We start from the raw sequence: 111,303 nt of genomic DNA, 5'->3' as shown, positions 1-111,303 counted from the left end.
ATGGAGCGTGGATCACGGATGGTGGGTGGTGGATGGAGAGGGGAGCTGGTAGTCAGATGAAGGGTAGAAGAAGAATGGCGATTGGATACGTGGACGGGTGATGGGTGAGAGATACGTGCAGGTGTGGAAGTGTGCAGGTGGGTGTGCAGAGACGGTGTATAGCAGTGGTCAGCAAACTCGTTAGTCAACAGAGCCAAGTATCAACAGTACGACGATTAAAATTTCTTCTGAGAGCTGAAAACCGACTTCTGCGCTGGGCCACGAAGTTTCAATCGCACTGTACGTGCGCGCCCGCACGTGGTATTTTGTGGAAGAGCCACACTCAAGGGGCCAAAGAGCCGCATGTGGCTCGCGAGCCGCAGTTTGCCAACCACCGGTGTATATGCATGGTGGCTGGTTGAGATGGGTGGGGTGGGAAAGGCCGCGGGTTTGGGATGGCAGAGGCGATGGATGGCGATGAATGGTTGATGGTGGATAGATGCGTGGGGTTGGGGCTGAGATGAGTTGTGAATGATGGTTAGTTGAGAGATGGTGAATGAGAGTGGAGATGGTTGTTGGATTCAGCGGGTGGCAGATGGCCAAGTGGGCACCTGTGAGTGTGGGATACGTGGATGGATGGGTGGATGGGTGGATGGGTGAATGGGTGGATGATGGGACATTGGAGGGATGGGTCAGCTGGATGGCTAAGCTGCCCCGGAGAGGTGGATGGGTGGCCCTGGTGCTGGTTTGTGGGTGACGGGATGGTGGGGTGAGTGGGTGGCTGCACAGATTCCACACGCTGCCCTGGATGGTGGACAGCAGGCTGATGGTGAGCGGATTACTAGGGGACGGGCTGCGAGTCAGTGGAGAGATGGGTGGGTGACGTGTGGATGTGGGACAGATGGCCTTCCTGCTTAGGGCGGGTGGAGGTGGGTGTAGATGGAGGCCAGTGGGAGAGGGACCTCCTGCCCTTCCTCCCTGCAGGTCCCTCGCTCTCCTGCACCCACGCCCTCGCCTGCAGCCTCAGCCTCAGCACCCTTTGCTCACACCTGGGATGGAGCCTGCGCCCTGGGCACTCACCTCTGAGCTGGGAGGGGCGTGGCCTCTCCGGGAAGGAGGGAGCAAGCAAGCGCACCAGCACTTGCCCCTGCACTTTGTCCCGCTGGGATGGAGCACCAGAGGGGCGGGAGGCCCAGCCTGGAGTCTGTGAGGCTCACAGGAGGCTCCATCCTCCGGCCTCGACCAGGAACAAAGGGGCCGTTTGGGGGTCCCTCTGTTTTGTCCTTTGTCTTGCTTCTCCCTGGGAAGGAGATGGTGCTATTGATTGGGACTGTACCCCAATAAACTGCTGTCGCCCCGCCTCCTCCCACCACCCACTTTGGGTGCTCAGGGCAGAGCTTGGAGGCGCGGGGAACTTCGCCCTGGGCCCGAGCGCTGCAGCCAACCTGAAGGCCCGGGCCTGCAAGGCGGGGGGACTGAGTGGAGGGCTTGGCTCCCTGGGAGCTCCAAGGGCTGGAGCAGTGGGGCCTGGGGACCTGGAACTCTGGCCCCACCTGGGCAGGCCATTCCCAGAGAGACTGTGCTGTCTAGAGAGGGCAGCGAGACCACCTGGGCAGGCAAGGGAGGCTTCCTGGAAGAGGCAGCGTGAACACCGCCACATGAGGGCGGAGGTCACAGCTGCGGGTACAGGTGGAGGGTGGATGGAGGTGGAGTCCGGGCCGCGGGGTCTTGGCGGTGTGTCCACACCTGGAGCAGAGGCTGCAGGTGGGTCCGATTGGAAGGCGGCCCAAAGAGGAGCCCACGCCAGGCAGGCCGCAGGCCTCCCGCCGGCCCAGGCCGCAGAGGGTCCCCGCAGCGACCCAGAAGCAAAGACGTGGGCAACACACGGCTGGACCACGCTGGCCACGGGACGCTCTGTGCCCTGCCCCCAGGTCCACGTGAGCACAGCTTCCTCAGGTGGCGCGGGGGAAATGCAACGCCCCAAAGACTTTCTCCCGGTAACCAGGACCCCGAGCAGCTGCTTCAGGCACGGCTGGATCCAGGCGCCTGGGCTGTCTGGTCTCCTGGCTGTCTCTGTCTTGCTGTCTGGGCTTGACCGCCCTCGTGCTGGTTTCGTGTGCTCAGCCTTCTCCACGGGCAGGGAAGGCGGCCTGGGGGAGCTGGGCCCCACTGCCCTGGCTGGGCCCCCACTGCCCTGGCTGGCCATGTGCAGGGGTGGGTGGAGTTGGGGGGCTCAGAGGTCTGGGTGTGGTTCACCTCTGCACCAGTCACATGGCCCAGGGTTGCCATCACAGCCCCTGCTGCCCTGGGGGTGGGGGAGGGCAGACCTGCTCTTGGCCATGGTCCCCAGTCAGAACCCCGGGCCATGGAATCACCCCCTTCCTGCCCCTCTCCTTTCTCTGTTCTCCTTCTTCGAGGACAGATCTGACCCAGGTCAATTCCCCAGCTCTTTCCCCGCGTCTGTCCCTGACGGAGCGGCCACACCTGTCCCCCCACCTCTGTCCCTGACAGAGCGGCCACACCTGTCCCCCCACATCTGTCCCTGACGGAGCGGCCACACCTGTCCCCCCACGTCTGTCCCTGACGGAGCGGCCACACCTGTCCCCCCACCTCTGTCCCTGACAGAGCGGCCACACCTGTCCCCCCACATCTGTCCCTGACGGAGCGGCCACACCTGTCCCCCCACGTCTGTCCCTGACGGAGCGGCCACACCTGTCCCCCCACGTCTGTCCCTGACGGAGCGGCCACACCTGTCCCCCCACCTCTGTCCCTGACGGAGCGGCCACACCTGTCCCCCCACCTCTGTCCCTGACGGAGCGGCCACACCTGTCCCCCCACCTCTGTCCCTGACGGAGCGGCCACACCTGTCCCCCCACCTCTGTCCCTGACGGAGCGGCCACACCTGTCCCCCCACCTCTGTCCCTGACGGAGCGGCCACACCTGTCCCCCCACGTCTGTCCCTGACGGAGCGGCCACACCTGTCCCCCACGTCTGTCCCTGACGGAGCGGCCACACCTGTCCCCCCACCTCTGTCCCTGACGGAGCGGCCACACCTGTCCTCTGAGCGGAGGGAGGCAGTGGGGGTCACAGGCCGTCCGACACTCCCAGGCCTGGACCATGGCCCCCCAGAAAGCCACTGTCCCATCCCCAGGGCCAACCCCACGGATCAAAGCCAAGGCCTGAGCCGGTCAGCGGCCCGGTGGCCTCAGCGAGGGCAGGACGCTGGGCCCGGAGGGGCTCTGGACGCCCCACACCCACGGCCGCTCTCTCAGGGGACAGAAGCGGCTGCAGCCTTCGGCCAGTCCCCGGGGGCGCCCTCAGCTCAGGGCCCCCTTCCTGGGCTGCGTTGCTGATTGTCCCGTGGGACTCAGGGAAACCAACCGGAAGGAGGAAGGACAGGGTCCCACTTCCGCCAGGGGCGCGCGAAACCCCACAGACACTGGGCAGTGGCACCAGGCGGGCTCGGGCCACCCAGGTGTCGCTCGGTGTCCGTCCTGGTGTGGTCAAGGCTGAGGTGGGACCCCAGGTCTCAGTCCCTGCCCAGGAGGATGGATGGAGCATAAGGGGTGTGTGGGCTTGGGACCCCTCGACAGGGCCCCGCGGGCTGTGCCCCCTTCTCCGAGCAGCTCCTGGGTGGGGTGGGTGTGGGCTGGGGAGGGCTCTCGGGTGGGCTGCGAGGGTCGGGACGGCAGGAGCAGTGTGGCCTCTGGACAGAGGTGAGCCCTGAGGTCTGGGTGGGAGTGGCCTCTGGGGGCTCTCCGTTCCTGGGCCCCCCTTCCTGCTGTGGGTGGAGGCCGATGGCCCCTCCCAGGCTGGGCCCCACATGGAAACGTGGAGAAGGGGTGAGCAGGGCACTCCAGCGGCGAGTGGGCTGCAGTGGGGACACTGGAGGAGCAGGGTGGTGGGAGGGGGCGCGGCTCCGGGCCTCAGTGCCAGGCCTGAAAGCAGCCCCCACACTTGATAATTTGGGGAAGGTCAAGGCCGATGCAGACTCCTCCTGCAGGGTCACATGTTCGTGCATGCGTGCACACACACACACACGCACACGCACACGCACACACACGGGCACCTAGAGAAACGCGAGACCGGCTATGTGGGAGCCGAACTGGGGCGGGTGTGTGGGCACAGACCCAACCCTCCCGCCCGCCCGGAGGGGCTGCTTGACAGACACTGCCTCCGCAGCCCCCACCCCCTCGAGGTCAGGCTGGGGTGCTTTCAAGGGGAGGCACGTGCTGCCCTCCCCCTGACAGGAGGAGACTGAGGTCCAAGAAGCCTGGACTCCCACAGCTGAGTGGGCACTGGGGCAGGACGCAGACCTGCGGCCCGGCTGGGCCTCGGGACGGGGAGGGCCCCGCTTGCTCCGGACCAGGCACAGGCCTGAGAGCGTGGCTGCTGGTGCCGGGCCCAGGCCTGGGGCTCAAGGCCAGAGCCATCACTTGCATGGCCAGCCAGGTGGCCACAGGCAGGACTGGCTACTCAGTCTGCAAGGTCGGGGCTAAGTGAGCACCCAGGACCCTTCTCCAAAGTTAAGAATTTCAAGGTGGTGACAGGAGAGCATTGCACCGCGTGTGGGCCCACGTCCCGCCTGAGCCCCCGCACCCCGCCCGGGGTCACGCCAGGCGGCCGCTCCCGACACCTGCGAGACAGGGCGCTGGAGAAACGGAGTCCTTCGTCAGGTTTATTTTCCTCTAATGACAGTTTAGCATTTCAGGTTTGCATTCTATCCTTGTACAAACTTCAGTTATTAGCATCAGGAACACAAAGACATCGCAAGACCTCCAAACACAAATAAATACCAAATAAAACCACACGCAAGATACAGTAAACAAAAATAGAAAACATAATAATGCTATGAGAAAACCAGGCGCGGTACGAACTCATATGATTGTTGCTGAGCAATAACTCACACGGTCTGTTGTTGTTTTCTTAGAAGAGCTGGGAAACACGACGTGAACCACTGGTCGTCACACTCACGTGCGGTCAGGGTGCCCAACCAGCGAGCGTCAGGACGGCGTTTGTGACACAGGCCGATCGAAGACAGTCAGTCAGAGACGGGCCTTCTTTGGTCTTTGTTTGGGGCGAGAACTGGAGTGAGCCACGGGAGGAAGCACGTGACTAAGGCCTCCGCCCGCGCAGGGGCTCTCACGCGTCCTTGGTCAGAGACGTTCCCGCAGAGAACGCGCAGAGGAGCCTGGGAGCAGGCGCTGCTGCTGAAGGCCATCTTGCTTGTCTACGGGCACCGAGTTCTAAACCACCCGCCGCGGCGGCAGGGGCAGCGCAGGCCGACGCCCACCTCGTCCCCGGGCGAGGTCACAGGACATGGACATGGCGGCAGCGGAGAATGAAACGCAAGCACAGCTCAGCGCCCCCCGGCAGCGGCGACGCTCCCACGATGCCTCTGGGCCTCGCCTCCCTGCCCCCCCCCCCGCAACGGGCCGGGCTCCCTGGCTACAACCAGCGCTGCCCGGACAGAGGAGTGACCAGGTCACCTGCCCACACTGGCGCCTCCACTGGCCTCCTCGGGCCTGGGCCTGGCGGCCACATTCCACTTTGGAGAAACCACAACTACCAGATCGGCCAACGGAAGACAGAGCCGTGGTCATGGCTGAGAGGCGGCTTTGGGTGGCAGACCCGCCCGTCACCAGCGCTCACCTCTGCAGCCCCAGGAAGGTCAGCTCTGCCCAGCCCTCAGCAGAGGGGCGCTTTGGGGCGAGGCTGGAGCTCCCGCCGCGCCCGCCCCGGGGAGACAGCGGAGGTGCTGGGGCTGGGCCGTCTGAGGCCACAGGACAGCGTGGGCCTCACTCCTTGTGTTGTAGGACGGGCTGTGGGCCTGGACCCCAGGGTGCGAGGGGGGAGGGTCCTGCCTATCTCCCCACATCCTCTGACCCGAACAAGGGATGACCCACCTGGGGACCCTGCTGTTTAAGGGTCTGTCCAGACCCCCTTTCTTCTGCTGACGATGCCCCTCGGCTACAGGTTGCTGGGCGGGCCTTGGGGGACCCCAACACCACCCAGAATGAGTGGGCGCTGCTGCTGAGGGGGCATGGGCCCCGACCCCGGGCGGCTGAGGACCCTGGAGACAAGCAGGTGTTCCCTGGGTCCCCAAAGTGGGCCACAGGTTCAGGGAAGCCTTGGGGCATTCGCTCTGCTATGATGGGAACTCGGGGCAGCGGAAGGGGGGGCGGCGCAGGGAGGCAGCTTTCCCGCCACAGCCCGAGGTCAAAAAGCTTTGACCTAGGAAGGAGCTGCGGGGCCAAAAGCTTCCCGTGCTCCCAGCTGTTCCCACGTGGGGGGCTGCGGAGCTGGGCACTGGGGCCCTGACAGCAGCCGTCAGGATGCCCCCACGATGCCCCTCACGTCCCAGGTCAGCGCCACGCTCTCCTCCGACAGGTCTGAGAACTCCCGTCCCAGGCTCTGCTGTCAAGGGGAACGGGAAAGCCTGCTTACAGAAAAGGCCCAGGCCAGGGGCTCCAGCCGGCCCGGCCCGGCCCTCAGGGACACAGGGCCCCCGACGGCGGCCTGCACGTGGGCGAGGCTGGCAGGAAAGCCGCGGGTGGAAGTCTGCGCTTTTAGTGAAGGGGAAAGCGCCCCCGGCACAGCATGCTGGACACCCTCACTTGTCGCTGGGACAGTGGAGGGGCTGCGAGGAGCAGGGAGCAGGCGGCTACCCCCCCCCCCCCCCCCGCAGCATACGCAGGGGAGATGGGCACACAGCAGTGGCCACAGACCCCAACCCCCAGTGCTGCAGGATGACTGTTGCTCTTGCCATGCCACAGCCTCTTCCCAGCCATGTCCTCTGGGCTCCTTGGAGGTGGGGGCCGTGGTCCCCCCCAGGGCACATCCCCCACCAGGCGGTGCTTCCCGGCAGCCCATCCCGGGGAGGAGGGAAAAGGATGTTTTTGTTTTCCTTTTTGACTGGACCAGGTGCTGCTTCTTCTAAATGGGTTAGTGAAGTGCAAGTCCCAGGAGTCCTGCTGGTAAGCCCTGACCTGGAGCCACCGGAGGCCAGGCAGCAAGTCCCTCCTCTGCGAGTGGGGACACACGACCCACACGGACGCTGCCTCGCCTCACAGCGTCCTGGGGGGGGGGGGAGGGGGAGGGAGGAGACGAGACTGAGCGTTTTAACTGGGGCCTGGCAGGTGCTCGGAACCCAAGAGGTCACTTACGGACGCCCGACCAGGTGTGCGAGGGGAGGGCGCTTCCAGCAGGCGCCGGCGAAGGCACACCCAGGCGGACAGCAGCACCAGAGACACGGCGGGCCCCGGCCCAGCCCAGCCGCCCGCGCAGCCGTGGGGCCGGGCGGGCGGGCAGTCTGAGCGCCGGCTGGTCGAGGGGGCGGCTTTCGGATAAGCGGCACGCAGGCGGTGGGTCGCGCTGGTTGGGCCTGGGAAGCACCCGTCACGTGTAGCACCCGTCAGTTAGCACCCGTGGAGCGTGCTGCATAGCGGAGGGGAGGCAGGGCTCGGCTGCTCATCACAGTTGGACCATTGAAAGAAGGTAAACAGTGAGTTGAGAAAATGCCGGTGGGGCGGGCGCAGGCCGGGCCCGGGGGCCCCAGGCCACCCTCCCACGGGCAGTGGTCCCGGAGGCCAGGGGTCGGCCTGGCAGGCCCCAGAACGGCGGTCTCTGGAATGCTCGAGGGCCCACGCCTGCGCCCGGACCAGGTGGCTCACCTTTGGGCCTAAAGATTTGGGGTGTGTGATAATCAGGGGTAACTGAGCAGTGGGGCCCCAGAAGCCGAGATGGAGCTGGCTCCCCCCAGCAGGTGCGGAGCTGCCTGGGGCCGGTGAGACAGAGCTAGTGGTCGCGGAGTCTGGTCGCACGGTCACTCCCTAGAATCAGAGCACACAGAGCCTGGGTCGGGAAGCAGCGTGCACGGTAAGGCACAGGTACAGTATGCCACCACCTCTACGCAAAGATGTCACTTCCGGAGGCCGGAACAGAACGCAGCAGTATGACAGAATGGAGGGACACCTGCGGGGCCGCCTTCAGCACACGTCACCCGCCCTCCCGGCGCTGGACGCCAGGGCTGGCGCTGTCGGCGATCGAGACCGTCGGAACTCGTGGGCACAATTTAAAGCCTGCAGGACTTTGTTCAGAACTCCGAAGTTCAACTAATGCCCTATTTTAGGGTGAAAACAATTATAAATCTGAAATGATGCACAGCATCCATGAGCAATTTCCTTTCGTAATAATTTGAAGTAGTGTCATTGACTACGACAGATATTGAAGGTTTACATTTCTAACGAGAAATAACACAGATTGAATATTCTCTTTCCTATCACAAGTGATAACCAGTGTTGGATAGTTTACATTTTCTTCCAAGAAATATAAGTCTATCAACGTTTTAAAATAAAATGTCTGCAGTAACCATTATCTTAGAACTTTAAATTAAAAAATGATTCTGAATTTAGAGACTTCCAGAAAAGACCGAGGTGACTTCAGGGTCTTCTGACAAACAAATTATTAAAACAGAGACCAGATGAGGCCTTAAAAATAGACAATATGCTGTATTTGAAACAAGATTGCACTCTTGAGGTTTAGAACGAATATATCAGAACTGCATTATTATTTCATAAACTCTTCTTTTACTTAACATGCTGACATGTCCAGCTAGCCCCAGGCGTGTGTGCATGTGGAGGGTGTGTCTTTTGTGTGTTCAAGTTTCAGGAAGAAAACGTGGTTTTCTTTTCTTAGTCTCTATGTTTTCCACCTTAATGAATGAGATCTTTAAAAATGGAAATGGAACCTTCTCCGACAGCAGTGTTCCTCGCCGCAGGATAAAGAATTCTTCAGTGAAGTGTTGCTAGTCTATAGAAAGTGTCCCCGGGCTGCTCCTCCCGCCGGCCCGCAGCCGCCTCCTGCACTTCCTGCTCCACAAGGTCCTTACTGAGCGTGAGGACGCCGGTGGAGACAGCGGTTCCAACCCCGAGGAGTTGCCTTCTGCTCAAACCGCCCCCCGCGGCCGTCAGGGGTCAGGCAGATCCGAAGTATCCACTATGACTTTAATAAAAATGGTGTCATCTTTGATATACGTCCCGTTCTCCAGCACAGTCTGTGCCACGAACACCGGGCAGCCGGAGGCGATGTTCATCTCCCCGGTGGGCTTCTTGAAGCTGCTGCTGTTGGGGTCTGGCTTGAACGCATCCCCCAAGTGGCGCCGCGAGGAGCCCTGGTCCATGAGCATGAGCGTCACCTTCTGCTTGAAGGGCCAGGGAAGCAGCGCGTCGTACTCCCCGCGCATGATGACGAAGAAGAGCGACAAGTGCGTGCCCTTCCCCATGCCGTCCCCGTTCAGGTAGACCCGGGCGCACATCTTGTAGCCGAAGTAGCCGGTGTAGAAGGGCTGGCTGTACAAGGACAGCGTCTTCCCCATGACGGCCTCCTGCTTCCGCCGCTTGTAGTCTCGGATCTTCCAGATGAGCACGCCGTTGTAGCTGGCCGTCTCCAGCACCTGGAAGCGCAGGTCCATGTCGGCCAGGCGGATGTCGTGGACGCTCAGCATCTGGTCATGCCGGCTCAGCTGGGACTCCAGCAGGCCTGGCGGGCGGACAGAGGGTGAGGGGGTCAGCGGGGTCAGAAAGGGCGAGGCCGACCCTCACCAGTGTCTGCAATGAACACTGAGAACCCGCCGAGGGCCCTGGCGGGCGGAGGACCAACGCCGCACAGCTGTCCCGACACAGGCTGGGGTCCCACACCCACGGGGAGCTGCTGGGGGCAGGGAGGGCGCCCTGCCTTTCAGCCCAAGGCTCGGGGTCGTCCGTGCCGAGTTCCAGCGGCTCCTCTGCCACCTCATGTCCTCGTGCAGCTTCGTCCACCCTCACCCGTCCCTCTCACCACCAGTCATTTCACACCCACACTCTGAACACGCATCCAGCCCCCGAGTCACAGGCCCAGAACCGCCAGCTCGGACACGTGGGCCTCGCCCCGGCCTCGCTTGCCCGTCACCTCCTGCTCCCGGGGCGTCATGAGCGCCTGCCTGGCAGGCCTTGCCCTCCACCTGGCATCCGCCCGCCGGCCTCGCACGGAGGGGACAAGTCTGCGGGACCCACTTCTTTCAGCCAAAGGCATCTCAGCAGGCCTGCCGCCTGGGCCCACGCTGCACCTGTAACTGGGACGTCCCGGGCCCCGCGTGCCGAGGGGACCGCCTACCCCTCGAGTTTGAGCCACAACACTTACCAGGGTTGCAGGAGTCTGCGAAGTGTGCCCCGCCCAGTCCCTCTCAGACATGTCACTGCCCCGCCCGCCCACCCGCGCTCACCCGTGTTACGGGCCGCCTGCCCGGAGCTTTTGTCCACGCTCTCCAGCTCCGTCACCCGGTTCTGCAGGGACTCCACGCTGCTCTTCATGCTGTCTGCTTCCTCCCAATTCTGCCGGAAGGGGCGGATCTCCTTGTCGAGCTCTTTCAGTTTCTCTGCTTGGCTGTCGATTACTCGCTTCCAAACCAAAAGCATCGAAAAGGCAAACACAGTTAGCAGTCGCTGGAAACGCCCGCGCCACCCCCGGAAGCGGCTGGTTAGGAGCGGAGCGGCCAGCTCAAGGCCAGGGCAGCCCTGCACCTGCACACGGGCCTCTGGTGAATCTCAGGGGACATGAGTGACGAGGGTCCACGTTCCCAGAGGAGGGGACCGAGCTCGGCACAGAAAGGCCTCACCCGCCGACGGCAGGGCAGGGGGCTCACGTCCCTCTGTCCGGGGGGGGCGGGGTCTCAGGTTGAGGATGCTGAAGTGACACCACTGGCCCTGTCTGAAGGCCTGTCCTGAAAGGCTCTCGAGCCATCAGCAGGGGCCAATGTGGCCTCCTCCCTGGCTGCCTGGGCCCAGGGCTGGGGTAATGGAGGCCGGGGGTGGGGGGCGGGGGGGAAGCTTCCGCCGCTCTCCCTGCTCAACGTCCCACGCCCTCCAGGCCACAGACCACCACACTGCTGGTCTGCACGCGCCATCGACAGCGAGCCCTGACTTTATGCCAACTTAAAAAATAATATTTTTACTGATTTTAGAGGAGAAGGGAGAAAGAGAGAGAAAGAGAGAGAGATAAACATCCATGATGAGAGAGAGTCATGGATCGGCTGCCTCCTGCACTCCCCACACTGGGGATCAAGCCCATAAGTTGGGCATGTGCCCTGAGCGGGCACTGAGCCGTGACCCCCTGGTCCATGGGTCAGTGCTCACCGACTGAGCCCTGCGGCCGGGCTCTGCCATTTTAAGTTAGACAATTCAGAAAACCTTTCCTCCCAGACACGCAGACCGTTTACATCTACGGACGGGAAGAGCGAGACCCGCACTCCGGCCCAAGGACCGGCATGCCCTGCCTAGCCCAGGCCGGGACCCGAAGCGTTTTCACTTCTAAAAACAATTTGCGTTTTTGACATACAGCTCCGGAGGCTGGGTACTGTGTCCCATTAAACTAGGGGGGGAGGAGGTGGGCAGGGCCAAGTTCACTTCCCCTTTGAAAGCCTATTTTTAAACACCTAAGTTTCAGCACCTCGGGAGGCTGTCACTAACCCCGAAGGAACAAGCACGGCTTACTTTTCTGGGGTAAAAGCAGTGACTCTTCCTCTTCTTTCCAAGAAAGCCTGGTACGGGCTGGTGTTTAAAAAGGAAAGATGATGTCGCAAAGGACAGACACCTCCTCCTACGCGGCGTCACTTTATTTTACTCTAAAGGCGTGTGGCTGTGGGCGCGTTTCCTTGGCTCCCGAGTCTGCGTTCTGGGCACAGCCCTCTGCCCACTAGCGAGCATCACACCCGCGGGGCCTGTAACAGTTCATGCACGCTCCCTGCTGAGGTGACAGGCTCGGCTCCCAGGGACTGACTGCAAAGGAGACCCGCAGTGATTGGCTGGTGGTGAGTGATGCTCAGAGGGAGCCAGGAGCCTGGCCCAGGGCACGCCCCACACGCATGTCTCGTGGAGCCTCCTGCACCCCCGCCCCCACGGGGAGGTGCCTGGGACAGCAGCCTGTGGGCATGTGGTCACCTCAAGGACAGAACTGTGGTGTTGGACAACGAGCTCCCGGGCGGACAGCAAGGCCCCGGCTCCGGAACACAGGCACGCCCATGGGCACAGGGGCACACAGACAAGGCTCAACCGAACTCTGTATGAGGAGCTCCACACAGCGAGGGGAAGCGCCCTTTTGAATGGCTGTCACCCGTACGAACAGCGCTGCCTGAAGCAGAGGCCGGCCTAGGCCGAGCTTTCGCCGAAAAGCCAGCACGGGTGGCTTCCTTCCCGAGGAGCAGGCTCCGCCCGGCTGCGGCGGTGTTTCCAGGAGAATCAATCTCAAGGGCAGCGATGGCTTTCAGGAAAAACGAATTCAGGAGCTGAGATTAACTGGCCGCTCACCACGTGGGCAACCCGAGCGAGGGGCCTGCCGGCAGCGCACCAGCTCCTTCCTCGTGCACAGGCGCTTCGGGGCCAAGCGGCTGGGCCTTCCTGTCACCTGCACACGCCTGCCGGGACCGTGCATGGGGCTCACGGGCTGGGCACTGCTCCACGCCCGTCCCAGACCCGCCACTGCCAGAGCCATGGGTCCTCCCCAGCCCTCCTGACAACGGGACGTGGGCCTTAAAGCACACCCAGGCTGTCTTTGTAATTAAGGAAAAGCTTCTTTAAAAAGTCAAATATTAAGCTAACACGCTCTTCCCTTCCATCCCTGATCGTCCGACTGCACCCGTCCATGGAAACCCTCTGCTCAGATGCGCTGCCACTGCCTTCGGGGCTTCAGGGTCCACTGGAGGGTCAGACCAGGAAGGAGACCACACGGAACGCGCCATCTGCCATCGCCGGGGCTGGGGCCCAATGCACGGGGCTTGGGACAGGGAAAAGGGTGGGGGTTGGCCTGGCTTCCTGGAGGAGGTGGCATCGACAGCTGGACACCGGAAGTGTCTGAGGAGGAGCCAGAATCAGGAAAGGTGGGTGGGGGCGACGACCCATTTCTCTGTGCTGCGGACACAGAGTGGCCGGTCACTAAGTATTTCTGGCCGCAGCACAGTGTTTAAGACAGACTTCTTGGGGCAGCTGTGGTCCTGAGCTGAGGAAGGAAGGAAGGGCAGGTGCGCGTCTGCGCCAGGCTCGGCTCGAGGGGGGCCTGCAGGGACGGCAGAGGAAGCGCCTGGCTGACAGGCACATGTGGGCGCAGCCCACGGGGCTCAGAAGACCCGCGTCTACTGAGACGGACAGAATCTCTCTCCTCTGGCCACGGCAACCTCCCAGCGGGGCCAGAGATCAACTGCACTCCACTTCCCGGCTGGATTCCCTGTGAACCTTTGGGGAGCTGAGATCAAGCCGGCTGGAACCCGTTTAAATACAGCCTATCCCCAGGTCCTCTCTCTGGAGAAGGACACCAGTGAGCCGAGCCTCTCCTCCTCGTTACTGCGCGGCACCGCGCCACCCCGCAACCTGGTTTCCGCCTTCCTCAGATCTCATGGGTCTATTAAAGCACAGACGTTTTAAAATATAACTCACAGTGGAACAATTAAGGTCTACAGAAAAGGACGTTAAATTCCAACTTTTCTCACTGAAAGAGGAGGAAGTGAATGCAGAGAGAATCCGGAGGTTTCCAACGAGGGCGACTATGACCTCATCATCAGATTCCAACTCTTGGTTATACGTGAACCCACTACCTCTCCATCTTTCCTGTGCTGTTGGTATTGTTAACAAGCGGTAACTTCCACAGCCTCTCCATGCGCCCCTGAGCCCAGGTCAAACAGAGCAGGTTCACCACAAATGGCTCGTCCTGCGCCCCAGGCAGGCGAGGGCCCTGGCCAGGTGGGTCAATGGTTAGAGCACTGGCCTGTATACAGGAGGGTCTCCGGTTGGATACCCGGGTCAAGGGTATGTACCTAGCTTGCAGGTTGGATCCCCAGGTCAGGGCACATGCGGGAGACAACCAATCAGTGTGTTTCTCTCACATTGATGTTTCTCTCTCTCTTCCCACCTACCCCCACTTGCACTCTCTCTAAAAATACCCTTGGGTGAAGATTAAAAAACAACAACACAAAAAACGACACCAGGGACTTTCCGCAGGAGGCTTGCTGGTGGTTTACGTGACGCAGTGCTTTTTGGCGCTTAAACACTAACGGCCTGTATCTCTCCTGATGCAATCTAGCATTTCAGCCTGTTTCCTCATCTCCGGACAAGCACAGAGTTCAATGCGAACAAAGCTGACTCAAGCAATCCCTGTGCAGCGCCTGAGGACAGGCTGACCAGCCTCCGGCACTGAAGCGGCGCGAAGGCATTCCCCGAGACCCGTGCTGAGCTGAAGGGCGTCTCTTCCAGGTGAGGCAGGAAACACGGGAGCCGAGGAGCCACCTGGCCGTGCACTGGGGTGTCTGTGACGCACGCACAGCCCGAGCAAGCACTGTGCAGACAGCAGCTACCAAGACGACCCCCTGACAAGGGCCTAGGAGACCTGAGCTGGCAGCAGGCGAGGATCATCATTCTAACCAGGCCCAGCCACACGACCGCCTTCTTCCCGGCAGCGAAGGGCCAGTGCTGTTTGCTCTGGACCCAAGGGGAGTCTGGGAATCACTGGGAAATTCGGAACAAGAGAGTTTGCCTTCCCTTCACTGTGGGAAGTGGAACTTTATACCTAACCACTGATGAACACGAAATCCTCCATAATGAAAGAACTAACTTTTAAATCACGGGCTTGTTGCACCCACAGCGGGTCAAAGGCACAGAGAGGGATGGTGTTCGCTCTCCGGAGAGGAGGGAGGAGCCTGGCTGGGCTGCTGGGCCAGGAGCAAGGGGACGCTGCCTCCGCCTGCAGGGCTCGCTCAGACCTGTCCTGGGACCCACTCTCCACCCTCCACCCTCCACCCAGCCAGGTGACGCCTCTTACCTGTAAGTGCAGTATTTTGGATTCATTATTTCGCAGCATCTCCTTCTGTCTCTCGATTTCAATTTCAAAGCTGCATATCTGATTGTGTAAGCTTTGTATGCTCTTGTTTTTCTCCACACTTTCGTTCTGCAGCAAGGAAACCTGAAAAAGGAATGCTCCCATTAAGCGAACAAAATGCGATTTAATATTCACAACAATTCAGCTTTCACAATGCAGGTGTGCTGAGCTCACTGGAAGGAATTCCGAGGAAACATCCCTCCCCAGGGCAGAGGAGATCCCGGCGCTGGCGCAGGGCCCCGCCCCGCCCCCTCCAGCGCCTCCCCCAGGATTTGCACGGGAGCGACGTGCAGCCGGCGCGTTTCAGAATGAAGGGGACGCTCTCTAAAGGTTCTGCTGAAAATTAATGAATCTCTTACAGGGAGGCTTGCCAGCTCTGGCCGGGAGGCGCATTCTTACATGCACCCACTTGTCATGCGCGCGAGTGCACACCTCGAGCAGGCATCACAGAGCCCACTTCTCCTCACGGCATTCCCCTCCCTCCATTGTGCTTTAAGTAACGTAGGCCCACCCACCACGGGGCCACTCCCTGCGCTTCGAAAAGCTCTCCCTCCCCAACCAGGAAGCCCGGTGAGGGCGGGAAAACGGCACGTGCGTCCCCCCGCAGGGCCAGGCCGCCTCGCCTTCGGTGAAAGCCCTTCCTGGGGAAACACTAGCTCCCGAGGGCCACCGCGCCCGGGCCCCGAGCCCCCGGTGAGGCCTTCACGGCTTCCTCACGCGGGCAGCCGGCCCTTGAAAGGCGCCACAAGCCACAGCCGGCTCCGCCCGCAGCGCCCCGGACGGTGGGGTGCCCCGCACCGAGGACCGGGGAAGGGCAGTGCGCGGACGGCCCAGGAGATGAGCCGGTCCGGCCGAGTCCCCGCCCAGTGACCACCGGAGGCGGCCATCCTCCCCCCGCCCAGCTGCTCGGCGGCAGCGCCTCTGGACGTGCCGTGGCCTCACTCGGAACACACGTGCTCACCGTGGAGAACAGACCTGCAACGTCCCCTGCGGCTTCGCTCAGCGCCATGACTGCCTCTGAAACATGGCGCCTCCAGGGCCCACGCCGCCCACACGTGCCCACCTGTGACCCCCCCTACGGTGGCCCCCGCGCCCTCACGTGGCCCCGAGCCGCCTACCTGTGACCCTCACGTGGCCCCGCGCCGCCCCACGTGCCCGAGGGCAGCCCTCAGTCCCGCTGTCGGGCGGGCACAGCCCCGGACTCTGACAGACACGCGCCCCGCGAGGCCAGCGCCCGGCAAACATCGCCCAGTCCCGGAACCACGGGCTTCTCCGCAGCACATCCGCCCCGGGGCGCCCCCAGTTGCGGGGCTGCCCTGCCAGAAGCTTCTCTCCTCCGCAGGTTTCCTCGGAGCGCCCGCCCCGCCCGCAGACCCCCTTCCACCGCCAGCCCGCCCCGCCCTCCCGCCCTCCCGAGCATGCCCCCCGGAGGTCTGCCCGGCCTGTGCTGGGAGCAGCTGCGGCCCCTGGGGAGAGCCTGTGAAATGGAAGGTGTGAGGGTGCCTTTACCCTGACTTCACAGGGCATCGCCTATAGTTAGACACGAAGGGGAGGCCAGTCTCTCCGAAGCGACCCACATTCCACTTCCCCGCAGGAGCACGGCCTGAGGCTCCCGGAATGACCTGCGCCAGGAGGAGGGCCCGTAAGGAAGGACACGTTACCTCCATTTGGGCCAGCTCTGCTTTGGGCCCAGTGAAGAGCAAGGCGGTGTCTGCCCGCCGGGGAGAGCGGGAGGCAGGGGAGGGAGCGTGGGGGCTGGGCGGGCCCCTTGGACGGACAGGGGGGACAGACCCTGGAGCAGCACCCAAGAGCCGCTGCTCCAGTCGCCTGCAGCCCCACACCCAGGCGCGGGTGTGGCCACGCTGCTGTGGCTGCGCATCCGTCCTGTGCGGAGGCCCTTCCCTGTGGGGGAGACCGCACTGATGGCTGGGCCTCCAGACGCCCAACAGGGTGCCCGAGCCGCCTGGGCCGCGGAGCCTCTGTGACGGTGGCTCTGGACAGCCACCACCCCAGACGGGCAGACAGCTACGTAACTCGTGCAGCTGGATAAGCCAATTCATCCTAGTGAGCGAGAGTACCTTTTAAATAAATGAGAATCGGAGAGACTAAAGCCCTGAAATCTATGCCTATAGTGGGGTTTTTTTAATTCCTCACCTAAAGGTGTTTTCCCGTTGACGTTTTAGAGAGTGGAAGAGACAAGGAAAGGCACAGAGAAACATCGACATCCATTGGCTGCCTCCTGCACGCACCCCGATCAGAGCCCGGGCAGGAGGAGCCTGCAACCGAGGTACATGCCCTTGGCCGGCATCGCGCCCGAGTTGACACTATCCACTGAGCAAAACCGGCCAGGGCAAGACCATGATTTTTAAAAAGACAGAAACAGAGTAGTCTTCAAAAAGACTTCTAGAAAAACCACTGAGAACAGAGCATAGACACCACCGCTGATAGGACACCACACGTGACTCACGATGTTCACATCCAACGGCCACCTTCTGCTCCGTGTGCGTGTGCATCTCCAGCTTGAGCATCTATTCTGAAACACTGCTTTATTTCAAGTACATGAATATTTAAATTGCCTGGCTTTAACTGAACAGGCAGTCAGATCCTCACAGACAAGGCTGACCCGGCTGCTCGGCCCACTCAGGGCCTCCGCTGTGCTCTCCATGCGAGTGTGCTGGGCGCCCCGTTTTCACTTTGTAAGTAACCCGCAGCGAGTGATCCTAGGACAACTCCATCTACTCTCAGAGGTTCTCTCCCTCTCCTCAGAAAAGAAGGCCTGCGGAGCAGCACGCCATGAGCCAGCTCCCCAGGAAGGGGCTGCTAACAGCCCAGCCCACAACCAGTCCCTTGAAGGGCAGCAGGGCGAGTGAGTCCCTCTGGGGAGGGGGCCTGCTTGGTGCCCCAGCTCCCACGGTGCTGCTTGAGAAGTCAGTGGAGCACCTGTGACATGGAGATGCCTTCCCGGTTGGGGGCTGGCACCTGTTCTCTAAGGGCCAGAGGGTAGGATGTGAGCTGTGCAGCCCATGATGTCCCAGCTGCTCCACCTGGCTGCAGCCATAGCCAACGTGGGAAGGAACAAGCCCGGCACCCAATTTGACTTCATTTACAGGAGAGGAAGGTCTGCATGTGTGGCAGTCCCTGTTCAGAGCGATCTACACTAATAAAAGAGAAAGATGCAAGTTGACCATACCTTTGTGACACCCACCAGCCAATCAGGAGTGAGTATGCAAATCAACCCAACAAAGATGGTGGATTAATTTGCATACGTGGGCGCTGAGCGGCCAGGGGTGGGGTGGAACGCAGGCATTCTGCACCACCCAAGCTGCTCTGGGCCTCTGGGCAGCGGGGGAAGGCGGAAAGGCGGCTCTGGGCCAGAGCGAAGGCGGTGCCAGCAGCCAGAGGAAGGAAGGCCCATTCTTGCACGAATCTTCGTGCGTCGGGCCTCTAGTGCTAAGATAACCACACATGATTTTTAAAAAGCACGGCACATGTGCTTGCAATAATAATAAAAAAAGAACAAATGCAAACACCTTCATTTATAAAAGACAGGAGAATTTCCTTGACCATCTCTTGGTGCTGTTTCTTTTATCCTCAAACCGTTAATCACTATAAGACACCACGGAGAGGGCAGCAGCACGTGGGTGTCCTACCTTCTTCTCCAGGGAGCTGCTCCACTCCTTCAGCAGGTTCACATGCTGCACCGCGGAGCTGGCCTCGTGGGCCTTGATCTGCTGGTTCGTCCCCTGCAGAGCAAAGGGCAGGCATTAGCCTCGTCACAGGCGTGCGCAAAGCCTCGAGACGGCCTGAACGGGAAGGGGAGCCGGCTCCTGGATGTGACTGATTCCCGTGCCCACCGGCCCGCTCCACGGCTAGCGGGCGCCCGGGAGGCGGCTCTGTGGTTGTACAGGGGTCTCAGGCTCACGGCTTCACTCCTAAGCTGCTCTCACCGAGTGCGCCTTCTCGGCCGTTTCATACTTATAACATCGAGAAATTGAATTTCAGGCATATCATTTTCCTTCCTTTAGAAATTCTTCCATTAAAATATAAATGGGTTTGGACAGCTTTGGTTACAGCTAGATACTGATACAGTAATCTAGTGAACATGTAATCAGACTAGGGTTCTAATTCACCAAAACACTAACTTATCAGTGACATTCACTGCATTGGGAAATGTACTGCTCGCTGTTCTAAGGCTACTTAGGAAGTTACATGTAAACATAAAATAAACCATCTACAGAGTACATAAGATGCAGACCATCTCAGTAACAAGCACAGCAAGTAGTACTTCCATATTTAAGGAAATAATTGGCATGAAAATATAATTTGTTTTGATACTGGAAAATTAAGAAGCCACAGGAAGCATTTAATGATCTCCAAAACATATACTCTGTACAGAGAATATTCCTATGTATATGTTGACATAAGTGTTGCTATATGTCAACATATACATACACAGACACAGAATGAAAGGTACTACACATGACATCACAGTGCGAGGCTCCGTCCCCAGGAGACTGGGGCAGAGAGAAGCTACAGTCTTCTTCATGCTCCAGGCTTCATTTGCTGAGAAAATACTAGGACACCAATGTCTCGGTACTAACTTTATAACGATGAGTGGCTCATACATAAAGTTAAATATAAAATACTTCAATAGTAATAGAAACTGTCTTTTCATAGTTTTAATATTAAGATATACATTTAAATAGAAACTCAGTTCAAATTCACTAGCAATCTCAGAGGTGTTAAAAAAATAAATAGCCGGGCCAGTGTGGCTCAGTGGTTGAGCACCAACCTATGAACCAGGAGGTCATGTTCAATTCCAGGTCAGGGCACATGCCCACATTGCAGGCTTGATCCCCAGTGAGGGGCGTACAGGAGGCAGCTGATCAATGATTCTCTCTCATCACTGATGTTTCTCTCTCCTTTGCCCTTCCTCTCTGAAATCAATAAAAATATATTTAAATATATATATATTTATATATATTATATATATATATATACTTGAAAAAATAAAAAGTCAGAAACAAGTTTGTCACAGCACACGTGTGGCAATGACGGAGACGTCCTCTCCACGCTGCTGTCCCAGGAAGTGTGACTCATATGCAAAATGCATTTATGGATACACGTGTGTGACCCATACCACAGTGCACCGGTGCGCACACTGCTCACACCAGCCGGCTGCATACTTACTCATATGCATTGCTGCCAACAGCGCCATAACCGTCTAGCTGCAAACCCCACCCGCCATCAGGCCTGTGCGACCTACTCACTAGCTGGTTTCAGACGGGAACAGCCTGACTTCCTCTTGGCACAGGTGTCGACCTTAACTCTCAAAACCCCACCGTCACCCGTGCATCAGGGTGATTCGGTTCCACGCAAAGACTCCAAGCCCAGAAGTGGCACGTTAAAACGTTAATGTAATAACTTGCTCCCACGGCAGAATGTCAGCGACTGGGAAGGACAGATGTCGGATACTGACCTGAAAAACGCAGCCATAGCGCTTAAAACTACAGGTGCTGGGGGCATTGACACACTCTGACAAGTGGGCACTCAACTGCAACGGAAAGAGACGTGAGTTGTGGCACGAACGTTCGCATGAAAATGTTCAAACAGGTTAAAGGCACAGGAGCACCCAGGCTGCACCGTCACGGACGGCGATTACAGCCGCAGGTGCGTCCCGTCACCGGCTCCCAGACTCCTCGGCAGTGAATTCACAGTATTGTCATGTGTGTACACAGATACACCAATATACGGAAATACGTTGCGTTGCTTAAACTCGAGTTTTCGTTAGGATTGTTCGAAACGTGACCTGCCGTCTGCAGTGCCAGAGATAAGAAAGGAAGAAACGTAAACTGAAATGCACATTTAAAGACTGTAAACGAAAAATTGCATGAAACACAGGAAAGCATCCGGGATGCAACTGGGCCACACACCTCATATACAGCACACAAATACACTTCCCAAGCGAGCTCAGGACGGCCGCGGGCTGCCCGTCCCTTCCCTGACTCGCCCTGCGCGGGGCGTGCTCTGCCGTCTCTAAGGCCGCTGCGACCGTGCTAACAGGAGTCTGAACTGTCACCTCTTGCTGACGGGGATTAGAGGACCGGGGAGGGGATGATGCATGAAGCTGCAGGTCGGCAACTCGTCCATACTAACCACCTACACCTGTGACACCCCCTCAGGAGGCAGAAAGTGCTGGGCGCTGGGCTGACGCAATGTAAGCACAGCTTCTCCTTTTACTGAACAAATACATTCTCATCAGGAAACTCCGGGGATAGACCTTTATAGGAACAATCAGGACGTGTCTGTCGTGGGCCAGGGCCGCACCCCCAGCGCCCGTGGGTGTCACTCTGGCAGGGCCATTGGTCTGCAGGACAAAGCAGGCCCCTCCCTGTAGGTCAGCACTTGGGGCAGAGAGGAAAGTGGCCACAGGACTGCTCTCTGGCGCTGTTGCGACTGCTGCGAGGAGGGCCAGCACCAAGGGGGTGGCCCGAGGGACCAGACCGGCCAATGGCAACCTTTGCAGGTCTCTGAGCGTGACAGGCGGGCGGCCCAGCACATCTGAGGCTCCTCTGACCGCAGCCTGGAGTCAGGCCTGCACCCGAGGGAGCGCCTAGGCAGGGGTCCTCAAACTTTTTAAACGGGGGGCCAGTTCACTGTCCCTCAGACCGTGGGAGGGCCGGACTATAGTTTAAAAAAACAACTATGAACAAATTCCTATGCGCACTGCGGGCCCGGGACGCGTCGGCTGCTAAGCAGGACAGGCAGCGGCCCCCGGCGGGCCGGATCAATGTCCTCGGCGGGCTGCATGTGGCCCGCGGGCCGTAGTTTGAGGACGCCTGGCCTAGAAGGTCCATCCCAGGGGCCGGCAGAGGCGCAGCCTGAGCAACTTAAAGTTTAGAAGGTGCTTTCCCGGCAGCTGGCTGTGCTGTTGGGATCAGGGAGCAGCGAGTCTCACGCGACTGTCAGGCGCCGCCATAAAGTCAGGGCCACACTTTTCCTAAATTGGCTTTACCACCGTCCCTCTCAAAGCCTTACAGAATTTGCAGGCACTTTGGAATAGAGGCAAGAATAATCTATACGCCAATAACACCTTTCACCAGAAACTCAAGATAAATGCCGGTTTAAAGGTTTTTGAAATAAAAATAACTCAGGCAAAATGGAGGCAGCATTCGTCCCTAATTCAGATAGCCCTGAGTGAGTAAAAATTTAGCGGAGTGTATAAAACCCTGAAATTATTTCAACAACACAGACTCTGCGTACGTTCGCTTTAACAGAGCAGCTCTCCGGTTGCGGAAATAATCCATGTGTGTTTCCCCGCTACTCGGAGAGGCACGTTCAGGGCCAGGGACCGGCCACCAGGCAAGACCCTGCCTTTGCCCCGCAGTCTGCTTGTGCAGGATGCACCTTGAGTGAGAGCGGCTTTTGGGGTCCTCCCTGCACCCCACGTCTCCCGCTCAGTGGGGACATGAGGGGTGCTCCCCACACTGTATCCAGTGGTAAAATTCCAGGTGGCCAAGAAGGCTGAGGGACTTCTCAGAGCAGAGCTCCCAGGACTAAGGGGACACACGGAGCCCATGGGAGCCTCAATGGTACCCCAAAGGGCACCCAAAGGGGCTCCAGGTCAGGATCGGATGCAAAGGCATGAAGAATCCTTGGAGTTTTCCATCTGGGTATAGCTGGGGAAGGTGCCTTCCCAGGGGCCCCTAAAACGCAGCCGCTGGCCGGTGCACTCACTTCCCACGCCAACCGAGCACAGCCTGCGTGGCCAGTGGCTCGGCAGCATCTCTGAACGAATCCATTTTCTTGAGATAATACGACAGTAATTCCTGTTTTACTGATTTAAAAACAGCTTCTTTTAAAAATGGTGTCTCCTTTGCTTGCATTGGAAGCAGTCCCATTTTCTCTGTTCTTAACAACACTTCGTCCTGCACTGACTGCGGCCTTCAATCGCTTGCTTCTGAACCCGGACTCCCAAGAGAAGCGGGAGGTTTTCCATTGTGATCTGCAAACCCTAGGGCCTCCTGAGTAAGGGGAGGGGCGTCTATGGCTCGCTGTCCTCACAGACCCTGGGCCAGGCCAGCGGCGCCCTTACCTCGCTCCTCAGGAGGGTCTGGACCCTGCACTTGTGCGGGCAGGACACCACTACGCAGGGACAGTCAGTGTCTTCGTGTTTCTGCAGGAGAAAGGGAAGGTGTCGTCAGCTTTGAAACGTACGGATCGTCCCAGCCCCCACGCGGACCCACAGGAGGCACTCGACGTCCGGGTAAGCCCTCACACTGACAGTGCTGGAAGAGACGGCATCGCAGGAGCCCAGTCACCCCTCCCGAGCTACAGCCCTCGTGGGCGCAGCGTGTGCTTTTAGTGGGGTGCCTGTGCCCGCAGCGGGAGGGCGGGCGAGGGCGGGCTGTCGGGAGGACAGGATTTGTCTGGCCTCTCAGTTTGGGGTCTGGAAATGATGCTTCTCAAATGCCTGGAACAGCCAGACCTCCTGGGCACTTCAATCACTGCCCTGAAATCGTACTGAGATAATCTTTAGTGCCTGGAAAAGATGGGTAAATTCTGCTTGAGCCCTTCTCTGGATGGCACCAATTTCAAGTGCAGGGGCCTGAGTGACGGGGACTGATCAGCTCGATGCCGCAGGCACCCATGCACCGGTCCGTGAGCGAAGGAAGGGCAAGAGCAACGGAGCACAGGTGACAGGCGAGAGCAGGCGGAGGGGAAGGGGGAACCGCGCGCAGCACGGCCCAGGAGGCCAGGCCCCGGGACACCCCCAGCTCCTCCGGGTCCCAGCTTCCCGCCGGCCTCCCCAGCCAGGCTGCTGAGCTGAGTGGGGGGAGCCTGGCCAGGCGCCTGGGTCTGACTGGGCAGGTGTGGGAGCAGAGGACACGGTGGCCCATGTGGGTGAGGGAGTGGGGATGCCCCCCTCCCGAGGCCTGGAGCCAGGCCCCACACTGCGCCTTCTCGCGTGGATCTGAGGCCCGTCTCTAGGGGCCTGAGGCCAGCGGTGACCTTCGGCACAGCGGTGACCTGCTGCTGGGCCAGGTCCCGAGGTCCCGGGGGCAAGTCCACACTGCTCGGAGCTCACCGGAGGGCGCTCGACCGCAGGCCGCCCCGGGGCACTGGCTTTGGCTTCCCGTCCTGCCTGCCTGTGTGCAGCATCCGGCGTGCCCAGGGCCAGGTCTTCAGTGAGAAACCTGGACAGGTGCCGCCTCGCCCTCCCTCCGAGGGCCTCACCTGGAAAGGCGGGGTGGCTGGCGCTGTGAGGGAGGGGCCAGGCCTGGGCCTCAGAGCTCACCAGGCAATGCTCCGCCTCCTCCCCAACCTGCCCAGCCCAACCTCATGCACAGGCCAGCCCAGAGGAGGACCAGGAGGACCGCTAGGGATGCAAGGGAGTGGGGGGGGGGGGGCAGGAGGGGCGCCCTGAGGGAGAAGCGGGTGGGAGCAGTGTCCGGGCTGCGGGGCCAGGCAGTCAGTGCCTCTGCACGTGCGTCTCTGCAGATCTGTGCGCGGTGCGGTGCCTAGGACGGATGTCAGGAAACAGGCTGTGCTGGGTATCAGCGGCAGAGGCTCTTTCAGTGGGACTCTGGGAGAGATGGCCACCGGCCCCCCTCTAGCCCTGCACACACCGTTACCGCGTGGGCGAGCACCTGCCTCGTCCGTCCCATCCAACTTCCCAAACCCCACAGTGACAGCCAGATGGAGCGACCCGCCTGGCTTCTCTCACAGGCGTGGCTAAGCAGGTTTTTACGCGGGCCGCTCACGTCCCTGTGCCTTACCTTTCCTTGGCTTTCGCCCGTGGCAGTGAGCCCTCCCCGTTCCTGTCCACCCCGAACCTCAGAATGTGGGCTCACTTGGGAATAGGGTCTACGTGGATGTAAGGTTAAGACGAGGCCTCACTGGATCAGGGAGGGTCCTCACACGAGGAGAGGACACGCGGCAGGAAGATGGCCACGGGAACGCGGGCCAGACCCCCGCCATGTGGCTGTGGGCTGCACTCAGGAGCGCCCAGGCTGGGGCGGGGGAGGGCTCTTCCCCGGAGCCTTGGGAGGAAGCACAGCCTGCCCATCCTTGGTTCTGGATTTCTAGCTCCAGGACTGTTGGAGAATAAACTTCGGTTGTTTTAAAACACCCAACGCTGTGACCCCTTGTTACGGCAGCCAGAACACACCCATTAAAAAGCTGCTTATCGCCTGGTGGGCCTGGCTTAGTGGATGAGCGTCGACCTATGAACCAGGAGGTCACAGTGCGATTACCGGTCAGGGCAATGCCTGGGTGGCAGGCTCAATCCCCAGTGTGGGGCGTGCAGGAGGCAGCCAGCAATGATTCTCTCTCATCATTGATGTTTCTACTAGAATCTCTCTCCCTCTCCCTTGTTCTCTGAGATCAATACAAAAACATTTAAAAAGCTGCTCATCTGTTGGTGCAAGAACTCAGCACACCGATGAAATCAGCCTGTAAGAGTAAGTGGGACTTCGACACGCACACAGGGCAGCTGTGACACACCTGAGCTGTAGCAGAACCGGCCCTGGCCTCACCTGTCCGCATGCTCCTGTCCAGTCTCACCGCCTCCCCCACCGTCACTACCCAAACCTCTGACCTCTGCTGCTACGCCCTTTGCTCAGAAAGTTTCCTTACGTGCGTATTTGAGCCAGACAAGACACTGTTTTGTTTTGATTGCTTCTGAAGTTTATCAAAACAGAATTCTACCCTAGGAGCCGTCTGTGACCTGGGCCACGCCAGGCTTCCCAGGCTAATCCGTGCACTGCATACGGTGCAGGCCTCACCTCGCACAGGTGTGTAAGGACACCGTCACACAAGTGTCCCCGGGGCCACCAGCCAGCGGGTGGGCGTTTGGGCGGTTTCCTGGCTCCCACAGCGCTGGCTCTGCGCGGCCACGGGCCTGGTGGTGCACGGCAGCCTCCCCTCCCGCGAGGAGCGGAGCGGGTCATTCACTGAGGACAGGAATGTTTCGCCAACTCGTGTTCCAATGTGGCTGTGCCTAAAACCCTCCCATTACAACGCACATTCTCCGGTGAAATGAGAGCTCTGTAATTCTGACTTCTCACAAATGCACACAACCGACCGATATTCGAGCATTTCTAGACTAAATGTAAAATCATGCTACTTGCAGCCCCGCTGATGTAACATCGATACCGGCTCAAACACAGGAGAGAGATTCCCACGAGAAGTAACGGTCTGCGTCTTAGCAGCACAGGCGTGGGGACTCACACACCAGGCCTGGGAGGGTGAGGCTAAGTGAGCAAGACAGGAATCGAGCCACGCCAGCAGGGGACAGGTGTGCGAGGAAGCGAGTGCACCGGCCTGGCTCGGGTCGAGTTCCTGTGCACGAGTGGGGACCGCGAGTTACAGGCCCTGGCAGATGGAAGCACATGCCTTGACATACTCTGGCACGTCTGCATCATTAAAACAGTTGATCAGTAGAGCGCAGCGAGATTTCCAAGAGTCTTTCTTGACACAACTCAGGCCCCAAACTTGCTAACTATCTTTCTGTGCCGCTCACCGTTTGCCTCTGCACCTGTTTGCCGCTGACAAATTTAAGACCCAGATCAAATCGAATGCTACCTGCGTACCGAGGCCCGCGCAGCCCCGCAGGGTACCGAGCCGGCCTTCCTCGGGAGCTCTACTCCCGCCACAGGGGCAGCGAGGGGAGGGGACAGACCACAGCGTGTGCGCACACCGCGTGCGCTGAGCAACCACTCGACCAGGTCCAACAGGCACTCAAACGTCTCGTGATCCCTCGCTGTTATTTTAACACCAGGCTCCTCACACCCGTCTGCGGTACGGAGTCAGCTGCGTGATGTTTAACTGATACACGCTACAATTCCTTCGCAAATGAAAATTAATTACTGGGTTCTATTCTGCAAATAGAGGTAATTGGTTCTTGCAAGAAGCGAAGGGCGCGTCTGACAGCAACATGCCGCCGCGGGCAGGGCTAGAGCCTGCTCACTCGGGGCGGCCGCGTGCACCTGAGGGGTCACTGAGGGCATGCTCGGCCATGACCAAGACTACCGCCCCTCTCCAAAGGGCAGGCCCAGCTCCGCCCCCTTCCTCACACCGGGGAGCGTCTACAGACTCGCAAGGGGAAGACTTCACAATGGGAGAAAGCCACAGGCATGAAAAGTTATACAAAGTCAGGCAAACGTGGAGATTATAAAGATTTTGTACCAAAAAACAAAGACTTTTCCCGGATTCTGGTCAATGAGTGCTTCAGAACATCCACCAGGATGCGGCTGCGGCCCTGCACCCCGGCGGCCCCTCTCTGTCCCCTCATCTGATGACCCCACTGTCATCGCCCTGCCTCACTCCGAAGTCAGCTCCCAGCCCCTCCCAGCAGCCTCCCAGCAGCACTGCCTGCCCTGCCCCTCACCGGGATCCCCCTCTCCGGACCCGACAGCAGCCTCTTGTCTGCGGACCGCCTCCCGTCTCAGTGGCCTACGAGCACCATGTGCCCGTCTGACGTGGGCTCTCCAGTCACACCATCCCACGGCTACAAGGACCAGCTGCTCATACCTACTGGAGCCTGGACCACCCCACTTTCCTCCTCACCCCCGACTTCGGCAGGACGCTCCGGCTCACCCGGACGCTTAGCTATAAACGCTGGGCGTCACGTTAGCGCACACTCTATACTTGAGCCATCAGCTCATCCCATTGGTTCCACCTTCAAAACTACCCCAGAACCCCTCCCTCCCCCTGCTCTACTGGTCCAGGCCAACATGGTGCCTCGCTGCCCCCACCCCGTCCACTTGTCACACCTGCTGGATGCACAGTGCAGGGAATGTCACCCCCAGCTCCCGGCGGCTTCCTGACCCTCGGCACCTCGACCATGTTCAGTGCTGGGCGTGCGCTGGCCTCACAGCTCCTGAAGTCCACCTCCAAGCCAGTTCCAGCTCAGCTGGGTCCCCTCGCTGCCCCCTCTGCTCGGAGCAGTCCTGCTCGCCGCTGGGTCTGAGGGCAGCCGCAAGCCCCGGTTCCCTGATGCAGCTCCCCGCTCTCCACAGCCCCCCTCGGGCCACCCACCGCGTGGTCCCCAGGGACCCTCAGGTCCCAGGACAAGGCCTGCACACAGCTGGTACTTAATAAATGTTCATTCAAGAAGTGGGCCCATGTTGAGGGTTCCCACACCACTGGCTGTTTTCAAAGTTTGCCCTCATCCGCAACACCCCTCTCTCTTGAATCTACAGATAAGGGGCCTGATTCTAACACGGGCACGATATTGAACGGGGCCAAATACTCGAGGTCGGGGAAAGACGTGAGCCCCGCACCTCTGCAAGACAGACGGCCGTGCTTCCACACCGCAGGGTGCCTGCCCGGCCGTCACGATGGTTACACAGGGCGGCAAGAAATTAGACGATCCAACACGATTCGGGGCCGTTCCCCGGGACGCGTGAGAAAGTCGACCTCTTTTGAATGACTAGTCTTCATTTTTTTGGCAACCCAAGTGAGAGTCAACCCAGGTGATGAACACGTTAATTACGTAAATGACAATGAGTAAAACAAATGGGGCTTAGCTCTGAAATGCAGTCAGATGAAGACCGCTATTTACGCCCGTCTTCCCTCCTTATTCCCGTCAGAATGGCCACTTAAGCTGTTCAGCGGGCAGATGCGGTAGGGGGAACGCGAATACCGCACCTGCAGCGTGATCATGGGGACTTGGCTCTTGCAGTGGCTGCACGTGGCCTCGCGGTATTTACAGGTCTTTTCCACGTGATCGCGCAGGTCTTTCCTCAGGACCCTTTCTTTGCAGTCAGCACGCTCACACGGGAGTTCTTCAAACTGGCAGTCGTTCCTCAAGTGCACCTGGGAGACAGACAACCCCAGGTGCTTAGTCAGCAGCAAATGCCACTGGAAGCGCCCGAGCTCAGCCTCCACGCAACCAGCTCCCGCAGAAACAGTTCCATCCGCCACGGACCCGCTCTCCAGAGGAGCGTGACACAGGGTCAGAGGCATGAGGCCCTCGCCCATTCAGTGGCTTCTCGGATGATACTGCTTTGAAGAATTAAGTCAACTTCTCTTCCTGGATAAATAAGTGGTTATCGCCAAAACCGGTTTGGCTCAGTGGATAGAGCGTCGGCCTGTGGACGGAAAGGTCCCGGGTTCGATTCCGGTCAAGGGCATGTACCTTGGTTGCGGGCACATCCCCAGTGGGAGGTGTGCAGGAGGCAGCTGATCGATGTTTCTCTCTCATCGATGTTTCTAGCTCTCTATCTCTCTCCCTTCTTCTCTGTAAAATATCAATAAAATATATTTTTTTAAAAAAAAGGGGTTATCTGCTAAGGACTTCGTTTTATTCTACTTCAAATATCCTTTCAGGATAAAAATGATACTGGTAAAAAAACACAAGAAGTTATGTGGAATTTCATGGTAAAAAGAAGAGGTTTTAACAGATCTTCCAAAACTAAAATTCGATACAGATTTCTTTCTGTTCTAAATAGGGTGGCGAGTTTACACCCAGTGGAGGATTCTGCTAATGGTGTCACGAAAGGGACACGTCATGCCCACGTGGCATGCCTGCCCACACGTGTGGCTGGGCCTTAGAAGACGAATGCCTCGGTGTGCACACTGACCAGGACGCTGTCCCATGGCCCCCATGTGACCTGGTACTGACCAGCAGCTGTCCCAGGGCCCCCACGTGACCGGGTACTGACCAGCAGCTGTCCCAGGGCCCCCATGTGACCGGGTACTGACCAGCAGCTGTCCCACGGCCCCCATGTGACCTGGTACTGACCAGCAGCTGTCCCAGGGCCCCCATGTGACCGGGTACTGACCAGCAGCTGTCCCAGGGCCCCCATGTGACCTGGTACTGACCAGCAGCTGTCCCAGGGCCCCCATGTGACCGGGTACTGACCAGCAGCTGTCCCAGGGCCCCCATGTGACCTGGTACTGAGCAGCAGCTGTCCCAGGGCCCCCATGTGACCTGGTACTGACCAGCAGCTGTCCCAGGGCCCCCATGTGACCTGGTACTGACCAGCAGCTGTCCCAGGGCCCCCAGAGCGACCTGGTACTGACCAGCAGCTGTCCCAGGGCCCCCATGTGACCTGGTACTGACCAGCAGCTGTCCCAGGGCTAGCTGCTCGGCGCAGCCGCGGCCCTCGTTCCGGCAGTGGATCTGGAGGGCCAGGATCTCCCGCTTGCAGCAGTTATCCTTGAACACCTGCGAGGAGGACAGCGGGAGAGGGGGGTCAGCAGCCTTCATCGCCACAGTGGCCGCTTTGGAACATCACGGAAGCTTCCCGTACGGGGCCCGCAAAGCACTGAAGGACCACCTTCCCTTCCCATGTCTACAAGCAGAAGGGAGAAGCTGCCCCCACTAAGACACAATTTATTTACTTAATTTTTTTAAACATATTTTTATGATTTCAGAGAGGAAGGGAGAGGGAAGAGAGAGAGAGAAACATCAGTGATGAGAGAGAATCATGGGTCGGCTGCCTCCTGCACACCCACACTGGGGATCCAGCCCCCAACCTGGGCATGTGTCCTGACTGGGAATCGAACTGTGACCTCCTGATTCATAGGTCGACGCTCAGCCACTGAGCCACGCTAGCTGGGCAGAGACACATGTAAACAGCACAACCTTAACTGCTGTCTTTTACTAGAGAAGCCGAAAGTCACAGTGAACACCGAGGACTCACTCTGGATTCGCTCTGACACAGCCTCAGGTGGGCACACCGGGACCGAGTGCACGCTGGACCCTGGACCCTCCAGGAGCCGGCACCGTGAAGGTGGCCGCGGGAGCTCACCTCCGGTCCAGGCTCAAGGGAGAACGTGGGAGAACGTGATGTCTTGGTGGATCGCTCACTACAGAAACGACCGTGAAAGACCGCATCTCACAGATGGTTTGTAAACCATTTATTTTGGTTCCTTCTCCAAAGATTAAGTCACTGACGACTCATTATTTAGCAAAAAGGAGGCATTAGCCTGCTATTAAAAATCCTTTTAAATATATATTGCAAAGCTGATCCAATAACGAAAACGTTTCCCTTTCGAAAGGAAACCTCCTTTATCTGTTTTCCCTTTAGAAAAGAGGGGTGCTCACTCCTCCTAACAACATGGTTACCGTCTCAGCCCTAGGCACTTAATCCTCAGAAACTCCCACATGCTAACTGTCACGGGGGAGCCAGACAGGGTGCCTTTCTCAACCCCAGAGCAGAGAGACAGAATTGACAGCTGTTAAGAGTTAAAAATAAACTAATTTGGAGTCAGATCTAATTCTTTATAAATAGGACTTTTTTAAAAAAAGGTCATGATTTAAGATTCGAAAGTCAAACAGGTATTTTAATAAGCCTCCTTTTCGTGTCAAAGTGGCTGGAGTCGTTTGAGTTGAACGTTACAGATCGGAGACGTAAGAACACGGGAAGCACAGAGCTTCAGAGCTACAGCGCTCCGACTGCTGCTGCAACTGGGCACCAGAGCTGAGGGCGCCTGACCTCCGTCTCCCGGGGCCCTTCCCCACGAGGACCCACGGCGTGACTCATCTCATTTATGCTTCTTCCACAAAACTAGCATTTTCTCTCCAGCTATCAACGCCACTGAAAAATAGGAACTGCCCTGGCTGGTTGCTCAGTGGTTAGAGCATCGGCCCACGGACTAAGGGATCTCAGGTTCGATTCCAGGTCAAGGGCATGTACCTGGGTTGCAGGTTCCATCCCCAGCCCCATCGGGGCACGTGCAGGAGGCAACCAATCGATGGGTCTCACATCAATGTTTCTCTCTCCCTCTCTCCCTCAATGGAAAAAAAATCCTCGGGTGACGATTGAAAAAAAGGAGTAGTACTGAATAATGAAATGAGGTACGAAGAGGCCCTCTCAGTCCGTTGTTTCGACTTCTTCCAGTTGCGTCGGTTGGAGGTGTGTGAACAAAGTTAGCTATCATGTTACGATAAGGAGTAGAACCAGGTGATTTGTTTTTCTTAGAAATGATCCCTTCCCTGTTACCAACCGAAGTCTTTAGAAGCAGGTAAATGCTTAGAAAGAAAAGGTAGGAGAATCAAGATGGTGGTGTAGGTAAACGCCAGACTCAACACTTCCCACAACCACAACAAAATTTCGGCTAAAATACAGAACAACCATCATTCAGAACCGCCTGAAAGCTGGCTGAACAGAAGTCCTACAACTAGAAAAAGAATAAATAACCAAAACGCCAAGGGTTAAAGACAAAGAGAGAATCTTAAAAGCAGGAAGAGAAAAGCAGTTAGTTACCTACAAAGGAGAACCATATGACTGTCAGCGGATTTCTCAACAGAAACTATGCAGGCCAGAAGGGAGTGGCAAGAAATATTCAAAGTGATGAGTAGCAAGAACCTACAACCAAGACTACTCTACCCAGCAAAGCTATCATTCAGAATTGAAGGGCAGATAAAGAGCTTCACAGATAAGAAAAAGCTAAAAGTTCATCACCGCCAAACCAGAATTATATGAAATGCTGAAGGGTATTCTTTAAGAAGAGGAAGAAGAGGAGGAAGAAGAGGAAGAGGAAGAAGAAGGAGGAGGAGGAGAAAATATGAACAATAAAATGGCAATACATACATATCTATCAATAATTATATCTAAAAATCAAAATAAGCGAACAAGGAATCTAATGAACAGAATAAACTGGTGAATAAAAGAGACCCAGAGGCATGGAAACATGGAGCAGACTGACGCATCTCAGAGGGAAGGGGGTGGTGGGAAGAATAACCGAAGATCTTATATGCATTACCCATGGACACAGACAAGAGGGTGGTGAAGGGGTGGGGCAGGGAGAGGGGGGCATGGGGGGGGAAGGGGGACGTCTGCAATACTCTCAACAATAAAGATAAAAAAAGAAAGAAAAGGTAGATGAACACTTGGCTAATTCCATCTCTAAACTGCCGCGCGGGTCCCCAGCCGCCCTGCCCTGCGCGGGGCACCTGCAGCGCCCGCAGACCCTGCACCCTGGCTGTGCACAGAAGGCCAGCCTGCCGGGCTGCAGCCAGGAGCCCCGGAGCGAGAACTTCGCTACAATGCCATGGCCGGCATGTAAGGAACTGTCAGGTTCACTAATCACAACATCGCACCACGGGTTTTTATTGGTATTTTAAGTACCTCAATGAGCCATTTCAAACTACAAGTGCGCCTGGCGAGTGTGGCAGCTCAGGGAGGGCCACAGAGACGCCGCGTGGGGTCGGCCCAGGGTGGGGGGTCAGGGGGGAGCTGGCGCCTCGGGTCTGACAGAGAGGCCCCGTGACACCCTGAGCCCCACACACAGGCACGTGGGCAGGGAAGGGGCTGAAATCTCAGGGGTAATGGTTTCAGGGTGCCGCACGGGGCAGGGAGCCAGGGGGCACGTGTCTCTGAGAAAGACCCCCGGATCCCGGGGCTCCTCGCTTTCCCGCCTCCTCGCTCCCCCGGTGCGAGGAGGCGCCTCCTGGCTGCGGGCAGGCCTGCCCTGCCTATCCGGGCGCCCGCAACAGAACGGGACCGCACAAACCACCCAGCTCCCAACACAGGACCAAGATGGACACCCCGATACCTTATCTCTAACGATGCTTTCCTGGCAGGCAGTGCATTTCGGGTTGGCGGAGCTGAGGGCAAAGAGACAAACATGTCAGCGCGGAGTCCGCCTCTGGCCGCGGTCCTGTCACTCGAGGGGCGCAGCCTCGTGGCCACCGGCGCTGTGGGGTCGGGCTGGCTGGTGGAAGAGGAACCGCAGGGAAAGGGGGCCGACTGTCCAAGGGTAGCTTCGTAAGAAAGTTAGCAGAACCGGAGGTCAGGCCCATCTGGAAAGCCCCTTTCAGTTAAAAGTGAAATTTTATTTCAGAAACCAAAACCAGCCATGTGTGGGCTCCTCTGTGGGAGCGCCCCGTCTCAGGAGCCACACTCTCCACACAAGAGTCACGCCACCCACAGGCGGTCCCGCCGGGGGCCCTGGACAGGACCCAGGAGGGAGGCCGTGCTGCGCTCGGGGCCGAGTCAGGAAGAAGGGGGCACCTTCCCAGGGCCGGTGCCCTGCCGTGGCAGAGTGTGCCCACACTGTGCCCAGGAGACACCGGTGGAGAAGACACTCGCTCGCCCATGTCATTCCCGCTGGGACCCTGGACTCGGCTGTGGCAGTGGGACTCGGCTGACCAGGGCTCCCCGGTCAGTGCTCACACCCGCTCCGTCACGCACACACTGGTTTCCCACCCGGTCAGGGGCATGCCCAGGCCTCCCTGCTGGCCTGTCCTCCTCTCCCGCACACAGAGCTCGCGCCATAAGGACTCCCTGTCACTGGCTGATGGTGAATCCCCCCCGGAACTGTGAGCTCCTCCAGCAAACCCAACTACACAGTCGGGGGACACCCCGGATGAGGGACGCCAGGGCCAGGGGACGCCAGGGGACGCCAGGGCCAGGGCCATTGAGAAGGTGGCAGGAGAGACTTTACAGATGCTTCGGGGAGGAGACAGACAGCGTCTGCGGGATGGGGCTGGCGGTCCAGGCCTCCGTCACTGGGCCCCCTGCACTCAGGTGTGCTCCCACCGGGTCCCCTACATGCCCCATCTCTTTGGGTCCCCTTCGGGGCCTGCTTTACTGAGAAGCAAGAGACGCAGACGCGCCCGCAGTGCCCGGCACCGACCCCAGCACGCTGGCCATGCAGCTGTCGCAGAAGCGGTGCCCACACTCGGTCTGCTTGGGGTTGCACAGCACCAGCTGGCACTTCTCGCACTTGTACTTGTCCTCCACGGTCTTCACGAACTTCTCCTTGTACCCTCCTTGCTCGGGGACGAGCACGGGGGCGCCCGCGCTGCGGTCCGGGTGCAGCTTAAGCGATGGGTTGGTCTGCAGCGAGCCGGAAGGGTCCATCTTTTTACTCGGCTCCATTGTGAGAGAGAGGCACTCTGCTGGAAAAACAACAACAAATGAGTCAAGTGCAGCCCACGGTCCCGCAAGGAGACAGCAGACGGTGCCTCTCGGCCTGAGCGAGGCTGGGCGCGGGGGGACGAGGGGGCGCGCCCTGCCCGCTGCGCCACGCACCTCTCACGCCACTGCTCACAGCCTGACGGTGCGGACTGTGTCTTGAAGGTTCTTTAAACCACGGAACCCCTAGCTGGGCCGTCAGCTCCCATCCGAGGCCCATTCCAATGCCCCGGCTGAGTTACGTCCCAGCGGCCGCGCTGCGGAGGCCGCCTGCTGGCCGACCGGGTGGCCGAGGCTGCGATGGCTGGCAGCCAAGCCCACACCTCCTGTGCGCCATCTGCAGACTCCTGAAGTGTCCGCGGTGCCACACCGTGACAGTGCGCCCCAGGTGCCCCGGCCAGGGCAGCACGGGCCTGGCCTTGCCTCCTGCCGGCCCTGTCACTTCACCAACCCTGCAGCTGCGGGTCCCCACTCTGCCCGCAGAGCTGCCTGGTCCCCACACTGTGCCCGCAGAGCCGCTGGGTCCCCACTCTGAGCCCGCAGAGCCGCCGGGTCCCCACTCTGCCTGCAGAGCCGCCGGGTCCCCACTCTGCACCCACAGAGCCGCCTGGACCCGCACTGTGCCCGCAGAGCCGCCGGGTCTCCACTCTGAGCCCGCAGAGCCACCAGGTGCCCGCACTGTGCCTGCAGAGCCGCCGGGTCCCCACTCTGCACCCGCAGAGCTGCCGGGTCCCTGCACTGGTGTGCACAGAGCCACTGGGAGAGCCCACTGTGGACTTGCAGGCACTTTCACGTCGGGACCGATGGTGGAGGGGACACGCGACTGGACGGGTCTCCTGTGCCCATGCGCAGGCTCTCCTACCGCAGTGACCAGTGAGCAGAGGGCTGGTGCCACCTCAAGGTGCCATCATGGGACATGTAAGCACCTTCCCAGACACGACCCACAGGTGCCAGCCTGGCTGCACCGCCTACAGAGGAAGTGGCTTCCAAGCTCACCAGGACTCTCGAGCCACACCAGGCCCCTGCTCCGCCCGCCTGTCCCCTGCTGCTGCGCAACCTCCTCCCTGCTCTGAGGCCCGTGGGCCTGGCCACCCGCCCTCCTCCCGGGCCAGTGCTGGGTGGCCACGCGCCGGGCCCTGCTGGACCTGGAGGTGTGCTGAGCCGGGGCGAGCGGGGCCGGCAGAACCCCTCACCCGGCCTCGGCCTTGGCCTCGGCCCTCACGCTGCCTCGGCCTCTGTCTGAGGCTGGAAGAACGGACGTGTCCCACTCGGGATGTGGGAGCGCAAGCCACCGAGCTGCGGTCGACAGGTACATGGGCTGGGCTCCGCCACACGGGTCAGTTCTCGTGAATCAGAGCCCTGCTGTGCCGTGTGGAGCCGCCTGTCGAGTCGACCTGCGAAACCAAAAACACTGGAAAATGACCTCAAAGCCAGCAAGTCGTTCGCTGCCCGCAAACCCATCCGCTGCGGTGCTGGGTGGACGGTACCTGCGCACCTTGCCCTCAGAGGACAGGTGCACCGGGAGCCGACCTGCCCTGGGCCCTCTCCAGGCCGGCCACCTGTGTCTGCAGATGCTCCAGGTGCCCCCCTTCCGGGGATGCGCCCCCACCTTCCCCAGGAGCCCAGCCTGGCCAGCCCCGCTCGCCAGACCCCGCTGCCCCGCCCACACTTCCCCGTGGCACTCCCGCCGTCCAGGCCCGCACACGCTCCCCGAGAGACCACGCTCCCGACGACTCGGGTTTGCTCTGTCTGGCTGACTGACAAGCCCCAGGTCCCAAGGACAGAGCCTGACAAGCCCCAGGTGCTCCACACACGCGAACGCAGACCGAGCTGAGGACCGAGCCACGCCACCCTCGGCCGATCTGAGAGCTCCTCGCCCTGAAGGCCTCGCTCGGCTGGAGCCGTCACCTCGCGGCAGCGTCTGTCCTGGGGGCTTGGCGAGCTTGTGCTCAGTGCCGTGTGTCCCACGCGAGCTGGCTGCCTCCGCGGAGGCCAACTCCCGTTCCGAGTGTGAGAGACAACTCACTCCCCAGCTAAGGACAATAACCCACGGCCATTTCCCTGAACACGCCGGGCTCCGTGCTTATCAGTGGAGAGCCGTTTGGGAGACTGTTCACGGCTCCCTGAGACAGCAGAGGCAGGAGGCACCCAGCCCGGGCACTCCGCTGCCCTGTCCTGGGCGAGGGCCGCCTGCAGGCGGGTGGGGCGCCTCAGAGGACAGGTCGCTAGGCCTCCCGCGGCCCCGCAGCCTGCCCCACGTGCTGCCCACGCCTGGGCCCGCCTACGAGGGCTTGGGCGGCAGGAACAAGAAACGCCAGCCTCCCGGCCACTGTCCACAGGGAGGAGGAGCCACGAGGAAGCTGTGCACACGGAGACGTCCGGAACAGGCGGGCACAGACACGGGCAGGGCTTGGTGGGGGGGTGGGTGGGGTGGGGGGGGAGAGTTGGTGCCTCCTGCTGGGCACGGCTTCTAGTTGGGGAGACAGAGTCTGCAGCTGGACGGTGGGGATCGCACCACTCTGCGCACTTTAAACGTCGGAGACTCCACCTGGCGCGGCTCCTTTGTGATATTTACATAGAGCGTCACACACTTGAAAGGTGGAAGGTTTATACGGTCTGAAGAGACCAGAGGATGCACCTTAAAACGTAAGACTGGACGGAAACTGCACGTGCCCGACACGTGAGGGTCTGCGGCGCACTTATCTTACACCAGCACCGGCTCCGCGGGGGGTAAAGGGACACTGCGTTCCCCCCGGCGGGTCCTTGGCAACAGCAGGCACGGCCCAGGCCCCAGCGGCCAGGCCTCCGAGATGCGCTGTTGCAGCCTCTGCTGACCACAGCACCGACACACGCTGCGTCCTGCGGCCCCAGGGCCAGGAAGCCCGACAGGGACCGGCTGTTCCCTCTCGATGGCTCACAGCCTTCCGCAAATGCCCGTGACCTGGGGGAAGGGAGGTGTGCTCGGTGGTTAGAGCAGCCGTGGGCAAACTACGGCCCGCGGGCCGGATCTGGCCCATTCGGCTGTTCTATCCGGCCCGCGGAGCCGAAAGAGCAGAGGGTTCTCTTGCTCTCCCCTCCGCCCCTTCACCAGCAGCAGTGTTAACATGGCAACGTCGGGAAACACGGCCGCAGCTCCTTCTGAGTGGGCGGATGGCACAGAAGATACTGGTGCTGTTTGGGTCAACCTATGTTTGTGAGCAGACATTTAGCGTCATGAACATCAACAAAGCCCCTCACAGATCCAGCTAAACGGACGAACACCTCAGATCTATCCTGAGCATAGCCACAACAAAACTAACTCCAGACTTTGATGCATTAGCTAAAAAGGAGACCAACAACACTGTTCCCACTGAAGTTGATGTTTTAAAGACCAAAAACCTTTCAGCCCAGTCTACATTGCCATCTACATCTACGTCCCGGGCATCATTTGGAAGTTGCACTAAAGAAAATGTTTAATTTACTGTTTACACATTTTGTTCTTTTCTATTTGTTTTCATTTTAAATTATTTTATGATATTTAAGTTTAATTTGAAAGGCTTTTGTACCTTTCCTTTGTTAGGCAATTTTATTTTGCCTTTGCCATCTTCAATAGAAGGTATGTTATTGTGCTATGATTCCTCCATTTTTTGAAGTTTCAAATTATAATAATTAGTGTTTACATTCTTCTTGTTAAAATGTTTGAAATGAATAAAACTATTGAAATAAAAAAAAAGACTGTACCCTTTTATGTAATGATGTTTACTTTGAATTTATATTAGTTCACACAAACACTCCATCCATGCTTTTGTTCCGGCCCTCCGGTCCAGCTTAAGAACCCATTGTGGCCCTCGAGTCAAAAAGTTTGCCCACCCCTGGGTTAGAGCGTCCGCCCGAGCATCAGAGGGTCTCGGGTTTGACACCTGGTCAAGGGCACGGACCTGGGTGGCAGGGTTACTTTCCGCCCCTGATTGGGGTGCATTTGGGAGCTACTCTCACATCAGGGTCTCTCGCTCCCTCCCTCTTCCTCCCTCCCTCCCACTCTCGCTGTGAAAAGCAATGGAAAAAAATTGCCTCGGGTGAGGATTCAAAACAAAACAAAACAAAACAAAAAAGCAGAAACCCCCACAAATGCCCCTTCTCGGCAATTAGGCAAGAAAAGGAAATAAAAGGCATCCAGGTTGGAAAGGAAGATGTAGAACCATTTCTATTTTCAGAGGACGTAATACAGAACATACTAAGGAATAAACCAAAACCGGCTGAACCAACAGCAGAGCTGCAGGTACAAGATCAGTACGTGAACGTCAACTGCATCTGTACACGCTAGCCATGAACACCCACACCTGGAGTCAGGAAAACAGCCCATGTGAAGCAGCACCCGGAAGAATGGAGCGCCTGGGATAAACATACGGGGGGGGGGGGGGGGGCGGTGTGCTCGCGGACGCGGAGGACAGTGTTCCTGGCCCGAAAGACCCATCTACCCATCTACCGAGTCGCTCATCCCTACGAAAAGCCTCGGCTGTTTTGCAGAAATTAATAAGTGGAACCTAAAACTCACATAGAAACACGAGGGAGGAGAAACCAAGATGGCGGCATAGGTAAGCACCTAAACTGCTGCCTCACACAACAATTTCAAAACTACAACTGAAAGACAAAACGGACACCATCCAGAACCACAGGAAGGCCGGCTGAGTGGAAATTCTACAACTAGAAGGAAAGAGGAAAGCACATTGAGACTCAGAGGAGCTGCAAAAGGCTGAGGTACGGAGACGCACACGCGCGGAGAGGACGGGCGTACTGCCAGGGCGGACAGGAGGTGGGTGCTGACCGCCCTTGCGGGTACCCTCGCTTGCCTTTAAAAGGATGGACTAGCTGACACACACAAAAGAACATGTGCACTACGCACGCAAGGTGAGACTACAACCAACCGTGAACCCGAGCACACCACCCGCCACGGCCCCCGCCCCGTTGCGCCTGCCTCAGCCACCGCCTCCCGTCTCCGTGGGCATAGCAGACTCGTGCCTGTTCACCGCGTGGAAAGCTCCACGACGCACGCCCATCTCCGGTCACACTGTCTCCAGCGGTGCTCTCATGGACAGTCTGAACACCGGCACATCGGCTGGGCCCGCACCCAGTGTCCCCAGGACAGTCTCAGGATCGGGGTCCCGCCAGCCGCTGTGGGTCCAGCCCAGGGGCGGCCGTTTCTGTCAGGCCTGCAGCTAAGACTCCTCACTAGGTTTAAGGGGAGCAACAGACACACAGACGAAACAGGGTGCCTGGTGACAAGACCTGAGGAGGCCCACAAAGCCGGACTCCGTCACGCCCCTCAGAGCGCGCGGCGGCCAACCCCGGCCGTGGCCTCGGCGCCCGGAGCGCGGGGAGCTGCAGGCTGCACGGCCGAGGCCCAGCCGGGCCACACTGCTCCCCCCGCCAAGCGGCGTCCCACCGACGTGCATGGTCAGCGATCTTCATCCGCCAGCGAACAGGGCCCAGGGGTGGCCTTTTCCTTATTCTGATAACAGCAGGTTTAGCATCTTCTCATGTGTCGGTGCATCACTGCGTCTTCCCGCTCTGAAATGCCTGCGTCTGCCTGCCTGTCACTTTTAATGGGGCTATTCTGTCTTTCACACGGACCTGCAGGGTCATCCGTATATTCTGACGACGAATCCTTTATTAGTTACATGTCTGTCTTCACCACAGTTGATGGCCGGACTTTAGTTTACTTATGTCTTTTATGAACGGTTCTTCGTTTTAATGTAGTCAAATTTATCCGTATCTTGAATATTCAGATTAGCTTATGGGTGATGCTGACGGGCCGGGGCAGCCGGTTCCTAAGAAACCGGACAGAAAGCCGTTCTGACGGTTCGGCCAGCGCTTTCACTCCCGACAAACAGCGGCGGCGCCGGGCCCGGGCCCTGGACGGCTCTTCTCCGGCGGGGAAGCGGGAGTGGAGCGGCTTGTGGCTGCAAAGACCATGAAAGAAGCCGTGCTGCATTGCGGGCCGCCGGCGCTACGGGTTACGTTTCGATGAATACAAACGCAAGGCTCTCCTCCACCCACTTTCACCGCTACGGCTGACTGTCAGGGCGAAGGGTCAGAGGCGAGAGGGCGACACGCCATCCATCGGTCTAAGTGCGATGCTGAAACCTTCACAAGGAATTCTCTCTAGCGCCTTTGAAACGGAATTCCTGGGCCTTCTCGGTTTCTAGAATTAATATTAAGAGTTTCTGCCCTGACCAGTTTGGCTCAGTGGATGGAGCGTCAGCCTGCGGACTGAAGGGTCCCAGGTTCGATTCCGGTCAAGGGCATGTACCTTGGTTGCGGGCACATCCCCAGTGGGAGGTGTGCAGGAGGCAGCTGATCGATGTTTCTCTCTCATCGATGTTTCTAGCTCTCTATCCCTCTTCCTTCCTCTCTGTAAAAAATCAATAAAATCTATTTTTAAAAAAAGAGTTTCTACTTCTGACATTAATAAATTGTTAATGTCTTCAAAGCTTTAATAAATGCATGCATCTTGAAAAAAAAAGAAAGCAGTTCTAATTCTGTCACAGAGTCGTTTTCAAAAGGATAATCTGCTCAAATAAAACGGGCCAACGAGCCGCTGCGTCACACGTGCAAACTGCCCAGGGAACCATTCCTTCTGAACGAAAGCTTACTGGGGACAGAAACGGCAGGAGCCCTGAGCGGGCCGGGGCGGGCCCGACCGCCTGTGTGTGGGTGACCGTCGTGGGCCGCCACAGCAGGAGACACCGTGGCAGGTGCAGGGCAGGCGGGCGGACGAATGCTCTTGGGTTTGCTGAGGACCCCAATCTGCACCCGCACCGACAGTCACCCAGAAGCCAGTTCCCACCGAGGCGCACGCAGCACTGACCCCTCCTAAAACCACGAGGACAGCAGGAGGCACGTCTGTCGTCTGTCGCGTGCTGAGGACAGGGAGCTTCGCGCAGAGCATCACCACTGGTCGCAAACGCCTCCCTGCGCGCTCAGAAAAACGCTAACGGGAGGAAAGGCTGACAGTGAGAACAACTTCCTGAAAACACCTGGCCCCTGGGAACCTGGGTGAGACAGTCCCGCACACGTTCAGAACCACGCGTTTCCATCGCTGTGTGTATTCCAACGGGAAAGCTGGGGGGGAGTAAAGATGTCAGGAGGCAATGGACAACTGAGCTCGAGGAAGTGATGTTGTACGTTAATGCAGAGAAGCAAGGAGAAGGAAGGCCGGAGGACAGCTGCCGACCTCAGGCGTGGAGTCGTGCGTGCCATGGGGACGGTAAGGGCCGCCCACCACACGCAGCCACGCCTCGGTCCTGGGCTGGAGCCGCGCACCTGCTGCAAGTACCGTGTTTCCCCGAAAATAAAACATCCTCCAAAAATAAGACCTACTCACAGGTTTCCTTCTGAGTGAACTCTAAGGCATCCCCGAAAATAAGGCCCAGGCTCTGTCTCAGAATGAAAATTAATTTACTGTAAACTGGTCGCTAGGGCCGCCCCGACTGGCGTCTAGCAACCAGTGACGTTACACGGAGTCCTGACGTCACTGCTGTGTGGAGGCGGAGCGGGGGTCAGAGTGAGCGGTGAGCGCGGGGTGGGAGAGAGGAGGGGACTTTCGCAGATGCGTGTAGAAGAACAGGAGGATTAGAGCGGACGGGACGCGGCGAAGGTGGTGAGTGCTGGTCTGTCTCTGGTGACACTACCTGATGCTCGCGGCCGCCTTCATGATGACTGAAGGTTCTCAGTCAGTGGCAGACCCTGCTCCAGCCCAGATCCAGGCCCCAGCAAGCCCAGTGACAGTCCCCAGGCAGGCCCCAGGGGGTAAATGTCTGATAAAGGGGTAGGGGGGATGTCTGGTGAAGGTGTTCAGTGGCACAGGGGTGGGGCAGGGGGATCACTTAAAATGACACAGGAGGATCAGAGGGGGCAATCAAAATGACACAGGAGGATCAAAAGGGGTTACTAAAATGGTAATTCCCCCTCTGATTCTCCTGTGCCATTTTGATTCCCCCCTCTGATCCCCCCTGTGTAATTTTGAGTGATCCCCCTCCCCCCACCTTGATACCCCAATTCCTTTTTTTTTTTTTACCCCTAGAAATGAGCACAAAAAGAAAAAGCTACTCCGTGGAGTACAAGAAAGGAATCATGGAAGACTCTTGGGGCCAAAATCTTACTGCTTTCTGCAAAGAGAAGATGTTGAGTATCCGATTGATCCGAAAATGGCGAGCAGAGTATGGTAACCTCATTGAACAAGTGGACAAGGGAAATGCTAAAAAGCCAAGTGTGGATCAGGTCGGCAACCATTATTTTCCGAGCTGGAAGACCTGATCTGTGAATGGGTTGTTGACAGGAGAGCAAAGGCTTTGGCTGTGAATAGGGCTCAGATTCAAGAATTTGCCCTTGCAATGGCACCACAGTTTGACATAGCCCCCGAAGACTTCAAAGCATCACAACACTGGCTGGATAATTTCCTTCAGCGAAGTGAACTGTCTTTAAGAAGATCTACAACATTGTTTAGGTTGGAAGATACTCAAGTTATTAAGCGAGCAGTTGCATTCAAGTCCTTTATTGATGATGCTGACTTCTCTAAATACAATCTTTCCAACATGATTGCTATGGATGAAACTGCAGTGTTTATGGGCCAATCATCTCAAACAACAATTGAACAGCGGGGTGCCTCCTTAGCGTACATTCCCTCCACTGCTTACGAAAGTGCACGTGTTTCCTGTATTTTGGCAATTCGTCTGGATGGCACTAAAATCCCACCTTTAATCATTTCTAAGGGCAAGAAGGAAAAGATTGAACGTGTTTTGGGCGTTTTTATTCTTGAAACTGAAAAAGCCTGGGCCACACAAGCAGTTATAAGGAAGTGGGTTGATTTAATGCTGCCGCTTGTTATGCGAGGGAGCCAAAGAGGTCTGCTAGTCTGGGATGCAGCCAGCACTCACCGCGCTAAACACATGAAGACATTTCTTCACGAAAGAAAAATAGATCAGATAATGATTCCCGCAGGAATGACGGCCTATCTCCAGACTCTTGATATTGCAATAAACAAGCCATTCAAAGACAATTTGCGCATGGAAATTAATGACTACATTGAAAATAGAATGGAGAGAAATCAGCGTGGAAACTTTGTGAAACCTAAACTGCAAGAAGTTGTGACTTGGGTGAAGAATTCATGGGAGAAAATCACTGACAGTTGCATTGCAAATGCACTGCGAGCAGGCTACCTTGACAAGAAGTATTCATTTAAAGACAGTGCTATTGCTAAACATGAGAGATTTGGTCCACTGATTCTGAAAGAAATGGAGTCACAAGAAATTCACCAGGAAATTCAGGAATTGGATTGTTATGATGATGTTCCAGAAGATGATGACATGATTGTCATTGAATAAATGAGTAAATTCTTGATACTGTAGGATTCACAGTTTGTCTGGTTTGTGTTGACAACTACCGTACTACCGTACCGTATACAGGTAATAAATTTCCTTTCTTTTCATTTAACAATAAATGTGTACCGTATTCTTCTTCATGGAAAAATAAGACATCCCCTGAAAATAAGGCCTAGCGTGTCTTTGGGGGCAAAAATTAATATAAGACACTGTCTTATTTTCGGGAAAACACGGTAGTTAGCAAAGCCCGCCGTGCTCCAAGGCCCTCGGACTGAAAACACTCTGGAGAAGGAAGTTCCTTGGTTCTTACTATACCTCCCTAAACAAACACACATGAAGTGCTAAATGCTTCTGAAGTACCTGAGAAGTAATTTCTGATCTGCAGCTACGCCTGCCGTTCCCGCCACGCTGCAGACAGGCCAGCAGTCCCACGTGTGCGCCACGTGGGGGGGCTGCCGTAAGTGGCGGTAAACAGGCAAAGTCCATCTTCGGAACCCTCCCTCCAAAATGGGGGATTGTGGGCACCTTGGACTAGACTTCTTTCTTTTTTGGGGGGGTTAATCTTCACCCGAGGGTATTTTTCTCCATTCATTTTTTAGAGAGGGAGTGGAAGGGAGGGGGAGAGACAGAGAGAAACATTGATGTGGGAGAGACTCATGCACTGGTTGCCTCCTGCACATGACCTGACGGGGTGGGGATGTTGGGGATCAAAGCCTGCAACCCAGGTAGGTTACCTTAACCGAAATCGAACCTGAGACCCTTCGGTCCCCGGGCCGATGCTCTAACCCAGCCGTGGGCAAACTACGGCCCGCGGGCCGGATCTGGCCCGTTCAGCTGTTCTATCCGGCCCGCGGAGCCGAAAGAGCGGGGGGGTTCTCTTGCTCTCCCCTCCGCTCCTTTACTTTGAATTTATATTAGTTCACACAAACACTCCATCCATGCTTTTGTTCCGGCCCTCTGGTCCAGTTTAAGAACCCATTGTGGCCCTCGAGTCAAAAAGTTTGCCCACCCCTGCTCTAACCACTGAGCACAATTGACTGGGGCCAGATTTCTTGATTTAAATGTAAATATTTTGTTTCACTTGCTTATACATGGATATAAAAATAGTTACAGTCTACCTCACTCCTGAAGTTAGATGTGACAGTTACAGTTAATGAGATTCTGTATCTGTCACGACTGTGTTGATGGGAGAAAGCCATGTTAGCTCAGGCAAACGCCTAAAGAGGTGGTGGGGAAGCAACGTTTAGGGCCCTGCAGGCTAAGGTTTAACCGCTGACCTGGGGACGCCAGAGGCTGACAGGTGCCTCTGGTTAGGACGGCGGCCCTGTCCGTGGTGAAACCCGGGCCGCGGCCCATGCCCACCGTCCCGTCCTCCGTTCGGCCTCAGCGGGGGGAGAGGATGTTCGCTTTGGGTTCACACCCAGAGGAACGGTGAGCCACACAGGGCAGGGGAGGGCAAGGGGAGCGCAGGAGCGGCCCCGAGTCAGTGCTCCGGGAGCTGCAGGGCGGCCAGGCCCGGAGCCACCGGGAAGCAGCGGCCCTGGGGCCTCGTCCGGGCCCGCGAGGACCAGGCCTGCCCGGCCGCCTGGCCTCTTGGTGCTGGAACGGATGCTGCGTTTCCCTTCGAGCGGAATTGTTCCTCTGTTGCTACATTACTTATTCACTGCTGCCGTGTGGGCAGGAATGACTAAGTCTGCGGCCATGCTGCTGTGCAGATGAAAGCCCCCGTGCGAGGAGTCACTGCACAGCGCTGCTGGCTAGCCGGCGGCAGGAGGCCGGTGCTCGGAGGCGGGCGAGGGCGAGACCTGGGCCGGGGCCTCTGCCTCCCTCCACGCAGCCCTGACTGCTGTGATCTCGGCGGAGCCACGTCTCACTTGGAGATCAGAAACTGGGAACAAAAGCACATGTGCTGACAGAGGGATTCCACGGCCGGGGAAGCCCGAAAAAGGGAAGCAGCCGGTAACAAAGCAAACGGCTCCTGCCAGCAGGAGAGCGCCAGACACACGGACGGACGGACGGACGTGAAAAAGGAGCCCACGTCCAGCCCCGCGACGCCGCGGGGAGAGAGCTGCTGGAGGCAGGTGCGCTGCGCTGAGGCTCCGCCTCCACACTCACAGCATCTCCTGCACCGACTCCGGCCACCCCAACGCCAGACGCTTTGCTGAGGGGGGATGGTGGCTGGGGGCCACGGGGCCCGTCAGACAAGAGGAGACTAGATTCGTACCCAGACAACGAGGCAGGTTATGATCACGTGTCCAACGCCCCGCTTAGGAGAGACAAGGAGGCAGACAGACGGACCGGTGACGCAGGCGCACGGCTGGGACCACCTGGTATACTGCTTAAACCGAGGATAAAGCTTGGACACGGACCCCTCAGGAAACAACAGCCATCTGAGGCCAGCATGGCCACTATCCCTTGGTCCATCTGACTGAGGATTCGTTCAACCTGACTCTGGGCAAAGATGCTGTGCCTGTGCTGGCCCAGGGCCAGGGCCAGGCGTCCGGACAGGAAGGGCTCCGGGGCTCGGCCACTGAGAACACAGCGGGTCCAGGCGGAGGCCACCGGAGGCCGTGCTGGGCCCAGGCTGCAGGTGACCAAGTTCACGCTCCTGGAGCAGCAAGTTTACCTGGAAATAGGAATGCAAGGCACAAACCCTGGCCACAGAAGGAGCCGTCACAACATTTAAATCGCCGTCTGGAACAAACCCTGAGATTTAAAGCACATGGCTCTGCCCGGCCGGCGCGGCTCCGGGGCTGAGCATCGACCTAGGAACCAGGAGGTCACGACTGGATTCCCGGTCAGGGCCCAGGCCCCGGTTGTGTGCTCCATCCCCAGTGCGGGGCGATCCATGACTCTCATCTATGTTTCTATGTCTCTCTCTCTCCTTCCTCTCCGAAATCAATAAAAATCTATTTAAAAAAACACACAACAGAAACACTGCTCTTCTCCGATCTGTTTTGCAGATATTCCCACGTGTACCTGTGGGCTCAGGATGAGAGCCGCCTCCTCCCTCCCCTGCACACCCGCGCAGGGCAGCCGCCCCTCCCAGGCCTCACCCACACGGAAGCTTCCAGTGCGGGGCGCCCAACAGGCTCACTGTTTGTCATACTGCACAGGCGCTCGTGTGTACTCACAGGTGGAACCGATCACATCGCCCAAAGCTCCCATCCCAGGAGCGGCATCCACGCCACCCACGCCAGCTGCCCCCCGATTCTGACATCCAACCATTAGCAAGGCCTGTCAATCTCGCCGTCCCCACCGCTCTCCCCATGACCACCTCCCTGTTATGGGCACACACTGCGTTGCCAGCGAGACCCCCTCCGGTTCCCATCCCTCACTGGCGGTCTCCGCCAGCTGAAACAACCCATCTTGAGCTTGTGGTCCAAGCCGCTCACTTTCCACGGGGGGAAAGCAGGCCCGACAAACCCTGTGCTTGCAGGAGCAGACCAGTCACGTTTCTGTGCAGGAGAAACGCTGACCAAGGCCAACCCGCTGGGGGCCGGTGAGCGAGCCTGCAACCCAGGCACATGCTCTTGACTGGACCCTAACCCGGACCCTCTGCCCACGGCCAACGCTCTATCCACTGAGCCACACTGGCTAGGGTGAGCCTACATTTGAGATGAAAACATCAACGTGAACTCGTGATGTATGTTCACTTAAAAAGTGTATTTCCTGGTTGTCCAACAGGAAGGCCTAGAAACCATCACCGCCGAGCACCCGTGGCCCCCAGACCGGGGTCTCAAAATACCATTTTCTACCAAAGGGAAGCCGAGCTGCCCCTGGAGAAACAGCCGATTCCAGGTCGGGGCAGGGAAGGACTAAGTGAATCTGAAACATCTCCCCACAGCAGAACGCAGGGAGGAAGACCAGGTCACGGGCAAGGACGAAGGAGGCGCTCGCGGCTCCTGGGCACCAGCACGTGCAGAACAACCGCACCGATCAGAGCCCGTCCCCGGTGACTCTCACGTTTGCAACGACACTTACCACACCCACGTCCGCTGTGGGGCAGCTCATTCCACCGAGAAGGACGAAGAGAAAGAACCAGGCGCATCCCTTTCCCATTGGGTCTGTCCCTCAGGGCGACAATGAGGGGGGCTTCTCTCTACAGACGTGTCTCCGCCAACGGGGCAGAGCTGGTGGTGACGGGGCAGAGCTGGTGGTGACGTCTACAGCGTCACCATGTCGCAAACCCGATAGCCCTGCCCCACCCCCACCTCGGGGCGCACCTGCGCGGAGCCTGAGCCAGACGGGGTCGGCCTCTGGGCCTCTGGGCGGACCTGCCATCTCCCAGGAAACCCCGGGACAGACCGTGCTCCATGGAAACCTCAGCCTGGATTTCCCAGCAAAGCAAAGGCAAGGAGCGCGGCAAGCCCCGGCCATTGCGGGCGCCCTGCTTCCAACAAACCAAAGAACAGGCTGAGCGGGCTGATGGCTGCGGGGACGCTGAGCGGGCTGATGGCTGCGGGACGCTGAGCGGGCTGATGGCTGCCGGACGCTGAGCGGGCTGATGGCTGCCGGACGCTGAGCGGGCTGATGGCTGCGGGACGCTGAGCGGGCTGATGGCTGCGGGACGCTGAGCGGGCTGATGGCTGCCGGACGCTGAGTGGGCTGATGGCTGCGGGACGCTGAGCGGGCTGATGGCTGCGGGATGCTGTGTGGGCTGATGGCTGCGGGACGCTGAGCGGGCTGATGGCTGCGGGATGCTGAGCGGTGCTGAGCGGGCTGATGGCTGCGGGACGCTGAGCGGGCTGATGGCTGCGGGATGCTGTGCGGGCTGATGGCTGCGGGACGCTGAGCGGTGCTGAGCGGGCTGATGGCTGCGGGATGCTGAGCGGTGCTGATGGCTGCGGGACGCTGAGCGGCGCTGAGCGGGCTGATGGCTGCGGGACGCTGAGCGGGCTGATGGCTGCGGGACGCTGAGCGGGCTGATGGCTGCGGGACGCTGAGCGGGCTGATGGCTGCGGGACGCTGAGCGGTGCTGAGCGGGCTGATGGCTGCGGGACGCTGAGCGGGCTGATGGCTGCGGGACGCTGAGCGGGCTGATGGCTGCGGGACGCTGAGCGGGCTGATGGCTGCGGGACGCTGAGCGGTGCTGAGCGGGCTGATGGCTGCGGGACGCTGAGCGGTGCTGATGGCTGCGGGGACGCTGAGCGGGCTGATGGCTGCGGGACGCTGAGCGGGCTGATGGCTGCGGGACGCTGAGCGGGCTGATGGCTGCGGGATGCTGAGCGGTGCTGAGCGGGCTGATGGCTGCGGGGACGCTGAGCGGTGCTGATGGCTGCGGGACGCTGAGCGGTGCTGATGGCTGCGGGACGCTGTGCGGGCTGATGGCTGCGGGGACGCTGAGCGGGCTGATGGCTGCGGGGACGCTGAGCGGGCTGATGGCTGCGGGACGCTGAGCGGGCTGATGGCTGCGGGGACGCTGAGCGGTGCTGATGGCTGCGGGACGCTGAGCGGTGCTGATGGCTGCGGGACGCTGAGCGGGCTGATGGCTGCGGGATGCTGAGCGGTGCTGAGCGGTGCTGATGGCTGCGGGGACGCTGAGCGGTGCTGATGGCTGCGGGACGCTGAGCGGGCTGATGGCTGCGGGACGCTGAGCGGTGCTGAGCGGGCTGATGGCTGCGGGACGCTGAGCGGGCTGATGGCTGCGGGATGCTGTGTGGGCTGATGGCTGCGGGATGCTGAGCGGTGCTGAGCGGGCTGATGGCTGCGGGACGCTGAGCGGGCTGATGGCTGCGGGATGCTGTGCGGGCTGATGGCTGCGGGACGCTGAGCGGTGCTGAGCGGGCTGATGGCTGCGGGATGCTGAGCGGTGCTGATGGCTGCGGGACGCTGAGCGGTGCTGAGCGGGCTGATGGCTGCGGGACGCTGAGCGGGCTGATGGCTGCGGGACGCTGAGCGGTGCTGAGCGGGCTGATGGCTGCGGGATGCTGAGCGGTGCTGATGGCTGCGGGACGCTGAGCGGTGCTGATGGCTGCGGGACGCTGAGCGGGCTGATGGCTGCGGGATGCTGAGCGGGCTGATGGCTGCGGGACGCTGAGCGGTGCTGAGCGGGCTGATGGCTGCGGGACGCTGAGCGGTGCTGAGCGGGCTGATGGCTGCGGGATGCTGAGCGGTGCTGATGGCTGCGGGACGCTGAGCGGTGCTGATGGCTGCGGGACGCTGAGCGGGCTGATGGCTGCGGGATGCTGAGCGGTGCTGAGCGGGCTGATGGCTGCGGGACGCTGAGCGGGCTGATGGCTGCGGGACGCTGAGCGGTGCTGAGCGGGCTGATGGCTGCGGGGATGCTGAGCGGTGCTGAGCGGGCTGATGGCTGCGGGACGCTGAGCGGTGCTGAGCGGGCTGATGGCTGCGGGACGCTGAGCGGTGCTGAGCGGGCTGATGGCTGCGGGACGCTGAGCGGCACTGATGGCTGCGGGACGCTGAGCGGCGCTGAGCGGGCTGATGGCTGCGGGGACGCTGAGCGGGCTGATGGCTGCGGGGACGCTGAGCGGCGCTGATGGCTGCGGGGACGCTGAGCGGCGCTGATGGCTGCGGGGACGCTGAGCGGGCTGATGGCTGGGGGACGCTGAGCGGGCTGATGGCTGCGGGGACGCTGTGCGGGCTGATGGCTGCGGGGACGCTGAGCGGCGCTGATGGCTGCGGGGACGCTGAGCGGGCTGATGGCTGCAGGATGCTGTGCGGGCTGATGGCTGTGGGGACGCTGAGCGGGCTGATGGCTGCGGGACGCTGAGCGGCGCTGAGCGGGCTGATGGCTGCGGGATGCTGAGCGGGCTGATGGCAGCGGGATGCTGTGCGGGCTGATGGCTGCGGGGACGCTGAGCGGGCTGATGGCTGCGGGACGCTGAGCGGGCTGATGGCTGCGGGACGCTGAGCGGGCTGATGGCTGCGGGATGCTGAGCGGGCTGATGGCAGCGGGATGCTGTGCGGGCTGATGGCTGCGGGATGCTGAGCGGGCTGATGGCAGCGGGATGCTGAGCGGGCTGATGGCTGCGGGACGCTGAGCGGCGCTGATGGCTGCGGGGACGCTGAGCGGGCTGATGGCTGCGGGACGCTGAGCGGGCTGATGGCTGCGGGACGCTGAGCGGGCTGATGGCTGCGGGATGCTGAGCGGGCTGATGGCAGCGGGATGCTGTGCGGGCTGATGGCTGCGGGGACGCTGAGCGGGCTGATGGCTGCGGGACGCTGAGCGGGCTGATGGCTGCGGGACGCTGAGCGGCGCTGAGCGGGCTGATGGCTGCGGGACGCTGAGCGGGCTGATGGCTGCGGGGACGCTGAGCGGGCTGATGGCTGCGGGACGCTGAGCGGGCTGATGGCTGCGGGATGCTGAGCGGGCTGATGGCAGCGGGATGCTGTGCGGGCTGATGGCTGCGGGGACGCTGAGCGGGCTGATGGCTGCGGGACGCTGAGCGGGCTGATGGCTGCGGGACGCTGAGCGGCGCTGAGCGGGCTGATGGCTGCGGGGACGCTGAGCGGTGCTGATGGCTGCGGGACGCTGAGCGGGCTGATGGCTGCGGGATGCTGAGCGGTGCTGAGCGGTGCTGATGGCTGCGGGGACGCTGAGCGGTGCTGATGGCTGCGGGACGCTGAGCGGGCTGATGGCTGCGGGACGCTGAGCGGTGCTGAGCGGGCTGATGGCTGCGGGACGCTGAGCGGGCTGATGGCTGCGGGATGCTGTGTGGGCTGATGGCTGCGGGATGCTGAGCGGTGCTGAGCGGGCTGATGGCTGCGGGACGCTGAGCGGGCTGATGGCTGCGGGATGCTGTGCGGGCTGATGGCTGCGGGACGCTGAGCGGTGCTGAGCGGGCTGATGGCTGCGGGATGCTGAGCGGTGCTGATGGCTGCGGGACGCTGAGCGGTGCTGAGCGGGCTGATGGCTGCGGGACGCTGAGCGGGCTGATGGCTGCGGGACGCTGAGCGGTGCTGAGCGGGCTGATGGCTGCGGGATGCTGAGCGGTGCTGATGGCTGCGGGACGCTGAGCGGTGCTGATGGCTGCGGGACGCTGAGCGGGCTGATGGCTGCGGGATGCTGAGCGGGCTGATGGCTGCGGGACGCTGAGCGGTGCTGAGCGGGCTGATGGCTGCGGGACGCTGAGCGGTGCTGAGCGGGCTGATGGCTGCGGGATGCTGAGCGGTGCTGATGGCTGCGGGACGCTGAGCGGTGCTGATGGCTGCGGGACGCTGAGCGGGCTGATGGCTGCGGGATGCTGAGCGGGCTGATGGCTGCGGGACGCTGAGCGGTGCTGAGCGGGCTGATGGCTGCGGGATGCTGAGCGGTGCTGAGCGGGCTGATGGCTGCGGGGACGCTGAGCGGGCTGATGGCTGCGGGACGCTGAGCGGGCTGATGGCTGCGGGACGCTGAGCGGTGCTGAGCGGGCTGATGGCTGCGGGGATGCTGAGCGGTGCTGAGCGGGCTGATGGCTGCGGGACGCTGAGCGGTGCTGAGCGGGCTGATGGCTGCGGGACGCTGAGCGGTGCTGAGCGGGCTGATGGCTGCGGGACGCTGAGCGGCACTGATGGCTGCGGGACGCTGAGCGGCGCTGAGCGGGCTGATGGCTGCGGGGACGCTGAGCGGGCTGATGGCTGCGGGGACGCTGAGCGGCGCTGATGGCTGCGGGGACGCTGAGCGGCGCTGATGGCTGCGGGGACGCTGAGCGGGCTGATGGCTGGGGGACGCTGAGCGGGCTGATGGCTGCGGGGACGCTGTGCGGGCTGATGGCTGCGGGGACGCTGAGCGGCGCTGATGGCTGCGGGGACGCTGAGCGGGCTGATGGCTGCAGGATGCTGTGCGGGCTGATGGCTGTGGGGACGCTGAGCGGGCTGATGGCTGCGGGACGCTGAGCGGCGCTGAGCGGGCTGATGGCTGCGGGATGCTGAGCGGGCTGATGGCAGCGGGATGCTGTGCGGGCTGATGGCTGCGGGGACGCTGAGCGGGCTGATGGCTGCGGGACGCTGAGCGGGCTGATGGCTGCGGGACGCTGAGCGGGCTGATGGCTGCGGGACGCTGAGCGGGCTGATGGCTGCGGGATGCTGAGCGGGCTGATGGCAGCGGGATGCTGTGCGGGCTGATGGCTGCGGGATGCTGAGCGGGCTGATGGCAGCGGGATGCTGAGCGGGCTGATGGCTGCGGGACGCTGAGCGGCGCTGATGGCTGCGGGGACGCTGAGCGGGCTGATGGCTGCGGGACGCTGAGCGGGCTGATGGCTGCGGGACGCTGAGCGGGCTGATGGCTGCGGGATGCTGAGCGGGCTGATGGCAGCGGGATGCTGTGCGGGCTGATGGCTGCGGGGACGCTGAGCGGGCTGATGGCTGCGGGACGCTGAGCGGGCTGATGGCTGCGGGACGCTGAGCGGCGCTGAGCGGGCTGATGGCTGCGGGACGCTGAGCGGGCTGATGGCTGCGGGGACGCTGAGCGGGCTGATGGCTGCGGGACGCTGAGCGGGCTGATGGCTGCGGGATGCTGAGCGGGCTGATGGCAGCGGGATGCTGTGCGGGCTGATGGCTGCGGGGACGCTGAGCGGGCTGATGGCTGCGGGACGCTGAGCGGGCTGATGGCTGCGGGACGCTGAGCGGCGCTGAGCGGGCTGATGGCTGCGGGACGCTGAGCGGCGCTGAGCGGGCTGATGGCTGCGGGGATGCTGAGCGGGCTGATGGCAGCGGGATGCTGTGCGGGCTGATGGCTGCGGGGACGCTGAGCGGGCTGATGGCTGCGGGGACGCTGAGCGGGCTGATGCTGAGCAGGCGTTACATGGCAGCTCTCTGGACAGTTACGAGTTTATCAAAAAACACTACCCTGGACACAAACATAGCGGACCCATTTTATATCCACTTTAACGTCTCAATATATTAAAGAGTTCTTAATTTCAGATAGGAAACGCCACTCAATCACCAATTCAAGATTAGCACCGGGTGGTTGGTGTCGCCTCACCCTCCCCGAGAGAGAAGGCTGAGGAGCGCACAGCTGAGGCAATGGAGCTGCCATGCTCCCGGGAGGCCCCCCCTCGGCCCCGGCACCCCACTGCAGGGGCCCCCTGGCACCCCACTGCAGGGGCCTCCCGGGAAGGGGGCCCGAGGAGGCAGGGCGCGTGCCTGCCCTGGTCCTCACACTCACTCCTCATCACTGCCTTTGCTCAGAATCGCCATGGACTCTAACCCGGACCCTCTGTTTTAAAAAAACAGAAATGAGGTCAGACACAGACCAAAACACACGGCCGCGCACAGAGAAGATACTCAACACCCATGACAAGACGAAGCTGCTCGAGCAAAAACGAGCAAGTTCCGGACGTTGTTGAACGCGGTGATTTTTACGTAGAGCGAACCAATAGCAGCAAGAGAAAGAAATCCTTTGGATTAAACTGTCCCGGGGACGTACCTGTGACCGGCAGGAGACGCGGCGAGCAGGAGGCTCCCGGGGGGAGGGAGCGAGCCCTGTCACCCTCACCCTCCTTCAGACCTAGGAAACTGGAGCGTTACGGAGCTTTACAAACCAGGGCTTCAAGAATGGGGCCCTTGCCGAAACCGGTTTGGCTCAGTGGATAGGGCGTCGGCCTGCGGACTGAAGGGTCCCGAGTTCGATTCCGGTCAAGGGCATGTACTTTGGTTGCGGGCACATCCCCAGTGGGAGGTGTGCAGGAGGCAGCTGATCGATGTTTCTCTCTCATCGATGTTTCTAGCTCTCTATCCCTCTCCCTTCCTCTCTCTGTAAAATATCAATAAAATATATTTAAAAAAAAAAAAAAAAGAATGGGGCCCTTGTAAGACGGGACCGAGTAAGCAGCTCGAGATCAGCGGCGTGGCCACTCAGTACACGCGTGCTTTGGGTTTTCTGCATTTTTTGAGTTGGACATAAATTAGATTATTTTTATTTTATTTTAAAATCATGTTTGTCATGAAGTATTACAGAAGCATAGAAAAAGCACAGGAAATACGTAGTTTTGTAAGTTACTAGAAGCCTGGTGCACGACATTTGTGCACTGGTGGGGGAGGGGGGGTTCCCCTCAGCCCGGCCTGCACCCTCCCACAGTCTGGGACCCCTCCAGGGATGTCTGACTGCCGCTTAGGCCCAGTCCCTGCACGGCAGCGGGACATCCCCCGAGGGGTCCTTAGCACTGCCACAGAGGCTGGAGAGGCTCGCACCGCTGCCGCTGCGCTGGCCAGCATGAGCCCGGCTCATGCACACTGATCACCGGGGGCAGCTCCCATGTTGAGCGTCGGCCCCCTGGTGGTCAGTGTGTGTTATAGCAACCGGTCTTTCCACGGTTCGGTCGATTTGCATACTAGGGTTTTATTATATAGGATTACACAACGGCTGGTCCATCTGCCACCCAGGCCCAGGAACGGGGCACAGCAGGAGCCCCAAGAGGATGGGCACCTCTCTTTGATCCCAGACCCTCTCCTTCCCGTAGTGACCACCACCTGACGCTGATGGACACCATTTCCTCGCTGCTCTTCAGGCTTGTCTCCCAGGTGCGCAGCCCTGTAAGTTTCTGAATTCCATATGCACAGGCCACACTGCCTGCATTGCTTTGTCTCGCTTCCCCCCCATTGTTGTTGCTGTGCCTGCTGTCTGGTTTCACTGCGTATAATATTCCATCGTGCAGCCTGGCCGGTGCGCCTCAGTGGTTGAGTGTCGACCTATGAACCAGGAAGTCACGGTTCAATTCCCAGTCAGGGCACATGCCCGGGTCGTGGGCTCGATCCCCACTAGGCGGTGCTGGAGGCAGCAGATCAATGATTCTCATCATCCATGTTTCTATCTCTCTCCCCCACCGCTCCCTTCCTCTCTGAAATCAATAAAAATCTATTTAAATTTAAAAAAAAAACCATGGCTAGGTAGAAAAGACAGCATGTCCATCCCAAAGTTTTTAAAAAAAAATGGCCCTAACTGGTTTGGCTCAGTGGATAGAGTGCCGGCCTACAGACTGAAAGGTCTCAGGTTCGATTCCGGTCAAGGGCATGTACCTTGGTTGCGGGCACATCCCCGGTGGGGGGTGTGCAGGAGGCAGCTGATCGATGTTTCTCTCTCATCGATGTTTCTAACTCTCTATCCCTCTCCCTTCCTCTCTATAAAAAATCAATAAAAGTATATTTTAAGAAATAAAAATAAAAAAATAATAGACAAACCATAATTCCCTTGTCCACGCCGCTGCCCCTGGGTAGCTTCTGCCGCGGAGAAAGGCAACAGCACAGAGCCCGCCCGCCGGCACAGCTCTCCGAGCCCCAGGCACACCTTCCTCTGGTGCGCACGCCTGGAAGTGCGGTGCTGGGGTTACTGGGTGTTTTCTCAACGCCACGACTTAAACCCAAGCTGTTTCCCAGTTTCCCGCCAGAGGGACTGCGTTTCTGGGGTTTACTTCTTCCACCACAAGGCTGGTCAGACTTTTCCAATCGTGCTGGCTGCCTGGGCAGTGGCAGCCTAAGATTTCTTTCTTATGTAGAATTTTATAGTTATTTTGAATAAAGAATCCGTGGAATCTCACAGCCGACCACTGCCGCCATGGAGCGTTCATTTTCAGTCATGCCTTCTTTCCCTTCCCCACAGCCCCTGCGCGGCGGTTCCTCTCCAGCTGGAGACACTGCCTCTGAGCCCAGGCCCGGGGAGGGGCCCTGTGCGGGTCGAGCCTGCCTAGATGAGCACCCTACCCCTGGCCAGTTAGCTCATCTCTGAACACACACCCAGCTCAAAATCAGTGATGTCTTCCCCTCCGCCTCTCTCTCCCACAGAACCTGACCAGGGGCGCCAGATCTGGCACCGAGGAGAGAAAAGCCCGTGAGAGTCCTGCCGGCGTGGAGGGCGCGGGGAAGAGGCAGGCCTCCTGCAGCCTGCCCGCCTCAGAGTCCTCCATTCACTGGTCCACAGGCCCCTTCTATTGCAACAGCGAAGGTCCACTTACAGAAGAAAGAGCCCTCACAGACACACCCACTTTCAAACCCACGGATTTCTATCACTCAAGAACCTGCACAGGTCAATTAAGGTCACACTCCCCGCAATATCCTTCATTCACATTTTACTAGACCATTCCACAAGGAACCAATTTTTGGCTTTGTTAATCTTTCCTACTGTACATTTTCCATTTGAGTAAGTCTGCTCTTATTTTTATTACTTTCTTCCTTTGGGCCTTTCCCCCCCTCCCCCAATTCTTTTTCTAATTTTTATTTAGAATGATGCTTAGCCTACTAATTTTCAGCTTTCCTACTTTTCTCAGACTATAAATCTCCCTCCATGTACCGCTTTGGCTGCATTCTACAAATTTTGATACATAGTATTTTCATTATCATCCCGTTACAAATATTTTCTAACTCCCATTATATCATCTTTTTAGACCCATGACATTTAAAAACTGTTTTTTAATTTTAAAGTCTTGGGGATTTTATAGTTATCTTTTTGTTACTGGTTTTTTAAAGGTTTTTAATTGATTTTTAGAGGCAGAGGAAGGGAAGAAGAGTGTGCCTCCTGCATACCCCCCACCAGGGATCAAGCCTGCAATCCAGGCACGTGCGGACCGGGAATTAAATCCATGCATAGGACCACGCCCAATTAACTCATCCACGCCGGCCAGGGCTTGTCACTAATCTATAGCTGATTCTACTGAGGTCAGAGAGTCTAACTGGTATTATTATTTCAATGCTTTGAAAAGTATGAGATTAGTACTATGGTCCAGTTTTGATCTGTTTTTACAAAGATCTTCTGTGTGCCTGAACACAAAGTTTCGGAATGGAATGTTCCTTGTATGTACATCAGACCAAGGTGCTGATCCTGTTTACACATCTGTGCTTATCCGTTTTCACTGGTTTACTTTGATCTGCTCATTCTATCCATTACCGAGACAAGTTCCCATCTGACAGTTTCCTCGACGTGAAGTTCCTTACAACGTCCTGTGGTGCAGTTCTGCTGCCAATGAACCTGCCAGCTTTATCGGCCTAGAGGTCCCGATGCCCCTTTCACCTGTGACAGTGTTTTCAGTGGGAGAATTTACTAACGGCCACGCGCTGTCTTCGGCTGCATGCGTTCCGACCAGGAGGCGCTGTCCTGCGTCTCCCTCCCCCTCTCGACGTGACTCCTGTGCTCCTCGCTGCTTTTCGAGGTCCCCTTTCTCAGGATCGCTGGTGTGTTGGCAATGGATTCCGTAGTGCCTTGGTGTGGTTTTCTTTGACTATTTGAGGTTTCTGAGCTCCGTGGTTTATAGTCTCCATTAAATCTGGACATTTTAGCCACTCTTCCGTCCGATTCTGTGTCCATCCCCTCCTCTTCCCCGGAACTCCGTGTCACACACCGTGGGACGGTTAATTCACTCAGAGGTCAGCCGTGCCTGCGTATTTTCTTCCTTCTTCGCGCTGCGGTTTGGGTCAGTGCTCTTGCTGTGTCTTGAAGTTCACGGATCTTTTCTGTGGTCCTCATTTGCTATTAATCTCTCTCCTGCACTGTTCACTTCAGATACTACATTTTTTATCTCTAGAAGTTCCATTTCGGTCTTTTTTACATCTTTCATTTCACTCACTGCGCTTATTTTCCTCAACATTCCTGAATGTGTGCAACTTATATATTCCTTATGTTAATGCCTTTGTGAGCTAATTCCACCATCTCTGTGACTGCGGGGCCTGCTTCTATTGGCTAATATTCCTCCTGGCTTATGTCACATTTCCTTGCTTCTTTGCATGCCTGTAATTTTTATTAGATGCCACTGAATGCTGGGTTTTACTGCAGCCTTTTAAATATAGCTGGGGCTTTCCCCTGGGACTGCCATTAAGTCACGTGGACTCAGCTGGGGCAGGTCCAGGGCCGCCTTCTGTCTGAGGGCTAATTCACTAGGACCTGCACTGAGTCTACCCACGGCCCTAAGTCGGGGGTGGGAACCTCTTCCTGTCGAGGGCCGTCTGGACATTTATCACATCACTCTCAGGCCACACAAAAGTATCCACTTACAAGAGAGCCTGCAAAAAACAAAGGAAAACGAGCTGCTATACCTGTTCAAACACTGAATTAACTCCCCCTACTGCCGTGGCAGGGCCAGACCAAAGGATTTCACAGGCCTCACGCGGCCCAAGGGCCGGACGTTCCCCACCCCGGCTAAGTGAAAAGGCTGCTCTGGACCCGCCGAACGAAGATTTAACAGCAAGCCTTCCACGGGCCTCAGCGACCCCACCCAGGCCACCACCGTGCGGCTCCTCGTTCCCGAGCGTCGGCCCCGGGCCGTGAGGGCTTCCTCGTGTGTCCGTGCACATCAGCACCCGGCCGAGGTCTCCGGGGCTCTGCCTGCAGATCTCTGGGACCTCTAAGTGGCTCCCTCCCCTCCCACACTTGGACCCTCAGATTCTAGCTGCCCCAACTCTGATCTGTTTTGTCACTTCAGTAAGGCCTGTGGGCGATGTCTGCGCACCTCCCCACCCCCGCCCCCGCCCCTGCACCGCGTCCCTGCGTCCCTGCCCTGTAAAACACTGTCTCTAGGCTGAGATTGGCAAACTACGGCCTGAGGGCCAAACCCAACCTGCTGCCTGTTTTTATAAATAAAGTTTTATTGGAACAGATTGACACCCATTCATCTGCACACTTAGCAGGAAGGCAAACACAGTCAAGGGCAGAGCTGAGGGTCACAGAGCCCCGTGTCTGCAAGGCCCACGACGGAGAGAGTGGGTGCCTGCCGCAGAGGGAGCCCGGACGGTCCAGGGCTCCTCCCCGCCTCCCCTTGTTCACGGGCACGTGGTCCTCACCCGCCTGGCGCCCACGACAACGCCTGAGGCTGCTGCTTCGTGTATTTGTCTGGTTTTCAGGTTGGAGACGGGAATCAGGTTTGGAACGAGGGTGAGGTGAGCGAGGCACTTCCCTCAGGTAAAGTTTTAAAGGCGTGCCCCAAACTCCGTAATGGAGATAAAACCAAAATTAATGCCAAAAACCCATACGAAACACAATGTTAAAATCGGAGACAAAGACAGGGAGCAGTAACAGCACTGAGTTGAGCTGTATTGAAGCTGAGGCAAAAAGGAAAAGTCACCAATTCTGGTTCTCTCCTAAAAATTGGATTTTTTTTCATCATGGATTTTTTTGGCATCCGATTTGATTTTTCAAAGGAGTTCCTGAACATGTCACTAATCTCAGTTACTGAGCTCCCTGGTGCTCCCTGAAGTCTGCAGCCGAGCCAGGTGCCTCGCCCCGCTCAGTCCTGGTGGAGCGGGAGTCTGGGCCTGTCATCAGGACAGCCTGCTTCGTAGGCGGAACCACACTGTTAGGTGGTGCCTCTGACGGCTGATCAGAGCTCGCACCGAGCTGTGTCCTTTCTCACAGACCAACGGCTTCCACGTGCAACACGGTGCTCCCATTCTATTTGCACTCACAGGTCTCAGTGCACACGTGCCCGCACAGCCGCCCGCAGACAGGAAGGTACCACGAGAACAGCACTGCGTTCTTAGAATCACTAAACACGTACACGCCTCGAAGACACTACGGCCGCAGAGCACACTGCGCAGGGCCTGCATCGGGCGCCGCAGCTACCCCGGGAGGCTGTGCCCGCACCAGCAGTGCCCGCACCAGCAGAGGCATGCTCGTGGCTTACGATGTCGGCAGAACCAATAGAGATTTACGCTGTACCGCCAGACTCGCCACCTGCACTTGAATTATCTTCGGAAGGTCACCCGTGCCCACATCTCTCCCTGGACCACCGAGGAACCCAGATAGTGACGCTCAGCCCCTGCCGAGGTCGGAGTCGGCGGCACTGAAGTGGGGTCTCGGGACCGGTGCTCCTCCGGGAGACTCACCACAGCAGCCCCGACGCTCCGGCACCGGTACATTCCAGTCCCGGGCAGTCACCAATTCTTTTCTTTTTAAAATATATTTTATTGAATTTTTACAGAGCGGAAGGGAGAGGGACAGAGAGTTCGAAACATCAATGAGAGAGAAACACTGATCAGCTGCCTCCTGCACACCCCCTCCTGGGGATGTGCCCGCAACCAAGGCACATGCCCCTGGCCGGAATCAAACCTGGGACCCTTGAGTCCGCAGGCCGACGCTCTATCCACTGAGCCAAACCAGTCAGGGCGAGTCACCAATTCTTATCCAGAGGCGGACGCACTCCCCAAAGTCCCCGGCACATCAGTGATGCCTGACAGACGCGTCTGTCCCTTTAAAAACAGAGCTCCTCCTTCACGGCTTTGATCTCAGCGCTGACATCCCTGCGTTGGTTTACTCCCGGGCGCACTAACCGCACCACCAGACGCACCAGAGCCACACCTCTCGCTGAGCCCACAGGCCCCACTGAGCCGGGAGGCTCCAACGGTCCCCCAGCATCACTAAGCCCGCTCCGGGAGCGTTTTCCCGTTGATACTTAGAGGGAGTAGAGGGAGGGAGGACCAGGGAGGGGGGCGGAGACACATCCATCAGCTGCTTCCTGCCCCGACTGAACTGGGGCCAGGGATGAACGTCCGACCCAGGTACACGCCCTTGACCGGAAATCGTACCCGTGACCCTTCGGTTCACAGCTGACACTCTAACCACTGAACCACACCAGCATGGCTCTCACAACATTTAAACAACAGTTTGCTTCATTTCCAGCTACTTTCATATGAAAATGGACCAGCGCTATTGAGCTTGCATTGGAAAAGCATCGCCATGGGCCCGAGTCGGAGGAGGACAGCCAGTTAGAGTGAGATGCCCGCTCGTGCTCCTGGTCAGTGTTCACAGCCACCGCGGGTGGAAGAAGCCGTGCAGACTGCAGGGCAGCGGCGGCCGGTTTTGTTTCGGGCGCTGGGGAGGTTTCTCTGAAGCCAGGTTCACTGAACCCTGATCACACACCCACGCCCACGGCGTCCTCAGTCCTCAATCGCCCAGTGTCGGCTGTGCTTCCCCGCCAGGTGGTCATGTTGAAATGCAAGCTGCCGAGGGCACACGTCTAGGTCTCCCGGAAGCTGTCGCTCTTCATGCCACATGCCCTCAGGAGTAACCCTGCTCCCGACCCAAGGGCCCCCGTTGGGAAAACCGGCCCGGCGGGCCTGCCTCGGGCAGCCGGTCGTGTGCGGGATCTTGGCTGCGTGCGAGTCCAGGTGACTGTGGGAGGGCGTTTACGCAGCTGGACAGTGAGCCGAGGAGGGCCTCGGGCAGAAGCAGCGACGGGAGAGCCCAGGGGGCTGCTTCGGCTCTAGAAACGTCCTGGGGGAAAGGGAGCCACGCGGGCTGCCCTCAGCTCACGGGAGTGCAGAGCAAGGGCCGTGGGCCCAGGGGGTTAGCCTGGAGGAGCTGCCGCTGTCCACGCTGCCCACGGTGCCCCTGGTTGCAAGCCTTAGGTTCAGGGGGTGCACGCAGTGGGGAAGGGAGGGGGGGAAGGCGCGGCCTGCTCCCGGGAGGGAGAGCGCTGGGTCCTTTGTCCTGAGGGTCTTTAAAGGCGGGGAGTATGGGGGCGGAGGAGGGTCTGATAGAATAACCGTCTGGGTCCAGGCGAGCTCTTTCAGGGTCCTGCTCTCCGCTGATGGGTCAGCGCCAGGGCAGGGGTCACTGGTCACTGCAGCTGGTCCTGATGTCTGTCAGCCATGGCGTCCCCCGCCCGGTTTTGCTGCTTTTCTGGGCTGCGGCCTCGATGTCATCTCCAAGGAGGGACGGTCGGGGGTCCAAACCGCATGACCAACGAAACGCCCGCGGAAGGCAGGCCACGGGGGTGGGGTCGGGCACAGTGCTGCCCGTTGCTGGCACCGGGGCTCTCCTCCCTGGGGACCTGAACCTGGCTGTAAACTGCTCGGCCAGTCTGTTCGCTATCTGTCTCCGTTCCCCATCCGCCTGCCTTTTCCGCTCCTTACTGTCCTGCCTCCCACGGTAGATCCCCACACAGCCCCCACTGATCGCATCATTCTAACCCAGCCGTGGGCAAACTACGGCCCGCGGGCCGAATCCGGCTGTTCTATCCGGTTCTCTTGCTCTCCCCTCCGCTCCTTTACTTTGAATTTATATTAGTTCACACAAACACTCCATCTATGCTTTTGTTCCGGCCCTCCGGTCCAGTTTAAGAACCCATTGTGGCCCTCGAGTCAAAAAGTTTGCCCACCCCTGTAACCAGAGTTGTTCGAAGTGCGAACCTTCCCAGGCCGCCCTGCGCCGTCAGCTAACCGCCTCCCAATGACCGTTCTGCCCCGCTGGCGTTTGCTTAATGTAGTTATGATTCGCTGCAGTTCGCTCAGTGAATTTAAGTAGAGATTTGTTATGCAACATCAAATCTCTTAGGTTTCCCTCAAGATTAATCAATATTTAGGACGTAAAATATTCTACTGTCAGCACTTCTTACACAAATAAAATGGCGACATCAGTAACATTTTCTACTGGAAAACAAATCTTTATTTGTAGTTTAGAGCAGTGCTGCTAACGACTCCAGGAGAGACGGAGGGGGCAGGGCGCGCCCCGCCGTGCCTGCCACCACAGCGCACCCAGCACCCCGCTCGTCCCGGCAGGCCTGGGCACTGGAGGCCAAGCGAGGCTTGTCTGACCTCAGGGTCCACTCTCACGAGTGGCCGGTAAGTATTTTTGAGTGACACAACCTTCCCCCGATCTCAGACCTGTCGGGAGGAAAAGGAGAGAATTTTCTACGTTAAATATCAAAAGTGACAGGGCAGGTTCGTTGGTGTCTCTGAACGACCTCAGTCTCCTCAAACGCCCCTGCACTGGAGTTCGGAGGACCCGTGAACCTGCCCCCCGCCCCATCCGTCTGCTCTCGGACGGAGAACGGACAGGGAGGGGCGGGGGAGAGTCGAGGAAGGAGGGACCCCTGGGGACATAAGTCATCCATGCTTCCAGCTTCCTGCTCCCCGAGGCGGGAGGAAGTAGAAGTATCCCATAATTTGAGAAAAGAGCCGGTTAGGAATGGGAGAAGGATTTCTTGGTTGAGCCAGAGAACACGAAAACTTCCCAGGCGGTTCTGTGAGGGAAAGGGGGGCGCAGACCGGCCGGCGGAGTTCGGGAGTGAGCGTCGACCTATGAACCAGGAGGTCACAGTTCCATTCCTGGTTGGGCACATGCTGGGGTTGCGGGCTGGATCCCCATTAGGGGGTGTGCAGGAGGCGGCCGACCCATGATCTGCGGGCTCAGATCACCACAGCTGCCTCTGAGGAAGGCTCTGGTCTCCAGCCTCACTCCCTGGCTCAGCATCCTCGAGAGCCCAGCAAGGAGATGGGGAGGTAGGGGGGGGTGGCGGACAGGAAAGGGGCCCCACCTTAGAGACCTGGCTGTGGACAGGGAAGCGGCCCCGACACACGGAACTCTGCATGTGCGCACCCGTGTGTGACGGGAAAACGACCGCGGGGCAGCGCACGCTGAACCCACAGGGACGCCCGCTCATACAGGCCCCGGAGGAGAGGGTGGCCCAGCCACGACCGGAAGAACCCGCAGACATGAACCATTCCTGCAATTTCAGGAAATTATGAACAGGTAAATGCAACAAGAAAAATCAAGTGTTGCCCTGACTGGGGAGCTCAGTGACGAGAGCAGGGTAGGCCGGCGGCCACGCTGAGCGCCGGGAGGGTGCCCTCACCACCTCGCACCGCGGGGACAGACGGGGCCCTGGACGGTCTGGGCAGGCAGGCGCGGGACGGCGCTTTGCACCCAGTGCGACGGGACACAGGCACACTCACTGTTCACACACGGCGGCCACGGGGAGACACCGCAGCTGCAAGCCTGCCAGTCCCACGCAGCCCCTCACGGAGAAAGGCCCCCCCATCCCCGCCCCTCCCCCCCGCCCCCTGCGCGCACCCTTCCCTCTGGGCCGTGCCTTTGCTTCTGCCCACGAAGTCAACATCCACGTGTGCAGGCATGGAACGCAACAGCACGCACCCACGGGAGGGCAGACGGGAGCGTGGGAACGTGTGCACGGCGGGAAGAACGCAAAGGCACGCCACGCCGAGTGCCCGCTGCTCACCAACACCGGAGACGCCCTTCCCGTTGGCAGCACGCCTCTGCCCCGAAACCCTTCGCCGCTGCCCCCAGGGAAAGCCAGCTGAAGCTCAGGGCTCATCAGAGGCCCAACAGGAGCGTCGTGCGCGTAGCGGACCTCCAGGGGCGCAGCCAACCAGGTCCACCCGCCAGGCTCTCACCTCGGCGCCTCGCCGGGAATTCGCGCTCAGGAGCCTGGCCGAGCGCCCCCAGGCCCCCCGCTTCCCACTGCGCACACCCCCACCTCCCACTCCCGTTCACTGTGAGTCGCGTCAGGGTCTGATGACCACTCTGGGGAGATGGAATGTTCTGGATGCACAGCTGGGAATACACTGAAAACTGCGGAACTGTACGCTATAGCAGGGTGCCATTACGGTATGCAAATCGTCTTGAAGAAGCTGTTATTTTAAAAAAATGTAAGGCCAGGTATCCAGAGCCACTAGTGTCTTCGCTCTTCGTCTTTATCACGTAATAGAACGCTGTATCGAATGCCGGCGAGTGGCCTCCGGACCCAGAAACCAGGCTTCCTGGAGCGGTGAGAGCCACCCTGGCCGTGTCCACAGGGCTGTGGGCTGTATTCGGACGCAGGACGGTGATGACCTACAGCACGTCTCCGCTCCGGCCTGGGGCCTGCGCTAGGAAGTGAGGAAGCGGAAGCAGAACCACCAGCTGCCATGCACTCGCCGCCACGGGGCTGAGGGGCGGCTGGGGGGTGCCCTGGTCCCTCTTAGGGAGCTGGCGGGCTGCTGCTCAGCATGGCAGCGGGTCCCAGAGCAGGCGTTCCAAAACCAGAAGCCGGGCAAAGCTGTGCCCTTTATTTTCTTAATGCTTTTTATTGATTTCAGAGAGGAAGGGAGGTAAAGAGAGAGAGAGAAACATCAATGAGAGAGAATCGTTGATCGGCTGCCTCCTGCATGCCCCACATTGGGGATGGAGCCCACAACCCGGACATATGCCCTGTCCAGGAATCAAAACTCCAACGCTTGGTTCATGTGTCAACTTTCAACCACGGAGCCACGCCATCCGGCGAAGCTCTGCCCTGTTAAGGAAGCCGCACGGCGTCACTGCCTTTCCACTGGTGAAGCGGGTCAAACCCTGGCCCAGGCCCCAGCGGGGAGCAAGACCCCGCCCCTTGTCCCAGGGCTGTGAGAACGCAGGAGGGAGCCAGCGCTCGGTCCTACACAAAACCTCCATCTTCCTGAAGACTGCTGAGTTCAAGTTCGGGTTCACTGGCCTCTGGCTAACAATCAGAACCTCTTACTACCTGTATAAGCTGTAACCTGTAAGCTACACCCGAGAGCACCGTGTTACTGTCTTAGAAAACACAGGCTCGAGGCCTGGATGCAGCAGGTGATGGTCCAGGTGCGCATCCCCCAGGCCCTGCCCATGGCCGCCGGGCTGACTCCGCTTCTCTGCAAACAGCAGGGACGGCTCGGGCACCGTTTACCTGGACACACAGGCTGGGCTTCGCCACCACTCGGCCTGAGCCCCCGGCGCACTGAGCGGAGTCCGGGGATGACAAGGACGGGAGAGAAGGGAGGGCTTTTGAAGTCAGCCAGCGAGCTCTACTGCCACACGGGAGGCCTCGGCTACGGACCCAGAGCAAGCGGCGAGAGCCAGCCCCTCCTGTCGGGAGACGAGCCAGGAGCCGGTGCGGCTCCCAGACCTGGCTCTGACCTGCCCTGGGACCTGGACCCAGGGGCATAACTGCCTTGGGCCTCGGTTTCCTCACCTGCAAAGCAAAGGGGCGAATTCGCTGGAGACGCCGCACCGAGGCCTGCAGGTGAGTCACGGGGTGAGCCTGTGAGTCGATCCGCCCTCGAGCTTAAGCATAAACTCAGGGTGTTTACTAAGGAGGGGAGCCGATTACACGCGGGTGACACGTCCTCCGAGCCTGGCCGCCCCTCTTGCGATCTACGGCCTCAGCAGCCCCACGGCCCCAGGGCCCCTCAGGCCTCCTCGCCCACGCAGCCGGCTGTCAGGAGCCCTTTTACAAAACACTGACAGGCTCTCTTCAGCCCCACAGTCCCCACAGGGACAGTCTGAGCACAGAAACGGCGCCACACACATCCCACCAACAACAGACAGCCCTGTTTGGCGATGAAGTCGGCCTTTGTCTGTTATTCTCACAAGCTGGGGTTTGGACAGGGGTCCTCCTGACTTGGGGTCCCTCTGCAAACCAACCATGCCGACGTCGGGGAGAAGCAGGCGCCTGGCCGCAGGGTGCTGCTCTGCCAGGCCACGCACACGCTCTGGGAGGCGAGGGCCACCAGCACACACACACCACACCCCCCCCCCCCCCCGCCCCGCAGACGGCGGTGCTGGGCCGTGGTGCTCACACCGGCAGACCCCACCGGAAGCTGGACACATCCCTCAGCCACCGTCTGTGGCCAGGAAGCCGGAGACGAAGGCGGACCGCGGCAGGAAGAGGGGCTGCTGGCCACCTGGGAACAGAGAGGCAGCGCTGCATTCATTCCCACCGTCAGGACGCAGCCTCTCCCGCGGGACCTCTCGCTGAAAACACCAGAAGGTTCAGCAGCCATTCATAAGCTTTCCAGAAGGCATGCAGTTGCCATGGTAACCCTGGCAACGTATTTGTTGGTGCTGGGACAGAGGAAGTATCACTCCTAATGCATTTAATACAGTTTGGGGCCACCAATTCGCAGCAAAACAAATCCGAGCTCTGACTCACAGCCCCCCTGCGCCACTGGAGGCGGAACCCCACAACCAGGACAAGCCGAGCTCCACGCCCGAAACGCTCACCCGCAGGCAAAGAAGAACCAAGGAAATGAGACTTCCGTCCCCGCCGCCACGCGTGGTGGGTTGTGAAACAGATGGAGGAAAGTGTCTTAGGGCTTCAGGTGGAGAAGCAACTGCAGTGCGGCCCTGTCTACCCCTGGAATTCAACCGCGCTCGGCAAGTTGGAAGAGCAGGGCTCTGGAAAGAACGGCTCTGGTAACTTACTCAGGGGGCATCTGCCAACTTACTGAGGTGCCTGTTCAAATGCCCACTCTGCCTCAGCGAGACGGAAGGTTCCTCGCTCAGGACGCCTCCCCCGACTGCTGGGGCCTCCCTCACACTTACAACACAGGTTCTGCCCTGCGTGCACGATGGCTTTGGAAGCCCCTACCTGCTCCCGAGCCGCCGCGTGCGCGGGGGCGGGACGGGCATGAGCGCTCCGTGCACCCGCTGCACAGGCATCTTCAGCCCCGCGCCTGGGCAGCCACAGCCCCGCCGGGAGCCGCAGCAGGCCGCCACTGGCCCCAGCCTCCGCAAGCACCTCCCTGCCCCCCGCAGGCGGCCAGGAAGCGTCCCCTCTACCTCGCTTCACACCGCAGGCGGCAGGCGCTGCGGGGAGGGGCCGGAGGGCGCAGAGGCCTCGCCTCGGGCTTCCATAGTAACAGCCACGGGAACGCTGCATTGCAGTCTTTCTGAAGCCACCGACCTGGGAGCGGGAGCGCGGGGACTCCCCGCACAGGAAGTGCCTCTATAAATGCTGCCAACACCTGGGGGGCGGGGGGTGCTAGATCCACAGCCTGCCTGCGGGGTCATGAGAGGGGCGCTGGGTAAGAGCGCCACCTGACCGGGAGGAAATGGGAGGCGATGACACCACCGTCAGCGCCCCCTCCTGGGCTGCCTGTGAGAGCCGCACCCCTGCAGAGCACGACTCTGAGCGCCCCCCCCACCCCGGCCCCCAGGACTCCTGCACACAGAGGGGCTGTCACCCCAGACACATCAGCACGGCGCCCAGCTCCTTCGGGGCAGCCGTCACCTGCACGCCCAGCCGCCTTCACAGCCCGCGAGAACCATGACGCGCGGCCAGAGCCCGGACCGTTCGGCCAGCGGCCAGTTCAGAAGCAGGGCCTGCTCCAGGCTCAGCAGCAGCTCTAAGGCTGACGCGGCCTCGGGCAGACGGCGCCCTCCTGAGGGGCACGGGCACCCTGGGGAAAGCCCGCAGGGGACCAGGCGGTCCAAGGTGCAGCGGCCTGCACACAGGGTGGGGGTCTGGGAGCCGCGGGGCCCGGGAAGGTTCTGTGCAGAAGGACATGTAGCAGGCTGAGGGCGACTCAGCAGGGAAGGGAGATGGGGGGAAGCCCCCATGGCGCACACAGCCCTCAGCACGGCCAGCGTGTCCTCAGCCTGAGCCGTCCCACCACCACCACCACCACCACCACCACCACCACCACCACCGCCACCACCACCACCGACAGATGCCTGAGTGCCTGGCACCTGAGGTGCCCACGGGAGGGGCAGACTCTGAGCCTAGCAGGGCGACACCACGCACCCCTCGGGGGACCACGTCCCCGGGACTCGGGGGACCACCTCCAGGTGGACGGTTGTCTAAGTGGCCTCTGTCCAGCCGTGTTGTATTCAATCAAGTCCGGTGCCAGCCTGACCCCGCGGGCACTGGGCAAAGGGCAGGTGAGTGGTGAACGAGCTCAGGGTGCACGGGCCCCCTCGGTCTAGTACCATGTTGCCCTGCCAACACCGTGCTGCCTCTGTGACCCCCCCCCCCCCCAGTGCAGGCTCCGGAATCGTCTCCATCCAGTGGGGGCTGCAAGCGCAGCACCTAGGAGCTGGGGCTCGCGGAGGGCCCCAGAGGTCGGCCACCAGGCTCGGCCTGTCCCTTTGTGAGGAGCGCCCAGCATCCTCTCCCGCCTGACAGCCGGAGCCCCAGGAAACCACGGGAAGTCCAGGTGGGGGGGCGGACTCAGCCCAGGCCAGCCACGGGCCACCCCTCACCAGCAGCCGCTGCTTTCCTAGGCTCCGGACCAAAGCTCAGACGCCAGCCCGAGGGTGCTGCTCCCGGGGCCTGGCTGCTGGGGAGGAGAGCGACCTGCGGAAATACTGCCGCTTCCTGACCCCTCTCCCACCGCGGGTGAGGACGGGTAAGTGAAGCTCAGAGGCCTTCGGTAAACTCCTGGCCGACTGGCAACCTCCCGGCACCGGGGTGAGCAGAGGGAGGGCAGAGCCGCGCGAGGAAGTCTCTGCCATCAGGGCCTGTGGACTCTCTGCGGTCGTGAGCAGCTCAGAGGACCTTGCATCAAACGCCTCTGGCACATCCAGGCCTGGGCACCCGCTGCCGCGCTGCCTTTCAAGTCAGAGATCAAGGCTGGCCCTGGCAGCCTCGCCCGCCAGCCGCTGCCAGCGCGGCCCAGGGCAGGGATGTGCTCTCCTCACTGATCAGGCTGCGGCCCGGCCCGGGAGGCGTGCCCAGGAGACGCTCGGGCCTCCCGGAACAGACAGTGCCCAGCGGGGCAGGGGCGGAGGCCTGCAGCGGGAACTACTTGGGGGTGGTACGCACTGCGGGAGAGAAACCAGCGGGGAGTGGGGCTCTGGAGCTAGTGGTGGGGGTCCGAGCAGGGGTAACGAGGAGGAGCCCACTACAGGGCCATGCAAACCGCTTCCAGGCCAACCGTCGGAAAACCAAGGGCAGGCCCTGGCCGACAGCCGGGCTGGTGAGCGCATCGTCCCGACATGCTAAGGTTGCAGGTTCGATCCCTGGTCAGGGCACATACCAGAATCAACCAACGAATGCATACATAGTAGAACAAATAGATCTCTCTCTCTCTCTCTCTCTCTCTCTTTCTCTCTCTCTCTCTCTCCCCCCTCCTCCCCTCTTGCTCAAAAATAAAATTTAAATTTAAAAAAAAATGCAAACCAAGGGCAGTGAGCAGGTTCCGGGCATGGCCGTGGCTTCCTATCATCTCCCGTTAGAGACGAGGAGGGGGAGGCGGCTCACAGGAGCAATTTCCAGTGCGCGGCTGGGAGCCCGGCAGCTGAACTGTATTAAAGGGCCACGGCATTAGGAAGGTTGAGAGCCACTGCTTTAGAGGAAGGGAGAGAGAGAGAGAGAGAGAGAGAGAGAGAGAGACATCGATTGCTTGCCTTCCCCACGCTCCTCCCCTGGGGATCAGACCTGCAGCCAGGTGTGTGCCCTGACAGAGCATCACCGGCAACCTGTCGGTTCACGGAGCGCAGCTCAACCAGCTGAGCCACTCCAGCAGGCGAGTTCGCTTGATATTTCTGTTAATCCTCACACAAGGATATTTCCCCCATTGATTTTTAGGGAGGGAGGGCGGGCGGGGGGGAGGGAGGGAGGAGAGAAACATCGACGTGAGAGACACACACTGATTGGTTGCCTCCCTCATGCCCCTACTGGGGCTGGGGATCGAAACTGCAACCCAGGTGCATGTACTTGACCAGGAATTGAACCCGAAACCTTTCAACACTAGGGCCGACACTAACCACTGGGCACACCAGCGAGGGAGATTCCGTGTGATTTAACTGATGTTACGCGTGTGAAAGGTTCCCAACAGTATACACTTCTCAAAATGTAAGGCACAGCTGTTACACAACACAGCCAGTGTCCACAGGCATGCAGTAACCTTCCTGAGGTTCCCCCGTTTAAATACGAGACGAGAGACCGGCAGGACGCTCACCAGTAACCGGAATGACCACGGCAGAATGTGCTCCTTAATTAAACAGCAGTAATGAAATTCATAATCTAGCTCAGGCAATTAGCTGATAGTGTTAATGTACTTTTACATGAATTTGATACAAATCAGGGAAACATCCCTGTAGGTCTCATTTGGACACTTAACAAAATGCTCAGGAGGTTCACTACTATCTTAAGATGTTTATTTCCTCAAAAATAGGCAACCCAGTTACCAGAATCCCCATGGAAACGCCCCAGGAGGGAGTGGCCTACTGGCTAGGAAAGAGAAACCATGGTCATCCCCCCGATGCTGGGCCCAAAGAGCAACGGGGATCACCAAGAAGAAGAGGGGAGAACCTAAAAATGCAAAATACAGCCCTGGCCGGTGGTACTCAACGGCTAGAGCGCCGGCCTGCACCCTGAGGGGTCTCAGGTTTGATTCTCGGTCAAGGGCATGTACCCAGGTTGCAGGCTGGATCCCCAGCCCTGATCAGGGCGCGTGTGGGAGGCAACCAATCGATGATCCTCTCTCACATCGATGGTTTTCTCTCTCTCCCCTTCTTTTCCTCCCTTCCACTCTCTCTGAACATCAAGGGGGAAAATATCCTTGGGTGAGGATTAACAAAACAAAAACATAAACATATAATCCTACAGGCACGGGTTGGGAGGGGTGCGGAGGGGGAAAGGGTCGTCCAGGGGTTTCAAGCATAAAACAAGAGTCACCAAGTCACCAGGAAGGTCCAGGAAGCCCAGTTATCAGTCGCAGAACCTCTTCACCAACCTAAACCAGAACCAAACAGTAGCTCAAAGAAGCAGCAAAAGCAGATCCAGCCCCAGCTGGTGGCTCAGCTGGCTGAAACGTCGTCCCGTACATCCAAACATTGCGGGTTCGATTCCCAGTCAGGGCACATACCTAGATTGTGGGTTCGAACCCCGGTCAGGGCATGTATGGGAGCAACCAATTGGTTTCTCTCTCACATCAATGTCCCCCCCCCCGCCCCCGCTTCCTCTCTTTCTAAAATCAATTAAAAAAAAACATATTCTTAGGTAGAGGGCAGGGAAGGGGACATCTGTAATATTTCCAACAATAAAGATGATTTTTTTAAAAAACGGATGCAAACTCCTAGGTACAACGAAAAGAAATGAAAACACGTGCACAGTAACGCCTGTACACGACGTTCCTAGCAGCACGTGCTCCTAACAGCCAGCCAGGGGAACCAAACGCTGGCCCGGGACTGCCGCGGGCATAAACGTGGGCGGTCTACGTGGAACATGACTGGGCAGCGAAGAGGAAGAACTGACAGCCCCTCAGCTACTCCCCGGATGGACCCCGGAAACACGATGCCAAGTGCAAGAAGCCACACACCAAGGCCCGTAGTGCATGTCCCGTTCACACGAGTGTCCACAGCAGGAGCAACCTGTGAACATACTAAAACCATGGGACTGGGCGCACGAAGAGATGGATTGTGGGGTATGTGACTATCTCAATCAAGTTATTTTTTAAACACCTGACACAGTCCAGTCAATGGCCAACATCTGAGTTCATGTCACTTAATGAGATGTGGCTCATATCTCAAAGAAACAAAGACGGAAAATGATCCCCCCAATTGCATTATTTGAGGGTATCCCTTCCAAATAATTTTAGCACTAACTGGTTTGGCTTAGTGCAGTGGTCGGCAAACTCATTCGTCAGCAGAGCAGCAAACCGCGGCTCACAAGCTGCATGTGGCTCGCAGTTTGCCAACCACTGGCTTAGTGGCTTGAGCATCGGCCTGTGGACTGAAGGGGCACAGGTTCGATTCCAGTCAAGGGCACCTGCTCGGGTTGCAGGCTTGGTCCCCAGGGTGGGGCGTACAGGAGGCAGCCGATCCATGATTCTCTCTCATCATTGATGTTTCTTTCTCCTCCTCTCTTCCTCTCTGAAATCAATAAAAATATATATTAGGAAAAATATATTTTTTAAAATAAATAAAAAGAAAACAAATAATCTATACATATAAAAGCCAAGTGACTGAACGACCAGAACGACCGGTCGCTGTGAGGCGCACTGTAGCAGCCAACCCCCTAAAGCCCCCCGCCACCCCCCGCCAGCCCAGCCCTGATCAGACCCCAACCAGGGGCGGGGCCAGCAGCCAACATCCCGTGGCCCCCCCTCCTGGCCAGCCCAGCCCCGAATGGCCCCGATCAGGGTGGGCTGGCCGGACCCCACCCATGCATGAATTCGTGCACTGGGCCTCTAGTTTTAAATAAGCTTCTTGCAGTTAAAGTCATTAACTGTTTTTAGTAACTTTTTCTCCTGTGCCCCCTTTTCTTTTTCAAGAAAAAATGGATTGTAACTGTAATGTTAAATATCAATTACAAATGTCTATGAAGGCAGCCCTTTTAAACATGAAAGAGCACCACTGGGAATACCATCAACGCCCCCCCCCCCCCCATCACCACTAGAAATACGCATTCAGTTCTTTCTATTTGGAAATAGACAAAAGCACTTGGGCCTTTAAGAAGAGAAATACTTATAAAATTGAAGTCAATAAGGCAAAGAAAACACATGCATTAACTGAACACACTGGTAAAAACAGCCAGATGGCGTGGCCCAGTGGGTGAGCATCGACCTATGAACCAGGAGGTCACGGTTTGATTCTCCGTCAGGGCACCTGCCCGGGTTGCGGGCTCGATCCCCAGTGTGGGGCGGGCAGGAGGCAGCCGATCCATGATTCTCTCATCATTGATGTTTCTACCTTTCTCTCCTTCTCCCTTCCTCTCTGAAATCAATAAAAAGAAAAAAAAAACCTCATTAAAACCAAAGTAAGCCCTGCATAAATCCACAGCTCACTGCAGACACCTAACCCTGGCGCTCCCCCGTGGTCCGTCCACCTGAGCCCTCAGGGCCGGTGCCGTGATCCCCAAGCCGTCATTACGGCAGCGTGCTTCTGCTTCCCGCAGGAAAACCATCGTGTCTGCTCATCGCTCACAATGAGTCAGCCAGCGTGGAAGATGTTTTACATAATGGGAAACTTATTGCGACCCAAAAGTTCAGCGTGTTCTCATTAAGTTACCAGAAATTACAGATGTGAAGATACTTCTGTCAACTTAACCAAAATCAAGAAAAGAAACTACTTTAGATATGCACACGTTTTTGGTTTGGTAGATCTCATGCTTTTTATGCTACTGTATTTCGACTGCTCAGGCTGGTAAGGCTTGCAGTTTAAATAGAGAATACAGGAAATCTGCACACGGACAACACGAGTGATTTTAACTTGGTCTGACACAGCGCCGCTTGCCGCCTGTATAGCGAAGCAATGTCGAACGGCCAGAGAGGCTCTAGTGTTTGTGAACACCCCTACAGCGAAATGGTTTTTCCAAAAAGATGATACCACCTGAGGCGTTCGTGGGGCCTCCCTCTGTGCCGCAGTGGCATTAAAATCCTCTGCCAGCCCTGCCCAGTGTGGCAGGTTCGATGCCCGGTCAAGGGCATGTACCTGGGTTGAAGGTTCAATCCCCGACCCTGGTTGGAGCACAGACAGGAAGCAACCAATCAATATCTCTCTCACATCGATGTTTCTCTCTCTACCTCTCCCTTCCACTCTCTCTAAAAATCCATGGGAAAAATATCCTTGGGTGAGGATTAACAACAACAACAGAAACCTCTGTGAAAAAGCTTAGCGTTTTTTTCAATCCCAGTAGAAGAAAATGTTTAAGCACGTAAGCACACACACGTTTCAGGACCTTTTAAAAAGCCTTCTGTGATATACCACAACTAGAGGCCCGGTGAACGGGTTCGTGCACATTGAAAGGAAATTAATTAGGAGAAATATTTTAATATCGCTATTTGCCCTTCTTCTATAATAGAAATGTCAACCAAATCCCTGATCGACAATGATAGATCGAAACACATGCGTGCAACTGGTGCCAGCGAGAGCTTTATATGTATCATGCATGTGCGAGTCAACTTAGCCTTTTATATAGATAGAATAAATTTGCTTAATTAGACCTGCTTTCTGACATAGCTACACTTTTTCCAGCCCAGTGAAGCACCCCAACTTCTCTTTCAGGTAATTGTCAGCAACACAGCAGGAAATATCAACACGAAGCAGATTATTATTGTAGATCACGCAGGGAGAACAAAGGGTAAAGTATTTAATTGTAGCAGTGTCTGACTATATTCTGTGCAGCGAGAAAACCTGAAGTCATTTTCAAGGTCCACCATTTCTTTTTTTTTTTTTTTTAATATATTTTATTGATATTTTACAGAGAGGAAGGGAGAGGGATAGAGAGCTAGAAACATCGATGAGAGAGAAACATCGATCAGCTGCCTCCTGCACACCTCCCACTGGGGATGTGCCCGCAACCAAGGTACATGCCCTTGACCGGAATCGAACCCAGGACCTTTCAGTCCGCAGGCCGACGCTCTATCCACTGAGCCAAACCGGTTTCGGCAAGGTCCACCATTTCTTACTTCTTTTCAGTCAGGTCAAATTTCTAAGCTTCCTAAATCTCCATTTTCCGGCTAATGAAAAGAAAATAGGATTCCACCGAGTCTCCTATCTACCTACTCCAGGACTTCTGTGAGGACCAAATGAGATGAGGCACGTGAAAACACTTCACAGACATTTGGTTAAACTGTAAAATGTTTGCACCTGGCTGTAAAGCAAGTCGGGTTCCTGGGCTGAAGAAACTGCAAGGAGGCTAGTCGCTAGGGAGAGGAAGCCAGGCGTTGCTATGTGACATCATTACCCAGCGCCCACAGCGACCATTTCTGGGCTGGGCTGTGGGCCGCACTTTGCGCCACGGGGTCTCGGCAGCATCAGCTGTGATTTGGTGGGCTGTCACTCCAGGGTGGTGGTGGGGCCTGTGTCCCACTTGGGGGAAGACGAGTGTTGCTTGTGGGCACCAGGTCCGCGGTGCCGTTTCTCTGTAAATGGCCAGTGTGCGTCACGGCAGCTCCAGCATTGAGCGTCTGCCCCCCGGTGGTCAGTGTGCGTCATAGCGACTGGACGGACGGACACTTAGCATATTAGCCTTTTATAGATAGATAGATAGATAGATAGATAGATACTGCAAAGGCTACTTGGAAGCTGACATGTTTACACACGCAGTGCAGATGCAAACATTTAGATTGCGGTACACACACATGCTGAGGAATTCCATAAACATAATCCATGAGAGCGAAGATTAAACCACCAGGTATTTTTTACATTATAGGCTGGTTCCCAAAAAAGGGTAATTTATAAAACACAAGGAGTCTCTTTTAAACCCTGACCAACTAGTTGCAAATATTCACCACGCCCCTTGTCCTGCCACCATGCTCACCAGCGTGTGTCCTGAAGGAAGTTTTACAATACAAACCCTCACCCTAAGCACCTTAAAATCGATTACAAAGGCATTTTCAGTCCTTTGAAGCGGAGTCTCTCTGAGAAAACCTGAAACACTGAATGTGTGCCTCTGATTCAGCGTTGTGCTCATTAAATCTCAGGTCACGTACCTTGGACAGAAACAACTCTATGTTGAAAGGAGAATCTTTACTACACACGCTCAGATGTGAGCTAACACATTCTACAGGGTTTATCAAAGTCCACAGAGAAACTTCAGAAATAACAGGGAAAGCTGCCTCGGGAACAAACTGTTTTGCCCCCTGTCCTCTTCAAAGGCTTGGAATGTGCAGATTTAGGCACATCTGAGTATTGCTCTTCATTCTCTAATAAAAACGGGCAGGATTTCATGCAGCTTGGAAATTAAACATTTTTATTTTTTTCAAAATGCAAGCACCATTTCAGAAAGCAGGTAATTTTTAAAAAGATGTCTACCTACATCAAAAATAGATCTTGCCCTGACCGGTTTGGCTCAGTGGATAGAGTGTCGGCCTGCGGACTGAAGGGTCCCGGGTTCGATTCCGGTCAAGGGCATGTACCTTAGTTGTGGGCACATCCCCAGTGGGAGGTGTGCAGGAGGCAGCTGATCGATGTTTCTCTCTCATCGATGTTTCTGACTCTCTATCCCTCTCCCTTCCTCTCTGTAAAAAAATCAATAAAATACATTAAAAAAAAATAGATCTTAAAAGTATTAAAGTAACAGTACACTCGTATTTTAAAATTCAGGAAACGTCCATGAAGTCCCTCTAACGTTGAAGCTCTTGGCCAGCCACGGGGCAGAGTGTGAGTGTGGACCAGGGACCGGCCTGCCAGGTGTGATGCCCACCGCGAGGGCACAGGGGCACAGAGGCTCAGAAGTGGGCGCCCTGTCTTGAGCCTCCCTCTCTGCCCTTGATCGGCGCCGGGCCCACGGAAGGGGCGCAGGATGGTCCAGGCGCCACTCCCCACACCCCCTGCGGCCGTGCTGTGTGCCAGGCCCTGTGTGGACACCTGGGAAGTCAGCACTGGCACAGCACACATGTCCTAAGCAGGAAGGTGCCAGCACCCACGGGCTGCCTCTCAGTGCGCCCGTCCCACCACACAGCCAGCGCCCTTTCCCTCGCGGTGGGCGGCATCATGCCTGACAGACAGACCTGCACTGAGGCAGGCCCACCACCCTGGTCTGCGATTCCGGAACCCCAAAGCTCTGAGAACAAACCCCACCTCACTGGGCGGCAGGCCCTGACGCAGCGAGGTCCCCGCCAGCCTCTGGACCACGTGGTGCCCACAGCCAGACCTGCTGCTGCTGCGAGCATCTTCGTGTTGGCTGCCAGGTGCCGGCCAGCATGTCCCACAATAAGATCCAGAAACTCCAAACTCCAAGCCCCTGTGGCCAAGCACGGGCTGCCGAGTGGCAGCAGGCAGGCCTGGCGGGCAGTGTGGCCGGAGCCCCGGGAAGGGCCGGGGCCGGAGCCGCAGCAATCTGGAGTTAAAGTCCAGATTTGCACAGCTGTTTGTTCCCCAAACTCCCTGAGCAGGAGCGTGGCACGCCCTCCCCAGAGCTGGGTGTGCCAGCTGGAAGCAAGGCCACTGTGCCCGCCTCCAGGGGCTGCGGCCGAGGGGAGACGCGAGGCGATGAGGGAGCAGCACAGCGGTGCCCGGTGCCCGGGGGAAGGCGGGCACTCAGCGGCCTGTGCGAGGGTGAGGGTGAGGGTGGTCGGGGAAGCCAGCCCTTAGGATGGGAGTCGGGGGCCCAGCAGCAGGCCCTGGCTCAGGGAAGGTGCAGGCCCCCATGCCGGCGGTCCAGGAGGCTGGGGACCTGGGAAGCAACGTGGTCATGCAACAAGACGACCAGCTCCTGCAGCCTGGGCCACGCACCTGCCCCAGGAGGGACCTGCTGGGCCGCACACACGCCATGCCAGGCCCCTGGGCGCAGTGACCTAACTGTGGGCGGCGCCCCCTGCTGGGAGAGGGAGAGCCTCACTGCGGAGGGAGCTCACCCTGAAGCTGACCGGGAAGGGAAGAGCAGGCGATGCAGGAACAGGGAAGAAGCCTTCGTCACGGTGGGTGAAGCCCCGCCACAGGCTGGCTCGCCCAAGCCACCTTCCCAGAGGGGAAAGCTGCGCGCTGCATCTGTGAAGTGTCTCGGGAAAACCGGAAACAGTTTCGCTGCGATGCCCTCGGAGGGGGTGGCCCTCGGGCCCTGCCCTCCTCCACAGCCTCCCGGGAAGGGGTGGGCATCAAGGGCACGCCGTCCTGCCAGATGCCGGAGCTCCCCGCAGCGCCCCCCCCCCCAGCATGGAGGGCTTGCCAAGTGGCTATTAAGACGCACAGTGGAGGGCTATCTGGGGCAGCTGCCAAGCTCCGTTACGGATAACAAAATGGGTAAGTGACTCTCACACTCTTTAAGGTTAAATGCTCACTTGGGGGAGATTTAACGACAGAACCACAGAATCCAATAATGAAGTGGCTTCTCAAACTTCTCCTCCAAAGTACCCCCAAAGGCACAGGAGAAGGAACCCTGAGGGCAAGTGCTTTAAAGTGACTCAATTTATGTAAAACCGTAGGTTTCCTATTAAAAATTCATGCAAATGTTACATTTAACTCCGTAACGGAGACTGCAAGACCCTCCCGTCCCGTCACGCTCAGCTTCTGAAACAGCAGGCGGACGTTTTCTTAGGCTGGCCTGCCAACGCCGGCCCTCAGCCCCCCCCCCCCCCCCGCCTCTCTCCAGCCGGTCCCACCAGCGCGGGGAGCCGGTCTGTCCCCAGCTCCCACCCCATCGTTCTGTGCTTTCAAGGAGTTGTCATGCATACATCCCCCCCGAGCTCACCCACCACGGCCGGCCATGCTCTTGCCCAGGCCCCAAGATCTCCACGTTTCCGAATCCGATGCTCGCCTCACTCCACCTGCTCGATGCCCAGGCGGCTTTTCCCAGCTCCAAATGTGCGTCCCAGCCCACCTGCTCTGACTTCCCACTGGCACCCATCCCCAACGCCCTGGGCCCACCCTGGCTCAGGGCGCACACCCACACCCACCCATCAGCAAAGACTGCCTACTCCACCTTCAAAACGTGCCCCGAATCCACCCACTTCTCACCCCGCTCCCGCCACACTGGCCTCCGTGCAGTCCCTAAACCACGCCAAGCATGTGCCCCCTTGGAGGTCTTTGTGGTCCCTGACCCGGCTCCCCAGACCTCCGCCCGGCCCCGCCTGCTCCTTCAGTGCCTGCGCCCGCGCACCTGCTCCGAAAGGCCCCCCGGAGCCTCTGCAGGCGGCCTCCCACGGCGCTCTGGGCCAGAGGCCCGTTTCCCGCCCCCGCAGCCCTCCCCGGCCCGCTCGCAGCACGAACTGGTAGGTCACTGGTATCTGGACTGGCCAACCCATTGGCGAGAGGTTGGATTCATTCACGCTGCATCGCCGGCTCTTGGAACAGAGGCCAACTCATGGGGGCGGGGCGGGGGGGGGGAGTGGTGTCAATATTTGTTGAATCTGCTTACGGCCTTATTGGGAAACGTTGTCTTGCGTTAATGTGAAACCTTCATTCACGTACTTGACACCAACACAAGAGTCTGCGTGCCCCAGGCGCAGAAGTCCAGCCCACGTTTCCCACGGCCTCCTCGTGACCCGCGTCCTGGCGGCACCCCAAGAACAGCCGACGGCGGGCCGAGGGCCTGGCTGTGCGAGGCAGAGGCCACTGGAAACACCCTAAGTGTCCAAGCACAGAGAACTGAACCAGGAAACTGACTCGGCCATAAAAACGAATGAAATCTTGGCATTTGAACAACACGGATGGGCCTTGAGGGCGTCCCACGAAGTGAACCAGTCAGAGAAAGACAAGTACCGGGCGACTCACTCATAAGTGGAACCTGGAAGGACAAAAACAACAGACACGCTCACGGCCCTAACCGGTTTGGCCCAGTGGATAGAGCGTCGGCCTGCGGACTGAAGGGTCCCAGGTTCGATTCCGGTCAAGGGCATGTACCTTGGTTGCGGGTACATCCCCAGTGGGGGGTGTGCAGGAGGCAGCTGATCGATGTTTCTCTCTCATCTATGTTTCTAACTCTCTATCCTTCTCCCTTCCTCTCTGAAAAAAATCAATAAAATATATTTTGTAAAAAAGACACGCTCACGGACCCGAGGACGGCCTGGGGGTGCCCAGAGGCGGGGCAGGGAGTGGATGGAGGGGAGGAAGGGGGTCAGACAGACACACTTCTGGGCATGAAGCAACTCCGGGCGGTGGGCTGCACAGCATGGAGCCCATAGTTAGCAATACTGTTTGTTACTACCTGAAAGTTGCTAAGAGTAAGTCTTGTAAGCTCTCACCACAAGAAAATATTCTGTAACGATGCATGACGACGGATGATAGATAGACGTACTGCGGTGGCCATTACATAGTGTACGCACATCTAATCACTGTTATACACTTGGAATCACTGTAAGGTTGTGTCAATTAGACCTCAGTAAATAAATGGAAACGTGGACACAATCACATAATCCTCACATAATCAACCAAACAATATGTGATGCTATTAAAAAACACTTCTGGCCCTAGCCGGGTGCTCAGTGGTTAGAGCATCGGCTCACAGACTGAAGGGACACAGGGCACGTACCTCGGTTGCAGGTTCAATCCCCGGCCCCAGGGGTTGGGGAGCACGTGCAGGAGGCAACCAGTCGAGGTGTCTCTCACACAGATGTTTCTCTCTCTCTGTCTCTCCCCGTCCCTTCCATTCTCTCTAAAAACTCTAATGGGAAAAACATCCTCATGTGAGGATTAACAAAACAAAACAAAAAAATGCATAAACAGCCGAAACCGGTTTGGCTCAGTGGATGGAGCGTCGGCCTGCGGACTGAAGGGTCCCGGGTTCGATTCCGGTCAAGGGCATGTACCTTGGTTGCGGGCATATCCCCAGTGGGGGGTGTGCAGGGGGCAGCTGATCGATGTTTCTCTCTCATCGATGTTTCTAGCTCTCTATCCCTCTCCCTTCCTCTCTGTAAAATATCAATAAAAATATATTAAAAAAAAAAAAAAATGCATAAACATAAGAATCACATGAATAATTGTAAATCTTCTAGCAGTCGCATTAAAAAGGTAAAAATAGGCAAACTTACGTAATGCGCATTATTTAACCCAATATAAAATTTTACCACTCAATGTGTAATCAATATAAACAGTTATTTGAGATGTTTTCTGTTCCTTTTTCCACATCAGCTCTTCGAAACCTGGTGTCGGTTCCCACTTAGCGCACATGGCAGGGTGGACAGGCCACGCTCCGCCAGCCACAGGATCGCTGTAGCGGACAACACAGGATTATATCGTGAACGTTTTCTTTTTCCTTAGTCTGCAAGTGGAAGAGAAAGTTGTATTTTGATGAAGTGACCCTAAAACGCTCAAGGGAATGCAAGGGACTTAGGACAGACAAAACAACCTTTAAAAAGAACCAATTTGGAGGATTCTCAAGTCCCCCATTTCAAACTTGCTATAAAACTAAGTAATCAAGACAGTACTGGCATGAGGAGGGACATAGGATAGAAAAGAAGAGAATTAGAGTTGAGAAATAACCCCTTACGTTTGTAGTTAATTTCTGACAAGGGGAAAGAGTCGCCTTCTCAACTAATGGACAACCACATGCATCAGAATGACACGTGACCCCGACCTCACACCATACACAACTTTTAACCCAAAATGGATCGCAGCCTAAAGAGCTAAAACTATGTAATTCTTGGAAGAAAACGGGTTCAAATCTTCATGCTCTTGGACTAAGCAATGGTTTCTTAGACATGACACCAAAAGCACAAGCAACTAAAGAAAAAATAGTTAAACTGATTTCATCAATTCTAAAAACTTCTGTGCATCAAAGGACAACACCAAGAAAGTGAAAAGACACCCCACCGAATGGGATAACCTGTTCACAATTTATATGTCTGATAAAGAAATTACACGTAAAGAACTCTCATAACTCAGTAACAAAGACAAACAACCCAATTTTTAAAACGGGCAAAGGAGATGAGTAGGCACTTCCCCAAGGAAGATACCTAAATGGTCCATTAGCACATGGGAGGGTGCTTAACGTAATTAGTCATTAGGAATATGCAAATCAAACCACAGCGAGAGACCACTTCACACACACTAGGATGTCTGAAGTAAAACAAGTGGACAATAACCAATGCCGGTGAAGATGGGGAGAAACTGAAAATGGCATACATTGCCGATATCCCAGCTGCTCTGAAGAACAGCCCGCAGTCCCTCAGAATGGTACTCAGAGTTACTGATGGCCCCGCCACATACACAACAGATACAAACACTAAAGTTCTCACAAAAACTAATACAGGACTGTTCTTAGCAGCATCATTCATAATATCCGATAAGAGGGAACAACTCCTTACCCTCAGCTGATGAACAGAAAACAAAGGTGGTTTCTCCCACAGTGGGGTACCACTTGCCTATAAAAAGGAATTCCTGAGGCATGCTACAAAATGGGTGAACCCTAAAAACATATGCTACCCGGACGAAGTCAGTGGCCAAAGACCATATACTGTATGATTTCATTTGTATTAAATTTCCAGAAATGGCAAATCAATAGGGACAAGAAATAGATAATGACTGTCTAGGGCTGCGGAGGGGAGAAGAGGAGTGACAGTTAATGAGTATAAGGTTTCTTTTCCGGATTATAAAAATGTTCTAAAATTAGAAAGTGGTGATCACTGTAAAATGTTTGAATATAGTAACAATGAATGGTACACTTTAAAAAGGTAAAGACTATATGTAAACTACATCTCAATAAAGCTATTATATGAAAAAGCAAATTGTAAAATATAGACTTGTCCTATATAATAAAAGCCTAATATGCTAATCGGCCAAATGGCAGAATGACCAGTGGAACAACCGGTTGCTATGACACACACTGACCACCAGGGGACAGACACGCAACGCAGGAGCTGCCCCCAGCCTGCAGGCCCCAGGCCAGCCAGGACAGGTGCCAGCAGGGCCCCCCCAGTCACTCCACCGGTCACCCTGCAGAGGGAGGTGACCATCAGCAGCAGCAGTGGGCGGGGCCGGTGAGCGGGTGGCACCAGGCCAGCCAAGGCGGGGGCCAGTGGCGGCCCCCTGATCGCCCCGCCGGTTGCCCCACAGATCGGCCCTGATTGCCAGCCAGGCTTAGGCACCCTATCCGTGCCTGGATTTCATGCACCGGGCCTCTAGTATTTTATAAAAAGAAAACATCGGTATGCCCCAAATATGGCTTAGTAGTGATCGGAGAGGGCAGGACTGTATTCGTATTTTTTTATCTCTTGATTTACCTATTTAACAATTTTCCTAAACAGAATTCCTGTTTTAATAAAAAAACTGTTTTGTTTTGTTTTCATTTTAAAAGGGTGTTTTTAGAAACTAAAAATTATTTAAATACATTCCTATTTTTTAAAAAATGCATAAGATTTGCCCCCAAGAGATAAATGACATATACCAAAACATTAACAGTGGTGAGGCAACAGGAAATATTTGCATTTTCTAAATATTCTACCATGAACACACTGGCCTTTTTTAAACAAACAAGACATTCACACACACACACGCACACACACACACACACGCACACATACACTCACGCACACACCTGCTCCGAACACTAAGTTTCTGGTATTAAGGCAGCGCGGCTCCCGGGACGCACAGCGAGAGGGTGCGTGTACGCGGAGGCCAGTCCCGTGAGTGACGCTGCGGAGTGACGTCCACAGCTCCCCCGTGTTCCTTGCTCACACCAAGGGGCCAATCTCCCAGCCACGGTGTCCCGGGGGAGGGGAGGCAGCCACACGAAGGATGATGGCTGCATCCCCAGACCACGCAACCCTCAGGGGCCAGGGGGGACGAGAGGCTCTGGGTGGACCAGTCCCGCGGGGCGGGGCGGGGCCCTGACCTCCAGGACCTGTCAGGGTGCCTCAGGGATGACCTGAGTGCAAACCAGGCTTCATTCTGAAAGGCAACTGGTTTGGCTGGAGGGTCCTCTTCGCAACCTTCGCCCAGCCGAGCCACCCTGCATGAAGCTGAGCACCACTCAAGCGGCCGACGAAGGCCTCGCACCGTCCTCCTCTGGGGCCAGGCTCTGACTTCGGGCCCCAGTCCGCACCGGGCCGGTGAGGCTCCGGACCGTGAGAGCGGCCACGGGAAGGAAGCCCGACAGCGAGCAGCAGGAGGCCCGGGGGTGCGGGAGCAGCAGCCCCCTCCCCGGCCGCGCCTCTCCGCTGCGAGGCACAGAGCACAGCGTCAGGGCCGGGGCCTCCCCGTGTGTCCACCCGGAAGAGACTCCAAGACTGCACACCGAAGTGCAAGCAGGGGGGGGCGGGAAAACGGTTTTTCTTTATTGTTACCTCCGTGTATTTTCGGGGTGTGCACGCTTCTAAAGCCCCGTGCCCAGCTTCCCGCCCTCTGGAGCGAGCGACCCTGCGATTCCGCTCTCAGAGGTCCCGTCCCTGGGAAGTGAGGGCGGCTCCCGGCACCGGCACCTTCTCCACGTGCGCCTCTTGGAGAACACCCCACGCCCAGGCAGCGGACGTAGCACACAGAACCGAAATCCTCCGCGCCGACGTCCAGCAGCGGAACACGACTGACTTCAGCAGGGACGCGGCCGCCCCCTAGAGGTTCCTGCCGTTCCTCAGCACAGGGATCACTGGGGGGTCACAAACCGTGCGCAAGCGTGCAAAGCACGGCAGCCGATCCCGGGCCTCACCCCAGGAATCCGGGCCTCACCCCAGGAATCCAGACCCACCTGCACACTGGATCCACAGGCAGCAGCCTGGCAGGGACACAATCGCCCGTGAAGAGCGTGCCTCGGGGAAAATGAATGCTAATTTCAATTCCCCACAACTGGCGACCATCATGGCATCCATGTTCTCCTACTCAAGGCTTCTGGTGGGCACGCGATGCAACATACAGAGCATGCATCACAGAAATGACACCTGAAACCTAAACGATCCAATTAACCAATGTCACCCCGATAAATGTAATCTTAAAATGTTTTAATAAAAAGTAAATGCGAGAGAAAACAAGAATTTGCACCGCTGGGAAAAAGCTTTGAGGGTCCGAGCTGCACTCACACCTGCTGTATGGAGGTGAGGCAGGACCTCCCCGCCCCAGGCCCCACCACATACCTGGCCCCCTCAGCGCCAAGCACAGCCCACCGCACGGCTCGACGGACAGCACCTGTGCCCCTCCTGCCTTTCCCATCACCTCTGGGCCTCTCCCCTTCACCCTGCTGCCCCGAAAACCAAAACACTATCTATCCCAGCCATGGGCAAACTATGGCCCGCGGGCCGGATCCGGCTGTTCTATCCAGTTCTCTTGCTCTCCCCTCTGCTCCTTTACTTTGAATTTATATTAGTTCACACAAACACTCCATCCATGCTTTTGTTCCGGCCCTCCGGTCCAGTTTAAGAACCCATTGTGGCCCTCGAGTCAAAAAGTTTGCCCACCCCTGGTCTATCCCATGAAACGCCTGCTCAAATGTTAGGTTTCGTAAAGCATCTCCTCACACCTGCAGCCGAGAGGCAGCAAACTTCTGCTACAAATGGTGAGGTGATAAATATTTATTCTTCCTGGGCCACTGATGGTCCCTGTTACATGTTCTTCTTATCTTTACAAGCCGCTATAAGCATGCAATCATTCATAGGACTGTCCTTTCAGCCCCCTCTAAGTCCCCTTCCCATGCTGCACTCTGCCGTGGGTTCTGCACCCTCCTGCCTCTGTGACCCAACGTCACGTTCATCACTCTGACTCTAACACCCCTACGGCACGCTCCTGCCTGTCTCACAGCTCACACCCACTGCACCCTCCTGCCTGTCTCACAGCTCACACCCGCTGCACCCTCCTGCCTGTCTCACAGCTCACACCTGCTGCACCCTCCTGCCCACGTCACAGCTCACACCCGCTGCACCCTCCTGCCTGTCTCACAGCTCACACCCGCTGCACCCTCCTGCCCACGTCACAGCTCACACCTACTGCACCCTCCTGCCTGTCTCACAGCTCACACCGGCTGCACCCTCCTGCCCACATCACAGCTCACACCTGCTGCACCCTCCTGCCCACGTCACAGCTCACACCCGCTGCACCCTCCTGCCTGTCTCACAGCTCACACCCGCTGCACCCTCCTGCCCACATCACAGCTCACACCTGCTGCACCCTCCTGCCTGTCTCACAGCTCACACCCGCTGCACCCTCCTGCCTGTCTCACAGCTCACACCTGCTGCACCCTCCTGCCCACATCACAGCTCACACCCGCTGCACCCTCCTGCCTGTCTCACAGCTCACACCTGCTGAACCCTCCTGCCTGTCTCACATCTCACACCTGCTGCACCCTCCTGCCCACATCACAGCTCACACCCGCTGCACCCTCCTGCCCACGTCACAGCTCACACCCGCTGCACCCTCCTGCCTGTCTCACAGCTCACACCCGCTGCACCCTCCTGCCCACGTCACAGCTCACACCTGCATGTCTGCCCCTCCTCACACGACCTGTTCTTCAAAGACAAGAAGCACCTTGTTGGATCCGCATCACCTCTACATAAACTAACACATGGGAAGTGCTCTGCCCGTGAAGCTCCCGAGCAGAGTGTGTTGGATTTAAACTGCCCACTGAAGCATTTCCCGTCACAAGCAGCTTAAGAGCATGGATTTGAGCAGACTTCAACGTGCTCCGCCAGCCACGCAGACGCTCTGGAGTCGGGTGGGCGAGCTGCTGGGTGTCACTTCATGAAGGTGAACTCCCACGCCCCCCCAGGGCTCCCTTCACAGCCTGTTCCCGGACACGCAGGTCTCTAAAATCTAAGTGTAAAGGTTTTATTATAAAACCTGAGAGTAATCCTCACGAGGCGTACACCCCATGTCCGGGAGCCTAAAAATGCAGTCTTACCTACAAACTCCCAACAAAACTGAGAGCAGGACTCCTATTTTTCTAGAAACTTCCATCCGCCGCCAAGGGCTGTCTCTCCCCTCGTGCAGGAGAAGGGCCTCAGCACTGGCAGCTCACTACTTCTTGTAAAACGCCTGATCCACCTGCTACAGACCCAGAAGCTCTGTCACCAGCACGTCCTCGGAAACAGCGTCTCCGACTCCTCCCCTCGGAGGCCTCCGGGCTCCCTCGCGTCCTGACCGGGCGCCTCCTTCTACACGCATTTCCCACTTGGAGACGGCGATGCCCACCCGCCTGCGGCAGTAAGGGACAGGCCACACGGAGCCTGGGCCCACTCCCCGCTTCCTGCTCGCCCAGGCAACTGCCACATGCACACCGTCACCCAGGTGTGGCACCGGAGGCGCCGTCCTTCCCGTCTCACAGGACAAGACGCAGGCACCCGGGCACGGCCTGAGGGCCAGGAGAGGCTGAGGACCGGGAGAGGCTGAGGACCGGGAGAGGCCGAGGACCGGAGAGGGTGAGGACCGGGAGAGGCCGAGGACCGGGAGAGGGTGAGGACCGGGAGAGGGTGAGGACCGGGAGAGGCCGAGGACCGGGAGAGGCTGAGGACCGGGAGAGGGTGAGGACCGGGAGAGGGTGAGGACCGGGAGAGGGTGAGGACCGGGAGAGGGTGAGGACCGGGAGAGGCCGAGGACCGGGAGAGGCCGAGGACCGGGAGAGGCCGAGGACCGGGAGAGGGTGAGGACCGGGAGAGGGTGAGGACCGGCAGAGGGTGAGGACCGGGAGAGGGTGAGGACCGGGAGAGGCCGAGGACCGGGAGAGGGTGAGGACCGGGAGAGGGTGAGGACCGGGAGAGGGTGAGGACCGGGAGAGGGTGAGGACCGGCAGAGGGTGAGGACCGGGAGAGGGTGAGGACCGGCAGAGGGTGAGGACCGGGAGAGGCCGAGGACCGGCAGAGGGTGAGGACCGGGAGAGGGTGAGGACCGGGAGAGGGTGAGGACCGGGAGAGGGTGAGGACCGGGAGAGGCTGAGGACCGGCAGAGGGTGAGGACCGGGAGAGCTGTGAGCGCAGCACCCGTCCTCCAGCCCGGCTCGCACGCTGGGCACCTACGCCAAGGCCACGCCGCTGGCCTCCCGCTTCCTTCACCCAGAGCCCGCTGAGACCGTCAGCACGGGCTGCCCTCGGAGCTCTGTGCATGGGGGCAGAGGGGGCCCGGCTGCAGGGATCAGCCGCTGCCTGCCCTCCCCCCCCCCCCCCCCGCCCCTTCCTGGGCTCTGCTAGTGCTCCAAAAGCTGAGGGAAAGAAACGGACAGAAAAGCCCGTCAAACCCCAGCTCTGCGGGAGGACGGTCCCCGTGAGCCCTGCTCCTCCCGGCCCTACACCAGGGAGGGGAGTGGCTTCCCATCTGGAGATGGCGGGCAGCACTGGGGGGACAGGAAGCAGGGGAACGGGACTCAGAGTGGAGGGGGCAGGGCCCACGGAGGCGGGCAGGCAGGTGCCAGGAGAGGGGACACAGCACTGTGTGGGCAGGTTCCTTGGGGAAGAGGCTGTATGGGGGGGGGGGGAGGCCTGGAGTGGCCCTGGGTGATGCCACCGGTGGCAAGAGGCCGACTGGGTGGGAGACCAGGCAGGCGAGGGATCTGCTGCCCAGCCTTCGGCGTCTGCACGAGGAGGTGGTGGGAAGGGCTCAAGAGCGCCACCGGGGGGTAGGTGACAGCTGAGTGAGCACACCAGGAGCCTCGGTGGGACTGGCCACACCCTCAGCCAGGGACCAAGGCCTTTCTCCCGCAGGCCTGTCAGTGAGCGCCCAGCCCAGCCCAGGCCTGCCAACCCACCCTATTCTGCAACCCGCACAGGGACTCCCCCATCTGTCCCTCCCACACCGGCTCACGGCAACAGGGAGCTGCCGCCTCTCCTGCTGGGCTCCTGGCGCTCAGGATGGTGCCGGCACACCCAGGATTCGGCCAGGAGGGAGAGGAACGCACAGGCTGGAGCTAACGCACGAGAGCCACGGGCTGAAGACCAACTTGGGGAACTGGGAGCCACGGCCGGAAAATTATTTTGTTTCTGATGGTACCTCCTCAGAAATTCCCATCCTGCCGACCAAGTTTCATTTAAAGTCTGGTTTCTTAGGAAGGGCTTATCCACACCAGCCCGATGGACAGCTGGGCCTCTGTGCCGGCCCTGACCTCTGAGTGCCCTCTGCGCACTTTAACACGCTCAGAGCAGACCCGCGTGACAGTCAAACTTAAAAACCGTTCTTTACCCTTTGCGACCTCGTCTAGCAGCTAAAGACCATGCTGGGAAAGCACCTCACCCTCACAAACATTAAACCCGAACAGTCACACATCCACGGGAATCCAGGAGCACATCGGGCGCCTGTGGCCCAGCTCCCAGCTCTGCACCCGACGCCCCGGGCCAGGTAGCTCTTGGCCGTGGGGCTGCCCTGGGCATCCCGGTGTTTACCAGCCCCGCCCACCCAGCCCAGGGGGTTTCCAGACACTGCCAAGCGTCCCTGGGGGACAACCTCGCACACACCCCGGACCATGATGCCGCGGCCGGCGGCCTTTTCCCATGGTCACTCTAACGAGGACCCGGGGATGGAGCTGGGCTGGGTGTGAAAGGCTCCCTGAAAGCCACTGGCCCCAATCACGCCGCCGAAACCGAAACCGAAAGCAGCGCGGTGCCTGCGCCCGCCACCCTGCGAGGCTCTGGGCCGCGACGGCAGCGCCCTCACTTCCTCTGGACGCTGAGTCTGAGCGCGAGTCCCTGGGAGGCCTGCCTCCCTGGGGGCCGGGGGAAGCTCATCCCCAAGTCTCCCCATTTCTACAGGAGGAAGACCCCGAGGTGAAAGGCACTGCTGACTGGTGCCCTGTAGGACACACATGAAACATGCGGGTGGAGCTGTCCTTGCACATGTGCAACGGGGACCACAGTGGGGGCCTGCCTCCTCCCGGCCCGCCCTGCCCGCAGCCAGGAGGCCGCAGCCTCCACGGGACGGCTTGTCTGCAGTCGGGGGGGCGCCCACTCAAGGGGCTCCCGGCCCGGGACCGACACACCAGGACAGTGACTGTGTCTTCCACCCGTGACTGTCTTGGTGTGCACCGCTCTCTACAAAGAGAGTTGGTAACCTTCCACTCTAAACCAGCGGTCGCTAGCCGGAGGTCCGTGAGGTCCGAAAGGTTGGCGGCCGCTGCTCTAAATCACTTGAGACATCTGGTACCCGAGTCCCCATCAGGCCACCAGGCCGCGAGGTACGGGCTCTTCCTCCCACCACGGAGGAGCGGTCACGCCGGCCCGCCCCGGGCCCCAAAGGGCTGGCGGTGATGGTGGTGACCACAACTAGTCACCACTCCCCACATTATTGAACCAAAGGCACCAAGTACACATGTAGAGCACACACTCCCTTCCGGGCGAAATGAAAGGAAACGGAGGCCCATGTGAAGGGTTTAGAGACGCGTCCCTCCCGATACAGACTCTGCTCTGCCAAGGGCAGCCAAACTCTCATGGGCTTCTCGGGGTGCAGGGGCGTGAGGCAGACGGGAGCACCCCCTTTTCCTGTCCGGGAGGGTCAGTCTGGCACACAGGCAGCCTCGGGGGGTGTAATGTTAGAACCCTGTTACCTAGCAAAAGGCAGAAGCCGTGCCTTCCACTAAAACAGACCACAAAGCCCGTGTTAGAAACAGGCTGCTGCTTCGGCCCGGCCGGTGTGGCTCAGTGGACAGAGCATCGGCCGGCGGGCCAAAGGGTCCCGGGCTCGATTCCGGTGAAGGGCATGTACCTTGGTCACAGGCTCCTCCCCGGCCTGGGCCCTGGTCAAGGCTCGTGCAGGAGGCGACCAATCGATGTGTTTCTCTCACATCCATGTTTCTCTGTGTCTCTCCCTCTCTCTGAAAAGTCAATGGAAAATGTCCTCAGGTGAGAGTTCACAACGAAAAAAAAGAACAGGCTGCTTCAGCCCGGCCCGCGTGGCTCAGTGGCTGAGCGTCAGCCTAGGAACCAGGAGGTCACAGTTAGATTCCTGGTCAGGGCACATGTCCAGGTTGCGGGCTCAGTCCACAGTGTGGGGCGTGCAGGAGGCAGCCGATCAATGGTTCTTCTCTTCATTGGTGTTTCTATCTCTCTCTCCCTCTCCCTTCCTCTCTGAAATCAATAATAATAATAATAATAATAATAATAATAATAATAAATAATAATAATAATAAAACATTAAAAAAAAGAAAGACAGAGAAACGAAGATGGCGGCACAGGAAAACACCTGAACTTGCTGCCTCGCACAACCACTTCAAAACTACAACTAAAAGACAAAACGGACACCATCCAGAACCACAGGAAGGCTGGCTGAGTGGAAATTGTACAACTAGAAGGGAAGAGAAAAGCACATTGAGACTCAGAGGAGCTGCGGAAGTGAAGTGTGGAGGTACAGAGGTGCGCGCAGAAAGGACTGGCAACTGAGTACACGGCTGGCTTTCTCAATCGGGAGGGAGACACAAGCTCCTGACTGCTCTGAACTCCAGATCTGGGTGAGACTCTGGGGACCCAGACTCATATGGGGAAACTGGACTGTCAGGCAGCGGGCGGAACTCGAGGGCGGCTTTCTCTCAGAGGTGCTTGCAGCAATTACCGAGGGACACTGAGACCCGGGGGCCTCTTAGGGCAGGGCTGACAGGAAGCCATTGCTGTTTGCTCCACCCTGAGACTCCGCCCCATCCAAGCTGTGCACAGAGGCTTTTGCATATGAATGGCCTGGTCCTTTGCAATCTAAACTTACCTAACAAACTGCAGCTGAGTCAGTGAGACCCAGAACATCCAAAAGAAGGTCCAAGGCCCCACAGCAGCCTGCATTGCTTCAGATCTGGGCCTCATCTGGGCACCTCTAAACCCCAAACAAAGAAGAGGAATCTGCAGATCTCTCCGTAGCTCCTGCTGGGTGGCCTCAGGCAGTGGCTAAATTAGCACCTCCTTGGAGATCCAAGAGCCAGTGTACCCAGGGGTCAGAGTAGGACCATCCAGATTACAACTCCTCAGCTCCATAAAGGACACACTCAGGGGGCAGACTCAGTGAGCACCAAAGCCCCACTGAAGCAAGTCCTGCCCCATAAGGGTGTCTCCAGCACAGAAGTTCTCCCATCGTAGACACAGCTGCTCCTCACAGCCAATTGGCCTGGAGGTCAATTCCTCCCAGTGATGTCAACAACAATCAAGGCTTAACTACAACAAGACTGTGCACACAGCCCACAAAGGGCTGCACCAAGAGTGTCCACCTCAGGTAACTGGGGAGGCTGAGCCACTGGGCCCTATAGAACACCTAGCACACAAAGCCACTCTATCAACACAGGGAAGCAGCCGCAATGAGGAGACAAAGAAACAGATCACAAAAGAAAGAAATGGAGGAAAGCAAACTACTGGATATAGAGTTCAAAACCACGGTTATAAGGTTTTTCAAGAATTTTCTAGAAACTGTTGATAAATTTAGTGAGTCCCTCAAGGATATGAAAAAGGACCAATTAGAACTTAAGCATACACTGACTGAAATAAAGAATAATATACAGAGATCCAACAGCAGACTAGAGCAGGGGTCCTCAAACTATGGCCCGCGGGCCACATGCGGCCTGCCGAGGACATTTATCCGGCCCACCGGGTGCCGCTGCCTGTCCTGCTTAGCAGCCGGCGCGTCCGGGCCTGCAGTGCGCATAGGAATTTGTTCATAGTTTTTTTTTAAACTATAGTCTGGCCCTCCAACTGTATGAGGGACAGTGAACCTGGCCCCGTTTTAAAAGTTTGAGGACCCCTGGACTAGAGGGTCGCAAGAATCAAGTCAAAGATTTGAAATACAAAGAAGCAAAAAACACCCAACCGGAAAAGAAAAAAGAATCCAAAAATATGAAGATAGTGTAAGGAGCCTCCGGGACAACTTCAAGCGTACCAACATCCGAATTATGGGGGTGCCAGAAGAAGACGGAGAGCAAGATACTGAAAACTTATTTGAAGAAATAATGACTGAAAACTTCCCCTACCTGGTGAAAGAAATAGACTTACAAGTCCAGGAAGCGCACAGAACCCCAAACAAAAGGAATCCAAAGAGGACCACACCAAGACACATCATAATTAAAATGCCAAGGGCAAAAGACAAAGAGAGAATATTAAAAGCATCAAGAGAAAAACAGTTAGTTACCTACAAGGGAGCACCCATAGGAATGTCAGCTGATTTCTCAACAGAAACTATGCAGGCCAGACGGGAGTGGCAAGAAATATTCAAAGTGATGAATAGCAAGAACCTACAACCAAGATTACTCTACCCAGCAAAGCTATCATTCAGAATTGAAGGGCAGATAAAGAGCTTCACAGGTAAGAAAAAGCTAAAGGAGTTCATCACCACCAAACCAGTATTATATGAAATGCTGAGGGGTATTCTTTAAGAAGAGGAAGAAGAAGAAAAAGGTAAAGATAAAAATTATGAACAACAAATACATATCTATCAACAAGTGAATCTAAAAATCAAGTGAATAAAAAGTCTGAGGAACAGAATAATCTGGTGAATATAATAGAATCAGGGGCATAGAAGGGGAGTGGACTGACAATCCTCGGGGGGAAAGGGGTGTGGGGGGTGTGAGAAGAGACTGGACAAAAATCATACACCTATGGATGAGGACGGGGGGGGGGCGGGTAAGGGCAGAGGGTGGGGTGGGAACCGGGTGGAGGGGAGCTATGGGGGAAAAAAAGAGGAATAACTGTAATAATCTGAACAATAAAGATTTATTAAATTAAAAAAAAGAAAGAAAAGGAAACAGGAAGCTAACACTGCGGTTCCCAGACACTATCGCTCCAACATACAGGGGCCTCCACGCCCACGAGCACCCCACCTCGCTGGGAAGCCTGCAGGAAGCCGGCTAAGCTGCCTCCTAACACGCCTCCTCCTCTTGGTTTGAAATGTAAGGCAATAGGTTCCTGAAAAACACACTTCCCGCGTCTTCTCTCTCTAGGACTGATTTCTCACTCTGCCAGCGGGGCCAGGTCCCGCACACACGCACTCCCGCTGACATCGGCCCCGATGCATGCAGGCATGATGGAGACCCACTGCAGGCGCAGCGGATGCTGGTAATAGAGAACACGGGGCTGTCTGAGCGTCGAGGCCGCCACGCAGAGCCGGAGGTGCCGGGAAAACACGGCCGGGGAAGGTGTACACAGTGAGGCCCCCGAGGGCGTCGCCAGCTGCTGGCTGGGTGCTGGGTCGGCCAGGAGGTTCGCAGACAGGCCGACCCCGGAGCCACGGCGCCTCACCCCAAACCAAAGCCGGATGTGCCCGAGGTCAGAATATTTTGGATGTCAGGAAGGAAACGCTGTGGACAGTGTGCACTCCGTGACGCTCCGGGGAAGTCTGGGCAGCCCCTGCAAGGCCCACCGGGATTCCCGTCTGCAGAGGCCCCGCCTGGAACGGGGCAGTGAACAGCATCGCCTAGCCCAGGCCAGGTTTGGCACCAAGTCCGTGGCGACTCCACTCCGTCTGCAGAGGCGCCGGGGCGTCAGAACGGGACTGAGGACCTGGTACCTCCTTTTCTGTGCGGGGGCCTGAAGGTCAAGTCAAGTAACTCGCTCAAGTTCGTGCAAGCTGAGAGAGAAGAGAGGCCATGGCCGCAGGGGCTCCTCCCACTGGAGCAGGTCCGTCCCCTGAAAACCCTGCGGAGGCCTCGCCCGGCGTGAGGGAGGCCTGGGTCCGCCTGGCGAGGCACCTGGGCAGGTGATGCCGGAGAGAAGTGTGGGCGGCACTCCCCACCCCGGGGACGCTTTATGGAAGATACCCAACACGTCCGCGTGCGGGGCTCCCGACGTAAACAGTCTGAAGCGGGGCCCGCTTTTGGGTTCTTTCTCCTCATCTGAACATGCAGCCAGGATCCAGAACCGCTGACATGAAGCCCCGAGAAGGAAAGAAAGAAGACACCGATACAGCAGACGACGGAGCAGGCAGCCTGTGCCCGCCGAGGGTCCTGCGATCCGCCGTCCCACCCAGCACTCTGGGAGGCCTCCCACAGCGACCAGCGAACGTTACGAAATTCCTTGGGATGGACTGCCCCACCCCCCGGGCTCCGTGGACCGTAAGCATTTCCCTCCCGGAAACCCAGGAGACCCTACACATCCCACACTGAAGGCCAGTCCCCGGGGCAGCCTCCCGGACATGAATCCGGAAGCCTGCGTCTGCCGGCCAGCACACACACACACACACGCACACGCACACGCACACGCACACGCACACACAGCAGCCGCGAAGAAGCAGGCCCGGCGCGTGGCGGTAGCGGCGCTCTGGGTGTGAAGTTAAGAGCAGAGTGGGATCCGCAAACCGCAGGCAAACTGTGCTTTCCCCGACGCTCACGAGTCCAGGCAGCTGGCCCGGCACTGGGCGAGCTCTGCCCTCCGCCAGCGGCTGCTGGGCACCGTCACAGGAGGGCCCTGAGCAGGCCTCCCACGCCCAGTCTGCCCCTAAACCAGCCGTGGGCAAACTACGGCCCGCGGGCCGGATCCGGCTGTTCTATCCGGTTCTCTTGCTCTCCCCTCCGCTCCTTTACTTTGAATTTATATTAGTTCACACAAACACTCCATCCATGCTTTTGTTCCGGCCCTCCGGTCCAGTTTAAGAACCCATGGTGGCCCTCGAGTCAAAAAGTTTGCCCATCCCTGCCCTAGACTCTCACTGTTGCCAGTTTTCCAGATTAGCCACCGTCTTCCACACCCAGTCTCGGGCCATTGCTTTTCGTCGTTGTTAATCTCACCCCAGGACGTTTTCCACTGATTTTTAGAGGGAGTGGAAGAGAGGGGCGAGGGAAGAGAGAGAGACATCGATGTCAGAGACACATGGATTGGCTGCCTCACCCATGTACCCCGACAGGGGCCAGGGATTGAACCTGCAACCCAGGTTATGTGCCCTTGACCGGGAACTGGACCTGCGACCGCGGCGTGCAGGCCGATGCCTACCCACTGAGCACGCAGGCCAGGGCTCGGGTGGGTTCTGGTGCCACAGTCGCTCCGTGGTGCAGGCTCTCCACAGAGGCCCACCTGGTGAGGCTCCTGGTGGGAACTGGCGAGAGCCCTCAGCTGACTGGGCCCGGACTTGCTAACTTACTGGTCCTGTAATTGCCCCTTTTATTTTCGTTCTATCGCTTCTCCGGTCACAGACCGGGGACCCTCCGTTTCAAAGGGGGGTGGCCGTCACCTAGGTTTCCACAGAGCCCTGGGGCACGACCTCCTTCAGGACCTCCACGCCAGCGGGTCCAGAAGGTTCCCCCTCCAGCCTGAGACCTGCTGGGCTCCGCCGTGCTGAGCCTGGACACGGGCAGACCCCCTCCCCTTCCTCCTCCTCCTCCCGCTGTGGAGGGGGCCTCCATCCTGGGCCTGCCCGGGCCACACCCCCACGCCTGCCTTCCCCGCCGCCTGCCCTCCCCAGCTGGCCGGCTTGCGGACCAGCACTCTCCATGCCCCCTCCGCTCTGGGACTCAGAGGCTGACCTGCAGGCGTGAAGAGCCTTCTCTGTCGCACGCAGACCTGGGACCCTATGAAGATGCCTCAGACACCAGACCTTACTTATTTCTCTCTGCGCAGTGACTAAGCGCTGACACAGTGCTGGCACCCCTATACCAAACAGAGAGAGACCATCCGTAGGGTGTCTCTCCCAAAAATGTATGCACACACTGAATAAATATAAAGGTGGTGTTTATTAACACAGATTTAATTTCCAAAATTGCACTATCAGCTGTTCATGTGTGTTCACATTTTGGGGGACACCCTGGGTGTAACTTTACTGCTGTAAGAGACCTCAGGCATGAGGGGAGGGGGTTCAGGAGCCCCAGGACGCCCTGAAATGCTATGCATCTGTCAGTCACTCTGACACACCCACCGCCTGCAGCGGCTGCCTCTGTGGACAGAAGGCTCGCTGCCCGGGAGTGGTGGTGGTGGTGGCATGGGGAACAAAGGGAGGGTACGCTCGGGACAGCGGCCCGGGCGGCTGGCGCTGCGGCCGGCACTGCACTGGGCAGGCCCGTGGGCAGGGCTCCTGCGGGGGTGCAAGCAGAGGACGCACACGGACCAGAACCCCAGCCCCTCTCCACCCTCACCAACCCCACACCCTGTGGCCCCCCTGGAGCCAAAGATGCAGACTTCTGGTGTCCACGCCCCACGCCCTGTGACCTCAGCACGCTTGCTGGGCGCACCGGTGCTGTGGCACCAGCTGGGGGGCCGAGAAGCAGGGCGCACAGAAATGATTCTCGGGGGCAGAGCCAACGCAGCCTCTGCACAGGCTCGTGAGGCACCCCCACCTCCACACGCCAGCCTGGCTTTCGCTGGGACGTCTCCACGGGTTCCCCAGAATAACCCAGGGAGGAGAGAAGGACATTGAGGGTACACAGGGTTACTGCTATTTTCTCAATGAAGCTTCCTGAAGAACAGAGAGAGGGAAGCTTAAACTCCATGATACTCTTCAAAATGAAAGTGACGTTTTCAAGGGATTTTAAAAATAACCTAATAGGAAGGGAAATTTTATGGACCCAAAGTTATACCTGAAAAACACCTCACAGCCTGGCCTGGGTGGCTCAGTGGTTGAGCATCAACCTATGAACCAGGAGGTCACGGTGCGATTACCGGTCCGGGCACATGCCCGGGTTGTGGGGGCGTGCAGGAGGCAGCCGATCGGTGATTCTCTCTCATCATCGATGTTTCTATCTCTCCCTCTCCTTCCTCTGGGAAATCAATAAAAATATATTAAAAAAAAAAACTCCTGACAAACTCCTGATCAAGGATGCCTGCTGGCTAGGTAAATAAAACATACCTTTTGTGCAGGCAACTATCACTGTATGAATGGGTGCATTCCGGAATCTTATTCACAAATTCTTGGTACAGAACACGGAATGCGGCCTGGCCTTCCAACCGTCCAGGCATGTGAGTGCAAGTGTGTGGACCCTCCAGACCGGACCAGAGCGGATAAACTCCAGACCGGACCAGAGCGGATAAACTCCAGACGGGACCAGAGCGGATAAACTCCAGACCGGACCAGAGCGGATAAACTCCAGACCGGACCAGAGCGGATAAACTCCAGACCGGACCAGAGCGGATAAACTCCAGACGGGACCAGAGCGGATAAACTCCAGACGGGACCAGAGCGGATAAACTCCAGTGAGTGGCCTCAGTGACCGCCACGGAGAGCAGAAGCAGCGCCCACTGACCTGCCTGGTCAGCCCACAGAACCGTGAGATCGAGGGACAGACCACTGTTTGGGGTCACGATGCTCAGGGCGGTTTGTCACGCAGCTCTCACTGCCTGGAACAACCGGTGGCTCTCTCGGGAAGTGACAGAAGCACATCTCTGTGCTGTCCTGGATCAGGAACAGAGTCCCCTCCTCCATCCTCCGCTGGTGGGCGTGGCCGTGGTGGCAGCATCACCAGCCCTTTCAGGAGCCTGGCGCTGGGAAACGGGGAGGTAAGTGGTATAATGACCACCAAAGGGTTCTCTGTCTGCTCTGAAACCCTCCTAGAATCTGAGTTAAGGGAGGACAGGGTTCAACATTCTGAAGAAACGCCGAGTACAGTCAAAATGCGGTTGGTAGCCCATTACCGAAGCCAGACAAAGATGCCACATGGAAAGCAAACTAAAGACCGATGTCCCTTCTGAACCTGGATGCAGAATTTCTCAACAAAATAACAGCAGACCCACCAAATCCAACACCAGCTGAAAAGGAGTAACCCCACAACAAAGTGAGATTTATCCCAGGAAAGCAGAGGCGGTGCCACACGTGAAAATCGATTACCGTCATACACCACGTGAGCAGAAGGAAGGGGGAAGACATACGTTCATACCAACAGACACACAGAAAGCACGTGACAAAATGCAACAACCTTTCACGATAAGACACGCAGCAAAGTAGTGACAGAAGGGAACTTCCTAACATGATAAAGGGCATTTATTTTTGAAATCCTCCCCCAACTTCATAACCAGTGGTGCGAGTCTGAAAGTTTCCCCTAAGACCAGAAACAAGACAAGGCTGCCTCTTTCACCGCTGCTCCTCAGTGCTGCTGACGTCCCAGCCGGCGCCGCCAGGCAAGAAAAGAGACACGGGATCCAAATTGGAGAGAGAGATTAAAAAATCTCTATTGCACGTGTCATGATTCCGCATGTGGAAAACCCCACAGAATCCACAAAACGCCACTAGCGGTAAGAACCAAACTCAGCAAAGCTGCAGGATACGTGAGCACCACACAAAAATCACCTGTGGCCAACCGGCGGGGCTCAGTGGTTGAGCTTCGACCTATGAACCAGGAGGTCACAGTTCAATTCCAGGTCAGGGCACATGCCCGGGTGGCAGGCTCGATCCGCAGTGGGGGGCGTGCAGAAGGCAGCTGATCAATGATTCTCTCTCATCATTGATGTTTCTCTCTCCCTCTCCCTCTCTCTCTGATTTAATAAAAATATATTTTTAATCCATTGTGCTTTTATATACAAGCAATGAAAAATCTCTAAAAAATGAAGGAAACAATTCGATTTACAGTAGCATCCAAAATAATACAGTATCTAGGAATAAATTAAGCCAAGGAGGTAGAGGCTGGTTCACTGAAACAACAGAATCTTGCAGAAAGAAATAAAAGATATAAATACACGGAAAGGTGTCCCATGGTCATGGACCGGAAGACCGAATATTGTTAAGATGACAACTCCCCGAAGCACATGCAGTGTAATCCCTACCAAAATCCCAGATTGTTTTTGCAGAAAGAGAAAAACGGAACCTCGAATTACTATGGAGCTGCAAGGGATCCCAACTAGCCCAAGCATATCGAAAAAAGTAAGTTGGGAGACACTTCTCAAAATTATTTCAAAACTTTCTACAAAGCTATAGTAACTACCCGGCCAGTGGGGCTCAGTGATTGAGCATTGACCTATGAACCAGGAAGTCACAGTTCAACTCCCCGTCAGGGTACATGCCCAGGTTGCTGGCTCGATCCCTGGCAGCTGATCAATGATTCTCTCTTCATTGATGTTTCTCTCTCTCTCTCTTTCTTTCTCTCCCTTTCTCTATATTCAATGGAAATATACATACATACATACACACACACACACACACACACATATATATATATATATATATATATATATACACACACATTTAAAGCTACAGTAACCAAAACACAGGGTGCTATTGGCATAAAGACAGATCTATACAATGGAATAGGGAGTCCAGAAATAAATTCAAACATCCGTGGCCAATTGATTTCCAACGAGGCTACCAAGACCATCCAGCAGGAAAGAACAGTCCCTTCAACACAGGGTGCTGGACAACGGGCAAGCACCTGCAGCAGGACGAAGCAGGGCCCCTGCCTCACTCCACACATAAAAATGAGCTCGCGGGGCCCAAGGTCTGCACGTGAGCGCTCAAACCATAAACACTTAGTAAATCTTCATGGCCTTGGATTTGGCAATAGATTCTCAGATTTTATACCAAAGCAACAGCAACGAAATAAAAAATAGTAAAAGTGGACATCATCAAAATGAAAAGCTTTTAAACATCAAAGGACATTATCAGGACTAAAAAAAACTTAGGGAAGGAGAGAAAATGTCTGTGAATCATATATCTACCCAAAAAATATAAGGAACTCTTACAGGTCAACAACAAAAAGACAAGCCACCCAACTGCATCATGGGCAATGCTTGACGACACTGTTCCACTCTGTTCGACGGGAGATAAAAGCTGCTCAGAGCCACTGGTCATTAAGGAAATACAAACCCCCGGAGAGGCCACTTTACATCCACCGGAACCGTTTCCATCGGAAAGACAAAAGCAAATGCTGGCAAAGATGTGCGGAGAGCGGAACCCTGGTGCCGTGCTGGTGGGAATAAGTCAAACACAGAATCGCCATGTGGTCCAAGAGAACTGAAAACACGTCTCCACATAAACTTGTACACGTCACTCGTCAGAGCCAAAAGGGGAAAACCACCCCAAAAAAGTGACTGAATAAACAAACAAAACTGTGACACTGACACACAACGGCATATTCTCCAGCCATTGAAAACAGAACGGAACACTCGTGCAGGCAACAGCCTGGATGCCCCTCAACAACACTGCGCCCCGCGGAAGGAGCTGGACGCAGAGGCCAGCGTGTGGTCTGGCTCCTTTTACGGCATGTCCGAGAACCCACAGCGACAGAAGCAGGTTGGAGAAGGAGGAAAGGAATGATCACGCAGTGAGTACGGGGTTTTTCATGGGGTGACAAAAGCATTTTGAAACTAGAAAGAACTGGTGTTTGCACAGTATTGCGAACACACTAAATACCACTGAAGAGTACGTTTTAAAATAGTTAACTGTATGACATGTGAGTTTTGCCTCAATAAAAGAAAATGTGGTCAGACTATAGTTTATTGATTCATTCATACAAACTCTTAGCTTCCTACCACACGCCAGGCACTCTCCAGGTGCACAGGTTAGGGCGATGGATAATTTTCTGCTCCAAATTGAAAAAGCCAGGCAAGGGACAGGGGTCCTCAAACTTTTTAAACAGGGGGCCAGTTCACTGTCCCTCAGACCGTTGGAGGGCTGGACTATAGTTTTAAAAAAAAGCTATGAACAAATTCCTATGTGCACTGCGGGCCCGGGACCAGTCGGCTGCTAAGCAGGACAGGCAGCGGCACCCAGCGGGCCGGATAAATGTCCTCGGCGGACCGTAGTTTGAGAACGCCTGGACTAGACAGACAACCGGGGCTCTTTGATTTAGGGTGTTCAGGGAAGACCCCCTAGAAGGCTAAACAGATACCAGAATGGATTGAAGAACACTGTTCAGCTAAATAATGTACTAAAATACAAATCTATCACAAACCATCACATGCAGAAAGTGGGGGGCTCTCTAACTGCAGACATTCCGGGTGGTTATTAGTTTCTAGACCTTTAACTCTTTGTTACAAATCTTTTCCTTAAGTCCAATGGCGTGCTTCTTCTAGCCCCGCCGCAGGCCGGCCCGGAGGCCGCCACCCTCCTGAAAGGCCTGACACTCCCGGCTCTTCCCTTCGGGAAGCTCTCAGGAGAGGAAGGAGGGGGGATCCCCGCATGGGGTGTGTCAGGTTCTCCCCGTCTCCCTGTAAACCCCAGTAGCCTTTCCGTAGCGAGAACATGAGGTGCAGGGAGGATACGTACCTTACTCTCCCGGGCAGGTGGACTCAAACCCGAGGCCCGCGTACACAGTAAGTCTCACCGTTACCAAGCACATCTTAGGCCAAACTGCGAAAATACGACGAAGTGGCCCTGTCCTTAAGAAGCTTGTCACTGACCCCTTCCAAGACGCCCTGACACCCCTCAAGCCGGGGGGGTGGGGGGGGAGGCTCCAGAATCACAAGGCTCCATGCAGCCGCCTCCACCCAGCAGCGCCAACCGTGTAAGAAAGAAATGTGCCCTCTGTCCCTCCAGGAAGCTGACACCCCACACACACTCAGGGCCCACGGGCCCATCTCGCTCAGCCCTTCCTGGCAGGTACATGGCGCACCCTCCCGGCGGAACATCATAGTGGTTCCCGCAGACGCACACACTCTCTTCTCCCAAACAGCCAAGAACGCCACGTCCTGCCAACTGTGGAGAAGGCCTCTGTGCCTTTAACTCCCGTCCCACGGCGATGCGCAGCTGTAACGCCCCCAGGCGAGCGGGTGGGAATCTGAGGGCCGGGCACCGTCTGCTCCGCCCAGGAGCTCGATTGGAAGCTGGGAGCGGGCGGGTCGGCCGCACATCCGCACGTGGCGTGTGCGGCGGCTGCCCGCAAGACGCAAGCAGCGTCGGAGGACGCCTGAAGTGGACCGTAAAGGGAGTTGAATGAAACGCTGCTGCCACGGGAAAGCAACGCCAAACAGACAGAAGGAACGGGGTGCCGGCTGGACAAGTGTCAGCGTCGGCAGGACAGACTTGGGGGAGACAGGCTGACAAGAAGCGCGCGCTGGACCCGCCCCGCTCCCAAGAGAGCGCCGCTCAGGGGAGAACGAGGACGGCCGGAACCAGAAAGCAACACTGAGGTCTGGACTCTGAACAGAACCCGAAGCGGACTTAATGCAGCGCCCACGGCCCGCTGAGCAGCGCTGAGAACCTGAGCTCTGGGGCCCCGTGGCCCGGTGCTCTGCATTTCCCCACCTGCAAAATGAAACCATCTTCTCTCCACAGTCAGGCTGGCACCCGGGGCCGCCGGCACACCCCTGGGCCTCGCCGTGAGCTTGCTCACCCCATCGCCAGCTTGCTCCTGCTCGTCCTCCCGGAAACCACCTCCCAAGCCCTGGTCCCAGGCAACGGGCACTGCCTCCCCCAGCGCCTCCCCCGCCCCCAGCCCTGGCACCGGCCTCTCGGGCGCATCCTGGCACAGAAGCTCCTTGGAGAGTGATCACAGAGCATCTTACTCGCCTTCCCAGCTTCAGCAAGTAGCCCTGCTCCTGAGCGAGTGCTCAAAACTGTGCCGATTCAATAACCCTCCCCTCTCCTGGGTCGGAGGGGAGGCCAGGCAGCCTCCCGGGCAGATCTTGGGGAATGAAGAATGCAGGGGGACACTCCACTGGGGGTGCCTGGCCACTGCTCTGTCATTAGCTGACTTGGGAGAGCTACTACCCCATGCTGAGCCTCAGCGGCCTCCCTTATGAACTGAGGGAACTCCATGAGAAAGTCGTGAGGGCCCTGAGACGGACCCCTTGTTCACACTCCCAGACCTCCACGTCCATCCCTGCGTGGAAGGGAGCGAACACGGGACGTTTCACTGTCTGCCCCTGACGAGCAGGGCTGGGGGGTGGGGTGCCATCAGCCCGGGCGGTCAGGGAAGCCGACTCAGAGGGCAGAGGTCGCCCTCGCTGCTGCTGCTGCTGCTGAGACAGAGGGCAGCCCGTGGTTCAGATGCCGCCGCTGTGCCTCCCACCATGCCCAAGCCGCTGAAGCTGGGTGGACAGTCCGGGGGACACACAGCCCGGGGGACGCCAGGGGACCCCCTCGGGGAGCCTAGGGAAGCCACGCATAAACACGATCTTACGGAGAACTGCCATACCCGAAAGTCAGGGGCCAAGCGTGTTTACGTTAGAAACATCAGACACATCCCTGAGTGCAACGCAGCACCCGCATCAGATGTGAAGATGAAACAGTCTGAGCCGTCCTGCGCGTGCGCCACGCCAAGCCCACTCTCCCGGGAAAGCCCTCGGAAAGCAGAACACTTCATTTGCCCCATAATCACGTTCCAAACGCCCGGCCGTTATTAATCCAAAAGGGACAGAATTTAATTTCCAGAATAAAGCTGTGCCTCCTGGGCAGACTGAGCCAGGAAGGGCTGGAGAGCGACTCCCTGTTCTTCCTTTCCAAGTCCCCGAAAGCCCCCAGGAAGGTCTCCCGTCCCCGAGCCCCTCCTGCAACGGACCGGGGGGCTCACTGCTTTCAGAAGGGGCGCGTGGGGCGCACAGGCAAGGCGGCAGCTGCGAGGCTCGTGGCTCGCCCCACGGCAGAGCCAAACCGCGGGACCACCGTGTGGCCCTGCCCCGCCCCTCCTCTCCCAGGCCCGCGGGTTCTGGACACGAACACGGCGGGTCTCGCCTGGGGGAGGGGAGAGGCCTCCTGTGCGCTGACCTTCCCGCGGGGAGTTGGTCTCTAAAACCTTCAGCACCGCCAGCAGGACGCGGAGCCTCCCCCTGCAGCATCTGGATGCCACCGCTGCCCAAGATTGTCATGCACTCGGTTAATCCGTTTCGCTTTTCTCCCCACTTACACAAGCCAAGTTTCCTATAAATATGTATTTAGGTTTTGCCATAGAATCAAGTGTTCAAATTGGAAAGGAAATTAGGATATCAAAATCACAACTGTGGCATCTTTCTTGGCAGAATGGCATCATGAGGAGTTACCAAGTCACCTCCATTTAGAATAAATAAAATAAATAAATATATTTTTATACATGGAGTCAAAATCAGACTGGAGCAAACCCTTAAAAAAATCATGAAATGAAATTATAGGGCTCGATGTTTTATGTCTTGAGAACTAAAGAGACGTGGGTTACTCAGGACGGGTGAGAGGGCAGCAGGGAGGGGGGCCCTGGGAGGGGGGCTCTGTAACCGCCACCCCCTGCGCACACCCTCTGACTCCTACCTGGAGAAGCAGGGGGGCGGCCCTGCACAGGCAGAGGCCTGTCACAAAGGGCCTGCAAGGGCGGAGGATGCGCAGGGACCCTCACTCCTGGACACCCCAGCCGCGGCGCGGCCAGCACTGCACCCCTGGCCAGCAGCAGGGCGGCCAGTCGGCAGGTCGCATCTGACAGACACCAGGGGGACTTGGCAGGACGGCCGTCCTCGGGGCTGACGCTGAGCTGAAGGCCCACTTCCCGGCCTCCCGACCCCAGGCAGCCAGGACCCTTCCCTTTTCCCAACTCCACCAGACCCGTCTTCTACACCGGACCCACAGAGGCTCAACTTTCTTCCTGGGGTCTTCACTCTGGCTTGAGAGGCCTGGTTCCGGCTCCTCCCCTGCTGGGTGCTCCTCCCCTGCTGGGTTCCGACTCCTCCCCTGCTGGGTGCTCCTCCCCTGCTGGGTTCAGGCTCCTCCCCTATTGGGTTCTGACTCCTCCCCTGCTGGGTGCTCCTCCCTCACTGGGTTCCGGCTCCTCCCCTATTGGGTTCAGGCTCCTCCCCTATTGGGTTCTGACTCCTCCCCTGCTGGGTGCTCCTCCCCTCACTGAGTTCAGGCTCCTCCCCTGCTGGGTGCTCCTCCCCTGCTGGGTGCTCCTCCCCTGCTGGGTTCCGACTCCTCCCCTGCTGGGTGCTCCTCCCCTCACTGGGTTCAGACTCCTCCCCTCACTGGGTTCAGGCTCCTCCCCTCACTGGGTTCAGGCTCCTCCCTCACTGGGTTCAGACTCCTCCCCTCACTGGGTTCAGGCTCCTCCCCTCACTGGGTTCAGGCTCCTCCCCTCACTGGGTTCTGGCTCCTCCCCTCACTGGGTTCAGGCTCCTCCCTCACTGGGTTCAGACTCCTCCCCTCACTGGGTTCCGGCTCCTCCCCTCACTGGGTTCTGGCCCTCCCCTCACTGGGTTCAGGCTCCTCCCCTCATTGGGTTCTGGCTGCTCCCCTCACTGGGTTCTGGCTCCTCCCCTCACTGGGTTCTGGCCCTCCCCTCACTGGGTTCAGGCTCCTCCCCTCACTGGGTTCAGGCTCCTCCCCTCACTGGGTTCTGGCTCCTCCCCTCACTGGGTTCTGGCCCTCCCCTCACTGGGTTCAGGCTCCTCCCCTCACTGGGTTCAGGCTCCTCCCCTCATTGGGTTCTGGCCCTCCCCTCACTGGGTTCTGGCTCCTCCCCTCACTGGGTTCTGGCCCTCCCCTCACTGGGTTCCGGCTCCTCCCCTATTGGGTTCTGGCCCTCCCCTCACTGGGTTCAGGCTCCTCCCCTCATTGGGTTCTGGCCCTCCCCTCACTGGGTTCTGGCTCCTCCCCTCACTGGGTTCTGGCCCTCCCCTCACTGGGTTCAGGCTCCTCCCCTCACTGGGTTCAGGCTCCTCCCCTCACTGGGTTCTGGCTCCTCCCCTCACTGGGTTCTGGCCCTCCCCTCACTGGGTTCAGGCTCCTCCCCTCACTGGGTTCAGGCTCCTCCCCTCATTGGGTTCTGGCCCTCCCCTCACTGGGTTCTGGCTCCTCCCCTCACTGGGTTCTGGCCCTCCCCTCACTGGGTTCCGGCTCCTCCCCTATTGGGTTCTGGCCCTCCCCTCACTGGGTTCAGGCTCCTCCCCTCATTGGGTTCTGGCCCTCCCCTCACTGGGTTCTGGCTCCTCCCCTCACTGGGTTCTGGCCCTCCCCTCACTGGGTTCAGGCTCCTCCCCTCACTGGGTTCCGGGTCCTCCCCTCACTGGGTTCCGGCTCCTCCCCTCACTGGGTTCCGGGTCCTCTCCTATTGGGTTCTGGCTGCTCCCCTCACTGGGTTCCGGCTCCTCCCCTATTGGGTTCCGGCTCCTCCCCTCACTGGGTTCTGGCCCTCCCCTCACTGGGTTCAGGCTCCTCCCCTCACTGGGTTCCGGCTCCTCCCCTCACTGGGTTCAGGCTCCTCCCCTCACTGGGTTCAGGCTCCTCCCCTCACTGGGTTCAGGCTCCTCCCCTCACTGGGTTCAGGCTCCTCCCTCACTGGGTTCTGGCCCTCCCCTCACTGTGCACAGGGTCGAGGATGCCCCAGACTTCGGCAGACCCTGCCTCTAAAGGCAGGTGCGGTCTCTCCCTCACCCTGGCACTGTAACTAGAACATTATGGGAACTCGAGGCGAGGCACATTAATTGAACATTAAATTAAATGAGCAAAAGACTCCCAAGTCCCAGCTAACGATCCACTTATCTCGAGGAATACAGAATTCAACAGAAGATTCCAACCTGATTTCTGCAGCTGACAGAAACCAGGAGTCACCTGCCCTTGTGACATCTCACCACCTGCCAGCCTCGCCCCAAGGTACCTGCACAGGGAGACAAAATTTTTGGCCCCGAAAACAGGTTCTAATGCTGACTGATAAGAGCCTCACCTCCTCGTTCCTGGGCTGGTCAGTGCCCCACCACCCACCACGTCTAGGATGGTGCTGTGCAGAGCACGGTAAAACTCTAAAATGAGAGAGCCATTTTGTCTTTTTCAGTTAATTATGAATAATAGATATTACACAAGCACATCTTTTCCTTCTCTCTTTTACAACAGCGTTTTCTTCTGCTCCCATGAGCGCCTTTGGACCCAAAGCCTGCTAACTGCAAGCTGCACCACGGCTCCCCTCTCTGCTCCTCCTGCCTGCAGGCGTCCGGCCTTCTCTCGACGGCTGCATGCCGCCTGCTCAGCACCAGTCTAAGCCACATCTCCACATTTAGGCCTCGGCTGCCTCACTCTGGTCGCCTTCCAAACGCACTGGCCTCACCTCCTCCTTTCCCACTCCATAGCCTTCTTCCCTGTTTCTCTCTGTATCTTAAGTCAATATGATCCCTCTCCTACTCCCAGCCCGCAGATAATGTATCTCCCTCTAGGAGCACTTGTGAAGAAGCCCCCTAGGGGTCATGCATGATTCCCTGGATCCACGCAGAGGACCTTGGTCACAGGATGTCTCCTGGGCTGAGTGAGTAGTTCTTAAAGTGACCACTGCAAGTAAACTAAGTGATTGCGTAATATTTGATAGGTTAGATCCCCCGCTGCTTGGCAGTCCCGCTGTAAGAAGATGAGAACACAGAGATGGGCAAATTTAACGCAATTTCCTTTGTGTGCTTGAGCTACCCAGGCTTGCAACACCGCGGTGACAGTTTTCTTTCTTCAAGTACGCTTTCACATTTTTAAAGAGGACTTTACGCCAGTCAATCATTCTCGCCCTTCAGCTCATTAGCATATCTATCCTGACAACACCCCAGAAAGCCCTCTCTGTTTGCAGAGTGAAAAATGGAAGGGACCTGCCAGCGGTGTTTACAGAATCAAAATCCCCAACACGGGAAAACAGCAGAAGCAAACAGATGTTTCAGGTGCAGGAAGGGCCTTCTTCAAGTGGGAATCCTTGTTAACAGAAACTGGCCACTGGTCTTGCCATCCTTCTCCAAAACGATTGGGTGGTGTCCAAGGAAAATAATGGGTCCCCTTTCCCCTCACAGAAAAATCCACATGAACGTCTTAAAAAAAAAAAAAAAAAGTCTGGCATGCTCCCTGCCAGCTCCCCACTTCCCTGGCTTCTGCATTGTGACAGCTGGGACAGATGGCGTCTGGGCGAGACTCCGCACATCTTACGCCTCGCCCCGCAAGGCCTGCTGCTCGCCAGGGATGCTGGCCTCCCGGGCGGCTTCTGTCTCCAACACCTACTCACAGGAGGGTTCCCAATCTTGGGGGACACTGTCACTTATCAGACTGGTGAGGCTTATTTTGTTTGGGCCCCAAATTTTTTCCGTCTTCCGACTCATTCCTAACAGGCACCTTGTCACAACGCGGTCCTCGGAGGAGCGGATGGCTGCCCACCGCGGGCCAGACTCCTGCCCAGGATGCGGTCCTCCCCGCAGGCCATTTCAAAGATGCCAACGACGGGAGAAGATCTCAGCGCCCACCGATGCGATGGCCACCGGGTCGCTTCCTTAGAGGAGGGTTTACAGCATAGGAGGGGACAGAAATCAACATTTCCCAAGGCTCCCCCCCCCCCGTGTGTGTTCCCAGCAAATGCGGGGGGGGGGGGGGGCCTCCTCCTCAGCTGTGTGCTGTGAATGTAAATTAAGAAGCGGCAACAACGCCACTCAACGCAGCCTCCGGACTCCACAAAAACAAATGAATAACCACACACACACACACACACACACCCCTATGTCATTCGAAAGCCGAGTCACAGCTTCACACGCAAAAGGTGAAATAAGATTGTCCCCTTCAGGGGTCCGTGATCTGAAGGCTCCTTAAATTTCCAGGCACGTCCGCACACTTCCTTTCCATCCTGCTGCTGTTTCCCGGGAAAGGGGCAGGTTTCCCGCACGCAGCCCTCGCTGAAGGGCTAAAGATGAGGCGTCCCCAGACGGGCGACAGGGGAAACGTGGCAGGGCGGCCGGGCGGCCGGCGCCCGCAGCGGGAATGCAGCCGGGCCGGCCCCGCGCTCGGGGCGCCGCGCTGACCTTCCGCGGCCGGAGGGGGAATGCGTGCATCTGCCCCAAACCGGGCCGCCCGCCCGCCCGCCGCCCGCCCCGCAGCGCCGGCGTGAATCAGGCGGCGCTCCTCTGCAGAGGAATGACTCAGTATAAACTTTTAAATAATGGCTCAGACACAACCGCAGTCGGCCCGGCGACAGCTCGTCCGTGCGGACAGCACCGCGGCCCCGGTCCCGGCACCGCCGCGCGGCAGATGCTGCTCTCGCCGCCGCGGGGGTCACGTTCGCGGGAGGCCTGGGCGCCCGTTTCCTGAAAAGCTGCGGATCCCCGGCCCCACGGCCCCGGCCCGGCCTCGGGCGCAAAGTTTCCCGAAGTTGAGGCGTCCGGGGGGCGGGCGGCCCGGCGGGGACCGGGCGAGGCGGCGCCGCACCGGGCACTCGCCGCCGGGCGCTGGGCCTGCGCCGCTCCGGCCCCGCGCCGCCGCCGAGGGCGCGGGATGGAACCCGGGATGGAGCCGCCGGGCCGCCCGCCGCCGCCCGCCCGCCCGCCGCCGCCCCTTACCCCGCGGTCCGCCGCCGCTCGTGGCTCAGGGGCGCCGGGCGCGTCCTCCGCCGCGGTCCGCAGCGTCCTGCTCCCCGGGCAGCCCCATGTCGGGGGGCGGGGAAGGGCCGGCGGCCGCCGCCGCCGCCGGCTGGAAAGTCCCTGCTGGGCTGCAACCGGCTCGCGCACGCGGCGGCCGCGCCGCCCCGCGCTCCTCGCGCCCTCGCGCTCCCGCTCGCAGCACTTCCTCTCGCGCTGGAAATCCCCGCCGGCGCCCGCCGGAGCGCGCCCGCCCCGCCCCCGCCGCGCCCGCGCCCGCGGGAGCCGCAGGACCCGCTGGCGCGGCCGCCCCACGCGCACGCGCGCACGCTCGCGCCCGGTTGCCAAGCCCCCCCCCCCCCCCGCCGGCCTTAGCAACGGCGCCGCGGCGGAGGCCCCCTCCCCCCCTCGTCCCTCCCGCCTGCGCCCCGCCCCCTGGCCCCGCGCGCCGGCGTCCCCCT

The 111,303-nt window shown here is 58.0% G+C and overlaps 1 protein-coding gene across 6 annotated transcripts; it reads right to left on the bottom strand.

Moving 5' to 3' along the window:
- Window positions 1-8,147: 8,147 nt before the first annotated feature.
- Window positions 8,148-111,036, bottom strand: TRAF3 (TNF receptor associated factor 3). 6 transcript variants are annotated; one of them, XM_080669062.1, is made up of 11 exons: window positions 110,825-111,036; window positions 34,471-34,735; window positions 33,388-33,439; window positions 29,948-30,052; window positions 28,531-28,698; window positions 22,973-23,053; window positions 20,357-20,431; window positions 18,528-18,620; window positions 14,821-14,961; window positions 10,241-10,415; window positions 8,148-9,519 (listed from the first exon to the last, which is right to left on the bottom strand). In XM_080669062.1, the coding sequence occupies exons 2-11, from the start codon at window positions 34,713-34,715 to the stop codon at window positions 8,948-8,950; spliced, it is 1,707 nt and encodes a 568-aa protein (XP_080525188.1). In that variant the 5' UTR covers window positions 34,716-34,735; window positions 110,825-111,036; the 3' UTR covers window positions 8,148-8,947. The 6 variants fall into 6 exon arrangements, with proteins under 6 accessions (XP_080525188.1, XP_080525189.1, XP_080525191.1 ...); XM_080669063.1 differs by having other exon boundaries at window positions 34,471-34,732; window positions 110,825-110,994; XM_080669065.1 differs by lacking the exon at window positions 110,825-111,036 and adding an exon at window positions 78,794-78,884.
- Between the last annotated feature and the right edge of the window lie 267 nt (window positions 111,037-111,303).

Source organism: Plecotus auritus, assembly GCF_963455305.1.
Source record: "Plecotus auritus genome assembly, chromosome: 1".
Taxonomy (NCBI): Eukaryota; Metazoa; Chordata; class Mammalia; order Chiroptera; family Vespertilionidae; genus Plecotus; species Plecotus auritus.
This window is presented reverse-complemented; position numbering and strand designations above follow the sequence as displayed.

Coding starts and splice junctions, on each gene's coding strand:
- TRAF3 (XM_080669062.1), bottom strand. CDS start 34,715: ATGGAGCCGAGTAAAAAGATGGACCCTTCCGGCTCGCTGCAGACCAAC. Junction 28,699..29,947: donor TAGCCCTGGGACAGCTGCTG/GTCAGTACCAGG, acceptor TCTGTCTCCCAG/GTGCACTTGAGGAACGACTG. Junction 23,054..28,530: donor TCCCCATGATCACGCTGCAG/GTGCGGTATTCG, acceptor TTTCTCCTGCAG/AAACACGAAGACACTGACTG.